General features: G+C 35.0%; 7 protein-coding genes across 16 annotated transcripts; 5 read left to right on the forward strand and 2 right to left on the reverse strand.

Annotated features, from left to right (window-relative positions):
• Positions 1-328: 328 nt before the first annotated feature.
• LOC101901501 (bifunctional 3'-phosphoadenosine 5'-phosphosulfate synthase) lies at positions 329-32,758 on the forward strand. 3 transcript variants are annotated; one of them, XM_059119378.1, is made up of 5 exons: positions 329-562; positions 26,189-27,244; positions 27,305-27,460; positions 31,448-31,870; positions 31,933-32,758. In XM_059119378.1, the coding sequence occupies exons 1-5, from the start codon at positions 521-523 to the stop codon at positions 32,137-32,139; spliced, it is 1,884 nt and encodes a 627-aa protein (XP_058975361.1). In that variant the 5' UTR covers positions 329-520; the 3' UTR covers positions 32,140-32,758. The 3 variants fall into 3 exon arrangements, with proteins under 3 accessions (XP_058975361.1, XP_058975359.1, XP_058975360.1); XM_059119376.1 differs by lacking the exon at positions 329-562 and adding an exon at positions 9,862-10,496; XM_059119377.1 differs by lacking the exon at positions 329-562 and adding an exon at positions 15,668-15,890.
• A 2,043-nt stretch (positions 32,759-34,801) lies between these two features.
• On the reverse strand, positions 34,802-61,955 carry LOC101887792 (ras-related protein Rab-8A). Of its 2 annotated transcripts, XM_059119380.1 has the most exons (6): positions 61,475-61,955; positions 43,392-43,452; positions 43,113-43,317; positions 38,005-38,145; positions 37,833-37,929; positions 34,802-34,908 (listed from the first exon to the last, which is right to left on the reverse strand). In XM_059119380.1, exons 1-5 carry the CDS (start codon positions 61,596-61,598, stop codon positions 37,837-37,839), a joined length of 624 nt encoding a protein of 207 aa, XP_058975363.1. In that variant the 5' UTR covers positions 61,599-61,955; the 3' UTR covers positions 34,802-34,908; positions 37,833-37,836. The 2 variants fall into 2 exon arrangements, with proteins under 2 accessions (XP_058975363.1, XP_058975362.1); XM_059119379.1 differs by lacking the exon at positions 34,802-34,908 and having other exon boundaries at positions 35,506-37,929.
• A 1,985-nt stretch (positions 61,956-63,940) lies between these two features.
• Positions 63,941-94,913, forward strand: LOC101887959 (ubiquitin carboxyl-terminal hydrolase 32). 4 transcript variants are annotated; one of them, XM_059119381.1, is made up of 17 exons: positions 63,941-64,635; positions 69,781-70,015; positions 70,077-70,353; positions 72,136-72,364; positions 72,426-72,637; positions 72,703-72,874; positions 72,946-73,230; positions 73,290-73,658; positions 73,727-74,716; positions 74,807-75,112; positions 75,168-75,616; positions 84,663-85,336; positions 88,962-89,128; positions 89,198-89,418; positions 89,492-89,677; positions 91,030-91,860; positions 93,868-94,913. In XM_059119381.1, exons 1-17 carry the CDS (start codon positions 64,578-64,580, stop codon positions 94,144-94,146), a joined length of 5,940 nt encoding a protein of 1,979 aa, XP_058975364.1. In that variant the 5' UTR covers positions 63,941-64,577; the 3' UTR covers positions 94,147-94,913. The 4 variants fall into 4 exon arrangements, with proteins under 4 accessions (XP_058975364.1, XP_058975367.1, XP_058975365.1 ...); XM_059119384.1 differs by having other exon boundaries at positions 75,168-75,559; XM_059119382.1 differs by having other exon boundaries at positions 75,171-75,616.
• Positions 94,914-96,763: 1,850 nt separating this feature from the next.
• Positions 96,764-97,799, forward strand: LOC101899410 (protein MIX23). Its single transcript, XM_005182400.4, has 3 exons — positions 96,764-96,917; positions 96,990-97,262; positions 97,334-97,799. The coding sequence occupies exons 1-3, from the start codon at positions 96,876-96,878 to the stop codon at positions 97,445-97,447; spliced, it is 429 nt and encodes a 142-aa protein (XP_005182457.1). The 5' UTR covers positions 96,764-96,875; the 3' UTR covers positions 97,448-97,799.
• A 2,525-nt stretch (positions 97,800-100,324) lies between these two features.
• On the forward strand, positions 100,325-107,371 carry LOC101899686 (importin subunit alpha-6). 4 transcript variants are annotated; one of them, XM_005182402.4, is made up of 8 exons: positions 100,325-100,481; positions 101,169-101,359; positions 101,421-101,828; positions 103,413-103,633; positions 103,729-103,992; positions 104,054-104,396; positions 105,751-105,910; positions 105,970-107,371. In XM_005182402.4, exons 2-8 carry the CDS (start codon positions 101,174-101,176, stop codon positions 106,152-106,154), a joined length of 1,767 nt encoding a protein of 588 aa, XP_005182459.2. In that variant the 5' UTR covers positions 100,325-100,481; positions 101,169-101,173; the 3' UTR covers positions 106,155-107,371. The 4 variants fall into 4 exon arrangements, with proteins under 4 accessions (XP_005182459.2, XP_005182460.2, XP_019891951.2 ...); XM_005182403.4 differs by lacking the exon at positions 100,325-100,481 and adding an exon at positions 100,655-100,758; XM_020036392.2 differs by lacking the exon at positions 100,325-100,481 and adding an exon at positions 100,873-101,030.
• On the reverse strand, positions 107,134-110,879 carry LOC131801180 (rRNA methyltransferase 3, mitochondrial-like). Its single transcript, XM_059119386.1, has 2 exons — positions 109,566-110,879; positions 107,134-107,563 (listed from the first exon to the last, which is right to left on the reverse strand). Exons 1-2 carry the CDS (start codon positions 110,672-110,674, stop codon positions 107,395-107,397), a joined length of 1,278 nt encoding a protein of 425 aa, XP_058975369.1. The 5' UTR covers positions 110,675-110,879; the 3' UTR covers positions 107,134-107,394.
• A 383-nt stretch (positions 110,880-111,262) lies between these two features.
• On the forward strand, positions 111,263-115,285 carry LOC131801173 (UPF0389 protein CG9231-like). The gene is made up of 3 exons (XM_059119363.1): positions 111,263-111,411; positions 111,481-111,653; positions 114,942-115,285. Exons 2-3 carry the CDS (start codon positions 111,481-111,483, stop codon positions 115,141-115,143), a joined length of 375 nt encoding a protein of 124 aa, XP_058975346.1. The 5' UTR covers positions 111,263-111,411; the 3' UTR covers positions 115,144-115,285.
• Positions 115,286-144,179: the final 28,894 nt, after the last annotated feature.

Raw genomic sequence — 144,179 nt, forward strand, 5'->3', positions numbered from 1 at the left:
GAGAGAGAGCATTTTCATAAAACACAACATTATCAATGAAAAATGCAAAATAATAAATGTAAAACGAATAAATATATCCAAAATTGTTTAAATTAACATCACAGAAATTAAGCGCCACCATTATTTATTTGGAATAGTGTAACGCAACAAAGCATATGTTGCATCTCCTATGTATGGGTGTTTTTTCTTATTCTACTTGCGCCACCCCAGTATCTGTGTGTAGTGTAATTTTGTTGTTGTGTGGTGCCTAGAAATTCCAAAAAAAATAAGTTCATAAAGCAAATAATAAAGAGAAAAAAGTCCGCACTTATAGTTGGAGATAAACAATTGACTTGACGGGTAGTTGGTTGCAGCGTATGGTATTTTTTTACGTTCGATAAACTAAGACTTATCTCCTCGTTACCGCTTTTTATTGTCTACTGCCAACGGAATTTCGTGTTCTGTGTAAATTTTTTTTCTTTAATACAAATACCCCAACAATAACAAATTTAAACAACAAGACCAACCATTGATTGTCATTATGAGTGAAACACCAGAGACTAGCAAGAAACGACAAAAAACGGTAAGTTCTATATGTTTGGGATATGACGATTAAAAAATTCTAATTAGGTTATTTGGGTTATCAAATAAGTATGTATGTATTTACATATTTGAAACAGCTGTTGACCTACATACATATATAAACGTGTTCCAGAGATGTTGTGAAGTATGTAAGCCAAACAGGAAATGAGTTATTGACATGTGTCAAATGTTTATTATTGCTACATTCTTATTGGTGCGGTGCAATGTTGACATTGTCCTAATGTGACGTGTATCAAAGAATTGGCTTCGAATGACTTCTTAACATATGTAGAGCAAATGAATTGTTCGAAGATGGTAAAACCCCATCAGGAAATGTAAAAAATTAGCGACTAAACATCGGCTAAAAGTCGTCGGGTTTATAGAAAGTATACTTCAAATAGATAATGATACTCTTTAGTCGGCTTTATAGAAAGTATACTTCAAATAGGTAATGATACTCTTTAGAACATTACTCTACATATGTGTGAGACTTCTTTGGTACCGAACTCGTCACAAAACCACAAAAATTCACAGTTTCTTGAAAATTTGTTTAGACCTAGTTATTTTTGTATTGCATTCTTTGGAACCAAATTCTCGTTTCTACCACTGAACCATGTGGAAATATGCGTGAGGTAACAGACATTGCGGGCCGGAGTATTCCATTTTCATGCTTTATCTAATACAGATAAAAATATTGGCATGTGCAAAATTTGAAGAAAATCGAACATTTATATCCAATTTTATGCGAAATCATAAATTTCGATAAATAACGTATTCATATCAGATTTCTGGTCAAGAGAAATGTTTGGACACAGTAAGTTGTAAAGAATTCCCAACTTGTTTCGCCAAAAAAAAAAAGTGTTGAAAATGGTGACTCTTTGTGGGTGAGGTACCAAAAGGGGTTCACAGAAATACATCATCTTTACAACAGATCCTGCGTTAGTAAAAATATTTGTATGTGTGAAATTTGAAGAGAGTCGGATGCTTATATCGTTTTCTTTGAGCGTTTTGTTTTTTAAATCGTGATTCCGATATGGGGGAGGTACCAGAAGAAACGGTCCGATCTCTACCATCTTTATAACAGATCTTGTTTTGATGGAAATATTGAGATTTGCCAAGTCTGAATGGAATCGGATGTTAATTTCGCGTTTTATGAGCTTAATGGACATTCAAAATTTAGACACTTTATGGGGGAGGTGCCAGAAGGAGTTGACCGAATTATCCCATTTTCACACCAGACCGATTTGTATATGCACAAATCAGAAATCTCAGTCCGTTTTCAATGTAGTTAATTTTGATACTCAAAAAAGACAGAGTTGGTCATTATTTTTCCAAAGAGGTTGCCGATCCTGGCTCCCTGAATCATGAAGCTATCTCTTGATCTGATGCGGCCCGACATTATTCACCGGAAATGCTTCAAATTTGGTATTTGAAGTTCGCAATGTATACTACAGCCTATGACTGAAAATTGTCTGTGCAGGTCCACGTCTTCGTATAGCCGCCATATAACGTAACCTGCCGATATTCGGTATTTTGATGACTTTAGCGAAATTATTCACCAGAATTGTTTCAATTTTAGTATTTGAAGTTCTCGATGGATACTACGCCCTGTGACAAAAAATTGTCTGTGCAGGTCAACGTTTTGGTATAGCCCCCATATAATGGTACCTCCCAATATTCGGTATTTTGATGATTTTAGCGATATTATTCACCGGAATTGTTTCAAATTTGGTATTTGAAGTTCGCAATAGATTCTACAGCCTGTGATAAAAAATTGTCTGTGCAGGTCCACATTTTGGTATAGCCCCTTTATAACGGTACCGATTTTTTTCCCGTTTCGCATTTGAATATTGCAATGGCTTATGACAAAGGTTGCCTATGCAGGTACACGTCGTCGTTTAGACCCTAATATAACGGCTACATTTGGTATTTTTAAGATTTTAACAGAATTTTTAACGGATTTTTTTTTTGAAAATTGCCAAATTTGTTCCAAATGGTGGTGGGTATTCATAATTCGGCCAGGCTGAACTTAGAACGTTTTTACTTCTCTTTCCTTTACATTATCACTTACATATCTTATCACAAACTTCTATTAACCTGACAATTTCTTCAATGTCAAGATGTTTAACCTTTACGTTGAACGAAAACAAGCAATAAAGATTAGATCGATTTTGCATGATTTTGTGGAAAGTTCAAGACCCACATGAGCATTGGTTGTTTTGCGTTTTGTCCTTAACCGAATTAAGAGGATAGTGTCTCAGTACGACAGAAATAACAATAGTGCGCCCAGGTCTGAGAAATATCAACAATTGGTAACCCATCATTTCTTTAGGATAAGACCATTTCTCCATTATTGTCCATACCAGCTTATCGAGCACAGAACCAGTTTGTGTTTTTAGTTTATATCATAATTTTTGAATACATTAAAAATTTCAATATTCAAAATTGCAGGGAGACACAGAAAGAGTTGAATGACCAAATAATTATGCGATTTTTATGTTTTTGTTATTTTATTTTTGCCACAAATTCGTCATAGTTGATTTTCCGCTTTTTCTTTGCCGGTAAATACCTTATCGCAAGAGGAGGTGTTACTGCAGAGATTTTTAAAAGAGAAAAAAAAATACCTCAAACACAAAACTGACCAACATCCACACATCCACACTACTGGACTACTTCAACCAAGTATGAAATGTCCGTCGTCGTTTGTTGTGGCTATGTGTTGATGTGTGCGTTCATGTATCGGTATTGTTCAAGATTTGCATACGTACATTTTCTGTGAGAGATCTCCGATCTCTGTGACTTTGAAATTCTTGACCTAAATTTGAGTGTGAAGAGTAGTTTTTTTCTTTGCTTTTTGGAGAAAATTATAAACACCAAATTATTTTAAGAAATGCTAAAGAAAATCTTAAAATCCAGGTCTTTTATGCATTAAAATTTCGATAGAAGGCCAGTAGACCCCTTGTACAGCCTCCACCATAGTATGGTATATTATATTAAGTTTGTCATTCCGTTTGTAACACCTCGAAATAAACATTTTAGATTCCACAAATTCTATGTTGATTTAGCGATGTCCGTCCGTCTATCCGTCTGTTCGTCTGTGGTGGAAATCACTCTAGCTTCCGAACGAAATGAAGTAGATTGATGAAATTTTACTCAAATGTATACTATGTCTGCAGGACTTTTGGTATTGAAAATGGGCCATATAGGTACACGTTTTGCTATAGCCCCCATATAACAGTACCTCCCGATATTCGGTATGTCGACGATTTTAGCGACATTATTCACCGGAATTGTTTCAAATTTGGTATTTGAAGTTCGCAATGAATACTACAGCCTAAGACAAAAAATTGTCTATGCAGGTCCACGTCTTCGTATAGCCCCCCATATAAAGGTACCTCCCGATATTCGGTATTTTAATGATTTAAGCGACATTATTCACCGAAATTGTTTCAAATTTGGTATTTGAAGTTCGTAATGGATACTGCAGCTTAAGACAGAAAATTGTCTGTGCAGGTCCACGTCTTCGTATAGCCTCCATACAGCAATACCTCCAGATATTAGTAATTTTGATAATTTTAGCGACATTATTCAACGGAATTGTTTCAAAATTGGTATTTGAAGTTCATAATGAATACTACAGCCTGAGACAGAAAATTGCCTATGCAGGTCCACGTCTTCATATAGCCGCCATATAACGGCAACTCCCGATATTCGGTATTTTGATGATTTTAGCGACATTATTCATCGGAATTGTTTCAAATTTGGTATTTGAAGTTCGTAATGAATACTACAGCCTAAGGCAGAAAATTATCTGTGCAAGTCCACATTTTAGTATAGACCCCCATATAATAGTACCTCCCTATATGGATGATTTTAGCTACATTATTCACCGGATTTTTTCAAGTTTCGCATTTGAATATTGTAATGGCTTATAACAAAAGTTGCCTATGCAGGTCCACGTCGTAGTTTAGGCCTACGGCTACTTTCGGTATTAAGATTTTAACAGAATTTCTAACGGATTTTATTTATTTTTTTTTTTTTTTTGAAAATTGCCAAATTCCTTTCAAATGGTGGAGGGTATTCAAAGTTCGGCCGAACTTACAGGTTTTTTACTTGTTCTCGTTTCCTTATCTCTTACTTGAATCTACTTGGCCACACCTCCCCAACAATCATCAACCCAACAGCATTAATCTTTTTCCCCCTAATTTTAATCAAGTCCAATTTTCAGAATTCGAAATATTTGCATTTGAATGATAAAGATTTGCAAACATGAAACACTTTGGGAATATTGTTTATTTCAATTTTTTGCCTTGTCATTGTTGACAGATATTCCAGTGTATTATTTTCGTTTTATTTTATTGGCATATCATGCTCTTAAAACTAGAAATGTTTCCAGGGGCAATTTTTTTCCAAAGGGGTAAAGTTGTTGGTGATAGGAGAAATGTAGGGTTAAAAGAGCAGGGTGGTCTACTTGGCCAGGGAATGTTTTTGGGCAAACTTGCACAGGGTGAGACAAAAAAAACAAACGCCATAATTTTTACATTTTTTTAATTTTTTTTTTTTGGATAAAATCCAAAATGCTGAGTCCTGTTGGAATGTCCAAGGTCTGCGGCCAAAATGTCTGCGTGCCCAAGGCTTTAATACACCCTTCAGAATATTTTCGCTATATTATTCGGCATTTATTCTGATGCCTCGGTCGATTAAAAGGAGCGGAGAGCGACCATCGGCTGTTATGGCGGCCCACACCATCATCATGGCCGCAAGTTTCCAAGTTTCTGGTGGCCAACCGAAGGTGCACATTTTCAGCTGACCTCTTTGGCAAGTAAACACGAATGTTTTCTCAACGGAGAAAACCAAATTCGGCAGTTCACCACTTTCGGCCAAGCCAAGCAACTATTTAGCTCGTTGAGTCTATTTTATTTCTGTTGCGGTGTCAGTTCTTGCACTTTTTCAATGGCTTTACCACGAGCTAATTTTTCAATATTTGCCGAATGGAATATTGCGATATGTTTAGTTCACGAGCCATTTTTCGGCCACTGCGACGCGGGTTTCGATCAAGTCGCTTCTTTACTTTTCGAACCATTTCTGCTGATGTTGGTGTTTTCTTCCGTGCACTTTCTTGACGTCGGGCTACGCTACCAGTGTCACGGTAACCAGCGCTGGTACGAGACACAAAAGATTTATTCACATTTAAACGTTGGAGTGCTCTAACGATAACCACTTGTGGTTTTCCAGCCAAATATAATCACGCTTGAATTCAATCACGAATTACTTTTTTTCTCTGAAAATTCTCACCAAAATGTTTTGTACGCTTATAAACAATATAATGAGCTGTCACTGGAATAATTTTAAAAGCTGTCGGATGAGTGGCTAAGAAATGACAGCAGTCTGAAGTTGGTTGCAGTTTTTTCACCACACCCTGTAAAGTATAGAGTGTAGTCGATATAGTCCAAATATCAGTCTTAGGTCAGATACGAATCGGTCCCCCATAAAAGGTCAACAGTTTGAATAAACATAACTCAAGGCAAAGGGTATATATATGTCGGCGAAACCGACTGATATTAGGTGTGTCTGGTTACCCTAAAATTTGTAACAATTGTTACAAATTGTTACTGGAAGTCGTCTGTTAACCCAAAAGTTCTGCAAAAGAGAGCGGTTGGAGAGAGAAATTTTGACAGTTCTTTCAGTGAGAGTTTGCAAATTCTTGCAGGAAAAATTTCTTCTTGCAATCACTTGCAACTCTTCTTCTTCTCATTTATCGACATTCAATCAGATGTTTTCTATTGTTTGTTTATTTATTTTTGTGCTTTCAATTTGAAAAATTTTTTTTGGAATTAGCAAGACTAATAGTTTTTGGAGAACAACTTCACAAAATGTGAAAAGCGTAAATATTAATATGTAATAAGAAAATAAAAGACTATTTCCAACATTTTTATTTAAAAAACTTGTAAAATTAGTATTGCTTCCTTTGTTTTAATTCTCCTTATGGGGGACAAATTGGTTTGTTTTGAGTTGATCAGCTGATTAGTTGCAAGCTTCTGCAGGAATACCGTATGTTTACTTTTCGCATTTTCCTTGCAAAAGAGAATAAAACTACCTTACTCTCTCAGAAAGAAGTTACTGGACAATTCCTGCAGGAAAAGTAACCAGACACACCTATTATTTCACTTGTTTTCTTTTTTTTGTCAAATATTCATCAATTTGGCTTATAAAGAGAATTTAAAAAGAAACATTAACGTGTATTTTTTTTTTTTCAAGAAGCCATCACCGGACATTTTTTAAAGAAACGTTTTTCAAAAAGCCATAACCTGCTATTTTTTTTAAATAATATTTTTCTAAGAAGCCATCATCTAGGTCTATCCATCAAGCAGTCATCTTGAGCCCTTTTGTACTTTATCCTTTATTCCAATTAATTGATAGTTCTCTTATCTTCACACGCTTTCGTTAGCTTTCCTATGGTTTAAAGCAATACTTTTTGAAACGTGTGGAAAATCACGCGTTCCAGTTTTGTTGTCCTATCTCTATTTTTTACAAGTATCCGTCAAAAAATCTAATAAACAATAACATTAATCTCATTTTGGCCTCGTTTTGTTGTTAATAAAAAAAATAGAAATGATGATTATTTTTCCATGAGACAAAAAAATATCAGCGATGATAAGCACGTGAATTATGAAAATGCTTACCTCACGTTTAATAAAAAATAAATGGTGTTTTCCATTTTGTTTTTTTTGTGCCTAGTCATTCGTTTGAAGATATTCCATGGTTATTTTCCCTACTTTTGGCACGTTTTGTAGAGCATAAAATCTTGAAATTATTAAAGTTGTTTTGATGAGAACATTGTTTATAGCAAATAAATTTTGTGATAAGGTCTTTAATTATAGATTTACTTGAAATATTTTTTTAACAATCATTAGAGGTATATTTGCGGGTTTTTTAAGGACAACTTAATGATTCCTAGAATAGCTCTCCCACAAACCGACAAAAATTTCGCAGAAATCGAAAGAAGTATCCGATTTGATAGACACTTCGTTTATTGTAATATTTGTGTCTGATTTAGGTCTGGTGCGAAAACTGACCACATCTTGCCAATGATTTGTGGATAACATTTTGGAAGACCTCAAAAGGGATTATAGCTGGCCGAAATGTTTGGCCATGAATCTAGGATCTTTTAAAAAATACTTGTCAACGGCTACCGACAAGAAGAGGGGGTTTTAAAATATATATATATGTTTTGGCAAACGCTCGAGGGCCTTTCTTTAATACTTGTAAAGGAAGCTAAAATCTTGAATTTTTTCGATGACTTCCATGCCAAAAAGATTAAGATTGAGATTTCTTGAAGTGAAATCGTGAATATTTCGAAGACTTTCTGTAAAAAAATAATGGTTTTAGTTTTTTTTTCAAGGTATTAATGATAACTTTCCGAGTTTCTTTTTAACATTTTTCAAGGACTTCCTCTTGATTTTGATTTGATAAGAAATTATTTGTTGTTGTAGCAGATTCAGCGCATTGTGATATCGCAAATGGGCAGACGTTATGCATCATCCTGGGGTGGGACTTCGAGAATGGATTTCGTACTCTAATCTATAACTACATGCTATGAATGCTAAGATCAGTCTGCTAGCTTTCCTTATCTAAAGGATCTCTGTTATATCGTTGGACTTTAGGTTAATGTTAAAGAACGCTCGGTTGCCGTTTGGTAACCGCTCCGCTTGGAGACCTGTGGAAGAAGAAAAAATGGTGGAAAAAAGTGAAGATATTACTGGAAGAAGATATAGTTATAAGGGTGATCCACGGCTAGAAATTTTGCCGTGTCGAAGAATTACTGTAGGGTCAGTCTTATAGAACGATGACAAATCATGTGACACTTGCTCCCCCATCAAGCTGTGTCTCATGTTAATGAGTGCTGGACAGTAACAGAGAATCGTCTTGACAGATTCTACAGCAATCAATATCATCGCTGTTCCATTTCTAGGTCATTGCCCTCACCTTGCAGTGACCTGTGAAGATACCCAACACAAGTTTTAAATCAGGTTTCGACAAGGACGGTAGCGACTTTGTTCTCTTCTCCGAAGTATGCGCCAGATTCTTTTGGAGATGCTGCATCCCCTTTCGTCCAGCCATTTTTATTGAATTCTCTCAGAGTAGTGGTTATGAATTATCTGTAAGAAGTGGCACAGGGGTGGTTTGACCGCTGCTGATTCGAATCCTAGCCTAGCCCATTCGTCTGCTGTCTCGTTGCCTGGAATATTGTAATGACCAGGAGCCCAACAGAGCTTGATGGACATCCTAGTGTTTTCCAAGGATCTCCTGCAGTCCAAAACAACGCTAGACTTAATGGTAGAGAAGTTTAAGGTTTTCAGTGACGCTTGGCTATCGACGTATATTGTTACCGGACTGCTAACCTCGTTGTTCCTAGTGACCAATACGCTTCAGTCGTTTATAAGCTTGTAGACACACAGAAGACAATAGCTCCCGTTCGTTGGACCTTTCTCTCTACATAGTTTAGTTTCTTCTTGAAACGATTGGGTGTTGATTCATCTTGCTTGAGTTTGGGTGGGGTCCTCTGTATAGTGTTTACAATGAATTGCGGTTAAAATAAGCGTCCTATAAACATATTCCTAGGTACACATTTATTTTTTTTAACTTTTCCCCATTTTACTTTAATCTATCCTTTCTTTTTTCCCTTTGCATGTACAGCGTTATGTTTCTAGAAATAAGAAAATTTGAAACAGTCTTCCTAAAAACATAGTTACATACATATGTTATTCCCTTTTCACCATTTCTTCTTATTCCTCAATTTCTTTCCGTTTTTCATTCCCACAAAGAAATGTAAAACCTAAGCACTGCCTATGACCTTGTCCAAAAGGCCTTGACATTATTCCATTGCAGCCATAAGCCTTGCAGTTTTCCCCTTCCAACAGGCTGATTACAGCATTCGACATGTGCACAGGCAATTATTTGCCTTTTTTAATAAATAAAATAACTTAAACTTAGTTAATAATTTAATTTATATAGTTTTTATAACAACTGTTCAATTAAAATGCAAACAAAACGCCGTTTGCAGTTTTCTTTTGTGCCAACTCACAGTCAGTCAGCCAAATCAATTGTTTTGTTTTGTACGGAGCCTTCTCTCTTTGGAGGAGAGGCAATAAAGTTGACACTTGACACAACTTAAGTTGTCCGTCGTCATCTATATTTTATTTCCAGAAAGGCACTCTTTCTCTTGTGATCTTATCAGATCCATAGTGGGGTTTGTTGCACATTCGCTCTCTCTCTATCTCGCTCAGAGACACTCTCCCTTTCACGTCACCGCTGTTTTGATAAAAAGTAATTTCTTTGATTCACAATTTTTTCCAATTTAAGTTGCAGTCCGGCAATCTGTTTCCACATTTCTTCGGTGTAGCGACAAATGCGGTAATTGTTGGCTCGGCAATCCAAACTAGACGGAAGTGAGAAATAAAATCTGAAACTAAACAAAAAAATAAAAAATAACAACTTCCCCCCTAAAAACACAACAACGTTGGTCAGGCTGGCTGCTGCTGCTGAACAACTCTAACTGCCATCCATTTCTTTTGACAAGTTGCTGTTGCTTGTAAACACTTGTTGTGAAAGTTTTTCTTCGTTTACTGGACCTGTTAAGCGTGTGTGTCGCGTAGTGTGTGTGTTTTATTTTATTTTGAACTGCTTCTAGTTTATTTTTGTGGCTGGAAGACGTCCATGTTTGCTTTTTAAACAAACAACAAGAAGAAATTTTGTTGCTAAATAAAGTGTTAACAATTTTACTTTTGCAAATTAAATCAAATAATACCAACTACTCTGACAAAATGTTTGCAAAGCGTTCACATTTGTTAAATAATGTTAATTTACATAACAACAACAACAATAATAATGGAAATGCAAAATGTCATCATGATCATGGAAAATGTACAGATTCGGTGAGTTTTGAAATGCGTTTTTTTGTGAATGACAATTAATGAGAATAAAATACATTTGTTCGGTGAAGTTAACATGGAGGGAAATATATATCCGGATTTGTAAATCGGACGATTATAGTTTTGAAATTCAAGAAAATTTTTTAAAATACATTTTTTGTGAGGTTGCTTTGAAAATAGGTACATTGGACTTTTTTTAATTATAAATCCACAGCCAGGTATAATCAAGATTTTTATACCCTCAGCCAATGGTTAGACAGGGTATATGTCATTTGATAGGTCAAAACGTGCCTCAACGAAATAACGATTTTAGACCCTGGGTCTCTTTGGTCCAATTACGTTTCAAGACATTTGGATTCGATTTAGCGATGCCCGTCCGTCGGTCTCTCTGACTGGCTGGTGCGCCCAATAACTCTCGAATGGAGTATCCCATTTGGACCAAACATGGTACATCATAAAGCTGTTGTCAAACTTAGATCGAGTTCGAATATGGGCAAAATCGGTCCACTCCTTCCGGCACCTCCCCCACAAAATGTCAAAAATTTTCAAAGAAAACAATTTACTGCACGGACAGGGAAAGGATAATACGATTTTGCTCCGACTTTGCAAATCCTAATGTTTGCATCAGTGCTAGGTCCGGTGCGAAAATGGACAATATCGGTCCGCTCCATCAAGTACCTCCCCCACATAGGGTCAAATTGTGAATAATTATAACTCTTATAAAATGTGATGTACGAGTCCGATTGTCCCCAAATTACACATATCCCAATATTTTTATTAACATAAGGTCTGGTGTGAAGATGATATAATACGGTCCACTCCTTCTGGTACCTCCCCCACAAAGGGTCAAAGTTTTGAATAATCAAAATGATTATAAAATCCGAAATAAGCCCCTGGTTCTCTTCATATTTCACACATTCCATTATTTCTACTAACACAAGATACGGTGAAGAGATGGAGTATATCGGTCCACTCTATCTGGTACCTCCCCCACGAAGGGTAAACATTTTAAATACCCATGAAGCTCATAGAACACGAAATTAACATCCGATTCCATTCAGACCTGGTACATCTTAACATTTGTATCAATACAAGATCTGTTATAAAGATTGTAGAGATAGGACCATTCCTTCTGGTACCTAACCACAACGATTATAAAATCCGAAATAAACAAAGAAAGAATGTTATATTTGCACTCAATAGTAATAGCATGTAATAATGTGTATATGTAATTACAAAGTTGAACCGAACTTCACGTTTCAAAGTCTCTACAAACTGACCAACCAACTACACGATAACCAACATTTAACGTTTGGTTTCTCTTGCCAATTGCAAACATTGCTTAGTGGTGTTGAAGGGGTCTGCATTCATTACATATTTTCAATATCATAAATATTTATTTATAATAAATCTAGTTTATTTAACCGTTACGTCGGTATTTTCTAATTTGGCTTTGACTTTCAAAGTAAATCTTAACTATAATTTACATAAATTTATATTCAGTTAAACAAAAAAACTAAAAATTATAATTTTTTACCCAACATTGTAAGCGAGCGAATGCTATGTGTTTCTATAGAACAAAAAACAGAGACGAGATTTTTGCTAAATCATTAGATTCTTGGTTGTAATATTTTCATCAAACTTGACCCTTCGATTGGCCCAGAAATCGTTAGTAGCGTATGTATGTGTGTCTGATGACATGAGTTCTTGGCCACACACACAACTTAAATGGGTGTTTGAATTATCAGACAAATATATGAGGTAAAATATAGCAGGTTCGAGAAAATACGTTTTTAAATAGAAATCATTGGAAAAAATATTTTTTTTTTAAATTCTTGATTATAGCAAGAAAATACTTTTTAAAAATTCTAATTTTTTCAAATTTTTAAAATTGTTTCAAAGAAAGATCTCTGTAGAAATTATAGATATTTGGAGATATAAGATGTTATTATAAACCCCTATTGTGTGAGAATGGAATGAAGGGGAAACCCTGGGCTATGTTTCTCCCAAAGACACCACTCCCCACACTCAGCTCCTTTTTGACTAAAATCCAATTGTAAAAAACGGTTTCAAGAGAGACACTTTTAAAGATTTTGCAATTTTTCTGTTTCTATAGCACTTACCAAGCTTAAAGGCCTATTTCAGACATTTTCATTGGCAGAATGAAATGTGGAGGATATTCCAGCAGATATTTTTGCCTTTAATTCGAATCTGTTTGGGAAAATGAAAGACGAAGATTATTTAAAAAATGTAGAGTTTATCTAATTGCATTGCACTTTGGGGGCTTAAAGCTTTTTTGTTGAGAAATCGTAGAGTTTCTCTAATTGCAATGCACTTTGGAAGGTTAAAGCTTTATTGTAGACATTTTTTCTGTGAGAGTGAAATATAGAAGACCTCCCAACATTTTTTCTCTAATGGAAATCTGCTACCTCACCCCCTTGTTCAAGGAAGTCGTAAAAAACCCTAAAAATATAGATTTTGTCAATTTAATTTGCGTTTTGAATCCTTAAAGCTATTTTTGAGAAACATTCGTTATGAAAAAGGAATGAGGAGGAGGTCCCCCAAATGTGATTTTTTCCTTGATGTTAATCTGCTTGGTCGGCAAAATTGTAAACATTTTTCCTGTGAAAGTGAAATGTAGAGGATGTCCCAAGTGACATTTTTTCCTTTAATGGAAATTTGCTACCTCCCCCCTTGTTCGCTTAAAATTTAGAGTTTGTCTATTTTAATTGCGTTTTGGACGTTTAAATCTTTTTTTAAGAAATTTTCGTTTTAAGAGGGAAGTGCGGAGGGCTTCCCAACATACAATTTTTTCCTTTGTTGGAAATCTCCTGGCTCATGTCCATGCTCGGGAAAATCGTTAATAAAAAATATTCGAAATATATTATTATTATACAACGGAAGGCTGTTCTAAAAAAATTGGAGTTTGTCTAACCGCATGCAACTTTCGATGGTTAAATCTTTATTGTATACATTTTTGCTGTGAGAGTGAAATGTAGAGAACATTCCAACAGACATTTTATCCTTTATTGAAAATCTGCTACCTCAAATCCTTTTTCAAGAAAGTCCACCTTGCCAAAAAAAAAAAACGGATAACCGCTAAAAATGTAGGGTTAGTCTATTTTAATTGCTTTTTTCATTTTATTTTTAATTAGCTATTTTTCAGAAACTTTTGTGCTGAATAAGAAATGTGGAGGTCCTCCCAACAGACATTTTTTCTTTTGATGGAAATCTGCCACCTCACTCCCTTGTTCGAGAAAATGAACGACGAAAATTCACATTCCAAAAAATGGATAATCGCTAAAAATATAGAGTTTATACATTTGCGCTTTGGACCCTAAAAGCTTTTTTGAAGACACTTTCGTTGTGAAAAAGAAATGAAGAAGACTTCCCAACAGACATTTTTTCCTTTGATGGAAATCTGCTAGCTCATATCCATGCTCGGGAAAATCGTTGATAAAAAATAGCTAATTGCATTGAACTTTCGATGGTTAAAGTTTTATAGGGGACATTTTTGTTGTGAGAGTGAAATGTAGAGTACCTCCCAACTGACATTTTTTTCTCTCATGGAAATCTGCTACCTCAAATCCTTGTTCAAGAAAATAATCGACGAAGGTCCACCTTGCAAAAAATGGGTAAACGCTAAAAATGTAGAATTGCGTTTTGGAGGCGTAAAGCTTTTCTTGAGACACTATCGTTGTGAGAGGGAAATGTGGAGAACTTCCTAACAGACATTTTTTCCTTTGATGGAAATTTCCTACCTCCTGTCCATGTTCGGGAATATCGTTGACTACAAATATACGATACAACGGAAGGCCGTTGTAAAAAAATTTTGGAGTTTGTCTAACTGCATTGATCTTTCAAAGCTTAAATATTTATTTGAAGACATTTTCGCTGTAAAAAAGAAATGTGTACGATATCCCAGCAAATATTTTCCCCTTTAATGGAATTATGTTACCATAATTCCTTGTTTGGAAAAATTAGCTTACAAGTGTTTGATCATTCTAGAATGCTATTGTTAATAGTGCCTTTGAAACACATTTTTCAGATAAAAGGAATTGTGTTATGGCTTTCCCTTGTATGGAAGAAATGTACAACATCCTGCAACAAATATATCTTTCAAAGAAAGCTAGTTCCCTTCTCAACCCTTTCGCCATGGAAAGTTTCCCTCAAAATCATATTTTTAAAAATTTTCATTCCTGACCCCAGAAAATCCTACATGTTGTTGATGATATATTTATATTGAGACCCGTTATGTAGGTGTGGGGACCTTGCAGGCTAATAAAGTTATCTAGTTCCCAATTTTTAGAAGCAATGATTGTACATATCTCCCTCAAATATTTAATATCATAAAACTTATCACATTCACCTCGAACACGCACATTCGGATCACAATAGAAAAACAAAACAACAACAACAACAATAGCTCATTTTCCAGACTTAACACTTGTGTTTGCGATAATATCATCATCATCATCATCGTCAACCATAATGTCTTTCCACCCATTCAACTGATGGATGATATTGATGGTTGTTCTTTGGCTGCTGCTGTTGTGGACTACCCACTCATCTCTTTTCGAATCAATAGATAGACCTCTGTATGTGCTCAAAATGTTGTTTACATACATATGTTACTCGAAGTAGGATGTATGCCAAACTTTATTTACCTTTGGCCGACCGAACGACCAATCGACAGCTCGACACCTATCCAAATTTTATGTTAATTCATCAGAGCTCATCATCTCTAATTTCTTCTTTTCAGCAGCAGCAGCACCTCCAAAACATCTAAGCTAACTGAATAATGTTTAATCAACTTTATCAACATTTCATGTTGTCATTGTAGTTGTTGTTGTTGCTATTATTCTTTTTGTGCGTTCTTCTATTATTTATTTTGTCTTCGTCTATTGGAAATAATTTCTTTTTTTTCTGCTTCTGCTGGCCCGTGTTGTTTTTGTCTTCTTCTTCTTTTCCTATTGGTTTTTGTAAATAATTTTGTTGATTGTTGTTGTAATCTAGTGTTTTTCTTTTTTTGGTATTTCAAAGTTTTAAGTTCTGCAAATGTTTCGGAGAGACCTCAGTTCAGTCGTGATCGTTGGTTGGTTCAAACATCAACATATTTCTCAGTTGCTGGGTGTCGAAACGTATTTTTCTTATCAACAATTGTAAAGAAAAAAAATTAAATAAAAAAATAGTATTTAATAGTGAAAATTGGTGATTAACAGCAAAAAAAATATTAAACAAATCCAGTACAAGGTTTTTGTATAAAAAAAAAAATATAAATACATTTTGAAAGTGAAATAAACACGATAAAAATCCAAAAAAAAAAAAAAAAAAAAAACATCCAAATTCAACATGCCAAACCCTCCAATTGGTTTCTATCCTTATGTTAAGAGGAGGGTAAGTTCTTGACCTTTTTATGCAATTAAAAAATAATTAAATGCTTTAAAAAAGAAATTCTTAGACCTATTGTTGTAATTAACAATACAGGCCATCATGGGAACAATATCAGATGTTTAGACAAAAAACGTTTTTTTCGCAATTTAAAGCCATTAAACATGATTTGTGTTGAAGCATTTTAACAAATGATTTTCCCGAAGATCAAAATTTTCCAATTCGATCTCCCTGTGCGGAAAACAAGTCTCCAAATTATATGGAGATATTTTTAAAAAATGACGAAATATGGAAATTTTATATTAAAACGCATTTTGCAATTTCAAGCCATTAAACATGATTTAACATGGTTTATGTCAAAGGATAAAATGTAAAGGACATCTTAAAAAGTACTTTTCCCGAAGATCAAAAATTTCCAATTTCCCTCCTTGTTTGGAAAAAATTGCCCCAAACGGATATGCAGTCATTTTTAAAAATCTACAAAATATGCAAAGTTTTTCTCATTTTTATACCCTTTACCATGGTATGGAGGGCATATTAAGTTTGTCATTCGGTTTGTAACACCTCGAAATATACATTTTAGATCCCACAAAGTATATATAATCAGCATAAAATTCAGATTTAGCGATGTCCGTCCGTCTGTGGAAACCCGAACGAAAAAAATTAAGTTAATAAAATTTTACTCAAATGTATATTATGTCCGCAGGTCTTTTGGTATTGAAAACGGGACATGTAGGTCCTCGCCTTCGTACAGCCCCCATATAACGGTACTTCCCTATATTCGGTATTTTGATGATTTTAGCGACATTATTCACCGGAAATGTTACAAATTTGGTATTTAAAGTTCGTAATGAACACTACAGCCTATGATAGAAAATTGTGCGTGAAGGCCCTCGCCTTCGTATAGCCCCCATATAACGGCTCCTCCCGATATTCGGTATTTTTATGATTTTAGCGACATTATTCACCGGAAATGTTACAAATTTGGTATTTAAAGTTCGTAATGAAGACTACAGCCTATGATAGAAAATTGTCCGTGCAGGTCCTCGCCTTCGCATAGCCCCCATATAACGGTACCTCCCTATTTTCGGTATTTTGATCATTTTAGCGACATTATTCACCGGAAATGTTTCAAATTTGGTATTTGAAGTTCGTAATGGACACTACAGCCTATGATAGAACATTGTCCAACTCGCTGCTTTGTTGGGTAAACTGGCCCTGGAAGTATATGGAGGCATTTTTAACAATTGAATAATAGTATGTTGTGGCACAAGACTGGACTCGCCATTTTTTTCTTTTTGAGAGAGAGAGTTTTGTGCAAAACCTCTCAGACTATGTTTTCTCTCAAGATAGATAACTAACTACTTAAATGCTTAAAAATTAAAATGCATTAAAAAAAAAACTTTGAAAAATTCATAGGTTATTTCATTGCAAGACACTTTGGAACAAGCGTCAGTAAACACTTTTCCTTTGTACCAAAGAAAAAAATGGAAAAGAATTAGAAGCCATTCAAAAGTATAATTACAAAAAATTGAGCCTCTGGAGCACATTTTGAAAATCTAAGCATCTATGGGAGAGTATCGACTTGAGAGAATAAAATGTAGAGAATAAATTTTTAAAACATTTCTTAAAAACCATAGGTTATTTCATTGCAACACTCTTTGGAACAAAAGTCAGTAAGCACTTTTTTCCTTTGTTCCAAAGCCTCCTCCTCAACTGCTCAATAGGAAAACTTGACAGCAAAAAATGGGAAAGAATTAGAAGCCATTCAAAATTATGATTAATTTTTAAATAAAATCAATTTTTATAGAAATTCGTAAACATAAGTCTGACTTTGGAATAGACTTTTGGGGTAAACTAGATTTTCGCAATTTCAACCCATTAAGCATGATCGAATATGTTTTTTGTTAAAGGAGGAAATGTAAAGGACCTATCAGCAAATAATTTTGCCACAGAAGAAAATAATCTAAAACATCTCCTTGTTTAGGAAAATGATCTCCAAAGGATATGGAAGTATTTTTTATACCCTTAGTCATATGGCCACAGAGGGTATATATCATTTGTTACGGTCAAAACGTGCCTCATTGAAATAACGGTATCAGGCCCTAGGTCTCTTTGGACCAAACCCGTTTCAGAATATTTGAAGTCGATCTAGCGATGTCCGTCCGTCCATCTGTCTGGCTGGTGCGCACGATAGCTCTCGAAGGGAGTATCCGATTTGATTCAAGCTTTGTAAATCGTAATATTATTGTCAAACTTTGATCAAGTTCGGACATGGGCAGTATAGGTCCACTCCTTCTGGTACTTCTTCCACAAAATATCAACCTTTTCAAAGAAAATAATTTACTGCACAGAAGAAGAAATGATAATCCGATTTTGCTTTAACTTTGCAAATCCTAATATTTTTGTCATTTCTAAGTCAGGTGCGAAAATTTACATTATTGGTCCACTCCATCCGGTACTCCCCCCACAAAGGGAACAATTTGAACAATTACAACTCTTAAAAAATGTGATGTAAGTGTCCGATTGTCTTCAAATTACACACATCACAATATTTTTATTAACCCAAGGTCTGGTGTGAAGATAGGAAATATCGGTCCAATCCTTCTGGTGCCTCCCGCACAATGGGTCAACATTTTGAGTACCCATGAAGCTCATAAAATGCGAAAATAACATCCGCTTCCATTGAGACTTGGTAAATCTCAATATTTCCATCAACACAAGATCTGTTATAAAGATGGTAGAGATCGGACCATTTGTTCTGATACCTTCCACACAAAGGGTCAAAGTTTTAAATAATCAAGACGATCATAAAATCCGGAATAAGCATCCGGATATGTCAACCCAAGGTCTGGTGTGGAGATGGGAAATATCGGTCCACTCCTTCTGGTATCTCCCCCAGAAGGGTCAAAATTTTGAGTAACCATGAAGTTCAAAAAACGCAAAATTAGTATCCGATTCCATTCAGACTTGGCACATCTCAATATTTCCATCAACACAAGATCTGTTATAAAAATGGTAGAGATCGGACCATTTCTTCTGGTACCTCCCCAACAAAGGGTCAACATTTTGAACAAGCAAAACTATCATAAAATCCAAAATAACCATTCTGTTCTCTTCAAATTACACACAACACAATATTGTTATTGACCCTAGATCTGGTGTGAAGATAGAATACATCGGTCCACTCCTTCTGGTACCTCCACCACAAGGAGTTAAAATTTTGAATATCAATGAAGCTCATAAAACGGGAAAATAGCATCCGATTCCATCCAGACTTGGTACGTCTCAATATTTCCACTAACACAAGATCTGTTACAAAGATGGTAGAAATCGAACCATTTCTTCTGGTACCTCCCCTACAAAGGTTCAAAAATGTGAATAATCCAAACGATCATAAAATCCGAAATAAGCTACTGGGTCTCTTCAAATTACCCACAACACAATATTTTTGTACAAAACATAGAAAAAAACATTCGAAAGACCTTTCATTGAACATTTTTTTCATTGGTCGAAAACTTCCACTTCATCTCCTTGTCCATGAAAATTACCTAAAGAAAACATTTTATTCCATTAATGGGCACTTTTATGGTATACGTATTTATGGAGCACGTTTGCTTTGGGAGAGTGAAATATAAAGGACGCCCTGAACTCCATTTTTTATAAGACATTTTGCTTCCTGATTAAGACAATCACCCTGCAAAATTGTAATTCAAAAATAAATAAAGCGAAAGAATAGAGCAAAATCCCATGTCTTTGCTCTCAGTTTGGAGACATAAGCCTTGATATACATCATTTGTTTAAGAGAATAATATCTTCACTAACCTCTTCTCTTTAATCTTTAACTAAAACACCCCAAGGAGAGAGAGAGTATTATAGGTTTATTTTAAGAGATCTCCCAAGGCGAGAATCTTTTATCTATTGTTATAACTGTTATACTATGATATCACAGCAATTATGTAGACGTTTTACGGGCAGCAAAATTATCTGCATGTTTACAAAAATAATTAAAAATCCAAACATTTTATCACTATCTCAATTGACATTCTCCTTCTTCATTATCTGTCACACATTTGTCAATTGTTTGCTTGCAAAAAAAAAGATAAAACAACTTTTAACATGATTTGCAATTTAGTCTCAGTTAGATCATAAAGTCAACAATTGTCGTATTTTCCCGGTTCCCATTTTTAAATAGAGTTAAAGTATTTCGATTCTAAGCAATTCCAATGAACTGAATCTAATCAGAAGTTTGATGATAACACCCAAGCAAAGAGAATGTATTTTTTAGTTAAGATTAAAAACAATTTAATCTTTGAAAAAGTGAATGCAAAAATATAATGTTACTTGCAAAATTTCATATGGATGGAAATGATGATTGCTATCGACAATATTTTCCATTGAATTTATTGATAGCGACAATATTTTCTATAGAAGTTTTTGTTATCGATATGATTTTAATAAAAAATATTGATATCGACAATATTTTCTATATAAATTATTGTTATCGACAATATTTTCTATATAAATTATTGTTATCGACAATATTTTCTATAGAATTTCTTGTTACCGACAATATTTTCTATAGAAACTATTGTTATCGACAAGAATTTCTATAGAAACTATTGTTATCGACAAGAATTTCTATAGAAACTATTGTTATCGACAAGAATTTCTATAGAAATTATTGTTATCGACAAGAATTTCTATAGAAATTATTGTTATCGACAAGAATTTCTATAGAAATTATTGTTATCGACAAGAATTTCTATAGAAATTATTGTTATCGACAAGAATTTCTATAGAAATTATTGTTATCGACAAGAATTTCTATAGAAATTATTGTTATCGACAAGAATTTCTATAGAAATTATTGTTATCGACAATATTTTCTATGGAAATTATTGTTCTCTATAATATTTTCTATAGAAATTATTGTTATCGACAATATTTTCCATAGAAATTATTGTTATCGATAATATTTTCCATAGAAATTATTGTTATCGACAATATTTTCCATAGAAATTATTGTTATCGACAATATTTTCCATGGAAATTATTATTATCGACAATATTTTCTATAAAAATGATTGTTATCGACAATATTTTCTATAGAAATTATTGTTATCGACAATATTTTCTATAGAAATTATTGTTATCGACAATATTTTCTATAGAAATTATTGTTATCGACAATATTTTCTATAGAAATTATTGTTATCGACAATATTTTCTATAAAAATTATTGTTATCGACAATATTTTCTATAGAAATTATTGTTATCGACAATATTTTCTATAGAAATTATTGTTATCGACAATATTTTCTATAGAAATTATTGTTATCGACAATATTTTCTATAGAAATTGTTGTTATCGACAATATTTTCTATAGAAATTATTGTTATCGACAATATTTTCTATAGAAATTATTGTTATCGACAATATTTTCTATAGAAATTATTGTTATCGACAATATTTTCTGTAGAAATTATTGTTATCGACAATATTTTCTATAGAAATTATTGTTATCGACAATATTTTCTATAGAAATTATTGTTATCGACAATATTTTCTATAGAAATTATAATAACAATAATTTCTATAGAAAATATTGTCGATAACAATCATTTTTATAGAAATAATTGCCGATAACAATAATTTCTATAAAAAATACTATCGATAACAAATATTTCTATAGATAATACTGTCGATAACAATAATTTTTGGAGAAAATATTGTCGATAACAATAATTTCTGTAGAAAATTGTCGATAACAATAATTTCTGTAGAAAATTGTCGATAACAATAATTTCTATAGAAAATATTGTTGATAACAATAATTTCTATAGAAAATATTGTCGATAACAATAATTTCTATAAAAAATATTGTCGATGACAATAATTTCTATAGAAAATATTGTCGATAACAATAATTTCTATAGAAAATATTGTCGATAACAATAATTTCTATAGAAAATATTGTCGATAACAATAATTTCTATAGAAAATATTGTCGATAACAATAATTTCTATAGAAAATATTGTCGATAAAAAAGTCTCTTTAGAAAATATTGTCGATAACAAAATTCTATAGAAAACATTGTCGATAAAAAAATTTATAAAGAAAATACTGTCGATAACAATAATTTCAATGAAAATATTGTCGATAACAATAATTTCAATGAAAATATTGTCGATAACAATAATTTCTATAAAAATATTGTCCATTTTTTTTTATTAAAATCATGTCGATAACAATAATTTCTATGGAAAATATTGTCGATAGCAATCATCATTTCCATCCATAAGGAATTTGTCAGTAACAACCTTTTATTTTTGCATTCACTTTTTCAAAGATTAAATTGTTTTTAATCTTAACTAAAAAATACATTCTCTTTGCTTGGGTGTTATCATCAAACTTCTGATTAGATTCAGTTCATTGGAATTGCTTAGAATCGAAATACTTTAACTCTTTTTAAAAAATGGGAACCGGGAAAATACGACAATTGTTGACTTTATGATCTAACTGAGACTAAATTGCAAATCATGTTAAAAGTTGTTTTATCTTTTTTTTAGCAAGCAAACAATTGACAAATGTGTGACAGATAATGAAGAAGGAGAATGTCAATCGAGATTGTAAACATACAGATAATTTTGCTGCTCGTAAAACGTCTACACAATTGCTGTGATATCATAGTATAACAGTTATAACAATATAGTAGCACACATGGATAAATGCTTCTTGTCTTGGGAGATGTCTTAAAATTAACCCATAAAACTCTCTCTCTCTCTCTCTCTCTCTCTCTCCTTGGTGTGTTTTAGTTAAAGATTAAAGAGAAAAGTGTGTTGTAAAGGTTAGTGAAGATATTATTCCCTTAAACAAATGATGTATATCAAGGCTTATGTATCCAAACTGAGAGCAAAGACATGGGATTTTGCTCTATACTTTTTGGGGGAGGTACCAGAAGGAATGGTCCAATCTCTACCATCTTTACAACGGAACTTGTGTTGATGGAAATATTGAGATGTGTCAAGTCTGAATGGAATCGGATGCTAATTTTCGCATTTTATGAGCTTCATGGGTACTCAAAATATTGACCCATTGTGCGGGAGGTACCAGAAGGATTGGACCGATATTTCCAATCTTCACACCAGACCTTGGGTTGACAAAAATATTGTGATGTATGTAATTCGAAGAGAAACGGATGCTTATTTTGGATTTTATGATCGTCTTGGTTATTCAAAACTTTGACCCTTTGTGGGGTGGGTACCAGAAGAAATGACCGATCTCTACCGTCTTTATAACAGATCTTGTGTTGATGGAAATATTGAGATTTACCAAGTCTCAATGGAAGCGAATGTTATTTTCGCATTTTATGAGCTTTTTTTTCAATGTTGACCCATTGTGCGAGAGGTACCAGAAGGAGTGGACCGATATTTCCCATCTTCACACCAGACCTTGAGTAAATAAAAGTATTGAGATATGTCTAATTTGAGTTATAATTATTAAAATTTTTGACCCTTTGTGGTCGAAGTACTGGATGGAGTGGACCGATACTGTCCATTTTCGCATCTGACCTAGCGCTGACAAAAATATAAGGATTTGTAAAGTTGAAGCAAAATCGAATTATTATTTCTCCTTCTGTGCAGTAAATTATTTTCTTTGAAAAGGTTGATATTTTGTGGGAGAGGTACCAGAAGGAGTGGACCGATACTGCCCATCTCCGAACTCGATTTATGTTTGACAATAATATTACGATTTACCAAGCTTGGATCAAATCGGATACTCCCTTCGAGAGCTATCGTGCGCACCAGCCAGCCAGCCAGACAGATGGACGGACGGACGGACATCGCTAGATCGACTTCAAATATTCTGAAACGGATTTGGTCCAAAGAGACTTAGGGTTTGATACCGTTATTTCAATGAGGCACGTTTTGACCGTATCAAATCATATATACCCTCTGTGGCCATACGACTAAGGGTATAAAAAATGCTTCCATATCCTTTGGAGATCATTTTCCTAAACAAGGAGATGTGTTAGATTATTTTCTTCTGTGGCAAAATTATTTGCTGATAGGTCCTTTACATTTCCTCCTTTAACAAAAAACATGTTCCATCATGCTTAATGGGTTGAAATTGCGAAAATCTAGTTTACCCCAAAAGTCTATTCCAAAGTCAGACTTATGTTTACGAATTTCTTTAAAAATGATTTTATTTGAGTGAGAGTTGTGGTGGAGGTTGGGAGCCTTTTGAGCAAAATGTAGCTAAGGAAATTCTCTACATTTTATTCTTGTTATCGACAATATTTTCTATAGAAATTATTGTTATCGACAATATTTTCTATAGAAATTATTGTTATCGACAATATTTTCTATAAAAATTATTGTTATCGACAATGTTTTCTATAGAAAATATTATTATCGACAATGTTTTCTATAGAAACTATTGTTATCGACAATGTTTTCTATAGAAACTATTGTTGTCGACAATGTTTCCTATAGAAATTATTGTTATCGATAATATTTCTATAGATATTATTGTTATCGACAATATTTTATGTAGAAATTGTTGTTATCGACTATGTTTATTATAGGAAATCTCTTTATCAATAGCATTTCCTTCTGAATATGTTGTTATCTTTCAGGTTAAGCAATTTCAGAAACTTTCCTCTATCTGTATTCAGAGACCTAATTATGAACTCTTGTAACAAATATATTACTTTGGATTAATTTATGTTGTCTTAACAGAATATGCACGTGTTAAACCTTTTAATTTTCTCTCCGTTCTTGTTGCCACGAAATAATGTATTCATATTTTATGTTAATCGGCAGCAAATAGTTGGAAAGAGCTTTCGTTGACCTCTACCTAGACGAGTTGATCATCTCTTTCTACCAACAATGTTCATAACAAAGTTCATCTGATAATCATTAATAACTGTACCACCATCACTACTACCACTACCATCATAAAATAGACAGACCATTGAATACTTGGAATGCTTACTAAGCTAAATTCGATTAACGATTGCCTTTTGGAGACAGACAACAGCTCAGCTCTAGGCTATTTTTATGGAAGGGTTTGTTGACCTTAATGGACAAACATACGTATCTACATATAATTTGCCTCATGGAATTTTATTTTTACAAAACCAAACAAAAAAAAAAAAAAAAAAGAAATGGTCAGAAGTGGTCTTTTTTGGGACAGTTAATTGCCAGTGGGAAATGATTTGCGGATTTTGTTTCAAATGGATTTGAAAACAACTGTTTTTTTTTTGACACCATGGAAAACAAATAAATTTAAAGGCTTGTTATCGAAAATAATTTCTATAGAAAATATTGTTATCGCTAGAAGTTTATGTAAAAAGTATTTTATCGGCAATGTTAGATATTAAAAAATCTTGCTATTGGTCTATAGAAAATCTAGTTATCACTATATAAAATCCTTTTTATCGGTAATATATTGTATTTTCGAGAGAAAAAATTGTCGATAACAATGATTTCTGTAGAAAAAATTGCCAATGACAATTATTTCTATAGAAAATGCAAAGCAAATTTTATAGAAAATCTTCCTATCGACAATATTTTCCATAGAATGTATTGTCATCGACAATATTTTTTTTACAGAAAAATCTGGTTATCGATAATATTTTCTATAGAAAATATTGTTATCGACATTATTTTCTATAGAATGTATTGTTATCGACAATATTTTCTATAAAATGTATTGTTATCGACAATATTTTCTACAGAAAATCCTGTTATCGACGATATTTTCTATGGGAAATCTTGTTATCGACAATATTTTTTATAGAAAATCTTGTTATCGAATATATTTTTTATAGAAAATCTTGTTATCGACGATATTTTTTATAGAAAATCTTGTAATCGGCAAAATTTTCTATAGAAAATCTTGTTATCGACAAAATTTTCTATAGATAATCTTGTTATCGGCAATATTTTCTATAGATAATCATGTTATCGAAAACTTTTATATAGAAAATCTTGTTATCAACGATATTTTCTATAGAAAATATTTTTATCGACAATATTTTCTACAGAGATATCTTCTTTCTACAGAAAATTTTTTTATCGACAATATTTTCTACAGAAAATCTTGTTATCGACAATATTTTCTATAAAAAATCTTGCTATGGATAGCATTTCTTCTTATCGGCAAGATTTTTATGAAAAATTTATTTTCTGTTGCCTTTTTTTTTGCAGAATATCTTGTTATCGCTAATACCTTCTATCGAAAAATCCTTTTATCTGTAATATCATTTATTAATTTGTTGTTCTTTTTTGCAGTGCCTTCAAGTTGCCACAAATGTCACCGAACAAAAACATCATGTCACCCGTGAGATTCGTGGCAAAAATCTTGGCTTATGCCGAGGTTTCCGTGGTTGCACAGTTTGGTTGACTGGTCTGAGTGGGGCTGGTAAGACATCCATAGCCTTTGAATTGGAAGCCTATTTGGTGTCGAGAGGCATCCCAGCCTATGGTCTTGATGGTGACAACATTCGTACTGGCCTTAATAAAAATTTGGGATTCACGCCAGCTGATCGTGAAGAGAATATTCGCCGTGTTGGTGAAGTTGCCAAGTTGTTTGCCGACAGTGGAGTGGTGGCCATCTGTAGTTTTGTCTCACCCTTTGCCGATGATCGTGAAATGGCTCGTAAAATCCATAAGGATGCCGATTTGAAATTTTATGAAATTTTCGTCGACACTCCCTTGAATGTGTGTGAGTCACGCGATGTCAAGGGTCTCTACAAGAAGGCCAGAGAGGGTGTTATCAAAGGTTTCACCGGCATTACCCAGGAATACGAAAAACCCGAGAAACCAGAACTGATTGTCAACACTGATGGCTTCACCATCAAGGAATCGACACAAAAAGTCATTGCTCTGCTGGAGGAGGAAGGCATTATTCCCAAGACCCTCAGAGATGTGGAAAAACTGCCCGAACTTTATGTTCAAGATTCGGTCAAAGAGGCTATCATCAATGAGGCCAAATCATTGCCCTCAGTCCCCATTACTCAGGTTGAATTGCAGTGGTTGCAAGTATTGGCCGAAGGTTGGGCATACCCCTTGAAGGGTTTCATGCGCGAAGATGAATATCTGCAAACGTTGCATTTCAATTCCATTCTGACGGAAGAAGGTGCCTTCAGGGAAAATCAATCGGTGCCAATTGTTTTGTCGGTCAGCACTGAAAACAAGGAAAAATTGGATGGTGTTTCAGCCATTACACTAAACTATGAGGGCAAGCCCGTGGCAATTTTGAGAAAACCCGAATTTTTCTATCACCGCAAGGAGGAACGTTTGTCACGTCAATTCGGCACAAGTCATCCCAATCAGCCATACATTAAGGTGGGTATCCTTTAATCTGAGAGAAATTTAATTTCTTCTAATCGGTTATCTTTTTTTTAGATGGTCATGGAATCGGGTGATTGGTTAGTTGGTGGCGACTTGGATGTTATCGAACGCATTCGATGGAACGATGGTCTGGACCAGTATCGTTTAACACCAAATGAGTTGAGAGAGAAATTCACTGAAATGAAAGCTGATGCTGTTTTTGCATTCCAAGTAAGTTTTTCCATTCAAGTTTGTTATTATCGACTAAATTTTCTATAGAAATTGTTGTTATCGACAACATTTTCCATAGAAATTATTGTTATCAACAATATTTTCTATAGAAATTATTGTTATCGACAACATTTTCTATGGAAATTGTTGTCATCGAAAACATCTTCTATAGAAATTATTGTTATCGACAATAATTTCTATAAAATTGTTGTTATCGACAATAATTTCTCTAGAAATTGATGTTATCGACAATATTTTCTATAGAAATTATTGTTATCGAAAACATTTTCCATAGAAATTATTGTTATCGACAATATGTTCTATAGAAATTATTGTTATCGACAATATTTTCTATAGAAATTATTGTTATCGACAATATTTTCTATAGAAATTATTGTTATCGACAATATTTTCTATAGAAATTATTGTTATCGACAATATTTCTTCTAGAAATTATTGTTATCGACAATATTTTCTATAGAAATTATTGTTATCGACAATATTTTCTATAGAAATTATTGTTATCGACAATATTTTCTATAGAAATTATTGTTATCGACAATATTTTCTATAGAAATTATTGTTATCGACAATATTTTCTATAGAAATTATTGTTATCGACTAAATTTTCTATAGAAATTGTTGTTATCGACAACATTTTCCATAGAAATTATTGTTATCGACAATATGTTCTATAGAAATTATTGTTATCGACAATATTTTCTATAGAAATTATTGTTATCGACAATATTTTCTATAGAAATTATTGTTATCGACAATATTTTCTATAGAAATTATTGTTATCGACAATATTTTCTATAGAAATTATTGTTATCGACAATATTTTCTATAGAAATTATTGTTATCGACAATATTTCTTCTAGAAATTATTGTTATCGACAATATTTTCTATAGAAATTATTGTTATCGACAATATTTTCTATAGAAATTATTGTTATCGACAATATTTTCTATAGAAATTATTGTTATCGACAATATTTTCTATAGAAATTATTGTTATCGACAATATTTTCTATAGAAATGATTGTTATCGACAATATTTTCTATAGAAATTATTGTTATCGACAATATTTTCTATAGAAATTATTGTTATCGACAATATTTTCTGTAGAAATTATTATTATCGACAATATTTTCTATAGAAATTATTGTTATCGACAATATTTTTTATAGAAATTGTGGTTATCGACAATATTTTCTATAAAAATTATTGTTATCGACAATATTTTCTATAGAAATTATTGTTATCGACAATAGTTTCTATAGAAATTATTGTTATCGACAATATTTTCTATAGAAATTATTGTTATCGACAACATTTTCCATAGAAATTATTGTTATCAACAATATTTTCTATAGAAATTATTGTTATCGACAACATTTTCTATGGAAATTGTTGTCATCGAAAACATCTTCTATAGAAATTATTGTTATCGACAATAATTTCTATAAAATTGTTGTTATCGACAATAATTTCTCTAGAAATTGATGTTATCGACAATATTTTCTATAGAAATTATTGTTATCGAAAACATTTTCCATAGAAATTATTGTTATCGACAATATGTTCTATAGAAATTATTGTTATCGACAATATTTTCTATAGAAATTATTGTTATCGACAATATTTTATATAGAAATTATTGTTATCGACAATATTTTCTATAGAAATTATTGTTATCGACAATATTTTCTATAGAAATTATTGTTATCGACAATATTTTCTATAGATATTATTGTTATCGACAATATTTTTTATAGAAATTATTGTTATCGACAATATTTTCTATAGAAATTATTGTTATCGACAATATTTTCTATAGAAATTATTGTTATCGACAATATGTTCTATAGAAATTATTGTTATCGACAATATTTTATATAGAAATTATTGTTATCGACAATATTTTCTATAGAAATTATTGTTATCGACAATATTTTCTATAGAAATTATTGTTATCGACAATATTTTCTATAGATATTATTGTTATCGACAATATTTTTTATAGAAATTATTGTTATCGACAATATTTTCTATAGAAATTATTGTTATCGACAATATTTTCTATAGAAATTATTGTTATCGACAATATGTTCTATAGAAATTATTGTTATCGACAATATTTTCTATAGAAATTATTGTTATCGACAATATTTTATATAGAAATTATTGTTATCGACAATATTTTCTATAGAAATTATTGTTATCGACAATATTTTCTATAGAAATTATTGTTATCGACAATATTTTCTATAGATATTATTGTTATCGACAATATTTTTTATAGAAATTATTGTTATCGACAATATTTTCTATAGAAATTATTGTTATCGAAAATATTTTCTATAGAAAATATTGTTATCGACAATAGTTTCTATAGATATTGTTATTATTATATTTTCTAAAGAAAATTATTGTTATCGACCATATTATCTACGGAAATTATTGTTATCGATAATTATTTCTGTGGAAAATATTGTTATTGAAAATATTTTCTATAGAAATGATTGTTATCGGCAATTATTTCTATAGAAATCATAGTTATCGACAATTATTTCTATAGAAGTTATTGTTACCGACGATATATTCCATAGAACTTGTTAGAACTTGTGTTATCGACAATATTTTCTATAGAAATTATTGTTATCGACAATATTTTCTATAGAAATTATTGTTATCGACAATATTTTCTATAGAAATTATTGTTATCGACAATATTTTCTGTAGAAATTATTGTTATCGGCAATATTTTCTGTAGAAATTATTGTTATCGACAATATTTTTTATAGAAATTGTGGTTATCGACAATATTTTCTATAGAAATTATTGTTATCGACAATATTTTCTATAGAAATTATTGTTATCGACAATATTTTCTATAGAAATTATTGTTATCGACAATATTTTCTATAGAAATTATTGTTATCGACAATATTTTCTATAGAAATTATTGTTATCGACAATATTTTCTATAGAAGTTATTGTTATCGACAATATTTTCTATAGAAATTATTGTTATCGACAATATTTTCTATAGAAATTATTGTTATCGACAAAATTTTCTATAGAAAATATTGTTATCGACAATAGTTTCTATAGATATTGTTATTATTATATTTTCTAAAGAAAATTATTGTTATCGACCGTATTATCTACGGAAATTATTGTTATCGATAATTATTTCTGTGGAAAATATTGTTATTGAAAATATTTTCTATAGAAATGATTGTTATCGACAATTATTTCTATAGAAATCATAGTTATCGACAATTATTTCTATAGAAGTTATTGTTACCGACGATATATTCCATAGAACTTGTTAGAACTTGTGTTATCGACAATATTTTCTATAGAAATTATTGTTATCGACAATATTTTCTATAGAAATTATTTTTATCGACAATATTTTCTGTAGAAATTATTGTTATCGACAATGTTTTTTATAGAAATTGTGGTTATCGACAATATTTTCTATAGAAATTATTGTTATCGACAATATTTTCTATAGAAATTATTGTTATCGACAATATTTTCTATAGAAATTATAGTTATAGACAATAGTTTCTATAGAAATTATAGTTATAGACAATAGTTTCTATAGATATTGTTATTATTATATTTTCTAAAGAAAATTATTGTTATCGACCATATAATCCATGGAAATTATTGTTATCGATAATTATTTCTGTGGAAAATATTGTTATCGAAAATATTTTCTATAGAAATGATTGTTATCGACAATTATTTCTATAGAAATCATAGTTATCGACAATTATTTTTATAGAAATTATTGTTATCGACAATATTTTCTATAGAAATTATTGTTATCGACGATATATTCCATAAAAATTGTTAATATCGACACAAGATATACCAAATTTTTGTTATCGTCTAAATTTTCTATTGAATTTTTTTTATCGACATCATTATTATCGATATTTTACGATTGTTTCATATTTTTCTAGCTCCGCAACCCAATCCACAATGGCCACGCTTTGCTAATGCAAGATACCAAACGTCAGCTGTTGGAACGCGGTTTCAAAAAACCAGTTCTACTTCTTCACCCTCTGGGCGGTTGGACCAAGGATGATGATGTACCATTGCCCGTCCGAATGGCCCAACACCAAGCCGTTCTCGATTCGGGCGTACTGAGTCGTGATGATACCGTCTTGGCTATTTTCCCATCACCCATGATGTATGCCGGCCCCACTGAGGTGCAATGGCATGCCAAGGCACGCATGAATGCTGGTGCCAATTTCTATATTGTTGGACGGGATCCAGCTGGTATGCCACATCCCGACAAAGAAATGTATCCCGATGGCAATTTGTATGATGCCACACATGGTGCTCGGGTACTGAAAATGGCTCAAGGTTTAGATAGTATGGAGGTAAGGGGCTACCATGGGTATGACTTCTTTGTCCATTTTCACTAATTCTTCCAATTTTACAGATTTTGCCCTTCCGTGTGGCTGCCTATGACAAGAGTGTCTCACGCATGGCCTTCTTTGAACCCAAACGTAAAGAGGAATTTGAATTTATCTCAGGTACAAAAATGCGCACACTAGCCAAGACTGGTGCCAATCCTCCCGATGGCTTTATGGAACCCAAAGCCTGGAAAATTCTAGCTGAATACTATCAGTCGTTAAGCAAACAATAGTAACAGTAATTCTAGTTGTACGATTTTCAGCAACATTTCTATTTTCTAAAACAAAAGTATCATTTTAAGTGCAATTCTTTTACAAAAGAAACTAACAACTACTATCAGTAACTTCTTTACACACACACAAAAAAAATATTGACTATTTTATATTTATGTATATATGAGTGAAGATATATACTTCCTATTTTTAAACATTACCATTAGTTTTAAGAGCCAGCAAACGTATTTTGTGTTCTATTAGTAGTTTATAGTTTGTAATGTGAGCAAAATTTGTGAATTTGAAAATGCTATCGAAATCCGACAACAAGGCTATATACTTACCTAATATCCATTGTCAGCCAGTCTATGCATGTCTTTTTGTCTACAAACAAACAGCATTTTCCAAATGTGTGCTTTTTGTCATATGTTTAAACGTAGGATTCTAATAGTTTATTCGATATTTGTACAGCCAGACCTAGTACAAAACAAAAATGTGAAAAGGCCAAACTCAACATCGATGTCAAATGAACGAAAGAGCTGTACAAACAAAACAAATTTCTTGTACATATTTTATATAGAAAATATCTGTTATAAACGTTTTTTTTTTAAACAATAAAGTTTTATTATTTAATGAAAAGATGTTCATTTTGTTTTGATTTAGGAAAAGAATTATCCGGGGATTTAACCAAAAAAAAACTAAGGTATCCTTCTATTGATTACAATTGCCATTAGGACAATTTTTTATGGATGTTGTTGTTATCGACAACATTTTCTATAGAAATTATTGTTATCGACAATATTTTCTAAAGAAATTATTGTTATCGACAATATTTTCTATAGAAATTATTGTTATCGACAATATTTTCTATAGAAATTATTGTTATCGACAATATTTTCTATAGAAATTATTGTTATCGACAATATTTTCTATAGAAATTATTGTTATCGACAATATTTTCTATGGAAATTGTTGTTATCGACAATATTTTCTATAGAAGTTATTGTTATCGACAACATTTTTTATGGAAATTGTTGTTATCGACAACATTTTCTTATTCTTATCGACAATATTTTCTACAGAAATTATTGTTATCGACAATATTTTCTACAGAAATTATTGTTATCGACAATATTTTCTACAGAAATTATTGTTATCGACAATATTTTCTACAGAAATTATTGTTATCGACAATATTTTCTACAGAAATTATTGTTATCGACAATATTTTCTATAGAAATTATTGTTATCGACCATATTTTCCATAGAAATTATTGTTATCGACAATATTTTCTATGGAAATTATTGTTATCGACAATATTTTCTATGGAAATTATTGTTATCGACAATAATCGACAATATTTTCTACAGAAATTATTGTTATCGACAATATTTTCTACAGAAATTATTGTTATCGACAATATTTTCTATAGAAATTATTGTTATCGACAATATTTTCTATAGAAATTATTGTTATCGACAATATTTTCTATAGAAATTATTGTTTTCGACAATATTTTCTATAGAAATTATTGTTTTCGACAATATTTTCTATAGAAATTATTGTTATCGACAATATTTTCTATAGAAATTATTGTTATCGACAATATTTTCTATAGAAATTATTGTTATCGACAATATTTTCTATAGAAATTATTGTTATCGTCAATATTTTCTATAGAAATTATTGTTATCGACCATATTTTCTATAGAAATTATTGTTATCGACAATATTTTCTATGGAAATTATTGTTATCGACAATATTTTCTATGGAAATTATTGTTATCGACAATAATTTCTATAGAAATTTCTATAGAAATTATTGTTATCGATAATATTTTCTATAGAAATTATTGTTATCGACAATATTTTCTATAGAAATTGTTGTTATCGACAATATTTTTTATAGAAATTGTTGTTATCGACAACATTTTCTATAAAAATTGTTGTAATTGACAACATTTTCTATAGAAATTATTGTTACCGACAATATTTTCTATGGAAATTATTGTTATCGACAATATTTTCTAAGGAAATTATTGCTATCGACAATATTTTCTATGGAAATTATTGTTATTATTAGATTTATTTTTTTTAGAAATTGTTGTTATCGACAACTTTTTCTATAGAAATTGTTGTTATCGAAAAAGAAAGCGTAGTTATCTTCTATAGAAATTGTTGATATCGACAAAAATTGTTGTTACCGACAACTTTTTCCATGGAAATTGTTGTTACAACATTTTTTATAGAAATTGTTGTTATCGATAACATTTTTTTTAGAAACCATTGTTATCGACAATAATTTCTCTAGAAATTATTGTTATCGACAATCGAAATTGTTGTTATCGACAATAATGTCTATAGAAATTGTGGTTATCGACAATATTTTCTATAGACATTGTTATCGAATGTGTGTATGCTTTCCCTCCACCACTCTTCTATGTTTTCCCAATCCATTAAGAAATAAAACAAATTCTCTGTGTGTGTTTTTTAATATTTTTATAAAATTGTATAAGTATAATTATTACAATTATAAATACTAAATAATATCAAATTGTAGATGTTTATTTTTGTATTTTTTTTTGTCATCAGTTTATATTACTATATTTTTTCACAAAAGCGATTGTGATGATGATGATGGTTTTCATTATTATTATTTTTTATTAAATGTTTATGAGATATTGTTCTTTTTATGATTTTTTTTTATTTTATTTTTAAGAAGAAAAAGAGAGATAGACACAACTAAAAACAATATAAAAGGAAACAATACAGCGATTGTAAAAAGCACCTTTAAAAAAAAGAAAAAATGGAAAGAAGACGTCGGTTACAAAATAAAAATTCAAAAAAAAATAGAAAATAAAAATATATTATATATATTATACAAAATGTGATATTTATCTACACAACCCCGATTAGAATGTGATTTACAAAAAGGATGGAACACAAAAACATGGAAAGGCAAACAAAAAAAAAAACGTAAAAGGAAATGCTTAATCTCAGCACAATACATGGTGTGAAAAAAATGGTAAGCTTCTTTTAAGTGGGCCATATGTCCAACTTAGAAACCAAAACAAAATTCAATTAATCGGTATGCAAAATGATTTTTTTCTTTGTGCGTAATTTTTAAAAATTTTTTGCTTAAACAAGTGTAACTTTTTGTTTTTGTTTTAAATGTTTAGTTTTTCAAGAATTAAAGATGGCATGTTTGGATTTCTTGTTTAAGAAATGTTTTAAAACTTAAAATAGGGAAATAAAAAATAATTGCAAAGGTTCATTTTTCTTATTTATTTTTTTACAAAAAATATTTTTATTATTTAAAAAAAAAAACAGAATAATTATTAAAACCTGTATCTAGGAATTCAAAGTAAAAGCTATTCATATTCGATTATTTATTTATTTTTTTTTTTTGTTGTTGCACATTTCAAACATCGTAAGTGGGGAGGATGGTCAGAGGAGGGACTTTATTTATTAGAAAAAATCTATTTATTTAAATGAAAACAAACTAACAAGTAAACTATAAACACATTTCTATGCGGTTAAAAGGTAACAAAACAAACAAGACAAGCTTTTATTCCTTTCGAAATTTTAGAATTTTAAAAAGGATTTTCATTGTTATTGTAAAATTGGAATCTGATAGGCAATCACAGAATATTCTTTTGAAGCAATTTTGTTCAATGAAACTATTCTATAGAAAATGTGGTTATCGACAACACTTTCTTTGGAAATTGTTGTTATCGACGATATTTTCTATAGAATTTATTGTTATCGACAACATTTTCTTTGGAAATTATTGTTATCGACATCATTTTCTATGAAAATTTTCGTTATCGACAACATTTTCTATGGAAATTATTGTTATCGACAACATTTTCTATAGAAATTATTGTTATCGACAAAATTTCCTATTGAAATTATTGCTATCGACAACATTTTCTATAGAAATTATTGTTATCGACAACATTTTCTATAGAATTGGTTGTTATCAACAAAAATTTCTATATAAATTATTGTTATCGACGACACTTTCTATAGAAGTGATTGTTACCGAGAACATTTTTTATAAAAATTATTGTTATCGACAAAATTTTCTATAGAAATTATTGTTATCGACAACATTTTCTATAGAAATTGTTGTTATCGACAACATTTTCTATAGAAATTGTTGTTATCGACAACATTTTCTATAGAAATTGTTGTTATCGACAACATTTTCTATAGAAATTGTTGTTATCGACAACATTTTCTATAGAAATTGTTGTTATCGACAACATTTTCTATAGAAATTGTTGTTATCGACAACATTTTCTATAGAAATTGTTGTTATCGACATCATTTTCTATGAAAATTTTTGTTATCGACAACATTTTCTATAGAAATTGTTGTTATCGACAACATTTTCTATAGAAATTGTTGTTATCGACAACATTTTCTATAGAAATTGTTGTTATCGACAACATTTTCTATAGAAATTATTGTTATCGACAACATTATCTATAGAAATTGTTGTTATCGACAACATTATCTATAGAAATTGTTGTTATCGACAACATTTTCTATAGAAATTGTTGTTATCGACAACATTTTCTATAGAAATTGTTGTTATCGACAACATTTTCTATAGAAATTGTTGTTATCGACAACATTTTCTATAGAAATTGTTGTTATCGACAACATTTTCTATAGAAATTGTTGTTATCGACAACATTTTCTATAGAAATTGTTGTTATCGACAACATTTTCTATAGAAATTGTTGTTATCGACAACATTTTCTATAGAAATTGTTGTTATCGACAACATTTTCTATAGAAATTGTTGTTATCGACAACATTTTCTATAGAAATTGTTGTTATCGACAACATTTTCTATAGAAATTGTTGTTATCGACAACATTTTCTATAGAAATTATTGTTTATTCTCCAAAAAAACTCGAGAAAACATTTTACAATTTTTATTTCAAAAATCCCTTTTCATTGAGTCCAAATTTTATGTGGAATCGATTTTCCGTTAAATTTGAAAAAAAAATCGCTTTTCACTGTTCCTTTGAGGCAAAATCTCATCTTGTTTGTTTTTGTTGTCGGCGTTGTTAATATTATTATTTTATATTTCTTCTAAATATTTATAAATTGCAATGTTTTGTTCGGTTTGTTTTGTTTTTGTTACTAAATAATGGATTAAATTTTCTGTTTTGTTTTGTTCTTGTGTGTATATAAATAAATATATAAATTTATTTATAAAAGTCATGCATTGTTTTGTTTGTTTTAATTTTTTAACCCAATCATTGTTCGCTTTGTTTGTGTAATTTGTTGACCACAATTGTTGCTGTTTTTCTATGTTTTGTTTTAGTATGAATTGATTTAATTTGAATTGAATTGTTTTGCTCTGCTGTCTTACGTTTTTCGTGCTTCTTTTTTTTGTTTTTGTCCATGGTAAAATTGCAATAATTGTTTTCATTTATTTTTTAAACATCTATAATTAAATATGATTATTTTTCTTCGCTTTTTTGTTTTTCTTTGCGTTATTAATTTATATATTTTATATCATTTCGTTTCTTTTCTTTTTTTTTTGTTTTTTCATTATTATTAGTTTTATTTTTATTATTTTGTTTTTAATTTTATTATTATTGTTATATTTATTATTATTACATAAAAAAAGTTTAAGTTCTTGTTAAGCCTAACAAGAGGATAGAAAACTACATTCGTCGTTGTATTTACCTCGTCAAAGCAGACTGCACCTTGACAACCAACTCTCTGCTTTTCTATGATCATTCTGTTTCAGTTGATGACCGCCTTTGGGGGGATTGTTCGCCTCCTAAAAGAAGAAAGTTTACGGATAATTAATTCATCAATTTTTAATGGGATTTGTAATTGTGATTTTGCTAATTACCATTCGTTTTTCCATTTTTGCTTTAATATCACTAGCTAATGTTAAGAAAGCCTCTTCCACGTTGATGCTTGCCTTCGCTGAGGTTTCCATGAATTTGATGCCATATTCAACAGCCAGTTGTTCACCACGTTCACGTGAGACCTGCAAGATAAAAACATAAAAAAGAAATAAATATACGATTCCGGGTGAATAATGTCACTTAATTAATCAAAATACCGAATATTGGGAGGTACCGTTATATGAGAGCTATACGAAGACGTGGACCTGCACAGACAATTTTCTGTCATAGGCTGAAGTATCCAATACGAACTTCAAATACCAAATTTGAAACATTTCCGAAGAATAATGTCGCTTAAATCACCAAAATTCCGAAAAAAGAGAGGTACCATTGTATGGGGGCTATACGAAAACGTGGACCTGCACGGACAATTTTCTGTCATAGGCTGTGGTATCCATTACGGACTTCAAATACCAAATTTGGAACATTTCTGCTGAATAATGTTGCTTAAATCTTCATAATACTGAATATCGGGAGTTACCATTATATGGGGGCTATACGAAGTGGACCTGCATAGACAATTTTCTGTCGTAGACTGTATTATCCATTACGAACTTCAAATACCAAATTTAAAACATTTCCGATGAATAATGTCGCTTAAATCACCAACATTCCGAAAAAAGAGGTACCATTGTATGGGGGCTATACGAAAACGTGGACCTACACAGACAATTTTCTGTCATAGGCTGTAGTATCCTTTACGAACTTCAAATATCAAATTTGAAACATTTCTGCTGAATAATGTCGGTCAAATCATCAAAATACCGAATATTGGGAGGTACCGTTATATGGGTGCTATATGAAGACGTGGACCTGCACAGACAATTTTCTGTCATAGGCTGTAGTATCCATTACGAACTTCAAATACCAAATTTAAAACAATTCCGGTGAATAATGTCGCTGAAATCGCCAAAATCCCGAAAAAATGGATGTGGCTATATATGGGGGCTATACGAAGGCGTGGACCTGCACAAATAATTTTCTATCATAGGCTGTGGAATCCATTACGAACTTCAAATACTAAATTTGAAAAATTTCCGATGAATAATGTCGCTTAAATTACCAAAATTCCGAAAAAGAGAGGTACCATTGTTTGGGGGCTATACGAAAACGTGGACCTGCACAGACAATTTTCTGTCGTAGGCTGTGGTATCCATTGCGAACTTCAAATACCAAATTTGAAACATTTCCGATGAATAATGTCGCTTAAATCACCAACATTCCGAAAAAAGAAGTACCATTGTATGGGGGCTATACGAAAACGTGGACCTGCACGGACAATTTTCTGTCATAGGCTGTGGTATCCATTACGGACTTCAAATACCAAATTTGGAACATTTCTGCTGAATAATGTTGCTTAAATCTTCATAATACTGAATATCGGGAGTTACCATTATATGGGGGCTATACGAAGTGGACCTGCACAGACAATTTTCTGTCGTAGACTGTATTATCCATTACGAACTTCAAATACCAAATTTAAAACATTTCCGATGAATAATGTCGCTTAAATCACCAACATTCCGAAAAAAGAGGTACCATTGTATGGGGGCTATACGAAAACGTGGACCTGCACAGACAATTTTCTGTCATAGGCTGTAGTATCCTTTACGAACTTCAAATATCAAATTTGAAACATTTCTGCTGAATAATGTCGGTCAAATCATCAAAATACCGAATATTGGGAGGTACCGTTATATGGGTGCTATATGAAGACGTGGACCTGCACAGACAATTTTCTGTCATAGGCTGTAGTATCCATTACGAACTTCAAATACCAAATTTAAAACAATTCCGGTGAATAATGTCGCTGAAATCGCCAAAATCCCGAAAAAATGGATGTGGCTATATATGGGGGCTATACGAAGGCGTGGACCTGCACAAATAATTTTCTATCATAGGCTGTGGAATCCATTACGAACTTCAAATACTAAATTTGAAAAATTTCCGATGAATAATGTCGCTTAAATTACCAAAATTCCGAAAAAGAGAGGTACCATTGTTTGGGGGCTATACGAAAACGTGGACCTGCACAGACAATTTTCTGTCGTAGGCTGTGGTATCCATTACGAACTTCAAATACCAAATTTGAAACATTTCCGATGAATAATGTCGCTTAAATCACCAACATTCCGAAAAAAGAAGTACCATTGTATGGGGGCTATACGAAAACGTGGACCTGCACAGACAATTTTCTGTCGTAGGCTGTGGTATCCATTACGAACTTCAAATACCAAATTTGAAACATTTCCGGTAAATAATGTTGATTAAATCACCTAAATTCCGAAAAAAGGGAGGTACCATTGTATGGGGGCTATAGGAAAACGTGGACCTACACGGACAATTTTCTGTCATTGGCTGTGAAATCCATTACGAACTTCAAATACCAAATTTAAAACATTTCCGATGAATAATGTCGCTTAAATCACCAACATTCCGAAAAAAGAGGTACCATTGTATAGGGGCTATACGAAAACGTGGACCTGCACAGACAATTTTCTGTCATAGGCTGTAGTATCCATTACGAACTTCAAATGCCAAATGTTAAAAATTTCCAATGAATAATGTCGCTTAAATCACCAAAATTTCGAAAAAAGAGAGGTACCTTTATATGGGGACTATACGAAAACGTGGACCTGTACGGACAATTTTCTGTCATAGGCTGTGATATCCATTACGAACTTCAAATACCAAATTTAAAACATTTCCGAAGAATAATGTCGCTTAAATCACCAACATTCCGAAAAAAGAGAGGTACCATTGTATGGGGGCGAAAACGTGGACCTGCACAGACAATTTTCTGTCATAGGCTGAAGTATCCATTACGAACTTCAAATATCAAATTTGAAACATTTCTGCTGAATAATGTCGCTTAAATCACCAACATTCCGAAAAAAGAGGTACCATTGTATGGGGCTATACGAAGACGTGAACCTGCACAGACAATTTTCTGTCATAGGCTGTAATACCCATTACGAACTTCAAATACCAAATTTAAAACAATTCCGGTAAATAATGTCGCTGAAATCACCAAAATCCCGAAAAAATGGATGTGGCTATATATGGGGGCTATACGAAGGCGTGGACCTGCACAAACAATTTTTTGTCTTAGGCTGAAGTATCCACTTCAAACACCAAATTTGAAACAATTCCTGTGAATAATGTCGCTAAAATCATCCAAATACCGAATTTTGGGAGGTGCCGTTATATGGGGGCTATACTGACCACAGACCGAGCTATCGCGTTATAAGAGTTCAACAAGGTTTCCTTGAGGTTATTGTTGTTGTTATTGCTTATCTGGTTCTAAATCCAAGTGCACTCAGACCTGCCTTGTAGCCTTCTTGGTCTAGAGGCTCTCTCTTATAGCGTTGAACCAGACTCTCTCTAGAACGAGTAAGTCCTCCCTGACACCCCTGGAGAGTTTTATCGTTTTACCTTGACCGATTTAAGGAGCTTTTTCCTAATTATACCTACTGAGTGGCTATATATCGTTTGATTGATTTGATACGGGCAAAACGTGTCTCATCGAAATAGGGGGTTTAGAACCCTGGTCTCTTTGGACCAAATCCGTTTCAAGACATTTGGAGTTGATCTAGCGATGTCCGTCCGTCTGTCTGGCTGTTGCGCACGATAACTCTTGAAAAGATTTTATCCAAACTTTGTACATCGTAATATTATTGTCAAACTTAGATCGAGTTCGGAGATTGGCAGGCAATATCGGACCACTGCTTTTGGTACATCCCAAATAAAATGTCAACATTTTCAAAGAAAAATAAATTACTGCACAGAAAGAGAAAAGATAATCCGATTTTGCTCCAACTTGCGCAAATCCCAATATTTGCATCAGTGCTAGGTCAAGTGCGAAAATGGATAATATCGGCACACTCCTTGTGGTACATCCCCCACAAAGGGTCAAAATTTTGAGTACCCATGAAGTTCATGAAACACGAAATCAACATGCGATTCCATTCAAATTTGATTCGTATCTATATTTCCATAAAACCCAAAATCTGCTATGTTAAATGGTAGAGATCTGATCATTCCTTCTGCCACCTTACCCACAAAAGTTCGAAATTTTGCATAACCAAAGCGATTATAAAATTCGAAATAAATATCCGGTTCCCTTTAAATTACACACATCTAAAAATTTTTTACTAGCCCAAGTTCTGGTGTGAAGATGGAATATATCGGCCCACTCCTTCTGGTACCTACCCCACAAAGAGTCAAAATTTTGAATTTTCATGAAGCTCATAAAACACGAAATTAATATCCGAATCCCTTCAGCCTTGGTTCATCTCAATATTTCCATCAACACAAGATCTGTTATAGAGATCGTGGAGATCGGCCTATTCCCTCTGGTACCTCCCCCACAAAGGGTTAAAATTTCGAATAACCAAAAGTATCTTAAATTCGAAATAAATATTCGGTTCTCTTCAAATTACACAAATCACAACATTTTTATTAGCCCAAAATCTGGTGTGAAGATCGGATATATCAGTCCTGGATATAAATCGGCTGTGGGTATCCATCTGTCGACAAAACTGAGTGATACTATTTTACTTGTTTTCAATTTAAGGCAGATAGTCGTGGCTTGTGCGGACGACATAAACAGCGTTCACGAATAAAATGGCCTATTGGTCACTCATCCTTAAACCAAACCGAACGGCAATGTAGGTCATGGTCATGTCAACTATGTAAATAATCATTTCCCGAACTCATAATTATTATAATGATAATTTGTTCTAATGGAATTATTGGGCATGTAAGGTGGCCAAGGCACCATTCTACAACCCATCGATTAAGAAACATTGTATTTCTATGGAGGGCAAACTAGAACACACCTTTTAACGCTAATTAGTGGCCAACGACAAAATATTCCACAAAAAAGGCTATAAAACAATAATCAAATGGCGATTACATCACCTACTAAAATAAGGATTTCCCATCAACACTGGCCAGCACAAAAAGAACCAAAAGAATAGGCTTGTCAAATACGCGCGCACACACACACAAGTTTATGATTTTTTTTTTTAAGTTTCCCAACATTTACCTGTCTTTTTTCATTTAATTCACATTTGTTGCCCAACAACATTTTCTCAACATCCGCCGATGCATTCTCCTCAATGTTACGTATCCAGTTTTTAATATTCTCAAAGGATTTCTCTTGGGTAATATCGTAAACTAACATTATGCCCATGGCGCCTCTGTAGTATGCGGTGGTAATTGTTCTGAAACGCTCCTGGCCAGCAGTGTCCCTGAAAATTTAACAAAAAAAAAAAAAATGATGTGAGTAAAAAGTTTTTGAGTTCATTTTGAGGGGGCCACATACCATATTTGTAATTTAATTTTCTTGCCATCTAATTCAATTGTTCTAATTTTAAAGTCTATGCCTGGAAGAAAGTGAAAAAAAGAAGAAATGTGAAAAAAAAAATTAATAAATGTATAAACGTGTGTTAAAAACAAGTTAAAAAGTATCAGTCGGTATTGCCGACAGATATATACCCTCAGCCTACGTTAGATTATTTAAATATATTTTGGCTAGTATTACGATTATTCAAACGTTTGACCCTCTAGGCAGCAGGTTCCGAAGAAATGGGTCAATATTGTCCATTTCGTATTTTATGACAAATCATAAAAACAGATAAAATTATTGAAAATTGTGACACTATGTGGGTGAGGTGCGAGAAGGGCTTCGAAGATATATACAAATCTTGTGTTAGCAAAAATTTTGTATGTTTGAAATTTGCAGAGATGCTTATTTCGCTTTATTTGAGCGTTTTTTTCAAAGTCTTGAACCCTATGTATGGGGGAGGTACCAGAAGAAATGGTTCGATCTATACCATCTTTATAACAGATCTTGTGTTGATAGAAATATTCAGATGTGCCAAGTCTAAATGGAATCGGATGTTAATTTGGCGTTTTAAGAGCCCCATGGGTACTCAATATGTCAAAATGTCGACACTTTGTGGGGAGGTACCAGAAGGAGTGGACCGATATATTCCATGTTAACACCAGATCTTAGGTTTATAGAAATATTAGGGTGTGTGAAATTTTAAGACGTTTGATTCCTTACATCATATTTTATATGAGTTATAATTATTCAAAATTTTGACTCTTTGTGGTGGAGGTACTTGATGGAGTGGACCGATATAGTCCATTTTCGCACCTGACCTATCACTTACGCAAATATTAGGATTCGCAAAGTTCGAGCAAAATCGGATCATCCTTTCTCTTTCTGTGCAGAAAATAAATTTTTGCAAATTTCGGCCTTTTGTGGGGAGGTACTTGATGGAGTGATCCGATATTGTCCATTTTTGCACCAGACCTTGCGCTGTTACAAATATTAGGATCTGCAAAGATGGGGCAAAATCGGATCATCCTTTCTCTTTCTGTGCTGAAAAAAAATTTTTTTTTTGAAAATTTCGACCTTTTGTGGGGGAGGTACCAGAAGGAGTGGACCGATGTATTCCATCTTCACACCAGATATTACGCTAATAAAATTATTGGGATGTGTGAAATTTGAAGACAATCGGACCCTTACTTCACATTTTATAAGAGTTGTTATTATTCAAAATTTTGACCCTTTGTGGGGGAGGTACTTGATAGAGTGGACCAATATTGTCCATTTTCGCACTTGACCTAGCACTGACAAAAATAATAGGATTTGCAAAGTTGAAGCAAACTCGGATCATCATTTCTCTTTCTGTGCAGAAAATATATTTTTTGAAAATTTCGACCTTTTGTGGGGGAGGCACCAGAAGGAGTGGACCGATATTGCCCATCTCCGAACTCGATCTAAGATTGACAAAAATATTACGATGTACAAAGTTTGGACCAAATCGGGTACTCCCTTCGAGAGTTATCGTGCGCACCAGCCAGACAGACAGACAGACAGACGGACGGACGGATGGACGGACATCGCTAGATCGACTCCAAATGTCCTGAAACGGATTTGGTCCAAAGAGACCTAGGGTCTAAAACCCTTATTTCGACTAGGCACGTTTTGACCGTATCAAGTGATATATACCCTCTGTAGCCATATGGCTGAGGGTATAATTAAATACGGATTATAGAAATTTGCGTAATTGAATAGAAACAAATGTGATATCAGCTTGAAAACACATTGCATCGTAAGTTGGGATTGTTTGGGTTTGAAATATATCTCTGTACTTAGATGAGCATGATATTTACTTTATTCTGTTGCAGTTTATTTTGAGATGTGTTTGTTTCTATTGGCTTTGATCATCATTGACCTTTACAAGTTATTACAGTTTAATTACAAGTTCTCCATATCATTTTTCAAAAAAAAAGCCAGATCGCTGTCATTGTTTCAATGAAATCTTCTCTTTTTATGATTAAAGCCGTAAAGCAATTAGAAATTGCATGGAATATTGATTTCGATGACATTTCATATAGAAGCACGCCTCAATCTGCCTTGGAGACCCTACTCAGCTTGAAACCCCCAAGTCTATTTGTAGAGAAACAAGCAGCGAGATGTGGGACGCAAGGAACTTAGTCATTCAACATTCGGCCTCTATAATGTATATGGAGAATATAGGGGGTCGGGTTTTGACCAGTGACTATATATCACCTAGGTTAGACTTCGAAATACTGGACATCCACATACCTAGCAGAGACACTTGGACCCGGAACACTCCATCTTTCAGCGGTGTAGATATCTATACCGATGGCTCTAAGATAGAAAGCAGAACGGGTGTAGGTGTTTTCTACGAAAGCCTAAACATTCGGAACTCATTTCAACTCAATAAACACTGTAGCGTATTCCAGGCAGAAATCTTTTCTGTCAGGAAAGCCGTAGAATTGCTGAAAAATCGAACAGTTGAACTGAACGGAACGGTCAAGCGGCCCTAAAAGCGCTAAATTCATTTACCATGAAATCTATGGCAGTCCAGTGAAGTGAAGTCCTTAATTACGCTTTGCAGGTGAATTGGGAAGAAGTGGCTCCGAGTCAACTCATCTAGAGATTGAGAGCTCGGTGAAGCCATGCATAATGCATAAACATTATTGTGGAAAATTTCAGCATAACTGGCAAAATGCAGGAGGCTGTATTGCTTCCAAGAAAATTTGTCCGGTGATCTCACAAAGGAGATCTCTATCACTCATTTCTATGGCGAAATCTGACCTAAAACTTGTAGTAGGCTTAATCACAGGTCACTGTATTATTAGGGCCATGACTTCTAAGTGGAGGGGGGTGGGGTGGATGAGACGATACTGTCTACTGCAGGCTTTGTCAAGACGAGGAAGAGATAGAGACTGTGAGAAACTTACTATGTCACTGTACAACTCTTTTTAGAGCCAGACAGAGGCTCACGGGTAAGCAAACTCTGCATGATCTGCCTTCACTCTCCAATACTGAGCCATCAACGATTCTTCACCTAGCCAGAAAACTAAAATGGCTAAAGACAACACGATAAAATTTTCGTGGATACTTCTTTTCTAACATAATCTTTATCTCCGAGTGGAGCGGTCATAAACGAATTTACATATCATTTAAGTGATGTCAATCTGTCTGTGCATTAAAATCTACACAAAGTTCAGATTATTTTATGTTGAGCTTGGAAATACCAGTTTGGGTTATTTGTTGGGCATTGAAAAGAGATATACCAAGCAAATATGATTGTTATAATTCGGGTTATCATCCCATATTTTAACAAAAGCCTATCACACTAGAAGTACAAAAGTTTCAGCCGAGAGTATACCTCAGCCAATGTTCGATTATTTATTTTTATTTTTGTTTTGATCATTCAAACTGTTGACCCTTCATATAGTAGGTTCCGAAGTAGTGGAGCAAAATGCTGTCCAACACACTTCACCTATTAAATATTGGTATCCCATCTTCATCTGTGAAATCTGAAGAGAACCGGATGCTTATTTTGGATTTTATTATCGTTTTGGCTATTCAAAACTTTGACTCCTTGTGGGGAGGTACCAATGGTCCGAACTCTACCATCTTTATAACAGATCTTGTGTTGATAGAAATTTTGAGATTTGCCAAGTGTTCACGGATGAGTGAACAGATTTCATAAAATTATTTTAGTTGAATAGAGGAGATAAGTTGTGGAAAGGAAATCTATTGTTAACAAATGTACAGTCCACAAATAAATACAAACACCAAAGGGGCAAGCATGTGGGGGTCTTTAAATAAGATAAGAAACTGTAGTGAGCAGACCTTCGATTTAGAAATAAATAATACAGAATTTTCAATTGCTGCATGTGTTATGGTGGAGTTAGATTATGGGATGTAATCTTTACTCAGGCTGATAAGCAAGTGCAGCATGTTTGCTTGCCACATGTAAGATAGCTATGTGTGTGTTTGACCTCCTCCTATGGTTTATGGTGGCATGGTGCATATGCATGTGTACAGTTAGAATCTATCTCTCTCTCATTTACACTTAATGATAATTTAGGTTAAGTCATATTATCATAACTAGTTCTTAAGAAATATTTTTAATAAATAAATTCAGTGTAGTAAAAATATTCCAACGGTGCGTACGTTTCTTCCGCGAACAGTTTGGTCCTTCGAAACCTTAATTTAAAAAAAAAGAACCAGTGAAAATTAATAATTAAAAAAATAAAATAAAATGAAGAAATTTACACAATTATGCGATGCCCAAAAAGATATCCACCACGTTCTGTCAGATCTGAAGAGCCAGTTGGAGGAACCAACACGTCCTAATAGATTGGCAGTCATGGAAAGGACGCTCGAGGAAAAATATGGAAACTTCCGTAAAAATCACGAAGTTATAATAACTCAGTTTGGCACATTCGGTGACTACCAGAACAGCGAAGTAGTCTCATCAATGCCGCAATTGGTGATGGACATCCGCAAATTAATTGAAAAGATGAAAAAGAAAAATGCTGAAACTGAAGGTATGCAGTCTGAAGATGAAAGCTGTTTCAAAGACGAAACGGAAAATAGACTAGTGGTGGCAGATAACAGTAACAATCTTGAAATTGAGACAACAAAGCGTATCCACGACAATGAAGAAAGGGATGCAATGAATGAATTGCTAATCTCTCCAAAGCCGAGTCAGAAGGAGGCTGCGGCAAGGAAAATGGTAGTGACGGCGAGTACAAAAGACGAGGGGACTTCAAATCTCAGTAAAAAGGCTGGGGAAAGAAGGGATGCGGCTATAGAGCCATATTCCCAAGAAGACGAATCGATCGAAGGCTCGGCACTGACCAAGTACGAGGTGGAGACAAGAGGTCTGCTACAACATATGGAACAGACCATGGATATGATGGATTGCCTTCAAACAGAAGATGAGCTGAATAATGCGTATAAATTCACCGAAGGTCTTATAAATGCCGCTGAAAAGGAGGTCAGATTCGACTCGGATATTGCGGCTCAATGGAGACAGTTATTAATGAAGAAATCAATTAGAGCAGCAGAAATCAGACAGACTCAAACGAAAAAAGGAGAAAAGGTCGATAGGCCTTATACAATAATAAATAAAAAAGAAATTGAAGTTCCTACATTCATGGGAAATATAAGTGAATGGGAATCATTTCATGACTTATTTAAAAGCCTAGTGCACGACGCACCATACTACACCAACGTGGAAAAAATGCATAGGCTGAAAGCGGCTGTAAAAGGAGAAGCGAGCCGCATAATTCAACATCTTCGAACCCAAGATAGCGATTATGAAGAGGCGCTGGAATTATTGAAGGAGAGGTACGAAAATCGAAGAGTACTTTTCAACAAATTGGTTGACGCAATTTTGGATCAACCATCAATGGACACCGAGTCAACAAACAGCGTGAAGCAGATGCTAGATACTACCAAAAACAGTATTCAAGGGCTTAAGTCAATGAAGATACCTTTGGAAAATACAGCTACATTCTTCGCCAGAGTCATCCTGAGGAAATTTGACAAAAATGGTTTGCGATTATACGAACAACAGATAAAGAAGCCAAGAGAAATCCAGAAACTCGAAGATGTGATCCAGTTTTTGGAGCAACAATTTTTAGCGTTAGAAGCAGCAGGGGACTCGTTGGTGGCAAAGAAAGAATTTAAATTCGAAAAAAGAGTCAATCAAATGCAGGAGTCTTGTCATGTCTGCAATGGAGTGGGACACAAAATGTTTGACTGCAGAAAGTATTTAGCAATGACACCAATCGAAAGAAAAAACAAAGCTAAAGAGATTCAAATGTGCTACTTCTGTCTGAATCACAAAACTGATAAAAAGTGTCTCAGCTACAGGCGGTGTGAAACGTGTAATGGACGACATCATACACTACTACACGTGAACGAACAAAAAGGCATAAAAAAGGCAGAGACGAAAAAAGATTCCAGCGGTTCAAAAGCAACGATGGTGACACAGGAGAATCATTCAACTGTATTGCTAGCAACAGCACAAGTGAAAGTGCGGGCAATAAGCGGAGAATATGTGATAATGAGAGCTATTATCGACCAAGGATCTCAAGTGACGTCGGTGTCAGAGGAAGCCGCTCAAATTTTGGGACTCCCGAGGATCAGAAATAACACCGTGATTCATGGCCTTGGCAGTACACCCGTTGGGGTCTCAAAATACAAAGTTAAGTTGGATATGAAACCTCGATTTCTGAGTAATGATGTCTTCAGCACAGAAGCGTTAGTTCTGCCAACAGTGATGAGTGCACAGCCAGAAGAATCATTCGAAACCAGTATGGAAGAATGGAACAACTATACGCTAGCAGATCCTTTATTTAATAAATGCGACAGAGTGGATTTGATCATTGGCGGCGACCTTTATTCTGAAATAATGGAAGAAGGCCAAGTGAAAAATAAAGGACCTTTTGCGCAAAAAACAAAACTGGGATGGATCTTGTCTGGTAAAGTTCAGCTTAAAGATAAATCCAGAAGATTTTATTCGGCAGTGACAAACTTGGAAAGGTTCTGGGAGTTGGAGGCGGAGGACACGCCATCAAGTATGACGATCGGAGATGACTGGTGCATGCAAAGGTACAATGAAACGACGGTGGTGGAAGATGAAGGAAGAATAGTGGTGTCATTACCACTGAAAGATGATAAATCCCTTGGTGATTCGAAAGATGAAAGCTACAAAAAATTGATGAAGGAGTTCGAACAGCTGGGCCATATGGAAAAGGTGTCAGCAGCAGTTGAAGGGAAGTACTACTTACCGCATCATTCAGTCGTAAGAGAAGGAAGTATAACTACGAAAGTACGAGTAGTCTTCGATGCATCGACAAAATCAACAAATGGCAAGAGCTTGAATGACATTATGTACACGGGACCTAAGCTGCAAAGGGACATATTTGACATCATGCTACAATGGCGTATGTGGCGTTACGAGATAACAGCGGACGTAGAGAACATGTACCGTCAAATAAAAGTGCATCCAGCTGATCAGGAATACCAGTATATATTGTGGAGAGAGGATGAAAAGCAGCCGATTCAGCAATATAAATTGACAACAGTCACTTATGGAACAACAGCAGCGCCATTCTTAGCAGTGAGGAGTCTGTTTAGAATAGGAGACGATCCAGAAGTTGACACACATATAAAAAAGATTATACGAGAAGATTTTTATATGGACGATTTGATGATGGGTGCGGATTCAATTGACGAATGCAGGAGGATTGTAACCAAGGTATCCAAGCAACTGAAGAAACATAAATTCAACATCAAAAAATGGCTCTCAAATAACGAGGAAATCCTGGAATCAGTAACAGACAGAGGATACAATGATAAATATTTGACCACATTGCAACACAGAAGAAAGTGGTCCCAGCCAAAGGATAATGTGCAGAAAGGAGATGTGGTGATTGTCAAAGAGGAAACATCGCCTCCAGCAAAATGGCCTCTTGGACGAGTCGACGAGACATTTGCGGGCAAAGATGGCAAGGTACGGGTAGTATCAGTAAAGTTGCAAAACGGATGTTTAAAACGGCCTGTTCAAAAGATTTGTCCATTGGTGAAGGCAGAAGAAGAAGTTGATGTCCAGAAGAATACTAAGAAGGACAACAAAGTTTCAGCAGTTGGAGTGTTCCTGTCGGTGTTGTTGATGGCGTCGGTGAATTCAAGTAGAGCGGCGCAAATTGGCGGTACAATAACCCCACTGAATAATTCAGCAGCATTATACCTGGACTACAGTGGCTCCGTGGATGTAGTAGCGTCAACATGGAATGTAATAGTACATTTCAATATGCAGCCGTATTTTGAGTTAATACAACGAGCACAGTTACTTTTAAAAGATATGAGAACATCATGTCCAAAGCTAATGGACTTTGAGAGCCAGTGCGATCACGTGCTAGACGCGATAGGAAGACAGGTGGGAAATATGGAAAAAACAAATCAATATTTGTTCCCCGGGGAAGTTCAGCGAGTGAAGAGAGCTCCCCTGGAGTTCATAGGATCGCTGCAGAACGTGTTGTTTGGGACAATGGATGCGGATGATCGAAGACATATGGAGGAAAATATGAAGAACCTATTAAACAACCAGCATGATTTGAAATTCCTGATCCAAAAACAGACATCAGTGGTCGAATCTACTACAAATGTGTTGAGAAGAACCACGGAAGAGGTGAATGTTAATTTCAAGAGGTTGGCTGAGAGAATCAACAACATCACGGAAGCCGTAAAAGAGAATTATTTCGTGTATAAAGAGTCCATAAAATTCTTCATGGTGACAAAAGACCTTCAGCTAATGGTGGAAGAGAATGAAAAGGTTCAGGCGCAAATAATTGAGTTGCTGATTGATATAAACCACGGGAAATTGAATACAGCGCTCCTCACTCCAGCACAATTGCAAGACGCAGTAAACCACATCAGACAGCATATACCAGACCACTTGAAGCTGCCAGGGAAGAAGGATGATCAGTTGCGGACAATTTATAAACTGTTGACTGCCAGAGCTACTACGTTGAAAAATGACTTGGTGATTGCTGTATCTATTCCTCTCTTCAATGACCAAGTGTCTCAGCTGTACAAAGTTATTCCGATTCCGTTTATGTTTGAAGGAACGAAGATGATAGCCACATCGAGGAACCAGTTTCTTATATACAATTACAATGCGGATGCTTACCACTTGATGTCACAAGCGGAGCTAAACGGATGTCAGCGATTAGCAGAAAATAAATATGTATGTCAAGGAGGATGGCCGTGGATAGACGCAAATGACAACTCATGTGAAGTGTCGTCGATAAAGCCTCTCAATAGCCACAGATGTCAATTTACAACAACACAGCTTGAACATCTATGGACAAAGTTACATGCATCGAACAGTTGGCTAGTTAGTTCTTTCAACATTACGTCGGCACATCTGCAATGTAATCCAGGAGGTCAAATGATAATGAAATTGCCGCTTCAAGGGATAGTGGAATTGCAACCTGGATGTACTCTGCGTATCAAAGGTGTTTTAATTTCTGCACCGGTACAATTGAAGTCGGAGCGAATTGTGGATAACAAGATGATGTTGGTCACCAATGTTACAGAGATAACTGCATTTAATATGGGTCCACTGAATGATATGAGGATTAACCATACGGAGACCATGCAAGGACTGCTTAAAGAAATCGCTGAGTTGAAGAAGACGAAGCTGAACCTTAGAGGACTGGATTTTCATCATCATAGCGGCATGGCGTCATTAATTATAGTACTTACATTCGTTTTAATAGCAGTAGTATTAAACATTAGAAATAGGTATAAAATGAAAAGGGCATTAGTTAGGATAAATTTAGATGTACCAAAACCACGTGAAGAAACAGAAAGTAGATTATAAAGATGATGGAAATTATGGGGGTAAATAAGCCCCGGGGAAGATGTTCACGGATGAGTGAACAGATTTCATAAAATTATTTTAGTTGAATAGAGGAGATAAGTTGTGGAAAGGAAATCTATTGTTAACAAATGTACAGTCCACAAATAAATACAAACACCAAAGGGGCAAGCATGTGGGGGTCTTTAAATAAGATAAGAAACTGTAGTGAGCAGACCTTCGATTTAGAAATAAATAATACAGAATTTTCAATTGCTGCATGTGTTATGGTGGAGTTAGATTATGGGATGTAATCTTTACTCAGGCTGATAAGCAAGTGCAGCATGTTTGCTTGCCACATGTAAGATAGCTATGTGTGTGTTTGACCTCCTCCTATGGTTTATGGTGGCATGGTGCATATGCATGTGTACAGTTAGAATCTATCTCTCTCTCATTTACACTTAATGATAATTTAGGTTAAGTCATATTATCATAACTAGTTCTTAAGAAATATTTTTAATAAATAAATTCAGTGTAGTAAAAATATTCCAACGGTGCGTACGTTTCTTCCGCGAACACCAAGTCTAAATGGAATCGTATTTTAATTTCGAGTTTTATGAACTTCATTTTATTATTCAAAATTTTGAACCTTTGTGGGGGAGGTACCAGAAGGAGTGAGCCAATATATTTCATCTTAACACCAGATCTTGTGTTATAGAAAACGTTGAGTTGTGTGAAATCTGAAGAGAATCGGATGCTTAGTTCGGATCATTTTAATTATTCAAAATCTCGACCCTTTGTGTGGGAGGTACCAGAAGGATTGGTCGGATAACTACCCTCTTTATAACAGATCTTTTGTTGATAGAAATATTCAGATTTGCCAAGTCGACAAGGAATCGGATGTTAATTTCGAGCTTCTGGGATATTAAAAATGTTGACCCTTTTGTTGAGAGGCACCAGAAGGAGTAGACCGATATATTCCATGTTCACACCAGACCATTTTCTTTGAACATTTCGACAATTTGCGGGGGAGGTACCAGAGTGGGAGTGGACCGAACCATCCCCTAACTCGATCTAAGTTTGACAATAATATTAAGATATACCAAGTTTGGACCAAAGCGGAAGCTCCCTTCGAGAGTTATCGTTCGCACCAGACAGACCGACGCACATCGCTAGATCGACTCCAAATGCCCTGAAACGGATTTGGTCCAAAGAGACCTAGGGTCTAAAACCGTTATTTCAATGAGACATTTTTTGGCCGTATCAAATACCCTCTCTATATACCCTCTCGAGGGTATAAAAACAGAAAAAAAATATTTGGTAGGCAATAACCTCCTGATACTAGGATATCTTATTGCCCGCTGCCGAATCAAGGTAAGTATGCCACCAGCAAAGGCAGAAAAATACAAAACCCTGAAAAAAGGATGATAGGTCATCAGTCACTTTTAACGACTGATCCAAAAAGGTGCGCCGAGTATTTTAACTGACAATTACGTATTAGATCTCTTCCCGCCGAAGAGAAACCACCACAGTTTACGATGGGTGATGTTGCAAGTGTCATCCGAAACGCTATTTCATCCAAAACCAGACGGAATCTCAATGGTAATGTTAAAATAAAAAGTTGGAAACTTTTAATAATCAACTCTATGTGAGGACGCCAGTCATACATGAAATTCCGAAGCAAAAAATCCAAACCCTGTAGAGTGAAACATGGTGATCACCCAGGTGGAGTGATATCATTGAGTCGGGACCCAGCGTTGATGTCACCTATCTCGTGAAGCTCGCCGCCTACTCCCACGCGAGGGATTTGAAAATATCCGCCACTTAATCAAATGCCACACATAGTCTGCGGAGATGAGAACAGAGAATGTGCAGGTAGAGGAAAATATAATATATAATAAATAAAAGACCCACATAATCTAGAGAGTAAGGTCCACCTCTATGAAAAAGAGCCTCTAGATCAAGAAACCTGTCCGGCAGGTCTGAGTGGCATTCAAACTGATGCAGTCACAAATGCCATCAAAAATGACAGTATAAATACCGTCCCCCAACCATACATTGCAGCTAAAGAAAGTCGGCCGCCTAGACAATCAAGGGTAGTTTAAGCGCAATTACGCTCAGGATGGTGCAGTTATCTCAATTCGTTTTGGGCACGATGTGATGAAGATGTGCGTAACGTCTGCCCGTCGTGTGATCATTATTTGCCCTGCCAGACCTATCCCACTCAGCCAGAAATTTTTTGACTTCAGCCCACGAAAGTAGAGGAATTTTTGAATCTGGGGCTAGGACCGGATTTGCAGAAATTAACAAACCATGTGAAGCTGTTACAACCTCAAGCTACTAATTGGGGTCCACTTTTCAGTATTTAAACGCCTTTTTCGGCCTTTTTGGACTTTTTAAGGCTTTATACATTTTGCGATGTCCGTCCGTCTGTGGCAATCAATCTAGATTCCGAACGAAATGAATTAGGTTGATAAAATTTTACTCAAATATATTATATGTCTGCAGGACTTTTTGTATTGAAAATGGGTCATGTAGGCCCACGTTTTGGTATAGCCCCCACATAATGGTACCTCAAGACATTGGGTATTTTGATGATTTTAGTGACATTATTCATCGGAATTGTTTCAAATTTGTTATTTAAAGTTCGTAATGGATACTACAGCCTGAGACAGAAATTTTTCTGTGCAGATCCACGTTCTGGTATAGCCCCCATATAATGGTATTTTGATGATTTTAGCGACATTATGCAACGGCATAGTTTCAAACTTGGTATTTGAAGTTTGTAATGGGAAATACAGCCTATGCAAAAAAAAATTCGTATGCATGTCCACGTCGTCGAATAGGTTCCATATAACGGCACCTCCCGATATTCGGTATTTTGATGATTTAAGTGACAATTTTCACCGGAATTGTTTCAAATATGGTATTTGAAGTTCGTAATGGATACTACAGCCTAAGACAGAAAATTGTCTGTGCAGGTCCACTTCATCGCAAAGCCCCCACATAATGGGGGGGACATTATTCACCGGAATCGTTTCAAAATTTGGTTTTTGAAGTTCGTAATAGATTCTTCACCCTATGACAGAAAATTGTCTGTGCAGGTTCTCTTCTTCGCAAAGCACCCACATAACGAAACCTCCCGATACTCAGTATTTTGACGATTTAAGCGACATTATTCACCGGTCCACGTTGTCGTATTTAGGTCCACGTTGTCGTGTAGACCCTAATATAACGGCAACATTCGATATTTTTACAGATTTTTAAAAGATTTGATTTGTTTTGAAAATTGCCAAATTTGTTCCAAATAATAAAGGGTATTCAAAGTTCGGCCCGGCCGAACTTACAGCTTTGTTGTGTGTCATCAAATAAATGTTATTGCTAAACACAAAATTAAACAATAATAAAATAGAGATTGGTATCAAATGTCCACTAACCCCCAAAATTGTTTAGTAAGGCAAATAGTTATTCCGGAGCTAAGCTAGCCCGTATGAATTTCTTTCTTCTTCTCTTTATTAACATCAAACAAATTTTCCACAAATTTCAATAGCAAACAAATTAGAAATTTGTGATACATTTTACACAATTTCACCTCTTTCTAGGAATGAAGAGCAAGCGATCAAGTAGCCCATAGATTAATTTCTTTAAACCCTCGGATGACTCACTCACGACCAGCAACATTACTTGATTATAAATACAATGTATAGTGATTTATGTGGCAATGTGTGTGGGGGGGAGAGGAGAGAGGCTGGGTGGGGGTGCTGGTTTGAATGTCTTTCTATGTGTAAGTATCAACTAATATAAAATGTTTGTCCATCATGTCTTTAATTTGCCATAATTAAAGAAACTAAAACAAATTCCTTTATTCTACTTCTCCTTCTCAAAGAAGAAATAAAAAAATTCCAAAGAAAACAAAAAAATTCTATAGAAAATTGAGGGAAAAAACTGCGCGCTTTTTTTTGCTTTTTCTCAATGCAATAACAACAAAGGGAATAGTCCGAGCCAGCCAGCCAGCCAGTAGTGCACACAGTTCATAGTCAGCAGATCAGAAAATTTAAATAGTTTCGAGTGTGCATTTTCTTTATTTGAATGCAATCATCATCGGGGGGGACAGGAACCTAGAGACGGACGAACCCTTCATAGAAGCATGTGATTGTTGTAGTATTGCTAAGAATTTCTGAATTCTCTGGCATAGTACCCATACAGAGTACGGATAGTAGGGTGTCACTGCGTCAGCGGCGACCAGCATTCTTCTTCCTCAGTTTTTATTGATATTTGCAATGTGAAGAATCTGCAGGCATTAGTTTGTCTATTCTCAATGCATTTGCATTGTTGTTGCCATTATTGTTTTTATTTGGTCTCGTGCTGTGCTGCCGCCGTCCATCCACATTTGTTGGCATCGATTCCTCCTCTCTTTCCCCGGCATGGTAATTCCCTTTGCCCAGAAGCGGGTTCAAGTAGTTTACATTGACGTTTTATTTATTGTTTACAATTTTATTTTTGTTTTCGGCCATTGGCTGGTTGGGGATAACAATAGCAACAAAATAAAAATTGATAAACCTTTTTATCTTTGTTGCTTTTTGGGAGGACAACAAAAGCAAGGAACAATTTCAAAAAAAAAAACCCTTAAAAATTTCCCTTTTAAATGATTTAAATACCGAATATCGCGAGGCACAATTATATGGGGATACACGAAATCGTTGGCCCCTATAGCCAAATATCTGACAGACAAAGCAGCAGATTTTCAATTTTGATACAATTTCGTTGAAAAATATGACTAAAATTTTCAAAATGTCGAATATCAGGAGGTACCACTATATGGGGACTAGGCTACAACTTGGGCCTATGTGGACTGTTCTTTGCAAGAATGCTCCAGTCAATTTACAAAACTATGACTTAAAACACCAGAAAAAAACATAAAACTGGTGGTGCTGTGATACCGGGTCTATAACAAAATGTGGATCTGGCCTAGGTGGACGTTTTAAATTCCGAGTAACATTTTATCGACATACAACATTTCATTCGGAAGCTAGAGTGATTTCAACAGATGGATGGGTTCTGAAATTTTTATTTCGAGGAGCTACAAACGAAATGATAAACTTAATATACCCTCCAAAACCTATGGCGTGGATATAAGCCAAAACTCAATGCAAATCAAGTCGGACCTCCTTCCTCCACAACATAATAATGTCATGGATAACAAGTGAAAAAGCTGTAAGTTCGGCCGAGCCGAACTTTGAATACCCTTCACCATTTGGAACGAATTTGGAAATTTTCAAAAAAAAAAAATCCGATAAAATTTCTGTTAAAATCTTAAATATTCAGAATGTAGCCGTTATATTAGGGTCTATACGACGACGTGGGCCTGCATAGGCAACTTTTGTCATAAGCCATTACAATATTCAAATGCGAAACTGTCGAATGACGAATGTCGCTAAAATCATCAAAATACCATTTTATGGGGGCTACACGAAGACGTGGACCTGCACAGACAATTTACTGTCATAGGCTGTAGTATCCAATACGAACTTCAAATACCAAATTTCAAACAATTCCGGTGAATAATGTCGCTAAAATCATTAAAATACCGAATATCGGGAGGTGCCGTTATATGGGGGCTATACGAAGACGTGGACCTGCACAGATAATTTTCTGTCATAGGCTATTGTATCCATTACGAACTTCAAATACCAAATTTAAAACAATTCCAATGAATAATGTCGCTAAAATCATTAACATACTGAATATCTGGAGGTACCGTTATAAGGGGCTATATGAAGATGTGGACCTGTGCCGACAATTTTCTGCCATAGGCTGTAGTATACATTACGAACTTCAAATACCAAATTTCAAACAATTCCGGTGAATAATGTCGCTAAAATCATTAAAATACCGAATATCGGGAGGTACCGTTATAAGGGGCTATAGGAAGATGTGAACCTGCACGGACAATCTTCTATCTTAGGCTGTAGTTTCCATTACGAACTTCAAATCGAAAATTTGAAACAATTCCGTTGAACAATTTCGCTAAAATCATCAAAATACCGAATATCGGGGGGTGCCGTTATATGGAGGCTATACGAAGGCTGTAGCCAGAGATCTTCTGGAGTGAGTTGGGTAGGTTTGGCTGTGCAATTAAAAAGGTGCAGCGTATTGTGCGCGCCTGTATCACACGCCGGGCAGGCGTCACGCAGATCTTCGCCAATTCGTGCCCAATACGAATTGAGTCGACTACACCATCCTGAACGTTTTTGTGCCAAAACTTCCCTGGTTTGTCTAGGCAGCTGGGGTCTTCAGCTGCAATGGATGGCGGGGGTGGAGTCCGAGGACGACATTTATCCTGTAATTGCTGATAGCATCTGCGACTGCATCGGTATGAATGCCACTCAAACCTGTCTGATTGGCTTCTTGTCTAGCGGTTCTCTCTTATAGCATTGGACCTACCTCTCTAGATCGTGTATGTCCTTTCTGACACGCCATATCATGGTTATGATGACTCTCACGGTAGCACCCAAGCAGGTACTGCAACGAAAGCATATGATTATGCTGACATAAGGGGAGGACTTTTGCCTCCTCATGTAGATGGTCCATTGGTGTCATGAGGAGGCACCCTGTCGCAGGTCTGGATGTACTTCCACTGCGTAGCACTAGTATTCGCAGACCACACTGGAGCCGCATAGCTGACCACAGGTCAACATGGTTTCCTTGCCCGCACCTCAGATGCTGCCGGCTAGCGCCTTAAGGACCTTGTTCCTACTTTTCATTTTGTCCCAGATAGCAATGGCTTGCGCGGACGACTTGAGCAATGCTGTCGACCCCTAGAATTTTGGTGTAGTTCGTGTTCGGTATTAAATTCCCCTCGATTTTCACATTCAGCTGTGTTCTCATCTCCGCAGACCATATGGTAAAGAGTGTGGTCGTTGATTTCGTGGCTGATATTTTTCCTCGCGTGGAAGTATAGGCATAGGATTAGGATTTTAGTGTAGTTCACGATGGAAATTAATTATCTCTAGGCCTGTACATTCGGTTGTGTTCTCATTTCCACGGATCTTTAGGGAAACTAATGTGGCGTTTGGGGCCTTCGTGGCAAATTCCTCGCTTGGAACAAGGCAGCAAGCTGCACGAGATAAAAGTTCAGCCATACACACATGTTAACAACCAAAATACCCGATATCCGATAGTGCAGTAAACCGCATATATAAAGATCTCAATGTCGTTTGGGTGGGGGAGGAATTCCGGCAAAGTAGAGGTTTAACAGTTTCGGAGATATGTATCAGCATACCTTGGGAAGCAACACCCACATTGGTCGATTACGCCCCAATGTCGCTTAGCTTATAAAAGACTGGTCATCAAACTGGGACCCGGGACTCTATAGATTGATTCTTCAACTAATACCCATACTAAATTCCCTTCGCAGTAAAATGTCTCATGAGAGCAGCTTTAAACAAACTTTTAGGCCTATAACTATGAGATGTAAAGACTTTTCCATAATTGAATGTATAAGGGCAACCTGTGGTAAATACATGCATTTGAGGCGTCCATGGTAAGCCAATCTATGGACTTAAGCTGGTTTAAAATAAATCTCTGACCATCAGTTTGTATTCGAATATTATCTGGGCTCTATTCAGAAGGTATGTCCAATTGTCAAGACTTTTTTTCCGCCAATTCCTTTTCAAATCCAAAAAAAGAAATCAAATAAAATTCCTACGAGACATTACGCCATATCCCAATGTATACAAATAATCACTCGCCAATATAGGACAAATCCCTGAAAACTATTTGGGAAGATGTTTAATTGTTTATCTTGTTTACTTGTTCTATATATTTTTTGCAAGGTGGCTCTTGTCTTTCTACACATTTAGAATCTAGAAAAGAAAAAGAAATTATAAATACATTTGGCTTTTTGAATAACAAGGGGGGAGGGGAGGAGGCTTAGGGCATACCACCACATTTGTTTGGGAATGGCCAAGACAGGCCGCCGCAATTGCTCCCTATTTTTCCACTATGGTTATGGTTTAGGACAAAGATAATATTCATTGTTTCATTGAGAATTTGTGTTTTCTTATATCAATGAGGGGGGATCTTGTTGCGGAAGTTTATCTTTTGTATATATCGTACTTTGACTTTGGAGCTGGCACAACAGCAACAACAATACAGTAGCCAACAACAATCCCTAACATATATAGCAGCACTGTGACGACGACGACGACGAAGCAACGTCGCAGACCCCTCCTTTCTTCGACCAACTTTTTCTCAATAAATAAATGTACATGGTAGCCAGAGTATGTAATGGGTGACGACAATGTTGTTGGTGTTGTTTTTTTGTTTCTGCACTATCACCACTTACAGGGGAACTTACAATAATTTTTGTTTTTTTGGATAAATTTAATATTTTTCTGTTCATTCATTGTTACTCATACTCTCCAGCCAAGACGACGGGGCATATTATTTTTCTTTTTTCTGCTACACACACACACACACACGAACACTTGTACAATCATACACAATATACTTATATGTTCCCCGTCCGTCGTCCGTCCGTGTCACCCATCTTCAACAACAACGACGGACGGCGGCTACGTCAACGTCGTCGTAGTCGTCATCCATCATTTCATTTGATATCATCTCCAAAACCACCAACCAACCAAACAGCCAACCAAACAATTTGGCAAGATACACCATAATAACTCACCTATTGTCGATATAAATGTTGTATTGAAGGCATCTTCAGAGAATCGGAATAATATGCACGTTTTTCCAACACCAGAATCACCAATTAACAACAATTTGAACAGATAGTCGTATGTCTTAGCCATTATTCTCTGATAAAATAAAAAAACACTTTCTGCGCGAATGCGTGTTACTTCTTCTCGAGCAACGAACAACGAAAAAATACAACACAAAACCAACAACCAAGCAATTTGACGACGACGTAGACGATGTTGTGATGATGATGAGGATGGTTGCTGTTGCTATTTTTCCACGATCGTTTCTATTTAATACATAAATCGAATACCACCGACGTTCTTCAATTATTGTATATTCTCAAACTTTGAAATCCTTTTCTTGTTACTTTACACTTCTCTGATGACAAAATCAAAATCTAGTCTTTCCACACAATCAGTCTACAAAAATTTTTCGTCGACGACTTTATGGTGGTTGATAAGTGTTGCCAGAAGGTTGGTTATCATGTAAGCACTGAGAGGTTCACATGAAAAAGATGAAGCACTGTCATCAATTCCCTTTGCATGAATCGAGGGTGCATAGCAATTTTACTTTATCTTGACCGTCGTCTCCTTGTTTTTCTCTCCTCATTCGTAACTCCATTTCTTTTTAATTCTGTATTTTTCTGTTCGTTATTCATCATCTACTTTGTTGTTAGATGACCTGTTACAATATAGGTGGCATGTCCACTAGTCAAGTTGTTTTATTATTGGTCCAAACATGGTACAATGCATGGTACAATGAATTCAAGGTAGGGCAGAACTACCATATGATTTAAATTTTTTTTATTTTTCTGGCTTAATATGTCAACTTCATTTGCTTATGTGTGTGTCTTCTTATTAATAATAAAAAAATTGTTCAGAAAATATTAAAATTCGGGTGTTTTCAAAATGCTTATTGCAACGAATGCATCGACAAAATCTACAGTTTTTGTCGCGAAATAAACCATAAGAGATATAGAACATGATATTGAAAAGAAATTTTGACCATTCATTCAGTTTTCGCGGTTTTAAATTATTTATTCAAAATCAATGCAACAAGTTTGCTTTTTTTATTGTTTTGATAGTAATTCTGACATTACAAGCCAAACAGGTAGATCTCTATACTTGCAATTTTTTCAAAGTTGACCTACCTTCTCTTCATTGTACCATGGCTGGAAAACCAAAGCGTAGTCCGACGTCAAGAAAGTGGGCGGAAGAAAACAGTAAAACAGTAACATCAGCAGAAATGTTTCGAAAAGTAAAGAAGCGGCCGAAAAATGGCTCGTGAGCTGAACATATCGCAATACTCCATTCAGAAAATATTGAAAAATGAGCTCGAGGTAAAGCCATTGAAATTCCAAAAAGTGCAAGAACTTACACCGCAACAGAAATAAAATAGACTCAAAAGAGCTAAATAGTTGTTTGGCTTGGCCGAAAGTGATGAACTGCCGAATTTGGATTTCTCCGATAAGAAAACATTCGTTGTCCAGCAGTAGGTTGTATTGTTTAACTTCTAATTGATCCCATGGTACAATAATAAGGAAAGGTAGAGCTAGCAGCTGATTACAATTTTTTTTAAGTGTGCCCGACTTCTGTCAATTTTGTGTATGTATTTATTGTTTTGAAAAATAAAAACAAAATATTAAATAGCGGGACGCACATTAATGATATTAACCAAATTTGCCACGGATTTAAAAGATTGAAAATTTAGGATCATATTTTTAAGAGAACGTCCAGGCATTTCATTCACCTTTCGCTCTATTTGATGCATTTGAAAAATTACCAAAAAATATAATAAATGAAAACTTGTTGGATATAATTTTGAATAATTCTGACAGGAAGCGGGCATAGCCTCAGGGCTGTATTTCTGTAGTTTTACGAAGCTGTTCTACCTCTTTATTGTACCATGATTGATCCTATGTTTCCTTCATGCACGAAAATCTTATTTTCAGTTATTCTTTAAATGAGACATTTAAGTTGGATTGAATTTTACAGCTTTCTCCCTGGTTCTTGTGTCATATGGTTCATAATTTTGAGTTATGCGTAATTGATATGACAATTTTAATCGAAAACTATTGGGATAACCCATTTATATGTAAACGTACTGTAACATGTTTAAAACTACGCACAATTTATGAAAAAAACTCGAAAATGACAGATGACTTGTCGATGTAAACGTGACATAAAGTTTTGGGTTTCTGTAGATATATATTTTATTATTATAATTTAGCTATTTTGCATTATATTCAATAGGTACTTTACAAATCATTATATAGAAACCACAAATTGGTGTTAAGAGTGTATTGCTTTCATGGCATGATTGCGTTGTTAAATTAAAAACAAACAACTTCCATTTATATATTCAATATTGCGCATAAATTAACAACGAACGCCTTTCATTTCGTTTTCACCGACCCTTTGTTTTTTGTGTTATCAATGCACTGTGAACGCTCCACCAGCCCCAACAGTCGAGAAGAAGAGCTAGTATTGTTAACTTACAATGAAATTTCTTTTTGGTCATAAGATGATAATTTTCCAAAATAATATGGTGAAAATGTCGCATTGCAAACATTGATAGTTGGCCAAGACGGTGTACTAATGAATTCCTGTGCAAAATGGATATGAAATTGGAACGCAAGTTATGAAAAACAAAATAAATAAAAAAAATAAAGTGTTAATAAGACGAAAAAAAAAAATCGTGTAATTGGCCTGAGAAAGAAGTGAAGAAAGAAAAAGAGAAATAAAAACAGACGTAGTTTTTTTTTCGTATTGTAACTGCCTCTGCTTCAAAGGCAGCAGTTTGGAGTATACGTGAGTGTGTGCGTGCGGGTTCTATGAGTTTTTGTTATTGTTATTTCGTTTGTCTTCTTTTATGAACGACAAAAACAACGACGAAGAACGCAGAGAATATAGCGAGCGAAGCCAGCGTTTTTTGTAAGGTGTCGTCTCTCCGGAATTTGAATTCCACTGAAGTTTGTTTTTTCTTTCTTTGGTTTGGCTAGCCAACCAACCAGCCAGGTGCAGTTAGCCATCCGCACTTCCATTTACAGATATTAACCACCACCCCACCCATTTTGCAAAGACAGCAAAATGGGTGCAAAGGAATCAAAACAGACTTGCATTAGTTATGAGGATGCAGTCAAAAGAGGTAAGCAAAGAAAAAAACTTGGCTAATTATTTTCTTTTTGTATGGGGTTCATCTATTTGTGATTTATAGTCATCTTATTATTTGTGGTGGAGGCCATGAAGATAGCTGGTGTGGTGGGGGTGTTTTTGCTTTCTTTTGCAATGTCCACTACATGTGTGTGTGTGTGTGTGTGTGTGTGTGTATAGGAGAGCGCGGGGCCAACACCGAAAGGGGGTCAATGAAATGGGTTATTTTGCCTTATGGGGAAGAGGGCAAACAAGAGTGTAGAGTTCTTTATTTTTTTTATCATTAACTTTGTTGTTGTTTTCAAGTTTTTCTTTTATTTCTAATTTTTATTATTGTTTTCGTAATCTTTTTCAACGTCTCTTTAATTTTTGATTCTTAGATTACTATGATAGATTTTAGTTAATTTGTTTCTGTTGTTGTTTTTAATAATTTATACGCGAAGAAGAAAACCCAACTGAAGGTGTGTGAGTGAGTGTGCGTGTGGACTTATTGTTTTGCCTGTAAGTCGGATGAAGTTTATGACATGAGGGGGATTTTTTTCTCTTGTTGCGGGATGCAAAAATGTTTGGCAATCTGGAATTGCGATTGAAACTAATGACTTAGATACCTACCTACAATTAATAAATATATTTAATTGATATCCTTATGATTGAACGCAAAATTCAGTACATTATATACTAGTAACCCAATTTACTAAATTTAATCAGTTAAGAACTTAAAATACAAGGTGAGATAAAAAAATGCAACAAAGTCAAACGCCATAATTTTTTTCCTTTTTTTTAATTTTTTTTTGAATGAAAGCAAAAAATGTCGGAAATAGCATCAAATTTTAGAATAAGTTTTGATTTGGTCGAATTGGTCACCTTTGGCCTGAATTATGGCCAATGAAACCGTCACACGTTGCCCGAATGTTGCTCTGCGGTGTTTTGGCCCATTCCCGGCGAAGCGCTTGCTTGAGGTGCTCGACACTTTGGTATTTTTTAGTGGCAACTTTGCTTTCCAAAATACTCCAGACACTATAGTCCAACGGATTGGTATCCGGAGATTTTGGTGGCCACTGTGGGCTGAAAATTAAACAAGGAACCTCATTTTGTAACCATTCTTAGTAATATTCTGAATATCTTCAAATTACACACATCACTATACTTTTATTACCCCAATGCCTGGTGTGAAGATGGAATATATCGGACCATTCTTTCTGGTACCTCCCCCACAAAGGGTCAATATTTTGAGTATCCATGGAGCTCATAAAACACGAAATTGACATCCGATTCCATTCAGACTTGGCTCATCTCAATATTTCCATAAGCACAAGATCTGTTATGAAGATCGGACCATTCCTTCTGGTACCTTCCCCACAAAGGGTCAAAGTTTTGAATAACCAAAACGATCATGAAATCCGATATAAGCATTCAGTTCTCCTTAAATTATACACAACACAATATTTTTATTAACCCAAGGTCTGGTGTGAAAATGGAATATATCATCCACTCCTTCTGATCCACTCCTTCTGGCACCTTTCCCACAAAGGGTCAATATTTTGAGTATCCATGTAGCTCATAAAACACGAAATTAACATCTGATTCAATTCAGACTTGGCACATCTCAATATTTCCATCAACACAAGAACTGTTATAAAGATGGTACAGATCAAACCATTTCCTTTGGTAACTCCCCCACAAAGGACTCAAGATTTTTGAAAAATAAAACCCTCAAAGAAAGCAAAATAAGAATCTACCTCTCCTCACATCCAAATATTTTTGCTAACGCAAGATCTGTTGTGATATATTTGCCAACACCAAAAAGGGTCACAATTGACAATACTTAGCTACAAATTCTCCACAAAAATATATTTTTCTCCAAAAAAAATTTTATCCGCAGTCTTTTCTCTACAAAAATATTTTATCCGCAATGTTTTCTCCGCGACAATGTTTTGTCCGCAAACAATTTTTCTATAAAAATATTTTATTCGCAACATTTTCTCTACAAAAATTTCTCCACTAAATTCTATCCACAATTTTTTCTCCACGAAAATATTCTATCCACAACTTTTCTCCGCGATAATGTTGTATCCGCAACATTTTCTAAGCGAAAATATTCTATCTGCAATATTTTTTCCACGAAAATGTTGTATCCCTAATATATTCTCCACATAAATATTTTATCCGCATCATTTACTCCACAAAAATATGTTAACCGCAACATTTTCTCTACGTAAATATTTTGTCCGCAACACTTTCTCCACGAAAATGTTGTATCCGCAACATTTTCCACAAATTTTCTCCACAAAAATATTTTATCCGCAATCAATATTTTATCTGCAACATTTACACTACAAAAATATGTTATCCGTAATATTTTCTTCACAAAATGTTGTTATCCGCAACATTTTCTCTACGTAATTATTTTATCCGCTACCTTTTCAACACGAATATGCTTAATTCGCAACTTTTTCCCAACGAAAAGGGTTTATCCGCAACATTTTCTCCACGAAAATATAATTTCTGCTATATTTTCTCCACGAATATGTTTTATCCGCATTCTCCCCGAGAATATTTTAACTTTTTCTCCACGAAAATATCCTATCCGCAGCATTTTCTCCACGAAAATGTTTTATCCGCATCATTTCTCTAAGAAGAACGTTTTGGACGAAACTTTTCTTCTATAAAAATGTTTCATCCGCAACCTTTTCTCTACAAAAATATTTTATCCGCAACATTTTCTCCACAAAAATATGTTATCCGCAACATTTTATTCACGAAAATCTTTTATCCGCAATATTTTATTCACAAAAATGCTTATCCGCTACAAATTCTCCACAAAAATATATTTGTCTCCAAAAATATTTTATTTGCAGTCTTTTCTCTACAAAAATATTTTATCCGCAACAATTTCTCCGCGAATATGTTTTATCCGCAACATTTTCTTTGCGAACATTTATTATCCACAAACAATTTTTCTATAAAAATATTTTATTCGCAACATATTCTCTACAAAAATATTTTATCCGCAAACAATTTCTCCACGAAAATATTCTATCCACAACCTTTTCTCCACAACTTTTTTCCGCGAAAATGTTGTATCCGCAACATTTTCTTTACAAAATGTTTTATCCGCAACAAATTCTACGCGAATATTTTCTATCCGCAATATTTTTTCCACGAAAATGTATCCCCAACATATTTTCTCCACATAAATATTTTATCCGCATCATTTTCTCTACAAAAATATGCTTTCCATAACATTTTCTCCACAAAAATATTTTAACCGCAACATTTTCTCTACGTAAATATTTTATCCGCATCACTTTCTCCACGAAAATGTTGTATCCGCAACATTTTCCACAAAAATATTTTATCCGCAACAATTTCTCTACAAAAATGTGTTATCCGTAATCTTTTCTCCACAAAATGATGTTATCCGCAACATTTTCTCAACGTAATTGTTTTATCCGCTACCTTTTCTCCACGAATATGTTTTATTCGCAACTTTTTCCCAACGAAAAGATCTATCCGCAACATTTTCTCCAGGAAAATATAATATCTCCTATAAAAATATTTTATCCGCTACGTTTTCTCTACAAAAATATTTTATCCGCAACATTTTCTCTACGTAAGTATTTTATCTGCAACATTTTCTCCACGAAAATCTTTTATCCGCAACATTATATTAACGAATATGCTTTATCCGCTACAAATTCTCCACGAAAATATATTTTTCTCCAAAAATATTTTATCCGCAGTCTTTTCTCTACAAAAATATTTTATCCGAAACGTTTTCTCTACGTAAATATTTTATGCCCAACTTTTTTCTGCGAAAATGCTTTATCCGCAACATTTTCTTTAAGATTTTTTTATCCACAAACAATTTCTCTATAAAAATTTTTTATCCGCAACAAATTTTCTCCACGAAAATGTTGTATCCCCAATATTTTATCCGCAACATTTTCTCCACAAAAATATGTTAACCGCAACATTTTCTCTACGTAAATATTTTATCCGCAACATTTTCTCCACGAAAACATTTTATCCTCAATTTCCTCGCCACGAATGTTTATCCGCAACATTTTCTCACGAAAATGTTTCATCCGCAACGTTTTCTCTACAAAAATCCTTATCCGCAACAATTTCTCCACGGCAATATTTTATTCGCAACATTTTCTTAAAAAAAACATTTTATCCGCAATACTTTCTCCACATAAATATTTTATCCGCAACTTTTTCTCCACAAAAATATTTTATCCGAAATATTTTCTCTACGTAATTATTTTATCCGCAACTTTTTCTCCGCGAAGAAGATATTTGACCTCAAATGTTTCTCATCGAAAATATATATTATCCGCTATATATTCTCCCCAAAATATTTCAACATTTCTCCACGAAAATAATTTATCAGCAACATTTTCTCTACATACGGGTTTATCCACAAATCTTTCCCAATTAAACTGTCTTATCCGTAACAATCTCGGGTTGATTTTTTTTCTCTGGTACATTTTTATCCTCCGCCTTTGCCATGGAAAAATCCTGCATGAGATATTTTGTAAAGGTATTTCCCTTTCCTAACCTAAAAAATTCGCCCAGGGAACCCCAAATTAAGTCTGATAATGAGTCATTTCTTATTTTTTTCACGGCAAAGCCCATTAGGCTCATTCCAACCCACTCCCCCTTATGATATCCATACACTTTCACTATCAATTGTTAAACAGAAATAAAATTAATTAGGCAATATTTGTTTTATACGCAAAAACGTGGCGAAAAACAAATCCTTTTTAATAATAACAAAAATAAATATCGATCAGAACAGATTTAGAAGTGGCACAGGGGCCCCTCGACAATAAATGTATAAAATTAATAATACATGCTGCTTATGTCAATATTCTACATAAGGTTCTTTGGCAAATATAAGATAAGATTTCGAAACAGTGATTCATTATTTAAAAAAGCTATAGTAGAGTATGGGAGAGGTGGGGTGGGGGTTGAGCAAGCAATAACTTTAAATACGATTTCCAATAATTTGTACAAGACATTATTTGGTTAATACATTTAACTATTGTGATTTTTATCATTTATTGTATTGCTGACTTTTTAACATAGTAATTGATTAATTATTTGTTGTTCTATTTTGTTTTATTTTTTCTAGTCTCTGAATCGGAGTTAAGGCGCCTGAAAGAAGCCTTCAAGAAATCAGCTGGAGTTGGACGTTTTTATCTTAGCCGCAATGCCTTCCAACAGGATGTCTTGTTCGAGGGTGTTCCGGCCAATGTCACAGATCTTTTGTACACAGCCTGTGGCGGTACGAATAAGGGCATATCTTTCAAAGATTTGTTATGTGGTTTGGTTCTAATAACAAAAGGTACCGAAGATGAGAAAATAAGGTAGTTATGATTTGAATTTTTGCCAATATTGCAGTGCTAATATTTGCTCCTTATTTTCCAGATTTCTGTGGAATCTCTATTGCAACGATAGCGGTACCTATATCCTGAAATCGGATTTTACAAAAGCCCTCAACTTATTGCCCTACGAGAATGCATCCTTGTTTGCCCAAACAGATCGCATTAATTTTGAACAGTTTCAAGCGTGGTTACTGAAAAATCGCACCTCAACGGTCCTATCCAAATGGCTGTTATCCGATAATTGTATTTCCCTAACATCGGAACTGGAAACACCAACATTCTATCAAAGTTTAGCGGGTGTAACACATTTGGAGGAGAAGGTAAACAATCCCCAACCCTCAAAGAAAAATATGCTTTGTTATTTACTTTTTTTTATAATGCGCATGACATTCCTAGAATCTAAAATTGCTTTCGTTTGTTTTGTAAATGCAATAACATCTATTTCATCCATCCTCTTTCATGTGCATAGCATTTGCATCTGCACAAAGGATCAAAACAAAGAACTCCATTTGCTTTGTTTTTCAATGAAAACTATGAATTGGTCAGCTTTTAAAGAAGGTTAATGGTCCTTTGACACATAAATCTGGGAACTAAATTTGGAATAGAACATTGGCTAAGATAAGGAGAGCGTCATGGCTCAACAAATCATTTGATACGGTCAAAACTTACCTCATCTTTGAACCAAATCCGTTTCAGGACATTTGTAGTCTATCTAGCGATGTCCGTTTGTCTGTCTGGCTGGCTGGTGTGCACGATAACTCTCGAAGGGAGTATTCCAATTTGATCCAAACTTGGGACATCGTTATATTATTGTCAAACTAAGATCGAGTTCGGATATGGGCAATATCGGTCCACTTCTTCAGGGTACCTCCCCCCACAAAATTTCAAAATTTTCAAAGAAAATAATTTACTGCACAAAAACAGAAAGGATAGTCCGATTTTGCTCCAACTTTGAAAATCCTAATATTTGCATCAGTGCTAGGTCAGGTACGAAAATGGAAAATATCTTTTAACTCCATCAAGTACCTCCCTCACAAAGGGTCAAAATTTTGAATAATTATAACTCCTCCAAAATCGAAAGTAAGTCTCCGCTTGCCTTCAAATTACATACATCACAATATTTTTATTAACCCAAGGCCTGGTGTAATAATGGGATATATTGGTCCACTCCTTCTGATACCTCCCCCACAAAAGGGTTAAAATTTTGAATAACCAAAATGATTATAAAATTCGAAATAAGCTTCCGGTTTTCTACAAATTACACGCATCACAATATATTCATTAAGCCAAGGTCTGGTGTGAAAATGGGATATATCGGTTCACTCCTACTGGTACCTCTCCCACAAGGGGTCAAAATTGTGAATAACCATGAAGCTCTTAAAACACGAAATTAATATCCGATTCTATTCAGACTTGGTACATCTCAATATTTCCATAAACACAAGATCTGTTATAAAGATTGTTGAGATCGGACTAGTCCATCTGGTACCTCCCCCACAAAGGTTTAAAATTTTGAATAACCAAAACGATTATAAAATTCGAAATAAGCTTCCGGTTCTCTTCAAATTACACGCATCACAATATATTAATTAAGCCAAGGTCTGGTGTGAAGATGAAATATATCGGTCCACTCCTTCTGGTACCTCCCCAACAAAGGGTCAAAATTTTTGAATACCCGTGAAACACGAAAATTAACATCCGATTCCATTCAGACTTAGAATGTCTCAATATTTTCATCTGCACAATATATGTTATAAAGATAGTAGAGATCGGACCATTCCTTTCAGTACCTCCCACATATAGGGTTCAAGCTTTTGAAAAACCAAACGCTTAAAGAAAGCGAAATAAGCATCCAACTCTCTTCAAATTTCACACATCCAAATATTTTTGCTAACGCAAGATCTGTTGTGAAAATGATATATAACTGCCAACCCCTTCTGGTACCTTCGTCATTTGGCCTACTGCTTTGGAACCTTCCCCATAAAGAGTCAACAGTTTGAATAATCATAACTCAAGGTTGGGGGTATACATCTGTCGGCAAAATCGACTGACTAGTTCTTCCAAAATTTACAATTTTTGTTCCCTTACCCTCTTTTTTCCAGGACATTGTCGACTTGGAAAAGGAGTTTTGGCGTTTAAAAAACTCCTCACCAAATGGTCAATTAGATCGGTTATTTTTGGCACCCTTACTTAGTCCGCCAATACCAAAACATGCGCTACAAGGTCTCTTCAATGCCTTCGATGAGAATCGTGACGGTCACATTGATTTCAAGGAATTATGCTGTGGTGTCAGTGCAGCTTGTCGTGGACCCGGGGTGGAGAGAACTCGATGTAAGTAGAGAATGCATTTTTGATTTGAATTTTTTTAATTTCCTAATATCTTTGTTTGCAGTTTGTTTCAAAATATTCGATGTTGATAGCGATGGTGTGCTCAGTCATTCTGAAACGCTGCAAATGATAAATGTTCTGCTGTATGTGGCCAAAGAGAATCGTAATGTTGATATGTACAAAGATATAACCAAACAAGAAGCTTTACGGGACATTGTCAATTTCACCAATCAAAAGGGTGGTGGAACAGCTGGAGTCAATGACAATAAAATGATGGTGAGGAAAATGAAAAAGTTAGATTATCTCAGATATATTTAGAATTTATTTTATCTTCTATAAAGGATTCCAAACAGTTGGCCGATATGACCATAACCCTTACCGCTGAGGACTTTATGATGTGGAATGTGGAAAGCAGTTTGAAATTGTTACAACCCTTTTTGGACTTAATATTTGAGGTGTGTCACATTGTGTTTGGCCTGTGGCCCCAATGTCGCCATATGGAACATGATATTGGTAGGATCCATTATTGCCTTTTTTTGAATTCTAAAAAATTATTATATTTCCAAAAAATTGTCTTTTTTCAGTTCGAGGTTGGCTGGATCGTGAGGAGAAACGTAAATACACAGTTGGACAATTTTGGTATTTAATATCGCGGGACTGGTGGATCCAATGGCTGCATTATGTCAACAATACCACCGTTTCTTGTGAATATTGTAAAAACACCACGAACGGCACATATCAGAGGACATCATTTTCCGGCATCGATGAGGCGGTGGTCTGTGATGAGACGTTCAATACAAATTCCCTGGATTCGGTGGCAGTGTGCGGTGACTTGGGCGGCGCCGTTTCGGCAGATAATTGTAGTTTAGGTAAGTAATTCTACCTAGAATTTGAAAATATTTTGAAATTTTCACTTTTTCCCCTTCAGGCTCTTCCAGCAGTGGCATCTCATCATGTCGTCAGATGGGTGCCCGCCCCGGCCCCATAGATAATACCAATCTTGTTACCCCCAATCCCTACAAGAATGTTCGCACCCTTACCGGAGAGGGTGGCCATTTGAAACGAGACACCCCCTTGGTACAAAATCATAATTTCGAACTGGTTCCCAAATCATTGTGGAAGGCTTTGAATCGATGGTATGGTGATAATTTACCACTGCCACGGCAGGTCATACAGCCACCAAATACGAATCAGGTTGAGTTGGAGTTATATCCTTTAAATTTGAGGATATTGTTACATCAGATTGTGCCACAACAACAGCAACAACAAATGGCCAATAATTGGGGAGCCATGACAAGTAAGTTTTTGAAATTCTCCATAGTTTGGAATTGTTTTTTTTTTTTAACTCCCCCAATTTAATTGTAGGTAGTTATGGTGTCATTGCTTCCGGTGGAGGATTTGCGGCCATTTCATCGCCCAATGTCCTGCAACAGCCTAAACGTTATTTGGCCTATACAGCAGCTTTTAGTCGATTGGCCACGGTACAAAAAGTGGCGGCCTTCCTCTGTGAACAGTTGCGTTTGCGTTCCGATGATATACGCTTGTGGCACATTCCCTCGGGTAATGTGGACAACAGTGCCATTTTATTGGAAGAGGATAGTATGACGCTAAAAGAGCTAATGATAAAGGACAACGATCAAATTCTCTTGGAGATACGCAACAAAGATCAAACATGGCCCGAGGAATTGGGTTCGCTGTGTCAGACACAATCTGGAGGATCTTCCATAAATGATCGTCGTTTAACACGCACCTCCATAATGTCGCTGCAATCACCCGGTGCCACAGGTCTACACAATTTGGGCAATACCTGTTTTATGAATGCCTCACTACAGGTACTCTTCAATACTCAACCTTTGGCTCAATATTTTCGTCAAAATATGCATTTATTCGAATTGAATACCACCAATAAATTGGGAACACGTGGAAATTTGGCCACACGTTATGGTGAATTGTTAAAGGAGGTTTGGAGTGCAACAGCACGTTCGGTGGCACCTCTTAAACTTAGATTTGTTGTCACCAAGTATGCCCCTCGTTTTGCGGGTGGTGGTCAACATGATTCCCAAGAATTGCTGGAATGGCTGTTGGATGCTTTGCATGAAGATTTAAATCGGGTTATGGAGAAACCATACAGCGAGCTGAAAGATTCCAATGGCAGACCGGACAAAATTGTTGCCGCCGAGGCATGGTCTCAACATCATGCCCGCAATCAATCGATAATTATTGATCTATTCTATGGTCAGCTAAAATCGAAAGTTAGCTGCATGTGCTGTGGCCGGGAATCGGTGCGTTTTGATCCCTTCAGTTTGCTTAGTTTGCCGCTACCGGTGGAGAACTATATTTACTTTGAGGTTTTGGGTAAGTTGTCACTAGACAGATGTCTAAGGGATTTTGGAGGTCTTTTTCTTGTGCTTTTTGAAAATATTGTTTTTTCTCTTCCCTCCCCAGTTATACTCCTTGATGGGTCCGTGCCCGTAAAATACGGCCTGCGTCTCAACTCCGAATGTAAATATTTCGATTTGAAACGCAAACTGGCTTGTGTGTCATATTTAAATCCCAATTTCATGTTAATCTGTGAAATATGGAATTCCCAAATACGGCACATTTTTCCCGACGAGGAGAAAATCAAACCGACGGCAGCCAAGGAGTTGTATTGCTATCAATTGCCCGAAGAGTGTCAAGATCGTTCCAGATCCAGTTCAACTATGGGTGTAAATATTGAAAAGGGCCTAAAGGATATACAAAGGAGTTCGGGTAAGTTACAAAGCTTTTAAAATTAAAAACAAAATAACGATTTCCCTTTTTATAGCAGCCATGTTGACGGCATATGATTCCTTTTCCTCACTAAATGCAATAAATAATTCCACCGGTAATGGCGCGACCACCACCGCCACAAACACAATTTCCAATAACTCCAATTTAAATGGTGGTGATAGAATCCTATATGCCGAAACATCATTTGAGGAAATGGTTGCTCCTCCTCAATTGCCAACATCACCACCACCAGCACCAACGGCCCAACCACAACCTAGTCAGTCGGCAGCAATAAATGTTAAGCCCACATCAAAATCCTCGGCACTGCAACAACGCTATCAGAACAATAGTTTCGATAATGTTCCCATGACCGTTATCGGTGGCGGCAGTTGTGGCCACGATGACGGTGATGAAACCGAAGACGATGACATTCATGTATCAACGAAGGTAAGGCGGTGCTTTGGAAACAATATGTGCATGCCCCAGACTTTATTATGCTTCAAGGTATGGCTATAGTTTTTAAAATTGCAAACATTTATTGTATTTAATAACGTATATACATTATATCTCTTTTTTTTCGATAAAATATCCAAAGCACCAGGGGATGCAATGCTGAAGATGAGTAGTTAAATTTCAAAATTATGTCTGGCTAAAACATGTTGTTTCTCCAGCTTAACATGATTTCGCATTTGGTAACAATTATTTCCCTGAGAAGTTGTGAATATTTTCAGAGAGTTTGGGAGAGGTTTCAATGTTCGTTTTTTGAAGGACTAGCTTGGCTTTAAAATGTCCAATTTTAAAACGATTAAAATGGACATAATTATTAAAGAACTATCCTAAATATAGATGTAAAATTGAATATATATTTTGAATAATTATTCCAGAGAGAAAATACGAAGGCCTCCTATTTTTATACCCTGCCATATTTCTGGAGAGGGTATATATGTATCATTTGATACGGCCAAAAAGTGCCTCATCGTAATAACGGTCTTAGACCCTAGGTCTCATTGAACCAAATCCGTTTCAGGACGTTTGGAGTCGATCTGGCGATGCCCGTCCGTCTGTCTGTCTGTCTCTTGGTACATCGTCATATTATTATCAAACTTAGATCTAGTTCGGAGAGGGGCAACATCGATCCACTGTTTCTGGTACCTCCCACATGAAATGTCAACATTTTCAAAGAAAATAATTTACTGCACAAAAAGAGGAAGGATAATTATACCCTCAGCCATATGGCTAGAGAGGGTATATATCACTTGATACGGCCAAAACGTACCACTTCGAAATAACGATTTTAGACCATAGGTCATCGTATAGGCATTCGGTATTTTAAAGATTTTAACAGAATTTTGAACGGACTTTTTTATTTATTTATTTTTTTTTTTTTTTGGAAATTGCCAAATTTGTACCAAATGGTGGAGGGTATTAAAAGTTCGGCCCGGCCGAACTTACAGCTTTTTTACTTGTTTTTATATAAAAATGCTTGGGTCCCTGAGGTCCATGAAAAATGTTTTCTTTGGACCAAATCCGTTTCAGGACATTTCCAGTCGATCTAGCGATGTCCGTCCGTCCGATTGTCTGGCTGGTGCGCATGATACCTCTCGAAGGGAGTATCCGATTTGATCCAAACTTGGTACATCTTAACATTATTGTCAAACTTAGATCGGGTTTGAAGATGGGCAACATCGGTCCACTGCTTCCGGTACCTCCCCCACAAAATGTCAAAATTTTCAAATAAAATAATTTACTGCACAGAACAAGAAAGGATAATCCGATTTTGCTCCAACTTTGCAAATCCTAATATTTGCATCAGTGCTACAGTAAGTGCGAAAATGGGCAATGTCGCTCCAATCCATCAAGTACCTCCCCCACAAAGTGTCAAAATTTTGAATATTTATAAGTCTTATAAAATGTGATGTAAGAGTCCGATTGTCTTCAAATTTCACACATCCCTATATTTTTATCAACCCAAGGTCTGATGTTAAGACGGACAATATCGGTCCACTCCTTCTGGTACCTCCCCCATAAAGGGTAAACATTTTGAATAATCATGAAGCTCATAAAACGCGAAATTAACATCAGATTCCATTCAGACTTGGCACATCTCGATATTTCCATCTACACAAGAGCTGCTATAAAGATGGTAGAGATCGGACCATTTCTTCTGGTACCTCCCTCACAAAGGGTTAAGATTTTGAATAACAAAAACGATCATAAAATCCGAAATTAGCATCCGGTTGTCTTCAAATTACACACATGGCAATATTTTTATTAATCCAAGATCTGCTGTGAATATGGTACAGATCGGTTCATTCCTTCTGGTACCTCCAACACAAAGTGTCAAAATTGTGAGTATCCTTGGAGCTCATAAAACGCGAAATTAACATCGGATTCCATTCAGACTTGGCACATCTCGATATTTCCATCTACACAAGAGCTGTTTTAAAGATGGTAGAGATCGGACCATTTCTTCTGGTACCTCCCTCACAAATGGTTAAGATTTTGATCGTCCGGTTCTCTTCAAATTACACACATCACAATATTTTTATTAACCCAAGGTCTGGTGTGAAAATGGAATATTTCGGTCCGCTCCTTCTGGTATCTCCCCCACAAAGGGTCAAAATTTTGAATATTCATGATGCTCATAAAACACGAAATTAATACACGATTCCATTCGGACCTGGCACATCTCATTATTTCTTTCAACACAAGATATGTATAAAAGATGGTAGAGATCGGACCATTCCTTTTGGTACCTCCTCCACATAGGGTTCCAGATTTTGAATAACAAACCGCTCATAGAAATCGAGATAAACATCCAACTCTCTTCATTTTTCACAAATCCAAAAGTTTTTGTTAACCTGTTGTGAAGATGATATGTATCACAAATGAATTGAAGTAAATAAAAATCTGTGAACCCCTTCTGGTACCTCAACCACAAAGGGTCACAATTTCCAATACTTATAACTGTCATGACTTGCGAAACAAATCGCCGATTCTTTACAATTTGCTTATCTAAATATTTCTCTCAACCAGAAACCTGAGATAAATATGGAATTTATGATTTCGCATAAAATTGGATATAAATGTTCGATTTCCTTCATACCATTATTTGTATCTGTATTAGATGAAGTATGAAAATGGAATACTTCGGTCCGCGCAAATTTCCACATTTTCCAAAAATTTGCACATATCTCATATAAAGTATGGGAAATAGTCGATATAGTCCAAATCTGACACATTGTAATATTTTTTTATCAATCTTAGGTCAGCCACGAATTGATCAATATTGTCCAGTTGCTACGGAACTTTCCCCATAAAGTTTCAATAGTTTGAATAATCATAACTCAAGCCTGGGCGTATAAATCTGTTGGCCTCTGATACTATTTTACTTGTTCTAGAAGAGTATTGCTACATGGACTATTTCAGTTTTTAAAGGACATTTTTTACCTTTGAAGGTATTAGAGACTTAAATGTCAAGGCTGGGGGTAAAAATCTTTCAGCAAAACCGACTGCTACTATTTTGCTTGTTCTAAAGAGTATTGCTACAAGGACTATCGCAGTTTTTAAAGGACATTTTTTACCTTTGAAGGTATTAGAGACTAAAGTGTCAATATTTTCAGAAAATTTTTCCAAAGTCATACAAACTATTTTCCAAGGACTCTTACCAGCAATAACAACAAACCCCAGCTATCCTATCGATTTTAAAATATATCGCTCTGTAAAAAATCCCCAAATATATTTGAACTGCCATTTTCAATTTTTCCCCCAAATTCACATTGCATCCCCACCAGTTAGCAAAAAATCTTTCAATACATATTCTTATTGTTAAGAATAAATACGCGCATTACATAGGCTTTGCTGCTGCCGTCGTTGTGTTGTCGTGTCGTAACAAATATATATATTTTTTTACAATTCTCAAACAATATTTGTTCAAGAAAAATAGAGCAAATTTGCCGTTAAATGTTAGAGCATCAGTGCATCATATTATTATCCCATAGGAATAAGGGTTTCAATGCAGCCATTAACTCTTTCATTTTCGTTTCATTGGAATTCACTTAGAAATGGTGAAAAACAAAAACAAAAAGAAAAAAAAAAGAAAAATGGACAAAACAAAAAGTGATACGTATTAAATACAAATGTTTACACTAGTAGCGAACCGTTCCTTTTTTTACTATTTAGTTATATGGTTTTGGATGTAAATATTTTTGGTTTTTTATTTAGTTAATTTTTTTTATAATGCAAACAATGGCGCAATGATGTACAATTTAAATTAATACATACAAATTATATCCTCAGCCATATGGATACAAAGGATATATATATTATTTATTCTGCTTTCGGTATTTTAAAAAGGTTTTTCGTTAAGGTCTTTCTAGGCTATAATCGTGAACTTTCTAACGAATTTATTTAAGGACTTTTCGATCTGTAAACGTGAACTTTCAAAAAAAATGCATTATTTGAGTTACAAAACGTGGACTATGAGAGCTGCATATGGTGATTTTTTTGTGAAATTTTTCTAAGACCATAAGAGGTACAAAACGTGAAAATTTTTTTACCCTCCACCATAGTACGGAGGGTATATTAAGTTTGTCATTCCGTTTGTAACATCTCGAAACAAACATTTTAGACCCCACAAAGTATAAGCATAAAATGTCGATTTGGGATGTTCGTCCGTCTGTGGAAATCACTCTAGCTTCCGAACGAAATGAACTAGGTTGATACAATTTTACTCAAATGTATATTATGTCTGCAGGACTTTTGGTATTGAAAATGGACCATGTAGGTCCACGCCTTCGTATAGTCCCCATGATTTTAGCGACATTATTCACCGGAAATGTTTCAAATTTGGTATTTGAAGTTCGTAATGGATACTACAGCCTATGACAGAAAATTGTCTGTGCAGGTCCACGCCTTTCTGTAGCTCCCATACAATGGTACCTCCCTATATTCGGTATTTTCATGATTTTAGCGACATTATTCACCGGAATTGTTTCAAATTTCGTATTTGAAGTTCGCAATGGAGACTACAGCCTAAGACAGAAAATTGTCTGTTCAGTTTCACGTCTTTCTATAGGCACCATACAACGGCACCTCCCGATATTTCATATTTTGATGATTTTAGCGACATTATTCACCGGAATTGTTTCAAAATTGATATTTGAAGTTCGTAATGGATATTGCAGCCTATGACAGATAATTTCGTGAGCAGGTCCGTTTAAGTGATAATGCCCCGTTCCAAATGGCAGGGGGTATTAAAAGGACATTGTTTTTTTCTTTTTTTTTTGTCGAAGTTGATATTTTAACCATTTTGTGTTTGATATTTGACCACGAAAATAACAACAGCAAAACAATTTGGAAATATTGAAGTCATTTCCGACACTGGTCTAATAAGACGCTAGCGCTAAAAACCTCAATGCTGTGGCCAATTGGAACAACTCTAGTTTAGTAAAAACTTTTCGATTTTTTTCGACATTTTTCAGAGGTAGGTATTTTTACCCTGTCTCAGAAAATCTATTTTTTCTTGGGGGACGGGACCCCGAAAATCCGGGTTCAGAACCCAGATCCACTTACCCGATATATACAATATAAGTATCATTTGAAAGCTTATGAAAATACCGGAAGGCTGGCAACTTACAACAACTGTTAAATTTGGAAACCTTTAGTTCGCGTTGCCGATTGAACATACCCAGAAAAGACTATCTCTGGACCCAGAAAAGTTACTAGCGCCTTGCATTTTGGGCGTCGTCCGATTTGCCTTTTACTGTGCAGCAAACGTGTAATATCAGTCCATATAGTATGGCATTTGACATATAAGACCAAATTAGGCCTGAAATTAAGTATGCCAAATTGTATCGAAATCGGTTCAGATATACCTATAGCTCCCATATATATTGTTCATCCGATTTGTTGTTTTTGTCCTGCACAGACATAATATACACTCGGTAGTAACGATATTCGGGGAAATATATCAAATACAGCTCAGAAATATCTTCGCTAAATTTCATCGAGATCGGTTCAGATTTGGATATAGATCCCATATATATCTTCGTCCGAATTCCCTATTATTGTGCACCAAACGTGTATTATTAGCCCAAATGGGATGGAATTTAGAACTTACCATCAAATTGGGCCTAGAAACAAGTATGCCAAATTTGGTGAAGATCGGTTCAGATATAGCTATAGCTCCCAAATATATTGTTCATCCGATTTGTTATTTTTGTCCTCCGCAGTCGTAATATGCACTCTGTAACAACGATATTTGGGGAAATATATGAAATACAGCTTAGAAATTCCCTTCCCAAATTTTATCGAGATTGGTTCAGATTTGGATATAGCTCCCATATATATCTTCGTCCGAATTTCCTATTATTGTGCACCAAACGTGTAATATTAGCCCAAATGGGATGGAATTTGGCACTTACGACGAAATTGGGTCTAGAAACAAGTATGTTAAATTTGGTGCAAATCGGTCCATATATAGCTATAGCTCCCATATATATTATTCATCCGATTTGTTGAATTTGTCCTGCACAGACGTAATATGCACTCGGTAGCAACAATAATCGGGGAAATATATCAAATACAGCTCAGAAATATCTTCGCTAAATTTCATCGAGGTCGGTTCAGATTTGGATGTAGCTCTCACATATATCTTCGTCCGATTTGCCTTTTAATGTGCACCAAACGTGTATTATTAGCCCAAATGGGATAGAATTTGGCACTTACGACAAAATTGGTAAATACAGCTTAGAAATTCCCTTCCCAAATTTTATCGAGATTGGTTCAGATTTGGATATAGCTCCCATATATATCTTCGTCCGAATTTCCTATTATTGTGCACCAAACGTGTAATATTAGCCCAAATGGGATGGAATTTGGCACTTACGACGAAATTGGGTCTAGAAACAAGTATGTCAAATTTGGTGCAAATCGGTCCATATATAGCTATAGCTCCCATATATATTATTCATCCGATTTGTTGAATTTGTCCTGCACAGACGTAATATGCACTCGGTAGCAACAATAATCGGGGAAATATATCAAATACAGCTCAGAAATATCTTCGCTAAATTTCATCGAGGTCGGTTCAGATTTGGATGTAGCTCTCACATATATCTTTGTCCGATTTGCCTTTTAATGTGCACCAAACGTGTATTATTAGCCCAAATGGGATAGAATTTGGCACTTACGACAAAATTGGGTCTAGAAACATGTGTGTCGAATTTGGTGAAAATCGGTTCATATATAGCTATAGCTCCCATATATATTATTCATCCGATTTGTTGAATTTGTCCTGCACAGACGTAATATGCACTCTCGGTAGTAACGATATTCGGGGAAATATATAAAATACAGCTGAGAAATAACCTTTCCAAATTTTATTGAGATCGGTTCAGATTTGGATATAGCTCCCATACATGTATCTTCGTCCGATTTGCCTCTTATTGAGCACCAAACGTGTATTATTAGCCCAAATGGGATAGAATTTAGCACTTACGACAAAATTGGGTCTAGAGACAAGTATGTCGAATTTGGTGAAAATCGGTTCAGATATAGCTATAGATCCCATATATATTGTTCATCAGATTTTTTTTATATGAAGCTTTACTAAATATGCAAATTTGATGCAAAGGGGTGTAGGGTATCATAAAGTCGGTCCCGCCCGACATTAGACTTTGTTTACTGGTTTTAAACTGTCGATGTCGCTTCTGTGCTTTACCATACTTACTTAATACCATTTTTGAATCGAAGCGATGGCGACTTGCACATAACGTCGACGACGACTATAGAAATGACATCCGTAATTGGGCCGATTATGACCTTTGGTATTTGTGTCCTTGTTGTCCCATTGAAAAGGCTGAGCATTGGCATTACATCCAACTACGAGATGGCCTTTGCTTCCCAGCTCCACCTGCCGGGTCGGGTTGCTCATACGGCACGTAGAGGATATTGAAGATCAATACTCTGCCAGAGTGTGTCTGCTGCGTTCTCAATGCCGTAATATCTCCCTTTGAAAAGGCTGAGCATTGGCATAACATCGAACTACGCTTTCCAGCTCCACCTGGCGGGTCGGGTTGCTTATACGGCACGTAGAGGGCATTGAAGATCAATACTCTGCCAGAGTGTGTCTGCTTTCTAAACGCCGAAATATCTCCTCCCCTCAAATTACTTAGAAAGATTACGTTTATCTTTTTCTTTGCAACAATAAATGTCCTTACCTTGTCTCCGTTAGAGGTGGCGTTTGTGATATAGCAATACAATGTCAGTTATATTCCTTATCCTTGTGAAGAGTATGTGGTTTTTGATGAATGTTTTCTACAGCGATCTGGAAAATTATCTTCCAGTGATCGAAGAAGGAACACCTAAAGTAGACCTTCCAGTCCGGTATAAGCGAATCATTCTCGTTAGCAAGGGTGAGATCAATGACTTCCTCCCTGTAATTATTTTGAAACGTCGTATTTTGAAAGAGATTCGGCCCTATTACCGTTGTCGTCGTCGACGTCGCAAAATGAAGTTGAGGCGATAAAAACGGTATTAGGGCTGTCGTTTTAAGAGAATATCTGTGACGACATTGTATTTTTAACCGACGTTGATAATAACGATTATTGGTTTTTTGGTTAGATTCCAACATTTCTTAGGGAAGTGGATTTGGTTTGTCCTCTTTCCAGAAAATTGTACATCTTTGTGTATAAATTATTATCATTTTTCAAATTAATTCTCCAAAACTATAAATGTGTAGTTCCGTTGAGTGTGCTGTAAATTAGCTGGAACCGTATAATCACTGTAGAGCACTTTCGGTTTTTAAATTTTGAAATAATTTGGTTTTTTTAGTTCCTTAATTTGTGGTGTAGCAATAGTAGCAGATTAATTTGTTTTCTTTTTTTTTAATTTTTATAAAATGTAGATCATTAATTTAGTAAAATTTGATTTGATTTTCGGGGCCTATGCCACCACAACATCCAATGCGAGGTAGCCATTACCACTCATTTGATGATGTGATTATAGGCCTGTACTTAGATTTTGGGGTCAGTGCTCTGTAATGGCGATATGAAGGTGAATGCGGAAAGAAAATTGCCATTCCAAATGAGTATTTTCCAAAAAACAACCTTTGGAATGTTGTTTTTCTTTTCCCCCAACATTCGTAGCGTCATGCAGAAACAGGCTCCTCTTCCTTTTTTAATTATGGTGTGGAGCAAACGTGCTTTGTAAATATTCAAATAAAGGCTTTTTCTTTTGAGCGTTTATCCCAACTAATTATTATTTAATTTTTTTTAATATCACCAATTTTAAACGCTTTTGTTATTGCACTTGGCTTAATAGGTGAAGAGTTGTTGTTATTTTATTTTCTTCATTGCCATAAACATTTTAACAATTTATTGAGCTTCTTTTATTCTATTATTCTATTCCCTATCCTAAACCCAAAGCACAATTGCTTTTCATACTCTTTTCTAATTTTAGTCCTGTGCAAACAAATGCTAATTTTTAAAAATAAAATATCTCTTTTTTTTTTCAAATTTTCTAATAATATTATCTCTCTGTGCTACAGCACACCTCCAATGTAAGTCGTAGCCCCGAGAACACTTTCGTCAATGGAGGCAGTTTGCAAAAAAATATTTCCACCTCCAAGCTGTTGCATGGCACAACCACAGAACCAAACACTTGTTCCTCATCCTCCATTGCGACGGCTACACATTCCGGTGAAAATTCCATGGAAAGTTCTACCTGTGATCCGGCTGTTATAAATAATTCCAATAATTCCGAAACACCCAGTTCGGCAGCGCCGGTGATGTGCGAGGGTGGTTTGCGCCGTTTAAGTGAGTGTCCATGCCGTTTGAATAATACCGCCGACGAGGCAAATGCCCAACGTTTAATGGAGTCGGAAATAAATCGACAAAATTTCCTGAAACAGGAATTGAATGATTCCTTTGGTGGTGGTATGCCATTGAATGGCATGGATGGTGGTTTGTTTTCCCGCATGCCATCGCAGCATTATAAAGTCGGAAAATATCTAATGGCCTTGCATCGTAAAATCACACGACAGGATAGCTATTTTTTGTCACATCATAAAACGCGACCCAGTATCTTTGGAGTGCCTTTGCTGATACCCAATCTGGAGGGTGGTACAAACAAGGATTTGTACTGTGCCGTGTGGCTACAGGTTAGTCGACTGCTGACACCACTGCCCGCCTCGACGGATCAAGCGAATCATGCAGCTGATTGGTGAGTGTGATGATGGGGAGAGACATCCCCTTTTTGGGTTGTTATTCGTCGTCGAAACATTTTATTTGGAATTCGTGGACTCTGTTTGTAATTTGTGATATTTCAATGCTAATTTGAAAAATTCATGTGAAATTCGTTTCATTCCATTTAAAGTTGGAGATATTTCGTTTGTCAATCGAATATTTTCATTTGAAATTCGAATTTTCCCATTTGAAATTCGGATTAAAAAAAAAAAAAGAAAATCCATGTTCAGTTCCAATTTTTCCATTTGTAATTCGAATTTGTTCATTTGTAATAGACATTTTTTCATATGTAATTCAAAACAGCAAATACAAATCATTGGTAATTCGAGAATTCTGTTTATAATTCGTAACATTTCAATGGTAATTCGAGAAATTCATTTTCATTTAATTTTTAAATCGTATCATTTACAATTTTGATTTAAATTATTTAATTTAAAATTCGAATTATCCAATTTCCAAAAATTTTTAAAGAACATTTTGAATATGTAATTCGGAAAAACCTCGATTTTTTTCATTTTTAATTCGAATTTTTGTTCTTCGTAATTGAACATATTTTGTAATTGAAATTTTTTCATTTGTAATTCGAATAATTTCATTCATAATTGATTTTTTTTTCATTTGTAATCAGAATACTTTTATTTATAACTGAAAAATTTTCATTTGTAATTCGAATAATTTCATTTGTAATTGAGTTTTTCATTTATAATTCGTATAATTTCATTTGTTATTCGAATAATTTCATTTGTAATCGGAATTGATTTACTTCTCATTCGCATAATTTAATTTGTAATTCGAACTCTTTATTTTGTAATTCAAATAATCTCATTTGTAATTGGAATTTTTTCATTTGTAATTCGAATAATTTCATTTGCAATTCGAATTTTTATAACCTCAGTCATATGGCTAGAGAGGTTATATATCATTTGACACGGCCAAAGCGTGTCTCATCGAAATGGTTTTAGACCCTAGGTCTCTTTGGACTAAATCCGTTTCAGGACATTTGGAGTCGATCTAGCGATGTCCGTTCGTTCGTCTGTCTACCTGTCTGGCTGGTCCGCACAATAACTCTCAGGGGGAGTATCCGATTTGATTCACACTTGGTACATCGTAATATTATTGTCAAACTTAGATCGAGTTCGGAGATGGGCAATATCAGTGCACTCCTTCTGGTACCTCCCACACAAAATGTCAACATTTTTAAAGAAAATATTTTAAGGCACAGAAAGAGAAAGGATAATCCGATTTTGCTCCAACTTTGCAAATCCAAATATTTTCATCAGTGCTAGGTCAGGTGCGAAAATGGACAATATCGGTCCACTCCATCCAGAACCTCCCCCACAAAGGGTCAAAATTCTGAATAATAAGAACTGTTATAAAATGTGAGGTATGAGTCCGATTGTCTTCAAATTACACACATCACAATATTTTTACTAACCCAAGGTCTATTGTGAAGATGGGATACATCGGTCCACCCCTTCTGGTACCACCCACACAAAATGTCAACATTTTCAAAGAAAATAAATTACTGCACAGAAGGAGAAAAGAAAATCCGATTTTGCTCCAAGTTTGCAAATCTGAATATTTGCGTCAGTGCTAGGTCAGGTGCGAAAATGGACAATATCGGTCCACTCCATCCAGTACCTCCCCCACAAAGGGTCAAAATTTTGAATAATTACAACTCTAATAAAATGTTAGGTACGAGTCCGATTGCCTTCAAATTACACACATCACAATATTTATATTAACCTAAGGTCTGGTGTGAAGATGGGCAATATCGGTCCACTCCTTCTAGTACCTCCCACACAAAATGTCAACATTTTCAAAGAAAATAAATTACTGCACAGAAGGAGAAAGGAATATCCGATTTTGCTCAAACTTTGCAAATCCAAATATTTTCATCAGTGCTAGGTCAGGTGCGAAAATGGACAATATCGGTCCACTCCATCCAGTACCTCCCCCACAAAGGGTCAACATTTTGAATAATAAGAACTGTTATAAAATGTGATGTAAGTGTCCGATTTCCTTTAAATTACACACATCACAATATATTTATCAACCCAAGGTCTGGTGTGAAGATTAGATATATCGGTCCACTGCTTCTGGCACCTCCCCCACAAAATTTCATCATTTTCAAAGAAAGTAAATTACTGCACAGAAGGAGAAAGGAATATCCGATTTTGCTCAAACTTTGCAAATACAAATATTTTCATCAGTGCTAGGTCAGGTGCGAAAATGGACAATATCGGTCCACTCTATCCAGAACCTCTCCCACAAATGGTCAAAATTTTGAATAATTATAGCTCTAATAAAATTTTATGTAAGTGTCCGATTGTCTTCAAATTACACACATCACAATATTTTTACTAACCCAAGGTCTGGTGTGAAGATGAGCAATATCGGTCCACTGCTTCTGGTACCTCCCCCACAAAGGTTCAAAATTTTGAGTATCTCTGCAGCTCATAAAACACGAAATTAACATGCGATTCCATTCAGACTTGGCACCTCTCAATATTTCTATCAACACAAGATCTGCTTTGAAGATGGTAGAGATCGGACCATTCCTTGTGGTACCTCCCCCACGAAGGGTCAAAGTTTTGAATAACCAAAACGAACATAAAATCCGAAATAAGCATCCAGTTCTGTTCATCTTTCACACATCCTATTATTTTTAGTAACACAAGATCTGCTGTGAAGATGGGATATATCGGTCCACTCCTTCGGGTACCTCCCCCACAGAGGTTCAAATTTTTGAGTATCCATGTAGCTCATAAAACACGAAATTACCATCCGATTCCATTCAGACTTGGCACCTCTCAATATTTTTATCAGCACATGATCTGCTATGAAGATGGTAGAGATTGGACCATTCCTTGTGGTACCTCCCCCACGAAGGGTCAAAGTTTTGAATAACAAAAACGCTAATAAAATCCGAAATAAGCATCCAGTTCTCTTCTTATTCCACACAAAATAATATTTTTATTAAGCCAAGGTCTATTGTGAAGATGGGATACATCGGTCTACTCCTTCTGATACCTCCCCCACAAAGGTTCACAATTTTGAGTATCCATGAAGCTCATTAAAGGCGAAATGAACATCCGATTATATTCAGACTTGGTACATCTCAATATTTCCATCAACACAAGATCTGCTATGAAGATGGTAGAGATTGGACCATTCCTTGTGGTACCTCCCCCACGAAGGGTCAAAGTTTTGAATAACCAAAACGAACATAAAATCCGAAATAAGCATCCGGTTTTTTTATATTCCACACAAAACAATATTTTTATTAACCCAAGGTCTGATGTGAAGATGGAATATATTGGCCCACTCCTTCCGGCACCTCCTCTACAAAGGGTCAAAATTTTGAATATTCAGGAAGTTCATAAAACACGAAATTACAAAGCGTTTTCGACTTATAAATGGAAAATTGTTTGAATTGCAAATAAATAATTCGAGTTTCGTGTGGATTTTACGGTTGCAACCTTTCTCGAATTATGAATTAAATGTTTTGAATTACTAATAGAATTTTTGAATTACAATTTTAAATGTTTCGATTTTAAAAAAGAAAAGCAAGAAATAAAACCTCCCTTCTTTCCCCTCAGTGATGACAGCTTGGGTTATGATTTCCCCTTTTCGCTGCGTGCCGTAAAAAGCGATGGTCTAACATGCGCCTTATGTCCCTGGTCAAATTTTTGCCGTGGCTGTGAAATACCCTGCAACAATGAATATGTATTCCAAAGTTCATTATTTAATAATAGTTTTGATACAAGTAAGTCATTCGAAATTCCCTTTTCTGGTTTCCACCATTCACCTTTGTTTTTTTATTTTTTTTTTTCAGGTAACACTTCAACTCCAAAAATGATGCCAAAATCTGCAAATAATTCCATGGTCGGTACTTTGGATAATCGCAAACCCTTAAATTCCACATCATCAGATCGTGACTCATTGCAATCGCAGCAATCGATGATTTTGAGTCGAAACTATGATAATAAATACATAATTGCCATCGATTGGGATCCAACGGCCCTGCATTTACGTTATCAATGTACATTGGAGAGGGTAAGTTGTTCAGATTTCCTTAATTCGCAATTGATCTGAAATGTTTGTTTCTTTTTTATATATGTCCTCCCAGCTTTGGGTAGACCACGAATCTGTAGAGATATGTCGCAAAGAACAAATCGAACCGGTCGATCTGAATCATTGCCTGCGGGCCTTTACCTCGGAAGAAAAGCTCGAGGAATGGTATCACTGTAGCCATTGCAAAGGCAAAAAACCAGCCACCAAAAAGTTACAAATCTGGAAATTGCCACCGATTTTGGTAAGTAAGAGTGTTGGGGTCTATATTAAAATGATAATTCCGCAAACTGACACCATGGGTCTTAAAGGTTTAATATCTTCAAATCATAAGTCATAGTTTCATAACTTACAAGAAAGAAAGAAATGTGTGTTTAGTGTGAAATAAGTGGGAGTTGAATGAGAAAAATAACCCTATGTGGGGGCTATGATCGTTTCGGTTATTCAAAACCTTGAACCTTTGTGAGGGAGGTACCGCAAGGAATGCTCCGATGTCTACCATTTTTATAACATATCTTGTGTTGATAGAAATATTGAGATGTGCCAAGTCTGAATGGAATCGAATGTTAATTTCGCGTTTTATGAAGTACTCAAAATGTTGACCCTGTGTGGAGGAGATACCAGAAGGAGTGGACCGATATTGTTCATCTTCACACCAGACCTTGGGTTGATACAAATATTGTGACGTGTGTAATTTGAAGAGAACCGGATTTTTATTTTGGATTTTATGATCGTTTCGGCTATTTAAAACTTTGACCCTTTGTGGAGGAGGTACCAGAAGGAATCGTCCGATCTCTACCATCTTCATAAAAGATCATGTGTTTATGGAAGAATTGAGATGTACCAAGTCTGAATGGAATCGGATGTTAATTTCGCGTTTTATGAGCTTCATGGATATTTACAATGTTGACACTTTGTGGGGGAGGTACCAGAAGGAGTGGACCGATATATTTCATCTTCACACCTGACCTTGTGTTAATAAAAATATTGAGATGTGTGTTATTTAAAGACAATCGGGAGACCTACATCACATTTTAAAAGAGTTATAATTATTCCAAATTCTGACCCTTTGTGGGGGAGGTAGTGGATGGAGTAGAACCAATATTGTCCATTTTCGCACTTGACCTATCACTGATCCAAATATTAGGATTTGCAAAGTTTGAGCAAAATCGGATTTTCCTTTCTTCTTCTGTGCAGTAATTTATTTTCTTTGAAAATGATGAAATTTTGTGGGGGAGGTACCAGAAGGAGTGGACCTTCGACCGAACAAGTTCGGATCAAATCGTATACTCCCTACGAGAGTAATCTGCGCACCAGTCAGCCAGAGACACAGACAGACGGACGGACGGACATCGCTAGATCGACTCCAAATGTCCTGAAACGGATTTGGTCCAAAGAGACCTAGGGTCTAAAACCGTAATTTCGATGAGGTACGTTTTGGCCGTATCAAATGATATATACCCTCTCTAGCCAAAAGCGCTCCAACAGCCATATTGTTTTTTTTTTTTTTTTTTTTTTGAAAAGTTCGGCTTGGTCGAACTTACAGCTATTTCACTTGATTCTCCTTTATCCTTTCTTTTTTTTCTTTCCTTTCAGATCATCCACTTGAAGCGTTTCAACTGTGTCAACAACAAATGGGTGAAATCACAAAAGGTGGTACATTTCCCCTTGGATGATTTCGATCCGACACCCTATCTGGCGGCGGTGCCACAGGAGACAATTCTAAGGCACAAGGAACTACTCGAAATGAATGAAATTTCCAAAACCCTAAATGGTATTAATGAAAACAATGAAGCAATAACAACAAGTGATATTACAAAACTACAACAACAACAGCAACAAAAGGAAGTGAATGAGGAGAAGGACGAAAATAATTTAAGTAAAGCAAAAAGCCAAAATGAGACCACCAACAAGATCACTCCCACAGCAAACATTGCCGCGCTAAATAATGGCAACAATGCTCCTGCTGCTGCAGCTGACACCAATAACAAACCCCTTAATGGTCTTACAAGAGAGGCTCAACTAGCGCTTAACGAAAAAGTTAATAATATATTAAATCTACAACAACAGCAGCCAGCAGCTGTAGCTGCGACCACAAATAAAGAACAAATTCTCGATGCCTGTTGTAATATTATCGATAGCAAATGTTGCCAGGTTAATGGTGTGGCTGGTGCAACTAATGCAACGACGACTCTGGCCGATGACTATGACGAAGAGGAGGAGGAATCTTCGGATAAAATGCTAGACAATGCTGCCATATTGCGTAAGGCCGGCGATGATCGTACAATGACGCGACGAAAACGTCTAATTTCGACCAGCCTCACCAAAACGCCCATTGTTGATGGGGCCTTTGAAGATTTCCACCAGCATAAATTGAAAAAAGGCGACGATCCATTCGATCCGAAATATAAGCTGTATGCCGTTGTGGTAAGTTTTTTTGGTGAGAAACAAAAAGTTTGGAATTTCCTTTGTCGGCTAGGCTAAAGAATAATTTTAAGGACTTCTAGGGATCTAGAAGTACGAAGAGTTTTTGGGAAGAGTTTTTGAGGAACTTAAAGTCGAATTTTTTAGATTATTTTTGATGAACTAAACGGGGTTCCCGTGAGAGAAAAATTCTTAGGGGAACAAGCGTGGATTTTTAAGAATACTTAAATACTTTCTTGGACTTTAATCAGAATTTTTAAAGACCATACGTGAATTTTTTAATATAATTTTGAGGTACTTCAAGTGGAGATCTTTAGGATATTTTGGGACGCTAAAGGTGGAGTTTTTAAGAATACTTTTGAAGGAATGAACGGGGCTTTTTTGAGAATATCTGTTTGGAAGTGGACTTTGATTTTAATAATATTTTTGAGGCATTAAACATGAAGGGACAATGAATTTTTATACCCTCAGCCATATGTCTAGAGACGGTATACAGGGTGAGATGAAAAAAACTACAACAAAGTCAAAAGCCATAATTTTTACATTTTTTTCATAAATTTATTGAATGAAAGCAAAAAATGTCGGAAATAGCATAAAATTTTAGAACAAGTTTAGATTTGTTCGAATCGGTCACCTTTGATACGAATTATGGCCTTCAAACGGCCAATGAAACCGTCACATTCTGCCCGAATGTAGCTCTGCGGTATTTTGGCCCATTCCCGGCTAAGCGCTTGCTTAAGGTGATCGACACTTTGGTATTTTTAGTGCCAACCTTGCTTTCCAAAATACTCCAGACACAATAGTCCTACGGATTGGTATTCGGAGATTTCGTTGGCCATTGTACACTGGAAATGAAGCGAAGAACCTCATTTTGTAACCATTTTTGGATGGCGCGTGCTGAGTCATGTTGTAATGTCCAAAGTCTGGTGCCAAAATGTTTGCGTGCCCAAGGCTTTAATACACCCTCCAGAATATTTTCGCGATCATATTTGGCATTTATTCTGATGCCACGGTCGATTAATACCAGCGGAGAGCGTCCATCGGCTGTTATGGCATCCCACATCATCACCATGGCCGACGCTTGAGTTCTCGTGGCCAACCGAAGGTGCACATTTTCAGCTGACCTCTTTGGCAAGTAAACACGATCATTTTGTTTTTTTACAAACTGCTGGACAACAAATGTTTTCTCTTCGGAGAAAACCAAACTCGGCAGTCCACCACTTTCGGCCAAGCGAAGCAATTCTTTAGCTCTTTTGAGTCTATTTTCTTTCTTTGGCGGTGTAAGGTCTTGCATTTTTTGGAATTTCAATGGCTTCAGTCCGAGCTCATTTTTCAATATTTGCCGAATGAAATATTGCGATATGTTCAGCTCACGAGCCATTTTTCGGCCACTACGACGCGGATTTCGATCAAGTCGCTTTTTTACTTTTACTAATGATGCTGTTTTCTTCTTCGGTCCACTTCCTTGACGTCGAGCTACGCTACGAGTATCACGGTAACGAGCGATGGTACGAGACACAAAAGATTTATTCACATTTGAATGCTGGAGTGCTCTAACGATAGCCACTTGTGGTTTTCCAGCCAAATATAAAGATATCACACTATCAAGCTTGAATTCCATCACGAATAGATTTTTTTTTTTCTGGAAAATTCTAACCAAAATGCTTTTCTTTCCGGTACCTCCCTCACAAAGGGTCAAAGTTTTGAATAAAATAAAATAAGAATCCGTTTTTTGAGAGACCTGTCTATCGCTTATAGTTTTAAAAATAATTCCTTTAGACAACAAATAATGAGAATAATTTTTAAATACTATGTGTAGAACCCGAAGACCTCTATGTGGTTTTTAATGGATGCTAAGTTTGCTAGACGTGAAGTTTCTAGGAATGTTTTTCGGAGAAATATTAGAGCGATAAACTTTAAAATTTTAAGAATATTTCTTTGAATACCTTTTAGACCATAGACATGAAGTTATTTACTAAATTGTATGTGTTTTTTTTTTCTTTTTCCTAGTCGCATTCCGGCATGCTGAACGGTGGCCATTATGTCTCCTATGCCGCCAATCCAAATGGCTCCTGGTACTGCTACAATGACAGTTCGTGCCGTGAAATATCCAATCCACCCAATATTGATCCTAGTTCAGCCTATTTACTTTTCTACGAACGCAAAGGCCTAGACTATGAACCGTATTTGCCAAATATTGAGGGCAAGACACTGCCAAGTGGTGTCTTGGGCAACGAAGACAATGACGAAACGGAAAATGATCTGAAGAAAATGTGTACAATATCCTAAAGAAAACAACAAAGAAAGAATGAGAAAACAAAGAGAATGAGAAATAATATTGGGAACCACTATACACACGCCGAGCGTTAAACAATTATTGTGATTATTATATAATTTCTAGCTATATGTACTTTTATTATAATTATTATTATTATTATTTTTTGTTTTCTAAATATATATGTGTATATTCTTATATTTCGTGAATGATGAAATTGGAAAGGAAACAAGAAAAGGCGTCTGTTTGCTGCTGTTTATACGTGCGTGTCTGCGTAGTGCGCGTGATATTTTTTTTTAAATAATAATTTAGACACAATAAAATTCATACATAATTTATGTCTTAAATTTATATTTTAAACTAATGTTATAAAATAAATTATAATAGTCGAATTTTAGGTTCTTTATTTTTTGTTTGTTTTCCCAAACACTCCCTCTTCCTCCTCCTTCCCCCATTAAGCTTCTGTTCATGTATATGTATGTTTCCTTTTAATAATTTTCCACGTGTGTTTTGATGATTAGGTGTTATATTTTTGTTTTTCTTTATGTTAAAAAAATTGTTTTTTTATATATATATATATTCAATAGTGCTACTGCAATATTAAAAAAAATATTATTGTTTTGTTATTTTTCCCCCCATTTTGTTGTAAATATTTGTTTTAAGTCAAGTTCTGATGATAAGGAAGACGAAGAATTGCAATGCCTGAGAGAGAAAATAAGAAAGAGAGAAAAAAATAAGAAAAAGCTTTGAAAATTTATTTTGCAATATAAAATTATACTAATATATTAAACAAAATTATTGATATTTATTTGCATAAATGTTTCGTAAAACGGAAAACAATTCAACACCATTTTTTTTGAATAGTAATTATATAAAATATTAAATATAAAACATAATGCTTTAATATTAAATAAAAAACAAATGTCAAGCTTATTTTGAAAAAAAGAAATATATAACCTGCATTTTTAATCGAAGATCTTAACCGATTTTCACCAAATTTCACATTTGGGAAAGGTATTTCTGGGCTGTGTTTGATATGTTTCCACAAATATCGCTATTAAAGAGTGCATATTACGGCTGCCGAGGACAAAAATATCAAATCGGATGAACAATATACATGCGAGCTATAGCTATATCTGAACCGATTTTCACTAAATTTGACATACTTGTTTCTATGCTCAAGTCGGTGTTAAGTGCCAAATTGCACCCCATTTGGGCTAATATTACACGTTTGGTGCACAATACAGTGTGAAATGGAAAAACTGCAACCAACTTCAGACAGCTGTCATTTCTAAGCCACACGTCCGACAGCTGGTAAAATTATTCCAGTGACGGCTCATTATATTGTTTACAAAAGTATAAAAGCATTTTGGTGAGAATTTTCCAAAAAAAAAGTTATTCGTGATGGAATTCAAGCGTGATAGTGTGATTTCTTTATATTTGGCTGGAAAACCACAAGTGGCTATCGTTAGAACACTCCAGCATTTAAATGTAAATAAATATTTTGTGTCTCAACAACAACAGAAATGGTTCGAAAAGTAAGGAAGCGACTTGATCGAAACCCGCAGTGGCCGAAAAATGGTTCGTGGGCTGAACATATCGCAATATTCCATTCGGCAAATATTGAAAAATAAGCTCGCGGGAAAAGCCATTGAAATTCCTAAAAGTGCAAGAACTTACACCGCAACCGAAAGCAAATAGACTCAAAAGAGCTGAAGAGTTGCTTCGCTTGGGCAAAAGTGGTGAACTGCCGAATTTGCCAAAGAGGTCAGTTGAAAATGTGCACCTTCGGCGATTGGCCGGGATTGGGCCAAAATACCGCAGAGCAACATTCGGGCAGTTTGAAGGCCATAATTCGTGCTAAAGGTGACCAATTCGAACAAATCTAAACTTATTTTAAAATTTGATGCTATTTCCCAATTTTTTTTGCTTTCATTCCATTGCCCCAACCAAATTGTCAAACAAATGACTTGTACAAATTTTCGTCGGAATCGGGCAATAAATGCGACCAGTAATTTATTTACAAAAATATCTGGACATACATGCATAAATCAACTCAAAATGTGATTTTATGAAGATCATCAAAAGAAACTATGGGTCTATCTCGTTTCCTTTTGCCTGTTACAAACAAATAATAATAATGCTCTGACCACCTTGTGGTGTAGGATATTTAAAATACTTGTTGAACGGCCTTAAAAGCGTGGGCATCATTTTTAAAGAATCGCCAAAACGAAGATTTTTTAGAAATTGTGTTTCATGAAAAATAATATATATTTCCTTTAGCAGGTCCAACACATCTTTGTATTGTAGGTCCAGGCCTTCGTAGGGCAGGTAGATTGAGGATATCAGTAGTGGTGTACCACTACTACTACTTCCATCCATGGTACCATGCTTCCATCCAGCTTTAAGGCATTCCGGCATTCCCCCGGTTTCTAAGTAAGGCCAGGTTTTTTTTCTTGACAAATCAAAAAATTTTTGTTTTATTTTTAGTTATGTTTTTAATTGTATAAAAAGTATTTTAGTATTAAAAATATTATTCTGTTTTTCTTCTGAACATTTATTTTCTCTGAGTGTACGAAAAACACACGGTAAGAAAATACAACCCTGCCACAAATTAGGTTATGTTATTCCAATTTGACATTTCAGTCGGTGTTTTTCGCCTTCTGTCACTTGCATTGCATTGGCATTTTGTAACACTTTTTTTTATTAAAAAATAAATAAATTAGATTTTTCACCGCGAAATATGGCTATTTCATATTCCTGTCAAGATTTTCTCGGCTTCCAAGTATGTGCTGAAGATTTCCTCATAATCGCATGTGTGTGTTCAATTTAATGGCCACAAATTTTACACTTTCAGGAAGCTCTAAAGAAAATGCGAGATATTGACGATAAGATCATCTATACATTGAACACTTCCCTGCCGACTGAATCTTTCAAGGGTCAAGTAAATAGTGAACAAACCTGCAGGGATTTATATGACAAACTGAAGGTGGGTCACAAACAACGTGAAGAGGCCATACGTGGTTGCATTATGGTCTCGGCTGATACATTGAAAACATTGCGGGAACAGCGTGAAGCTAACCCGGATGATGTTGATGTCAATAAGAAATTCAAATCGGAACAAAGAAAGGTGGGTTTTCCAAGATTCAACACAAGGAGATGGACTATCCATTAATGTATTGCTTTCATTTTCCCGTATAGTTGCGCGTTTTACAATCGGAATTGAATGTGGAGGACATTGTAAAAGATCGTTCATACAAGGCATTCAATGAACGTTGCCGGGTATTCTTCAGAGCCGGAGATGCCGCCTTATGATTATAATACATTACTCGGTATGTGGAAATTAGCCCCTAGGAAGTCCTCAAATTGAGGAACAAAAAATGTAAACAACAATTTTTTCGCTATTGAAATGTTTCAGCAGTTGCCGGCGGCGGCCCCAAAAGTACAATGTTGGCATTTTTGATTATCTTATGTAACTAAAGAATAACAAAAAAAAACTTCTAGAAATATAGGTCAAACATATGTTATTGTTATTTTTTTTTTAAACAACTTTGCTCAGTGCTATATATTCAAGATTAAATGAAGGGATATTGTCATTTATAGATTTTAAAGAAATTACGATATACACTAAATAAAATGTATATTCTGAAATTATAACTATCTACAAGGAATGAATATTTTCTGGAATCTGTGGAATGCAAACAAAGGGAATACTTACAAAGATATTTTAATTCTTTTATTTACCTATTCATTCAGTGGTAAGTTATATATTAAATGCATTTCCTTAATGGTCTTACACTCCAAATTGGCCAAAGCTCCCAAAACTATTTGTGCTGCATCTTTGACGTCGTTGAAATCATGCAATAGTTGCATTATTTGCAATTTTCGGTCTTGCTCCATGGCTGGCACTTTGTTGTGTTGTTGCATTTTCTGTTGCAAAGCATTATACAAGATTTTTAACTGATCGATATTGCTTTTGTCCATGTTATCGGTCTGCAAAGGAAGACAAGCAACAGCATACAAAGAAATATGTTTTAGATTGATCCATGAAGAATGTTTGGCTTAACTTCAGTATCTGTGGCGACTATTTGATCGGATAACTCGGCGAAAAAACCCGAATTAGCCCCGAATCCACTAAATCAATACAGATTATTGAAGTTATAGTTATTTTATGTAAAACTCCCAAATTAAGTCGAAAATTATACATTGTGGATTACATGTATGCCAAAGTGGACCTGACACTCTACCCTTTCAAATTGGAGTTAAATGTATCTATATCTTTCCGGAATCCAGTGAAGTGAATGTAGCATTAGAATATGTGCAATCCGATTCTGTTTAGTCTGCTTTAAAATCCAAAAAAAAAAAACTTAAAAATTAAACCAAAAAACAAGGCCGCGAAAATTATTTGGAAATAAGAAGAAGACTTGCATTGATAACACACAATAACTGAATAGACAGTTATTAATGACGTACGTACGCAAGGTTCACACTAGACGTACTCATGGAAAAAGTGCTCATTAGAATCCACATATGGACAGATTTCAATCCTTTTGCGCCGCAATAGATTTTAAGGATATATAGAACTTAATTTTAAAAAGCTATATTAGGGTTAGACCCAACAAAGTATATATATTCTTGATCAGCTTTGGAGATAGAAGCATGGTAGAAGAACACGGGCATACGCATTATCGCTTGGGAACATTGATGTGTCAAAAATTTTTAAATGCTTTTTTCAAATATAAGTAGATTTTTATGCGTTTTTTACAATGTTTACAAACTTACATAATTTTACATTCAACATTTTTAATTCAAAATTAGTTTGGCAGTTCATTGTCCCAGCAACTGTGTCGATGCGTCTATCTTTATTCTTCTACCATGGATAGAAACCTAAAATGTAGCACATTAAAGGCATGTTTATATTAGAGCTTTTTCTGGGTTAACCTTTATTTATTTGAAATATATATAATGGAATGGACAGTTTGAATTGGCTGGATTTTCTAAATCCTTATAGCCCGTATAGTTCCCATATAAGGGTACCTTCCAAAATTTGGTATTTTGATGATTTTAGCTCCACTATATTTACCGGAATTGTTTTAAATTTCGTACTTGAAGTTCGTAATGGGTACTACAATGGTAGAATTAAGAAGGTAAAGTAATATAATCATATTGTTTACAATTTTTTTCAAAATTACCATTTGACAACATCTCATTGTCAAAATTATTTTTGCGAACATAAATTCAATTTCAAAAAAAAAAAACCTTAATTTTTAATTTGAAAATATGAAAAAAGGTTTCTTTGTAAAAAAATGATATTGACCGAAATGAATATACATTTTTGTATTGTTCTCAAAACCCAAGCAAATGGCTCCGATAAAAGGAGCTGCATCCCATCTTTATAACAGATTTTGAGCATTCAGACGTACAGGGGTGTGCAAAGTTTGAAAAGAAAAGGATGATTATTTTGCATTTTGTGAGGTTCATGAGTATACAACCCGTTGTAGTGGATGTACTGGAAGGAGTGATCCATTTTTCATACCAGATCTTGTATTGGTAGAAATTTTGCAGGTATAAATATTGTAATCTACGAAATTTGAAGACAAATGAGCTTTCTTTTATATTTGGGTCTTTTTCCGCCGTGGTATGTCCAATACATGTCACTCGAATCAAAGTTTGGAAATAACGAAGAAAAAAGGGCAATTTGGGAATCTTCTATGTTACAGGAAGCACGGGGTTCCCCCTGAAAAAATGTATGTTGTTTTAGTCAGGATAAAAAGGCCGACCTTCGGTAAATATTCTTAATTTAAAAACACAATTCAATTCCTCCAGATTAGAAAGTCGGCTATTATTAGATCGGCGAAAATGAACAAGCTATTATATCTATGGGAAACATATTGATCGAATCATAGATTGAGCCAACTACGTAATACCTTTAACCATTCTCAACATTTGACACAAACATTTCATTTCACAAAATTGGTTGAATATTTGAATGATTTATAAATGTAAATAAACAAGTATGTCAATGGGAATTTTTATTTGAAAATACTTTACCTTCTTAATTCTACCATGGTACGTATGTAAACATACATTTTACAGGGGTTGGATTCTTGTCCAGCCCCAGGTCAACTTTTATTATGCCTGAAGTAAATGTTGTTATACGTTTTACTTCTTTTTTCTCTCACCTTCTCGGTGAATGGTAACAGATGTCAAATGCCATGCAAATCGAAATGATTACACAGAAATTAATACGAAGGAAGAAGAAGATTTATAGTACACGGAAACTACCAGTTTAACAAAAAAAAAAAAGAATTATTAACAAATTTCAGCACAAAATCTCCGTAACATATAGGTAAATCTAATGTTATTGAATACAATACAAACATTGCTCAATTGCCAATCAAGGAAATTATAATGAATTAACACTGAATGGTGGTAAATCATGACGGATTTGTCGAAAGAAAAACGTGTGTTTTATAAGTAAAAAGCGATACTTTTTCTTCGTCTCTCTCTGCCCATATGCATGCATGAGTGTGTGTGTGTGCAAGTGTAGTGGTTGGTTGGTTGCACGTAAAAGTTTTTTTCTTGCGTTCGTTCGGTCGATTTGTTGGTGGTGCTGTAAGGAATAAGTAGGCAGAGATAGAATATGTACTTTTTTCATCATATTTCATGTGTTCATCGGTGATGCTTAATGAAGTGATGGTGATGATGATGATGTAGTGTGGATGTGATAAATAACATAACAGAGTGTGTAGTGTGTGCCGTCTGTCAATTAGAAGGGAAATGAAGACACCTCACCTTTACTTTGTGATTGCTTAATGAAAAGTAAAAGTTACTTCTGCAAGCAATTGTTTATACAACAACATAAGACTGTATGCAAATTAGAAAGGTTGAAATAAAAGTAATATCCGCAATATACGAAGAGCAAACCTATTTGCCAAGAAAGGGGGAAAACATGAAATATGATAAAACCACACCCCTGACTTTGGAGGAATTTTTGTTTGAAAATCTCTATTGATTGGTGTTTTTTATGTTTCAGACAATATGTCAGCCACCAGTCACAGGCATCGTTACAAAAATGCTGGCATGGATTCCTCCGAAATGCGTAGACGACGCGAGGAAGAGGGCATACAGCTGCGTAAACAAAAACGTGAACAACAGCTTACCAAACGACGTAATGTGGTCTTGGAAAATCCTTCCGATGTTGGTATGGATAATGATTTCATGCAGGTATGTTTTTTCACATTTTTTTTTTCCAAAAATTTACCTAATTTGTATTTGGTTATGACAGGAATCTGAAATGCATCAACTTCCAAATGATATGCAAACAATTGAAGCCGGTTTAGATTTAACAACCACACATCATAATGATCAACAACTAATACCTCAGACGGTGCTCAATCACCAACAACAACAAGATCAACAGCAGACAACACAGCAACAGCAGCAAAACTATGCCACACCAATGTCCCAGCAGCAGCAGCAACAACAACAGCATCCAACGGGGACAACAATTATCAAGAAAGAAATGATCGATGCTTTGTATAGTGATAGCGAAAGTGTTCAATTGGAAGCAACACAAAAGTTCCGTAAACTTTTATCACGAGATCCAAATCCACCTATTGAAGAAGTTATACAAAGGGGTATTGTACCAAGATTTGTACAATTTCTAAAGAACAATAACAATGCTTCACTGCAGGTGAGATTGATGAATAATACGTTGATAATGTCATTTCTATTTCTAATTCAGCAGTCAAACAAGAAATGGGGGTTCCCCAGGGGAAAAAATATTTATGTAAATTAGCAAAAAATTTATTGGGCTTTGTTGTACCGATGTTTGGTCAAGATCAGTCTTAGACTTCAATAACATTTTACTATGGAAAGAATTTGCCCTCAGTCAATGAAGAAAATTCTTTTAAGGAAAACATTTCCTTCAATCAAATTTGTAAAACTGAAAATAATCTCTAATAGCTATTATGCCCTACACCACATAGTGGTAAGGGTATTATATCTTTCTGCATTTGTTTGTAACATTGAGAAGAAAGCGAGATAGACCCATAGTTCCTTTTGATGATCTGCAAAGAATCACATTCTGAGTCGATTTATGCATGTTCGTCCGTCCGCCTCTGTCCATGTATTCTTGTATACAAAGTAAATAATCCGTATTTATTGCGTGATCCAGACGAAAATTAGCACAAGTCATTTGTTTGGCTCAAGGACGGACCCTATTGAAATTTGAGAAAATCGGTTAAAATTTAGATGTAGCTCCCATATATATCTTCGTCCGATATGGCTTTCATTGTGCACCAAACGTATAATATTAACCCAAATGGGATAAAATTCGGCACTTACGACCAAATTGAACCTAGAAACAATTGTGTCAAATTTGGTAAAGATCTGTTCAGATATAGCTATAGCTCCCATATATATTGCTTATCCGTTTTGATATTTTTGTCCTCCACAGCCATAATATGCTCTCCATAAATACGATATTCGGGGAAATATATCAAATACAGCTCAGAAATACCTTTGCCAAGTTTTATCGATATCGCTTCACATTTGGATATAGCTCCCATACATATATCTTCGTCCGATTTGCCTTTTACTGTGCACCAAACGTGTAGTATTAGCTCAAATGGGATGGAATTTGGCATTTACCACCAGATTGAGCGTAGAAACAAGTATGTCAAATTTGGTGAAGATCGGTTCAGACATAGCTATGGTTCCCATATATATTGTTCATCCGATTTGTCATTTTTGTTTTCCACAGCCATAATATGCACTCCATAACTACGATATTCGAGGAAATATATCAAATACAGCTCAGAAATACCTTTGCCTAATTTTATCAAGATCGGTTCAGATTTGGATATAGCTCCCATATATATCTTTATCTGACATTAAATTAATTGCGTACCAAATGGCTAATATAAGACCGAATTGAAAAGGCACAAATGCCTCGGCAAATTTAGAAGAAATCGATTCGGAGGTGGATATTCCTCTCATATATTAGTTCTTTCGGACTTTAAATTATAACTATATAATCTTTGTATGTTTTGATTCTCAAAAATTCCCCATAGAAACTTTTATTTGTTATTTGAAGCTCTACTAAATATGCAAAGGGGTGTGGGGTATCATAAAGTCGCCCCACCCACTTTAGGACTATCTTTACCGATTTCTTTTTTGTAAAAAAATACATAAAGTGATTCTCATCTTTAAAATCAAGTGTCTCTTCATATTTGTAAATAATTTCTAATTCCATAATTTTTTGTTTTGTTTTTAGTTTGAAGCAGCTTGGACATTAACTAACATTGCTTCCGGCACCTCACAACAAACCAAAATTGTCATAGAGGCAGGTGGTGTACCAATATTCATAGAATTGCTCTCCAGTCCCCATGATGATGTCCAAGAACAGGCCGTATGGGCTTTGGGTAATATTGCGGGTGATTCTCCGGCATGTCGAGATCATTTATTGAATTCTGGTATTATGCAGCCATTGTTGCAGTAAGTTTCACCTCCAGCTCCCCTCGGAAACAATAAATTGGCAAACCTATAAACCCCTGTCTCTCTCTCTGTATTTTCTCACTTTCTCACAACAGCGTTTTAAGCACCACCGAACGTTTAACCATGATACGTAACGCGGTATGGACTCTATCGAACTTGTGTCGCGGCAAAAATCCTCCAGCTGACTTTTCCAAAGTTGTCCACGGCCTACCCATATTGGCTAGATTGCTCAATCACACCGATACAGATGTTTTAAGTGATACTTGCTGGGCCATTAGCTATTTGTCCGATGGTCCAAATGATAAGATACAAGCTGTCATCGATGCTGGTGTTTGTCGGCGTTTGGTGGAGCTATTAATGTAAGTTGAAAATTATATTTGATTTGCAAAGATTTATTCATTGCTCTTGTTTTCCATTTAGGCATCCCCAAAATAATGTTGTCACCGCCGCCCTTAGGGCTGTGGGCAATATTGTGACCGGCGACGATGTTCAAACTCAAGTCATTTTAAATTGCAATGCATTGCCCTGTATTAGTCATTTATTGAACTCACCCCTGGATACGATTAAAAAAGAAGCTTGCTGGACGATCTCAAATATTGCCGCCGGCAATCGCCAACAGATCCAGGCATTAATTGATGCAAATATTTTCCCAATGTTGGTGGATGTTATGATAAAACCGCACGACTATAAGACACGAAAAGAGGCAGCATGGGCTTTGACAAATGCCACCAGCAGTGGTACGGCAGAACAAATAAGATATTTGGTGAGTTTTCTTTTGCACTTACAATATTCAAATGCGAAACTTGAAAAACAAAAAATCGGTGAATAATGTAGCTAAAATCATTAAAATACCGAATATAGGGAGGTATCGTTATATGGGGGCTTTACGAAGACGTGGACCTGCACAGACAATTTTCTAAAGTATCCCTTACGAACTTCAAATACTAACTTTGAAACAATTCCGGTGACTAATGTTGTTGTAATCACCAAAATACCGAAAATAGGGAGGTGCCAATATATGGAGGCTATGCGAAGACATGGATCTTCTTGAACAATTTTCTGTCTTACGTTGTAGGCCTCCATTGCGAACTTCAAATACTAAATTTGAAAAACTTCCGGTGAATAATGTCGCTAAAAACTTCAAAATATCGAATATTGGGAGGTACCGTTGTATGGGGGCTATACGAAGACGTGGACAAGCACAGACAATTTTCTATCATAGGCTGTAGTATCCATTACAAACTTCAAATAGCAAATTTGAAACAATTTCGGTAATTAATGTCGCCAAAATCATTAAAATACCGAATATAGTAAGGTATCGTTATATGGGGGCTATACGAAGACGTGGACCTGCAAAGACAATTTTCTGTCTTATTATTTAGTATCCATTGCGAACTTCAAATGCCAAATTTGAAACAGTTCCGGTGAATAATATCAGTAAAATCATGAAAATACCGAATATCGGGAGGTACCGTTATATGGGGGCTATACGAAGGCGAGGACCTGCACAGACAATTTTTTGTCTTAGGCTGTAGTATTCATTACGAACTTCAAATACCAAATTTGAAACAATTCCGGTGAATAATGTCGCTAAAATCATCGAAATACCGAATATCGGGAGGTATCGTTATATGTTGGCTCTACGAAGACGTGGACCTGCACATAGGCTGTAGTATCCATTGGCTGTAGTATCCATTGCGAACTTCAAATGGAAAATTTGAAACATTTCTAGTGAATAAAGTCGCTAAAATCATTAAAATACCGAAAATAGGGAGGTACAATTATATGAGGGCTATACCAAAACGTGGGCCTACATGGCCCATTTTCAATACCAAAAGTCCTGCAGACACAATATACAGTTGAGTAAAATTTTATCAACCTACTTCATTTCGTTCGGAAGCTAGAGTGATTTCCACAGACGACCGGACATCGCTAAATCGACATATAATTTTATGCAGATCAAGAATATATATATATACTTTGTGGGGTCTAAATGAGGTGTTACAAACGGAATGACAAGCTTAATATAACCTCCATGGTGGAGGGTACAAATAAAAATTCTCCTTTAGAAAAAATTTAATCTTTCTTCTTCTTCATCTTCGTATTTTTTTTTTCAGGTCCACATTGGCTGTCTTGAACCCATGGTCTCTTGTCTGACTTTGCTCGATTCGGACATGGTGCAAGTAGCTTTAAATGCCCTGGAAAATATACTTAAAGCTGGTGAGAAATTCCCTGAAAGACCAAATCCCTATGCCATGATCATTGAGGAATATGGAGGTAAATTTGTCTCATTTTTTTTGTAATCGCAAAATTAAAATTGTTGCTTTCAATTCTAGGTTTGGACAGAATAGAATATTTGCAGTCGCACGAAAATCGCGATATCTATCACAAATGTTTCAATATCATTGAACAATATTTCTCCAATGACGAAGAGGTGGAACGAGTGGCGCCATCCGCCGATGGCAATCAGTATGCGTTTAATACGGATCTGGGTGCACCACAGGGAGGTTTCAATTTTTAGCCTTGTTTAGAGACACGAGAACAACAGCAACAACCTCATAAACTCAAACTGGATACTATGGTGATGACAATGTTAATGATCGTAATGATGAAAACGATGATGATGATGAAGATGGTGATGATGAAAACGAAAAGCATAACAGCAACAACAACAAAAGCCCTAATTTAAGTTTAGTTAGAGTGTAGCTTACTAATAAGGGATACAAAACAAAGATGATGATGATGATAAAGAAATAGCATCCTGACACTTTCAAATATTGCATGAAGAAGACCCATTTAAAATGAGGCGGCAATATTTATTTTCCTATTCCATTTAACAAACAAATTTATTTAACTAATTTCTCAATTAAATAGAAGGGACAGGCATGGAAAAGGATTGGATGGGCCATCAAGGGTCCCCATAAAATCAATTATTGAAATCCTTGCTCCATGGTTTTGTATTTATGTGAACGTTATACAAAATAGCTCCAAGTGTCGTTCGTAATGACTTCTTGATTTGTCTTGCATGTGGAACATCGGTATGAGGTAGTATAAAATTATCTTTCTGATCAGACCCCGCCCCGCCCCCACGAAGCAAAACGTACATTAGAGGCAAACATAGAGGAATAAAAAAACAACTTCCTAACAACCTAAAATTAGAAAAACATTCTGAAAGTTACTACTATTTGCATGTCTAATATCCTCCCCCAAACTTGGGTTTTTTTACTTTAAAAGTACTTCTTTCTTGCTTTTGTTATACTTTTGCTACCAACACAACACTATACTGCAGATTTTTATCTTATTACATTTATTCATTTATTTTTCATTATCATTTTTCTTTCCTTCCCTCTATCCCTCGAGTAATAAGAGATTTGTTTTCATTTTGAATATCCAAAAAAAGCATCTCTCCTATGTAATATGTACATATATATTTTTATTATTATAATAATGATATTATTTAACACAAAACAAATGTTTAACAAAAGAAAAACAAAAACATGTTTATAATAATTTTTAGTTTACATTGAAAAAAAAAGAAAGAAAAAACTGTGTTATTTTTTAATTTTTTGTTTAATCTTATTTCTTTATTTTCTTCCTTTTGTTTTCTTTGCTTTGATTTATTTGCCTTGCCTTTCAATTTTTTTTGCTTTTTTTTTCATTTTTAAAGCATTTCGAAAAATCGAAACTCATTAACAACAAATTCATAATAAAGAATTACAAGTCTCAAAAAATCCAAAATGGAGTGTTGATACATTAAAACATTAAGCCTGTGCTGACGTAGAAGAGGAGATAGGTTGATCTTGTTGAAGAATGTTTTTACGTAACTCATATAAAATTAGAGTAAGAGCCGAGGCAACATTCAGACTATCAAAACCCTCGGCCAAGGGTATGTTAAGGCATTTTCCTCGATCACCAACCGTGGACATAAATCTGAAAGAGAAAGAAGAGAAAAAATCCAGGGGTTATTCCTTATGTAGACCCAACTATATAAGGGTGTCTATGACTTCTCAACTCTATCAGTGTTGATAGAAAACCTCACAGGGGTAGTATCTATTTGTGAAAAACGTCTTAACATCCTGAGATGAAAAAAATCAGAATTCCATTTTCCAAAATGAGAAGGCAATTTTGTGGACTACTGCACACAATATGAGAAGACTATGTAAAACCTAAAGTCATATTAAACCAACAATGAGTACAGACTGTGGATTTTAAGCGGCAGGATAGCAGATGAGATGCTGAAGAAGCTTAGAAATAGGATCAAGGGGGCCCCTTGTGATATCCGTGACAGGCACTCTTACATCGAGAACCTACATTTGCCACAGAATACTTGAATCCATAGTACATCAAAGAGGTAAAGTAGAGCTACCAGGTGATAATTTGTTTCTAAACAAAATATTTTCAAAATCAATGACTGGAAGACACACACATTGCGGGTAGGGCATTAAGGCTATTAAACAGTTTAGCCATGAAATTGAAATAATGGACAGTTTGGATTATATTTTTGAGAGAAAATCCAGGCATTTCATTCATTTTTCGCGTTTTTTAATTCATTTTAAAAATGATTAAAAATATAAAAAAATTGGAACAATTTGTTGTATATAATTTTGAATGAATCTGACAGGAAGCGGGCATAGCCTCCGGGCTGTATTTCTGTAGTTTTACGAAGCTGTTCTACCTCCTTATTGTATCTATTTGTGAAAAACGCCTTGACATAGTACAGAGTTAGATGAAAAACTGCAACCAATTTCAGATTGCTGTCATTTCTAAGCCAATCGTTTGACAGCTGCTAAAATTATTCCAGTGACAGCTTATTATATTGTTTGGTAAGAATTTTCCAGAAAAAAAGTTATTCGTGATGGAATTTTTTTTATATTTGGCTGGAAAACCACACGTGGCTATCCGTTAGAGCACTCCAGCATTAAAATGTGAATAAATCTTTTGTGTCTCGTACCATCGCTCGTTACCGTGTGAAACTGGTAGCATAGCCCGACAGCAAGGAAGTGGACCGAAGAAGAAAACAACAACATCAGCAGAAATGGTTAGAAAAGTAAAGAAGCGACTTGATCGAAACATGCGTCGTATTGGCCGAAAAATGACTCGTGAGCTGAACATATCGCAATATTCCATTTGGCAAATATTGAAAAATGAGCTCGGGGTAAAGCCATTGCAATTCAAAAAAGTGCAGAACTTACACCGCAACTGATAGAAAATAGACTCAAAAGAGCTAAAGAGTTGGTATGTTTGGCCGAAAGTGGTGAACTGCCGAATTTGGTTTTCTCCGATGAGAAAACATTCGTTATCCAGCAGTTTGTAAACAAACAAAATGATCGTGTTTACTTGCCAAAGAGGTCAGCTGAAAATGTGCGCCTTCGGTTGGCCACCTGAACATTCCAACAGGACTCAGCAATAATGGTTACGAAATGGGGTTTCTGCTTCATTTCCAGCTCACAATGGCCACCAAAATATACTCCGGATACCAATCCGTTGGACTATTGTGTCTGGAGTATTTTGGAAGGCAAAAAATACCAAAGTGTCGATCACCTCAAGCAAGCGCTTCGCCGGAAATAGGCCAAAATACCGCAGAGCAACATTCGGGCAGCGTGTGACGGTTTCATTGGCCGTTTGAAGGCCATAATTCGTGGCAAAGATGACGAATTCCAACAAATCTAAACTTATTCTAAAATTTGATACCATTTCCTCCGACATTTTTTGCTTTCATTCAATAAAACTTAACAAAAAAAATTAAAAATTATGGCATTTGACTTTGTTACAGTTTTTTTTTATCTCATCCTGTACTTCCCTGGGAGTCTTCTTTGTACAGAATACTTCGCAATGCATAGAATACACATCAGGGAGTACTTGATCAAAGAAAATCTCTTACACTATCCACAAAAATCTATAAATCTTGGTACAAAAATATTATCCAAAATACCTGTATGCTTCACTGCTCACACCATGACTTTCACCGCCAATTACCACAACATTATGTGCTCCGGTTTTCTCAACCTGTGAATAGTCAATAGCATCCACATTGTTATCCCTTAACTTGGCTTTATTGTTTTCGGCTATAAATACACAGGAGTTTTCCGCCATTTCGGGCGGTATCATTAGCGGTACATTTTCCCAGCTAACATCATCACGTATGGGTACACGAAAATGGCCACCACAACCACCGCGTAAAGCTTTCGATTCCCATGGATCACAACAGCCCTTTGTCACGACAATCTGAAAGCATGGCAACGCGGCACAGGTACGAATAATGCTGCCCAAGTTATTTGGTTCACGAATATTATCACAAACCACCGTCAAGGGCAGGGGATCCGAATTATCCGAAGATTTCCTTACGATATACTCCAGTGAAGGTCTTTGGAATAGGGTCATAACTCCAGGTGGGGTCGTTAAAGTGGACCATGTTTTTAAATCATGATGTGGTACTTTGTAGATTTTACACTGGGGATTTCGCTGCAAGGCTTTTTGCAGTGGCTCCTTTATGTCGACCAATTCTTCTTTTTGACTGAAAATAATTGCATTCAACTTTAATCCGCATTCCAATGCTTCCAAGATCAAACGTCTGCCTTCTATGACAATTTGCCCATCCTTGTCACGGCGTTTCTTCGATCGCGCCGATATCATCAATGTGCCCAGCCTTGGATCATTGAGATCTAATTTTAAATACTCCAAACCCAATTCTTTGTCATCTATTAATCGGGATTTCGATTCACGTTCCTGTCGTGATTTTTTCACAAACTGCTTATGGGCTTTCTGTACAAATTTAGGACTTGGATGTTGCTCCTGGTGGGTTTTCAGTAATTTTTGTTTTACGTTTTTACGTAAAACTTCTTCCGCCGTTACCGGTTCATATCGGATGGAAGCCTGTTCAAATAGATTGGCTTCAATCTTTAAGGCATCATCCTCTTCCCGTTTACTTTTATCGGCATACTGCTGCTCTTTATTGCTCGGGGAGCATAATTGTCTGCAAAGTTCGTAAGTATAACGGGCTTGTGGTTTACTTGTCAAAGATTTTAAAAGATTTGCTAACATTTTAATTGATAACACTTTAAATGAAAAATAAACAATAGATTGCAACAATCCTAACCTAACCTAGAAATGAGTTATGTGACAATTGACAGGGCGATATTAGTTGAGATTCAATGAAAGCGCAAAGCGTGTAACGAGGGCTATTCTTTTTAATAGCATTTTTTGATTTAAGGGTTTTATATAAATAAATTAATATGTATTTAATTTGTTTTAGTCCCTCTTTTTTCTGATTCTATTAACGGTATTTGTTTTTACCGCGCAACATAAATCCTATCCGTCGCTTATGTTGACATCAAACGCCGGCGCTTTTCATTGTGTGGTATTATATATTACCGTCATAATCACCTGTTTTTACTTTTGTCATATGCCAAAGAGGGTAGATGTCAACAAGGATTTGAATGAAAGCGCAAAGCGTATAACTTAAGTTGTTTTCCTTATTCTCTCATAAATTAAAGTGTTTTATATAATATTGTTATTATTTAATGTAGTAATTGTTTTTTATATATTTTTTATTTCAACAAATGTTTTATTGAAGCCCTTATACCTTATTCTAAATTGAATTTCAACACCTAACGCCAACGTCTGGCGTATTGTGTGCCATTACCAGTAGCCGCGCCATAATCAACTGTTTTTTGTTTTGACAGCCAAGATGTGGGGAGAGAGTTAGCGAAACTTTGTTGTTATTTGTTGTATAATTTCACAGTAGTCAGTGGCACAGGAGGAGTAAAGAATTTCCAAAAGTATATCTATATATAAAGTAGTCTTTTCTTATTTCATCATATAATGATGTTTTTTGTTGTTTTCCCTAGATGTTGCGTCAAGCCTTGAATGTATCCCGCACCTTGGTACGCGGCCGTGGTTTCAACACATCGCCACAACTTAAGCAGGGTATCAATAACCACGAACCCAATGGTCTGGAAAAACGTTTCTTGGTATGGACCGGCAAATTCAAGAGTGTCGATGAGGTTCCCAATTTCGTAAGGTAGGTTTTACATTTGCAAGAAAAGCTAAAAAAATGGCAGTTATTCGGTAATAGCTATTATTTAAACAGGTTCCATTTTGCTTTGAGAATTTCATGATACAGGTGCAAATTACATGCATACATATGTACATGTTGCATATTGTATATAAACATAGTTGTTATGTATATATATATGTATGCTGTTTCAATGGAATATTCCATTTCATTTTGGTTGGCTTATATTTTGATTAATATGTGCTTGCGTGCGTTGGGAAAGATAGATCCATGAATCACGTCGACGCGTGTATCAATTAAGGCAACATACTTGTTTTATTTTGGCAATGTGTATTAGATCATTTAATCATTGCCAGCCAATGGAGCTTTATAGAATAATTGCTTTGAATATCCTAGGTCACAATGAAGCTGCAATCTAATTCACAAAGTGAGACAAAAATTAAAATCGACAAAAAAATAAAAAAGTGTAGCCAAAACTTGTTGTTCCACATTCACGAGGATGGTTTGATAGCGTTCGGCTTACAGTGTTACTATAAAATTGCGCCCACAGAATTCAACACAGTTTTTTTTTCAATATAGATATGAACTAATACATCTTGATATTATTTACTTTTTTTGGAAGAGCCCCAAAAATGCATAAAAATCGCCTGTTATTTAAGCATCACGGTCGACTCCCTAAGCATATCTGTTTGATATGCTCTATGGCTTTTCGTTATGAAGTTGTTTTTCTCAAGCCTAAAACTATGCTACAAAAACGACACATTTGATACTCTTTACAAGTTATTACATTACAATAGCTCTGTTCCGAAACGTGCAAGCATATGATTCATTTTGCAACTCTTGACTGGAGAATCGGCTATGGAAAAAAGGAAACGAATATCAAGATCATTCATTTGAATAGAAAAGATTTCAGAAAAGAGTCCAGCCTACTCGCTGCCATTTCTTGCTCAAACTCGATATAATCAGAGTTCCAGGGCAAGGTCGTTGGTAAGCCTATTCAATATATTTTCAATTCCATGGAATGCAAAAATCATAAGTTTCTATAACAGCCTTTCGGTCGGGAAACCGTATCGATCACAAAGAGGTAAAACGACTATCTTCCTCAGGTGAACTTTATGGAGTTTTTTCATTTCATATTTTCGTAGAACAGGAATCTAGCCTCGTCGTTGCTATTCCTTACTCAAACTCGATATAATCAGACTTCCAGAGAAATATCATTTCAAATCTTGTGTCGGACACCATTTCTAGCACAAAAAAGTCGCTTCAATACCAGGGTAGTCTAATCATAAGTTTCTAAAAGAGTCTTAGCGGTCGGGAAACCGTATCGATCACAAGAACAGACAAAGAATATCATCCTAAGATGAACTTTGAAAAGATTTATGGAGTATTTTCATTTCATATTTTCGTAGAACAAGAATCCAGCCTCCTCGATGCTGTTCCTTGCTCAAATTCGATATTTTCAGACTTCCAGAGAAATGTCATTGCAAATCTTTTGTCGCACACCATTTCTAGCACGAAAAGTCGTTTCAATACCAGGATAGTCCAATCATAAGTTTCCATAAGAGCCTTAGCGGTCGGGAAGCGGTATCGATCACAAGGAGATACAAAGAATATCTTCATAAGGTGAACCTTCAGATAGAGTACCTATTCGTATAGACCAATCCAGTCATCCCAGCGAAGACCTTGATATTAATGAGTCTTATTTTTCCACACAGGAAGTCAAGAGAAGTCTGAAACATAATCACACAAAGTTGGCATGTACCCACAATTCTCTTGTTGGGGTTTCCAGCTAAGCCCACTTTAAAGAAAGTCCGATGGAAGAGGTCATACGGAAATTAGATACATTTTCAGGGTGAGATAAAAAAAACTGCAACAAAGTCAAATGCCATAATTTTTACATTTTTTTTTTAAATTTCATTGAATGATAGCCAAAATTTTCAGAAATAGCATCAAATTTTAGAATAAGTTTAGATTTGGTGACCTTGGGCACGAATTGTGGCCTTCAAACGGTCAATGACACCGTCACCCGAATGTTGCTCTGCGGCATTTTGACTCATTCCCGGCGAAGCGCTTGCTTGAGGTGATCGACACTTTGGTATTTTTTAGTGTCAACCTTGCCTTCCAAAAATACTCCAGACACAATAGTTCGACGGATTGGTATCCGAAGATTTTGGTGGCCATTGTGCGTTGGAAATGAAGTGAGGAACCCCTTTCTTGGGTGGCGCGTGCTGAGTGCGATGGTGCTGATTCCAGTTGGAATGTCCAAGGTCTGCAGCCAAAATGTTTGCGTGCCCAAGGCTTTAATACACCCTCCAGAATATTTTCGCGTTAATATTAGGCATTTATTCTTATGTCACGGTCGATTAATACGAGCGGAAAGCGACCATCGGTTGTTATGGCGGCCCACACCATCACCATAGCCAGAACTCAAGCGCCTGGTGGCCTCTTTAGATCTTTTGACTTTATTTTCTTTCTGTTGCGGTGGAAGTTCTTGCACTTTTTGGAATTTCAATGGCTTTAGCCCGAGCTCATTTTTCAATAGTTGCCAAATGGAATATTGCGATGTGTTCAGCTCACGAGCCATTTTTCGGCCACTGCGATGCGGGTTTCGATCAAGTCGCTTCTTTAATTTTCTAACCATTTCTGCTGATGTTGCTGTTTTCTTCTTCGGTCCACTTCCTTGACGTCGGGCTACGCTACCAGTATCACGGTAACGAGCGATGGTACGAGACACAAAAGATTTATTGACATTTAAATGCTGGAGTGCTCTAACGATAGCCACTTGTGGTTTTCCAGCCAAATATAAAGAAATCACACTATTACGCTTGATTTTCATCACGAATAACTTTTTTCCGGGAAAATTCTCACGCAAATGCTTTTGTACGATTGTAAACAATAAAATGAGCTGTCACTGGAATAATTTTAACAGCTGTCGGACGAGTGGCTTAGAAATGACAGCAGTCTGTAGTTGGTTGCAGTTTTTTTTATCTCACCCTGTATTTATAGGCCAGGCACAGTAACAAATCTCGAAAGAGAAAAATAACTATTGATCATATAGATTATATCGTGGCTAGGAAGTTGAAAAAAGATTCATTGCAACCTACCTAGAGAGAGCTCCTGATCATGACAAGTCTATGGGAAGAATACTTCTTTAATTTTCTCCTTCATTTCCGAAAATTTGGTATTAGCTCCATGGGCATGGTTTGCGGTTTTCCATTTCTCAAACTTCAATAGTCTCTGCTTCTCGAAAAATAACCTCAGATTTTAATTTTTCCATTTTCTTACCTCTTCCAGTCGCGATGTCATGGAACGTTGCCGCAACACAATTCGTATTCGTTTGGCCAACATTATGATGGCCCTGACCGTTATCGGCTGCGGCATTATGGTTTACAGTGGCAAGGAGGCCGCCAAGCGTGGTGAATCGGTTACCAAACAAAATCTCGACTGGCACAAGCAGTATAATGAGAAGTATGCTGGCAAAGAAGCAAAGGAATAAAGGAGGTGCCTACCAGAACTAGAAGTTGAAAGTATATATTTTTTTATATTTAGATACTCACTCTCATTGTATATAATACAAATGCGCTGTTATCTTTGTTTCTAAAAAAAGTTATACAAATAAATGTCGAAAACGTGTGCTTTGAATGAGAACGAAAGTCAGATCGCAAAAGCGACCACCAATTTCGGATAGTGGAGAGCGCAAAATACATATTAGGTAGCTGTGAATTAAATAAAACGCCTTGGACAGATTAGTGGATCCAACAGGAGGCTTTCAATCATACGGCGGTAAGTTCTACGATGCCGGATTGATCTGCAACAACAGCGGATGCCACCTCAGTGAATGTCTGTATGTGTTTATTTTTTTTTTTTGCTTTGGGAGCAGCATATCCTGGTGTGTATATTTTGGGGATCCAAAAGGAGGGTTTTCACGATACCAGATTGATTCGCAACAACAGCGGCTGCCACCCCAGCGAATTTATGTTCGTGTTATTTTTTTTGTTTTAGCTTTGGAAGCAGCATATCCTGGTGCGTCTATTTTTGATTCTTTTCGTATCGGGAAGAAAACCCCGGTTCGTCAAAACATCATCCACCACAAAATACCTGTCTCAGTGCGATGGATGCAAAGGATGGGTGCATTTTAACAATTGTTCTGAACAAACCTGGTTGCGAGACTACAGCGAACGTTTTATCGCAACAATGTAGTACCCAGAGAGCTCGCGTCTTGGTCATCAACCTCCGAGTCGTCTTCGGAACATAGAATCCTACCACAGTATCTTGAATAGCAACTTCTACGCGTAGCATCACTTGTTGTTATTCCAACTCCGGATGGTATATCGTTTTGGCAATTCACTTGCCACATACTCCGAGGTATGATTGATGAGATAGTGGAATTTATGATCATCAACGTCCGGGTCGTCTTCGGAGTATAGTCTCTTGAACAGCAACCTCTACGGCAGCATCGTACGCCACATGTTGCTGTTTCATATCCGAATCGTGCAATGTTTTTTAGCAATCCAATTGCCACATACTCCGAGGTATGATTGGTGAAATAGTGGAATTTATGAATCGGAGAAATATTTTGATCGCATTGCTGCAAAAACCCTAGCTCAATAAAAATTGCAGCCTACAAAGTTGTTATGGTTACAACGTACTGCCAAAAAGGATCACACCAGAAGTGGAGGTGCGGAATTAACGTTTCTGTTACACCATTTTGTTCAATACAACCTTTCTTGCTACTCCCTAGTGACACGTACATGGAATTTAAGGAGGTTGTAGTCAAGTATGGCACTACCGGGGTAGAGATGCTTAATGTGAGAATCCAATGCTTTTAAATTCTCTAATAACCGCCTTGTACTAGAGGATTTTACTGTCTACTATGTGTTGTGTCATTCTGTCCTAGGTAATGACCAGAGAGTAGGCAGAGCAGATTGACTGCTCCCCAGCATGCATGGTAAACGAGGATGACCCCCCACCCTCCCCTCGAATAAGAGGAGATTATAATAGAGTCACCAGGTCTGATAAATGATGTGACTTCGCAACCCGTCATTTCGTTTGAATCAGATCACCTTCTTATAGTCGTCTTCACAGAAGGCCCGATTTCACCACCTCTGAACGACGCACTTCCCTTAACCATGAGAAAGCTCACTGGCCAGAATTCAGAAAGTCCATCAATCTTTGCTTCAGAGAACAGCCCAATCCTTCTGATGTTCGTGTAGCAAAAAAGCTAAAGCCGTTGGCTATATACTGGCTGGTCGAATACCTAAAATAGGACCAAAATTCCCAGCGGAGGTGGCGGGACCAGCGAATGACCTTCGTTGCTCCAAACCTACTGATTCCAGAGTCAGCGAACTGATCGTGAATGCCAACAAATCTCCATCTAGACCATCTGAAGGGCTATAACATTCGAACCGATATGGGTAAACTGTGGGTAACGATTAAGTCCATTTCGAAACCTGGGTAAAAGAATGATGGGGCCACAATTACTTGTCGAGGCAATTAGTCGAGCACGCCGAGAGTGATAGGAAGAAGCGAATACGTCGCATAAGATCTGTTCCCTCCACACAGTTTACGATGGGTTTTATTGCGATGTCATCCGAAACGCTGAGTCATCGAAAGCATAGGGCCTGTACGGAATATCAACGACAACGTTGAAATAACTAATTACCCCGAGAGGCGAATATATCCATATCGTTCTCGAAAACTGGATAATGGACCGATTGATGCAGCTTGTCCGGCAATGATGCCAGCAAAGGCGAGTCATATAGGCCAACTTCGTCTTTGTCGCGACTAGCAAAGATCCTTAACTCCTCCCCAGCAGATCAGAGGAAGTTGCCACCTATCAATACGGTTTCGTCCACAACATAGCAACAACATATATTAGTCGAGGACCCAACCAGAACAGGCCGTGCCATAGAACAGTGATAATGGCTCTTGACTTATCAAAGGCCTTTGACACTTTCAATCGCACCACGCACTATGATGACATTCAGAATATTATTCTCCGGTATGGGATAGTAAATTATATGTGCGAACACTAGTCGTACGTAGAATTCCGGAACAAGAAGTCCAAACACTGTAGAATCAAACATGGTGGTCACCAAGTTGGGGTGATATCTCTGGAACTTACTAACATTTAGTTTGCACTGAGATCGTAACCTATGCGGCTGACTATGATTATGGCATGGGTTCCTGTATCCAGCTGAACACCGAGGAATTTGAAAAAAAAAATATATGAGTCACACACCGTATACCGGTCGAAAAACACATAATTCCAATCGATCTAGAGGTTACATTAGACGGCATGTTCAAGTGGTCCGCGCAAGCCAAAGCTATTTGCCATAAATTACAACTGGGAACAAGGTACTTAAGGTGCTGGCTCTTCAGGCACTGATAAGGAGGTCTTTTTGGATTTTCATAAAGTGATAGGTCCGTCTGTGGTTAGTTATGCAGACTCAGTTGTGTCTTTGAACATCAGTGAAACGCAGTGGAGAAGTATTCAGACCGGAGGCCAATAAACCACACCAGTATCTGCTCGGGGGCCAAAACATTTTATTGTGGATTGAATCCCCTCTTCCTTCTGTTATTTCCTGTAGCCGATCTTCTGCTATTCTCTGTAGCAGACCGTTCTGCTATTCTCTGTAGCAGACCGTTCTGCTATTCTCTGTAGCAGACCGATCTGCTATTCTCTGTAGTAGACCGTTCTGCTTTTTTCTATAGCAGACCAGCTGACCCGTCTGCTATTCTATAGCCGACCCGTCTGTTATTCTATAGCTGACCCGTCTGCTATTCTATAGCAGACCGTTCTGCTATTTTCTATAGCATACCGTTCTGCTATTTTCTATAGCAGATCGTTCTGCTATTTTCTATAGCAGACCGTTCTGCTATTTTCTATAGCAGACCGTTCTGCTAATTTCTATAGCAGACCATTCTGCTATTTTCTATAGCGGACCGTTCTGCTATTTTCTATAGCAGACCGTTCTGCTATTTTCTATAGCAGACCGTTCTGCTATTTTCTATAGCAGGCCGTTCTGCTATTTTCTATAGCAGACCGTTCTGCTATTTTCTATAGCAGCCCCGTCTGCTATTCTCTGTAGCAGACCCGTCTGTTATTCTCTGTAGCAGACCAGCAGACCGTACCGCTACTTTCTATAGCAGACCGTTCTGCTATTTTCTATAGTAGACCGTTCTGCTATTTTCTATAGCAGACCGTTCTGCTATTTCCTATAGCAGACTGTTTTGCTATTTTCTATAGCAGACCGTTCCGCTATTTCCTATAGCAGAATGTTCTGCTATTTTCTATAGCAGACCTCTCTGCTATTCTATAGCAGACCGTTCTGCCATTCTATAGCAGACCGTTCTGCTATTCTATTGCAGACTATTTTCTATAGCTATTTTCTATAGCAGACCGTTCTGCTATTTTCTATAGCAGACCGTTCTGCTATTTTCTATAGCAGACCGTTCTGCTATTTTCTATAGCATACCGTTCTGCTATTTTCTATAGCAGATCGTTCTGCTATTCTATAGCAGACCCGTCTGCTATTTTCTATAGCAGACCGTTCTGTTATTCTCTGTAGTAGACCGTTTTGCTATTCTCTGTAGCAGACCGTTCTGCTATTCCATAGCAGACCGTTCTACTATTTTCTATGACAGACCGTTCTGCTATTTTCTATAGCAGACCGTTCTGCTATTTTCTATAGCAGACCGTTCTGCTATTCTATAGCAGACCGTTCTGCTATTCTATAGCAGACCGTTCTGCTATTCTATAGCAGACCGTTCTGCTATTCTCTATAGCAGACCGTTCTGCTATTTTCTATAGCAGACCGTTCTGCTATTTTCGATAGCAGGCCGTTCTGCTATTTTCTATTGCTGACCGTTCTGCTGCTATTCTATAGCAGACCGTTCTGCTGCTATTCTATAGCAGACCGTTCTGCTGCTATTCTATAGCAGACCGTTCTGCTGCTATTCTATAGCAGACCGTTCTGCTGATATTCTATAGCAGACCGTTCTGCTGATATTCTATAGCAGACCGTTCTATAGCAGACCGTTCTATAGCAGACCGTTCGGTTACTCTATAGCAGACCGTTCTGCTATTCTATGGCAGATCTTCTACTATTCTATGGAAGACCTTCTATAGCTGATCATGCTGAGCCAAAAAATTCATTCTACTAGCGTTCTCCTGCTTAAGTTCTGCTATGTAGAAGAAGATCTCATGGTGAAGTTTTCCTGTATAGATGCTGAAGTTCTTATATATGGCAGAAGACCCTGGAAGACTCCATGCTTAAGCCCTTTTATTAGAGACCTCATTCTGAAGAAATTTTCTGGAGCACATTCTAATACTCTTCTGTGAAAGAATCCCGAACCCGCCTCTGCACACTTCACACACAAATAAAACTGTCTCACCAAACTCCTAATGAATATTAATTATCACTTTTTTTCAAATTCTGCACTTTAATTTGCACTACTTTCACAAATCGGCACAGACACACACAAGCGGACACTTTATTAGTTGATCGAGTGTTAGCATTAACTTCGGTAAGCTAGCTTTATGACGTCATATAGAACTCATACAGCTAGATAACCAAAGAGAACATAACACCTCGTTGGTTTTTTTGCGAGGTTTCGAAGCGAATCACATAAATGGCGATAATAGTTTTGGTTTCTCGTTTTTTTTTTTGTTTGGTACAGTTTTGGCAATAACACTTTAAATTTTTGTAATTGGATTAACACTTGATGGCCACTTAAAAATCACAAGGCACGTTCGCGCAAAAGAAGGCTATAAATTTAAACATTTTTTTCTCCGTTTTTATGAAAGAAACGGTGTTAATTGTTTGTAATTAATATTTGAGCAGCGTAATATCATTGACCAAAATTCATTTGCTGTCATCTTGGGGGGGGGGGGGGGTTGTGGAGACTTACGCATAATGTTGTTTAATCAGGTATTCACATAGCGTTTTGTCGATGACCACCTAAAAACTGGGGTGGGGGAAAACTAAATCAAAATTTCAGGCAATAAAAATACTTACCGTAACAAATCATGGCACGCAAGCAAGAAAGAAAAAAAACTAAATTAATAGCAACCTATAAACGTGTAATGAATGACCAAAAATATTTAATGCGGCAGCGGCGGCCCGCTCTTAAACGATTTTTTCTCGTTTTCCCAGCAAATTAATTGACAACGCCAACGCATCATGAATTATGGCACTCTGAGTGGTTGGCGAACCGGCTTAAAGCTCATTGGATGATGGCAATGATGATAATGATGACGACGACGACGACGAGTTTCAGCCGCATGTGTTGTGCCAACAATTATTACATTTGCACGATTTGAAAGTCGCTGAAAATTTAAAAAAAGTTAATGTTTGTTAATAAATTATTTTATTTGGCATTTTATGTTTTGCAAAAAGAGAAAAGGTTAAATGCTTTGTAATATTTTATTTTTCATTTAATTTTTTTCGTGTGTTTAATTGGTTAGTAAAACGGCAAGGAAATTAATTTACTTTAAATGGCCACAAGGTTTGTGTCTTAAGTCTTTCGTTTTGAGAGGCATTTTTTGGGTGTGAGAGATATGAAAAAAAGGAAAATATTTTCCCTTAAATATCTATATTTATTTCAAATCCCTAGTGTTCGTGTCTTAAGTCTTTTGTTTTTTTTCTACGAATTTATTGGGTGAGAGCTATAAGAATAATAAATATTTTTTTAATATTTATTTTTTTACTTTATTGATTTTTTTGATTTTATTTCCCCAAAATGTTTGTGTCTTAAGTCTTTCGATTTGAGGCCATTTCTGAGGTTTGTTTTTATTTCTCTAAGGGTTTGTGTCTTAAGTCTTTCATTCTGGAGTAATCATGTGAAAATATTTTTAAGTGAGTAAAACAGAGAGAGAGAGAGTTTTCTTTGAATATCCACCAGGTTTGCGTCTTAATACTTTCGATTTGGGAGGCATATTTTAGGTGAGAGAAATTTGAGACAAAAAATGTTTCTTCTTTGAAATATTTAATTTTTTTTAATTCCCTGGTGTTTGTGTCTTAAGTCTTTTGTTTTTCTTTTTTCTATGAATTTATTGGGTGGGGGATATAAGAATAATAAATATTTTTTTTTAATATTTTTATTGATTTTATTTCTTTAAAGGTTTGTGTCTTAAGTCTTTCATTTTGAGGTTATTTCATGTGAAAATATTTTTAAATGAGTAAAACAGAGAGAGAGAGAGTTTTCTTTAAATATCCACCAGGTTTGTGTCTTAAGTCTTTTGTTTTGAGAGGCATTTTTTTGGGTGAAAGAAATTTGAGGAAAAAATGTTTCTCCATTGAAATATTTACATTAATTTTAATTCCCTGGTGTTTGTGTCTTAAATCTTATGTTTTTTTCTAGGAATTTATTGGGTGAGAGATATAAGAATAATATATATATTTTTTTTAATATTTATATTGATTTTATTTCCCCAAAAGGTTTGTGTCTTAAGTCTTTCGATTTGAGGCTATTTCTGAGGTTTGTTTTTATTTCTCTAAGGGTTTGTGTCTTAAGTCTTTCATTCTGAAATAATCATGTAAAAATATTTTTAAGTGAGTAAAACAGAGAGAGAGAGAGAGAGAGTTTTCTTTGAATATTCACCAGGTTTGCGTCTTAAGTCTTTCGTTTTTAAAGGGATTTTTTTGGTGAGAAAAAATGGAAAATATTTTCCTTAAAATATTTACATTTAATTCCCTGGTGTTTGTGTCTTAAGTCTTTTGTTTTTTTTTTTAGGAATTTATTGGGTGAGAGATATAAGAATAATAAATATTTTTAATATTTATATGATTTTATTTCCCCAAAAGGTTTGTGTCTTAAGTCTTTCGATTTGAGGCCATTTCTGAGATTTGTTTTTATTTCTCTGAGGTTTGTGTCTTAAGTCTTTCCTTTTGAGGTTATTTCATGTGAAAATATTTTTAAGTGAGTAAAACAGAGAGAGTCTAAGTCTTTTGTTTTGATGTTATTTCTTGGGTGTGGGAGAGTTGTGAGAATACATTTCTCTATTTCTCTTCGTTTTTTTCCTTTGTTATAATTGTATTTCTTGTGTGTGTGGGAGAGAGAGAGATATATCCACATTTAAAAAAGGTGTGAAATAACTGACTGCCTGAGAATCAGTGCCCAGACGAAACGGTTGAAGCTAGAATCTTGAAATTTTTCACAGGGGTTAGTCTTGGTACGTAGGCTTGTGATATGGCTGGGTTTTTGGAATTTCGTACTAAAAGGGTATGAAAAGTATTGAAATTTACTAAAAATAAAAAATAGTAATGAAATTTGGAATGAGTGTCACTAATGGAGCATAGGATAGCTAGGGGTAAAGGCATTGAAATTCCAACATGTGCAAGAACTTACACCGCAACGGAAGGAAAGAAAATAGATTCAAAAGAGGTAAAGAGTTGCTTCGCTTGGCCGAAAGTGGTGAACTGCCGAATTTGGTTTGATGTTCTCCGATGAGAAAACATTTGTTGTCCAGCAGTTTGTAAAGAAACAAATTGATCGTCTTACCTGCCAAAGAGGTTAGCTGAAAATGTACACCTTCGATTGGGCACCAGAACTCAATCACCGGCCATGGTAATGGTTGTGGGCCGCCATAACAGCCGATGGTCGGTCTCAGCTCGTATTAATCGACCGTATCATCAGAATAAATGCCGAATTTTGTCGCGAAAATATTCTGGAGGGTGTATTAAAGCCTTGGGCACGCAAACATTTTGGCCGCAGACTTTGACAATTCCAACAGGACTCAGCACGCGTCACCCAAGAATGGCTACAAAATGAGGTTCCTCGCTTCATTTCCGGCGCACATTGGCCACCAAAATCTCTTTTATTATGTGTTTACTGTTTTCATAAGCAATTGATTCTCTGAGATGAACTCGAATGAGTTGCTCTCTGAGAAAATGCCTTTGATATGGTGAGTTAGTGAAGTTTGTGTCTTAAGTCTTTTATCCTTTGCTTAATGTTTTCATTAGCAATTAACTCTCTGAGATGAACTCAAATGCATTGCTCTCTGTGAAAATGCCTTTCATATGTTGAGTTAGTGAAGTTTGTATCTTAAGTCTATTGCCACCTTTTTGTTGGTATTTCCATGAAATTTCACTCTCTGAGATAATCTCTTGAATATATTGCATGAAGAAATGCCATATTGAAGAGTATTAAAGTTTGTTGCTTAAGTCTTTCGTTTCAAAGTGAATAGGTTTTTACAAAATATGACAATTTTTTTTATTTATTTATTATTTTATTATTTTTTTATTTATTTTTATTTATTTATTAAATTACATGTTTATATACTTCTTTATTTTTTTTATTTTTTTTCTCTTCAAAAAAAAAAAACAATTTATTTTTTATTTTTTTTCTCTTCAAAAAAAAAAACAATTTTTTTTATTATTTTTTTCTGTTCAAAAAAAATCTTTTTTTTTCAAATTAAAAAAAATACAAAATGCTCCGGCAAGTTTAATTGGAACATTTAAGGGTGCGGTTGCTTTTGTCCAACCAAAAAAAGAAAAAAGAAATCAAATCAGAATCTCATCAGTTTCCCAGTAAACGACCGGTCGGCCGGGCAGGCATTTAGCCAATTTCTGGCTGGGATTAGATATGCATATTATAATATCCCCTCCCTCTCCCTGTCTTAGCTTTTCATTATCATAATACATTTAAATTAGTGGTGAATGGTGCTGGTCACCGGCACACATTGGTACAACACACTAATAACAATGAAAAAATCATAATGAAAAACCCGTTCCCATTCCAGTTTCTAACCCAACCCAATATGAATTTTTTATGGCAAGTATTTGAAAGACTTTTGAAATCAAAAAAAACCTGGTGGCGTTTCCCTCAACACAATTTAAATGAAAAAAAAAAAAAATCATAGAGCATGGCAGACTTTTTTGAAAGAAAAATAAAATAAAAGAAAACCAAAAAAGAGAAGGAAAAACAAAGCAAAAAAATTCAATATGGAAAATTTCCCACAATTACGTGAACCACATACCAAAGAAGCAGATCGTCATTCACATTGGCAACGTCATCATTATGTTATGGCCATGCATTGCTTCACTTACTTTCAATTGGTCTACACTTCATGCACACGTACACACACACACACTGACTGGCACACTCAAGGCGTAGAGCCCAGCTTATGCTCTATTAAAGAAACCACGACCAAGTTGCCGTCATCATCACTAAGAGGAAATATTTCAACATTTTTTTTTTGACTTCTGCTTCTTTTTTTTAATGGAGGTCATCAAAATTATACACTTGTTAAGTTGTAGCCACGGTTATGGGTAAATGGATTTTTCGTATTTTTTCGCCTTCTTGGGGGTTTTTCAGAATTTGTTTTTTTTTCACAAAATATTTTGTGGCATTATTTAATTAGGCGTAATGTTGTGATTTCATCAAAAAACAAAAAGGTTTATGACTTGTGGTTGTGAAAAGAAAAAAAAAAATAGAAACTAAAAGCAGCAAAGATAGATACGATAGAGTCTTCAAGTTCTTGGGAACTTTTAATTTCATTATGATTCTGGTTTTTTTTGCTATCAAGGTTTGGTAATTCATTAAAAATATTTTAAGTCGGGTATTGTTAAAAAAAAAAATACCAAGAGGAAGTTATGAGATACAGCCGAGAATAGATTATAATTAAAATTTAGGAAAAATCTTAAGTCTCTTGCTAATTTTTTATTTTTATTAAAATGAGGAAATAATTTCAAATCATACCTTTTTTGTAGCATAAAATAATTTTTTTGAGCTAATTTTGATTATATTTTTGTGTAAAAATTATTAAATAACGGAAAATTCAACACAGAAAAGCTATTTTAAAATTCTCTTAAGCATTTCTCTTTCAGTATTTTGCCCATCTAAGCTCTGAAGTAGCGGTGCTCAAGAAAAAATATCTCTTTACAGTCAAATTTCTCTTTGCTTTTTTAAATCAAGTACAAAACAGTGGTAAGGAATTAGTAAAGTGTCTCTCTTTACTGAGTTTGTGCCTTAAGTCTTTTTGTTTTTATTCATTACCTTGTGATGGTGAGATGATGTGTTTTAACTGTTACAGAGAGAGAAAGAGAGAGAGAGAGTTGAAAGACCAATGTAATCATGATTTTGCTCTCATAATTTCCTTTAAATTATTTGGGTTTGTGTCTTAAGTCTTTCATTTTACTGAAATAAAATTTAAAATCAGAGAAAAAAATTACAAAAAAAAAAATACAAAAAATAAGAAAAGGCTTGAAAAGTTACAGGTTTTTCAAAAATTGAAAAAATAAAAAAAAAATTTTTTTTAAGACTGTGAAGCTTTGCAAAAGAAACCAATAAGGAAAGGTCAAAAGTCGGGCGGTCCCGCTATATGATACCCTACACCACTATATGATACCTTTCACCTTTAATTAAAAGGTAAAGTTTCCCTCTTTACTGAGTTTGTGCCTTAAGTCTTTTGTATTTATTCATTACCTTGTAATGGTGAGGGGATTTGTTTTAACTGTTACAGAGAGAGAGAGTGAGAGATATAATTTCCTTTAAATTATTTGGGTTTGTGTCTTAAGCCTTTCATTTTATAGAAATAAATTTTAAAATCAGAGAAAAAAATTTAAAAAAAATTATAAAAAATGCATAAAAATCTGCAAATTTAAAAAAATTAAAAAATAAAAAATAATTTTTAAAAAAGATACTTTTTTAAGGCTGTGAAACTCAGTAAAAGAAATCAGTAAGGAAAGGTCAAAAGTTGGGCGGGGCTGGCTATATGAGACCTTACACCACTATGCGGATTTAGTAGAGCTCCCGTAACAAAAAAGTTTATGTTGGGAATTTATGTGAATTCGATCATACCAACTATGAACCTTAGTTGAATGCGTATCATGGCATGAGTAGTCTCAATTTGAGAACTATATCCAACTCTGAATCGATTTTCAACAAATTTGACGGACAGACGGTGCATGATATGACTTCGATGAGAATTATATTTAAAAAAATATTTATTGAAGCAATAGATACACCGGACCGAGTTTCACCAAATGAAAAAATTCGGTTGAAAATGAAAAAAATCCATTAAATTTGGGCTGACATTGCAGATATGGTGGACAATAACCGTAAAATCGTATCGAAGGTATGTACAAATCTGAACCAATCTCGATAAAATTTGGCAGGGTTATTTTCGAACTGTACCTGATGGCCGGTATCAAATATCCTTGTTGTGGAGTGCATATTACGCCTGTGAGGGACTTAAACCCCCCAAATCGGATGAAACATATATATGGGAGCTATAGCTATATCTGAACCGATTTTCACCAAATTTGATGTATTTGCTTCTAGACCGAATTCCGTTGGAAATGTTAAAATTCAGGTTATTTGAACTGATATTGGACATTTGGTGCACAATAAACTAAAAATCGGATAAAGATATTTATAGGAGCTCTAACAAATCTGATCCGATTTCGATAAAATTTAACAGAGGTAATTTTGAGCTTCATAATTTATGCGGTACCAAATAACATTGTTGTGGAGCGCATATTACGCATGTGAGGGTCTTAAAACCCCAAATCGGATAAAACGTATATGTGGGAGCTATAGCTATATCTGAACCGATTTTCACCAAATTTGATGTACTTGCTTCTAGACTGAATTCCGCCGGAAGTGCTAAAATTCAGGTCATTTGGACTGATATTAGCCATTTGGTGCACAATAAACCTGAAATCGGATAAAGATATTTATAGGAGCTCTAACAAATCTGATCCGATCTCGATAAAATTTTAGACACTTATTTCTGAGCTGTATTTGATATTTGGTACCAAAGATCATTGTTGTGAAGTGCATATTACGCATGCGAGGGACTTAAAACCCCAAATCGGATGATACATATATATGGAAGCTATAGCTATATCTGAACCGATTTTCACTAAATTTGAACTACTTGCTTCTAGACTGAATTTGGTCTGATGTACCAAAATTCATGCCATTTGGACTGATATTACCCATTTGGTGCACAATACATCCGGAATCGGTTGAAGATATATATGGCAGCTATATTTAAATTTAAACCGATTCTCACCAATTTCCATAGAGTTTGTCCTTGGACCAAACAAATATTGTTTGGAAAATTTCATCTCAATCGGATAATAAATTCGACCTGCATTTTGTTCAAAAAATTACTTGGACAGACGGACCGACAGGCATAAATCAACTCAGAAAGTGGTTCTATGAAGATCCTCAAAAGTGACTATGAGACTATCTCGCTTCCTCCTCTATGTTTCAAACAAATGCACAAAGGCATAATACCCTTACCACTATGTGGTGTAGGATATAAAAATGGGAGATTTCGAAAAAAACCTTAAAAATTAAAACAAAAAATTGAGAAGATTTTTTAAAAGACGCTTTGAAATTGATTTTAATTTTAAAACATTTGAAATGATTTAAAGAAGACATGTTCGGAACGCATGATTCAAAAAATTCATCTGAATTTGAGAAATCTTTTTTTTTACATATTTTTTATTTTATTTTGTTTGTTTTTTTTTGTAACAAATTTAAATCTCTGACTCATCTCGACAATGCGCGTATAATAAAAATTAATTACATTTTGCTTTTGGTTTCTTTTTTGTTCGCCGTTTTGTATTGTGAAACCTGAACATTTTCCACAGACACTGAAAACCGATTTGACCATAAATGGCAGCATAAATGTAAAACAACACAACAAATAAATTATCTATAAATAAAATGGAATGACATGCTTTGTTATGAATAATATCTAAATTCTAAGAAAACAAAAAAATATTGTGAGACATTTGAAAGCCCAACAAACAAACAAAAGTAAATGTGTGACTTGAGACATGTTAATAAACCGGTATTAATTAATAAATTACAATATAACATACACACATATGCCATTTAAACGACCGTTAATTTTAAAAATACACATTAAGTCATGAAGATACATACGTACACATTTACAAGGGTATAAATTACAGGAGAAAATAATGCCGCATCGGCCTACGCTTAAACTGCAAATGCCTTTTTACAGTTCGTACAGTTCTCTCTTTGATGGTATTGCTGTTTTGCTGATATGAAGCTTATTTTATGGTTTGCTCTTCAGATATTTTTAATGAAAATTCAATTTTTTTTTGCAAAAGATTTTGAAATTTTGAGTGTCTTTTGGGCATTGTTTTTTTTTCAATAGTTGTCTTTGTGAAAAATTTTCCTTAGGCTTTTTTAATAATAAAAGCATTTTTGGGGCTCAGTGAAGTTTGTTTCTTAAGTCTTTTATCACGAGCGTAATGTTTTTATGAGCAATTAACTCTCTGAGTTGTTCTCTGAGAAAATGTCTTTGATATAGGAAGTTCGTGTCTTAAGTCTTTTGTTACAATGTATTTCATTTTGGGAACTCTGAGATGAGCTCTGTAATGTTTTGATCTGACAACATTACCTTTTCTCACTTGATTGTAATGTTTGTGTCTTAAGTCTTTTATGCCGAGCATAATGTTTTTATGAGCAATTAACTCTCTGAGATGAACTCTAACGGGTTGCTCTCTGAGAAAATGTCTTTTGATATGGATAGTTAGTGAAATTTGTGTCTTAAGTCTTTTGTCCTTTTTGTTTCTATTTCTAAGAGACTTAATTCTCTGAGATATTCTCTTAAGTAGATTGCATGGAGAAATCCATTGTGAGGCGCATTAAAGTTTGTTCCTCAAGTCTTTCGTTTCAAAGTGATTAATTTCAAACAAAACATAGGCGACCGAAGAAATCCATTTTCATCTCAGATTTCCACTTGAGAGATATGTAAATAAAGCAATTTGTAAAAAATCGGCGACTTGTTTCACAATTTATGACAGATAAAAGCATTGAAAATTGTGACCCTTTGTGGGTGGGATATCAGAAGCGATTCGCAGATATATGTATCATCTTCATAAGAGATCTTGTGTTGGCAAAAAGGTTTGTATGTGGGAAATTTGAAGAGAGTTGGATGCTTATTTCGATTTCTTTGAACGTTGTGTTTGCCAAAATCTTGAACCCTATGTGGGGGAGGTACCAGAAGAAATGGTTCGATCTCTACTATCTTTATAAGAGATCTTGTGTTTATGGAAATATTGAGATGTGTCAAGTCTGAATGGAAACGGATTTCAATATCGCGTTTTATAAGCTTCACGGATATTTAAAAATTTTCACCCTTTGTGGGGAAGGTACCAGAAGGAATGGACCTATATATTCCGTCTTCACACCAGATCTTGTGTTGATAGAAATGTTGAGATGTGTGCAATTTGGAAAGAACTGAATGCTTATTTCGGATTTTATGATCGTTTTGGTTATTCAAAACTTTCATCCTTTTGTGGGGGAGGTACTGGCAGGAATAGCCCGATCTCTACCATATTTATAACATATCTTATTTTGATAGAAATATTGAGTTGTGCCAGGTTTGAATGGAATTGGATATTAATTTCGTGTTTTATGAGCTTCATGGATATTCAGAATTTTGACCCTTTGTGGGGGAGGTACTAGAAAGAGTGAACCGATATATCCTATCTTCACAACAGATCTTGTGTTGATGGAAATATTGAGATGTGCTAAATTTGAATGGAATCGGATGTTAATTTCGTGTTTTATGAGCTTCATGAATATTTACAATTTTAAGCCTTTGTGGGGGAGGTACCCTAAGGAATGGTCGGACCTCTGCCATTTTTATAAGAGATCTTGTGTTTATGGAAATATTGAGATGTGCCAAGTCTGAATGGAAACGGATGTCAATTTCGCGTTTTATAAGCTTCATGGATATTCAAAATTTTTGACCCTTTGTGGGTGAGGTACCAGAAGGAGTGGGCCGATATATCCTATCTTCACAGCAGATCTTGTGTTGATGGAAATATTGAGATGTGCTAAATTTGAGTGGAATCGGATTTTAATTTCGTGTTTTATGAGCTTCATAAATATTTACAATTTTAAGCCTTTGTGGGGGAGGTACTAGCAGGAATGGTCCGATCTCTACCATCTTTATAAGAGATCTTGTGTTGATGGAAATGTTGAGATGTGCCAAGTCTGAATGGAATTGGATTTTAATTTCACGTTTTATGAGCTTTATGGATATTCAGAATTTTGACCCTTTGTTGGGGAGGTACCAGAAGGAGTGCACCAATATTTCCCATCTTCACACCAGACCTTGGGTTAATAAAAAATTTGTAAAGTGTGTAATTTGAAGACAATTAGGCTCTTACATCACATTTTAAAAGACTTATAATTATTCAAAATTTTAACCCTTTGTGTGGGAGGTACGTGATGGTGTGGAGCGATATTGTTCATTTTCTCACCTGATCTAGCACTGATGCAAATATTAGGATTTGCAAAGTTGGAGTAAAATTGGTTAATCCTTTCTCTCTTTGTGCAGTAATTTTTTTTCTTTGAAAAAATGCACCTTTTGTGGGGGCGGTACCAAAAAGAGTGGTCCGATATTGCCCAACTCCTAACACGATCTAAGTTTGATGATAATATTACGATGTGCCAAGTTTGGATAAAATCGTATACTCCCTTCGAGAGTTGTCGTATGCACAAGCCGGCCAAACAGACGGATGAACGGATATCCCTAAATCGACTGCAAATGTCCTGAAACGGATTTGGGCCAAAGAGACCCAGGGTCTAAAACTGTTATTTCTATGAGGCACTTGTTGGCTGTATTAAATGATATATACCCTCTCTAGCCATATGGCTGAGGGTATAAAAATTAAAATTTTTATATATAAAAAAAATAAAAATTATTAAAAAAATAATAAAAAAAAGATTTCCAAAGTCATTCAAAATTATTGTCTTTTTTAAAATAAAAGCAAAACTAATTTCTGCTAAAAATTGGTCAATGCTTAAACAATACCCTTTTACAAAAGAAATAGAGAAAGAGAGCGAGAGAGCGAGAAGCCAAACAATTATTCCCATTATCTCATATCTAAACAGCAAAAATTCTTAGATAGACCTCGGCAAGATAAACGGCTTAGATGTGTCCATTATTTGCTTTGAGTTTTTTTTTTATTTATTGAATACACCAATACATTGAACAATTGATTTTAGCAACTTTCAATTTAACACACACTCGCACACACACACACACACGAGAGAATGTCTCTTGAATAACAACGGAAAATACGCCGACTGACAACGACTCTGATAAATGTTTTATAAAAGCGAATAAAAAATCAAAAAAAAAAAAAAAAAATATTGAAAATAAATAAAATAAAAAAACGCGCGTACGCAAATCTCGTCTTGCCATCGCCATTGCTGTCAATGCCGTCGTCGCACAGTAACTCAAAATCGCCTATGTTTCTGGCCAAATGTCTGTAACTTTAAGACGAATGGAGATATATTTTCATGATTCTAAAACACTGTGCCTTGCTTGTCAGCGTCGTCGCTGTCACACTCGCCGGTGTCATTTGCTATCATTGATCATCGTTGCTATTTATTCCCACAGCCGGATGTAGACAGACAAAAAATCCCAATCAATGATGATGTTAAATCAATATTGAGTTAACAGCGAAGAAACGAAAAAAAAAAACGATTTTCTTGGCATTTGACACATGAAGTGATTGAAGAGATTTGTATTTTTTTTTGGTTTTTCATAAAAAACATGTGTTTTAAATTATGAAATTTGTATGCCGGCCTCTTCAGTTGTGTAATAACTTATAGCGCATTGGTTGTGGAATTTCAAATAATTAAAATTTATTTTGAAATTTCACAAAAGTCCGTGAAATATATCCGACATTGACGAAATTATTTACAAAAAATGTGTGTCAAATTGAAAAGATCGATTTTGTAAAAAATCGGAGATTGGAAGGAATGACACAAATTTTCCTAAAATTAAAGAAAGGTGTTTTTTATGCCGTTCTCCTCAGATGAAATTTTTATGCCGTTCTCCTCAGTTGTGTAAAAATTTATAACGCAGTAGATGTGGAATCAATGAATGTAATTTATTTCAAAAGGACAAGGAAGGAAATTTCCTTTACATATTCTTCTTTTTGAGTTTCTTCATGATTTTTGAAATCACGATACAGCCCACATTATTAGACAAACATTTGGCACAACAATTGGTATTGTGCCTAGGATGGTTGGTATTGAAAATGAGATATATCGGTCCACGTTTTGGTATAGCACCCATATAACGTTACCTCTCAATATACGGTATTGTGATGATTTCCGCTACATTTTTTCACGGATTTGTCTAAAAATTGGTATTTTTCATGGTCATAATCGTTCTAGCATCGGTGGCGGAACATTGTATGTATAGGTCCACGTTTTCGTATAGCCCCCATATAACGGTAGATCCCGTCATAATGGGTTCTAGCATCGGTGGCGCAGCATTATGTGTATAGATCCACATTTTCCTATAGCCCCCATATAACGTTACATCCCGATATTCGATATTTTGCGGATTTTTTGCCACATTTTTGGCATTTAAGACCCGCAATAGATAAAAATCGTTGTAATATAAATCGTTGTCTATATAGGCACCCGTTTTGGTACGGCCACCAAATAACGGCCTCAAAAATTGATGCACCTTAAAACATAAGTTCGACTAAAATTAAAAAAAAGGATTTGATACTTTAACAAGACATAGCGGTCTTTAATAAACATTTATGAATAAAATAAATTATGTTAAAAAAATATTTTTAATTAATTTTTAAGATTTTAATTTTAATCCTTTGTTTGTTTTATTTTTATTTTATTAAAAAAAATCAAATAAAATTATCAATAACTGCAGGTCATGGTTTTTAGGCTTATAACCTAACTCTGTGATTTCCATGAAATGAACACTTACTGCTTGTCTCGAAAATAGTTTGAAGACCTGAAGTTTATTTCATTGTTTTCTCTATACTTAAGAAAAAAATTCCTTGTTCTGAACCTTAAGAACTTTCTCTCATAGGCCGTTCTTGCATAGAGATTAAGCTTTTTATTTGGCCCGCTCTTTGCCACATAGTAGTCCTTTTGAACATTTTTCTCAATGATTTATTTACTGCCGAAAATCACTTTTTTAAGAAAGTGCAGTTTGTGTCTTAAGTCTTTTGTTTCAATGCGCCTTATAATGGGAACTCTGAGATGAGCTCTCTAATGTGTTGATCTCACTTGATTGTAAAGTTTGTTTCTTAAGTCTTTTATCCTTCGCTACACGTTTACATGAGGAATTAGCTCTCTGAGATGAGTCCTCTCTGTAAAAATGCCTTTCAAAGGAGTTTTAATGATGTTCGTGTCTTAAGTCTTTTAATATCTTTGCTAAATGTTTTCATTAGCAATTAACTCTCTGAGATAATCTCTAATGGGTTGCTCTCTGAGAAAATGTCTTTGATATGGGGAGTTAGTGAAGTTTGTGTCTTAAGTCTTTTCATCTTTTTGTTACTATTTTCTTGAGATTTAATTCTCTAAACTAATATCTTCAATAGATTGCATGAAGAAAATCCATTTTTGAGGCAAATTAAAGATTGTGGCTTGAGTCTTTCGCTCGAAAGAGATTGGTTTCGTACAATATATGTCGATTTGATGACATTTGCCGGTATTTAAGTACTAATAAATAGTGTAATAATTTATTTAATGTCTCTCTGCAAAGGATGTTCAGTAATTTTTATCAAAATTGGTCAAGCATAATTATTTTATTTCAAAGACAATTTCTTAAAGGGGGTTTGACTTTCTTTGAATTTTTTAAATATATATGCTATATTTTATTTAATAAATATTCATCTTTTTTGTAATTTTTATATTTTTATGTGTTTTTTTTATTTTTTTAATGTTTTGAACATTGATTATTTTTTTAATTTAATAATGTGACAACCTGTTTTAAAAAGTTGTTAGTTTTTCACATCTTGTAATTTAAATTCTAAAAGAAACAAGTTTTAAAGTATTTTATATTTGAAACTTAGATTTTTTAATTTTTTTTTGCAAAAAAAAAAAATAAATAAATAAATAAATAAATAAATAAAAACTTCTGCAATATTTTCATATATTTGAGTATTTTTTTAAAATATTTTCTCTATTTTTAAATGCAAAAAAATGTTTTTTTTAGTTTTTTGATTAATATTTCAAAATTAAGTAATTTTAATTATTCAATTTTTAAAAAATTCAAAATTGTTGAAAAATTAAAAAAAATATTTGAATTTATATTTAAAAATTACATAAAATATTTTAAAGAATACCCAAATATATAAGATATTTTCTGTATTTTTAAATTCAAAAAAAATGTTGTTAATTTGTTTTTAATTTTTCAAAAAGTTTAATTTTCCAAAAATTTTAAATTTTAAAACCTATATTTTTTTTTAATATTTTTTCTTATTTTGTTGTTGCAAAATGGTCAGGCTTTATCCCTTTATTGTTGTTTTTATAAAAACAAAGTTTGTTTATAGTGGAGAACGATGGTAATGTTCTTATGAATTTATATTTAAAAAATACAGAATTTATTTTAAAGAAAAAAAACAACAAATAATAATATTTGAAATTTTTGTAAAACTTTGGTAATGAGTTATAAAGTTGATGATTTGTGGCAAAAATTTCGTAAAAATCAATTTTTAAAAATAAAAAAATATGAAAATTAAGAATATAAAGGGTTTAATTTATATAAGTTTTTGGATTTAAAGTTATTTTTGTTCAAATTTTTGATAATTTAAAGTTTTGGTTGGAGTTTTAGAAATTTTATTAAAAACAAAGTTATTTTTAATTTTTTATAATTTTTTTGGTTACTTATTTGCAAGAAGTGATTAAAATATAAAAACAAATATTTTATTTTTGAAATTTTTATTAATTTTTTTTTTTTGAAATTTACTTGAATCTTTTGAAATCCAATTTTCAAAAATAAAGCAAAAAATATAAACGTGTGTAATTTGTATAAGTTTTTGGATTTAAAGTTCTTTTAGTTCAAATTTTTGACAATTTAAACTCGATTTTGAAAAAAAAAATTAATAAAAACCAAAGTTATTTTAAATTTTTTTTATAAATTTTATAGGTTACTCATTTGCAAGTAGTGAATAAAATTTCAAAAAAAAAATTCTAATATTTTTATTTAAACATTTTTTTTTTTTTGATATTGAAATTCTTGTTTAAAAACATTTTTTTTTTAATTTGGGTATAATTCTTGTGAATTATGTCTGCTTATATGAAAAAAGAACTATAAAATATTGTCTCTAATTTTAGAAAATTCTGTACGTTTTTTTTTTTTGATTTTTTTCTTATTTTCTTGGAAATTTTGTATTCAAAAACAAGGCTATTTTCAATTTCATCTACTTTTTTCAATTTTTCGAAATATTTTTTACTAATTTAAACTTAAAAAAATTTATAAGAAATCCAAAAAAATTGAAAATTTTGTAAATTTCTTTCAAATTATATTCAATTTTAATTTTTGTATTTTTTTTTTTAATTTGTAATTTTTTTATACTCACCTTGTTTCGGATTTTCGTGCCGTTCACATAATATTTAAATTGAAATTTTTCATTTTTAATTTTACTTTTCATATCCCAAAACTGAAGCAACACTTTTCAAAAAATTTCACCACAAATGATTTTGAAATCGGTTTTTTGTTACACACTGTACCTTTGGTGAGAGGGCAACATTTAACTTTTTTAGTTTTTTAGGTGGGAAAAAGAAAACGCGAAAAAATGCGAAGCAGGGTCCTCGTTCTAGAACTATTGCTTCCCACTCATTTCAGAAAAGCACATTTTTTTTTCTTTTTTCGAAAAGTAGTCTTGAAAAGTAGAAACTTTGCTGATGCCTTGGTTTGATGACGACAACCTTCTTTTTTGTCGCTGCTGTTCTTTTTTCCATATTTTTTTTTTTTAATTTCAAAAAAAATCGTTTATTGCCTTTTTCTGCGGCTGCTAGAGAATAGCAGCATATGTCGGTTTGTGTGAGTGAGTTTTTTTAAATTTATTTGTATTAATTTTTTTTTTGTTGGTTAATGGAAAATATTTGCCGGTGCCAAAGACCGTGAGCTGTGTTCACTGTAATGTCCGTTTCCAAACTGATCTGATGTCGAAAACGTGTTGACTTAGCTGACGTTGTGGCTTATACTGGTACTGTTGAAATTTGGCCCATACCATAAGCCGCAAAAGTTGAGAAGTCTTGAAGTTTTACCTGATTTTCGGGTTTTTTCTTCTTCTGCTGCTGCTGTTGCTGCTTGTGATCGTTGTTGTTGTTGTTGCTGCTGCTATTACTGGGCTCTTGTGTGTGAGCGCGCGCCTTATACCACCAACGTTAATGGTATGGGTTATATTACGTTGTTGTTGTTATTGCTGCTGTTACTTTCTTAACACAACCCTCAATCTTAAAACCTGTCATCGTTGTTGTTGTTGCTGCTGCATTCTCATTCTCCATTCTCTTTTCAGTTAATGGGGTTTATATACACGTGTATGTGTGTGTGTGTGCGTGTGTTTTTGGCTTAAAACCGGTGACGCTCTAGCACTTAGTTCAGTGACTTGTAATACAGTCAAAGCAACAAGTACCCACACACACATACATAGAGAGACAAATACACACAGATTCAAGATGTGTTCAAAACAAGGCACGGAGACGGAAATCAATTCATTTTAAGTCTCGTTTCTTTTTGTCTTTTAATTTATTTTAGTTTCTTTATACATACCACCTATTCGCTCTTTCTCTCACTCTCGTGTTCGTACATTGCCACATATATACATAAGGGGTATGTGGGTTTGTATATACAGATATTGTGCAAGCGACAGAGATTTGAACTCACCCTCTCATTTGCACGCTCTTCCCTAGTAAACACACACGCACACACATGAGGGGGGAATCTTTCGCTCTCTCTCTCACCTGTAAACAGTAATTTAATTACGCCTTAGAGAAGAGTTCAATTCTAGAAATTCTTTCTCAGGCTTGCAACAGATTCATTGCTTTCAAATGAAATTTTATTTCAAGAGCCGGCTTGAAAGACGTTTTTGAGGAGAGTTCTTTATTTCACAATAAATGTTTGAAAAAAACTCATATTTTTTTAAAGAAAAATATTAATTTATGGAATTGAAAAGAATATATATTTTACTCCACATCAAGATGTTGAATAAGAAATACTCCAAAAAATCTGAAGCAAATAAAAGTAGCTCTCACATAAAAATTCGACTCAGAATTTGAATTTTTATTGGGATTAAAAAAAAGGAGAAAACTGAAGGTCTTAGGTCCTTTTTCGATTTGGCAATGGACTTTAAAATATATATTTTTAAACGTTTTTTTTACATTTCGTATAGAAAATTAAATTTTTCCAGTAACCACACTTCTTGAAATTTTCGGTTTGAGATTGCTTGGAATCCGCTGCTTTTGGATATATAGTGTCTCCGACAATATTTCAGATAAAAGCACAAGGATTATTTTGGTCCTTTTTTAATATATGGTTTAAAACTCCATCGGAACGGGGTCGAAGCAAGTAAAAATATAAATATATATGTATAAAAAAAATAGAACAGTGTGTGAACAGGCATTTTTGTTGGGGAAACCGTAGTATTTTGTTGTTGCAAAATAGTCAGGTTTAATCCCATTATTGATGTTTTTATAAAAACAGCGTTTGATTATTATTTTAAAATAACTCGTGGGGAGAATATCCCAGACAATTGGTGGCTCTTTCCGAAACCTAGGTATTCCCTACCCTTACCCCTGGTAATCATTACCATCTTTCTCCACTAAGAAGCAAACGTTGTTATAAGCAAACGAAAATATTTCCAAATTTTTTTGATGAATTTTTATTTGCTTTCTTAAAATGAATTTAGATTTTTTAATATTTTGAAATGTTTTCAAAAAATTTATGCAACTTTTATTAATTTATTTTTGAATTTTTTTTTTTAAATTTTATTTTATATACCCTACAACGCTATATGTTGGGGGTATTTAAGACAAATGTCCCTGGTCAAAATGCTAGTGGTAATATCTGGGCAGTGCTCCGTAACAAAATTTCAAAAGCGAAATTTTCCAAAATGGATTTGGACATATGGGGGCTTCTAACATATTGTAGTGTTGTAGGGTATCACATGGTCGGCCCCGCACGACTATAGCTTTTGCTTACTTGTTTTTTTATGTTCTTAATATGGGATACTCATTTCAACTTTAATTTTTTTTTTCTCAAAATTTAACCAAATAGGATTTTACTTGTTTTTTATACCCTCAGTCATATGGTTATAGATGGTTTATATCATTTGATGCGGCCAACACATGCCTCAACGAAATAAAGGCCTGGGTGTCTTTGGACCAAACCCGTTTCAGGACATTTGGAGTATATCTAGCGATGATGGAATACATCGATCCACTCCTTCTGGTACCTCCCCCACACAAAAGTTCGAAATTTTCAAAAAGAAAATATTTTTTTCTTCACAGAAAGAGAAGCAGTAATCCGATTTTGCTCCAACTTTGCAAATCCTAATATTGGCGTCAGTTCTAGGTCAGGTGCGAAAAGGGACAATATCGGTCCAATCAATCAAGTACCTCCCGCACAAAGGGTCAAAATTTTGAATAATTATAACTCTTATAAAATGTGATGTAAGAGCCCGATTGTCTACAACTCACACATATCATATTTTAATTAACCAAAGGTCTGTTGGGAAGATGGAATTTATCGGTCCACTTCTCCTGGTACCTGCCCCACAAAGGGTCAAAGTTTTGAACTACAAAAATGATTATTAAATCCGAAATAAGCATCCGGTTTTCTTCAAATTACACATCGCACAATATTTTTATTAACCCAAGGTCTGGTGTGAAGATGGAATACATCGGTCTACTCCTTCTGGTACCTCCCCCACAAAGGCTCAAAATTTTGAATATCCATGAGGCTCATAAAACGCTAAATTAATATCCGATTCCATTTAGACTTGGCACATCTGAATACTTCCATCAACATAAGACCTGTTGTAAAGACGGTAGAGATCGGACCATTCTTACTGGTACCTCCTCCACAAAGGGTCAACGTTTTGAAAAACAAAACGCTCGAAGAAACCGAAATAAGCATCCAACTCTCTTCAAATTTCACACATACTAACATTTTTGTTAACACAAGATCTGTTGTGAAGATGGCATATATCTCCGAACCCCTTCTGGTACCCCACCCACGAATTTCTTGTCATTTTGCCCATACGAATAATTTTATCAGTAAAGAATGAAGTATGAAAACTGAAAGCTTCGGTCGACTACATCTGGCACCTCACGCACATTTTAATATTTTTTTAAAAAATTATCCGATATCTCATATAAAATGAAGGAATTAGTCAATATGGTCCGAAACTGGCACTTCGCCATATTTATAACATATTTATTTAGGTCCTATACGAAATTGACAATATTGTTCCATCCCTTCGGAACCTACTCCATAGAGGGCCAACAATTCAAATAATCATAACAGAAGTCAAAGAAATATTTAAATAATCGAACATTGATTGAGGGTATACATCTGTCGACTGATACTTTTTAATTTGTTTTTTTTTTTTTTAATTGCATGCACGATTGGCGCCCAATACGTGGAGCTGACAATGCAAAGTAATTCAAGTAATTTATGATCCTGTATTTCGTCTCTACTCAAAACTATTGTTCAAGGTGCAGCGAAATTAAAGGGACACCTCCCTTTTAAACTCTATTCGTATTTCTGAATTCACGGCCCTCAAAAAATTTCCAAAAAATAACAAGTAAAAAAGCTGTAAGTTCGTCCGGGCCGAACGTTGAATACCCTCCACCATATGGTACAAATTTAACAATTTTCAAAAAAAAAAATAAATAAATAAAATCCGTTAAAAATTCTGTTAAAATCTTGAAAATACTAATGTAGCCGTATATTAGAGTCTATACGATGACGTGGACCTCCATAGGCAACTTTTGTCACAAGCTATAACAATATACAAATGGGAAACTTGAAAAAAGCAAATCTGTTTATAATGTAGTTAAAATCATGAAAATACCGAATATAGGGAGATACCATGGTTGTTATAAAACGTGGATCTGCACAGACAATTTTCTGTCATAGGCTGTAGCATCCATTACGAACTTCAAATGCGAAATTTAAAACAATTCCGCTAAAAATGTCGCTAGAATCATCAAAATACCGCATATCGGGAGGTACCGTTATATGGGGGCTATACGAAGAGGTGGACCTACATAACTCATTTTCTGTCTTACGAACTTCAAATACAAAATTTGAAACAATTCCGGTAAATAATGTCGCAAAAATCATGAAAATACCGAATATCGGGGCGTACCGTTATATGGGGGCTATACGAAAACGTGGACCTACATAACTCATTATCTGTCTTAGGATGTAGTATCCATTACGAACTTTAAATACCAAAATTGAAACAATTCTGGTAAATAATTTCGCTAAAATCATCAAAACACCGAATAGTGGGAGGTACCATGGTGATTGTAAAACGTGGATCTGCACAGACAATTTTCTGCCATAGGCTGTAGCATCCATTACGAACTTCAAATACAAAATTTGAAACAATTCCGCTAAATAATGTCGCTAGAATCATCAAAATACCGAATATCGGGGTGTACCGTTATATGGGGGCTATACGAAGACGTGGACCTACTTGGCCCATTTTCTGTCTTAAGCCGTAGCATCTATTACGAACTTTAAATATTAATTTTGAAACAATTCCGCTAAAAAATGTCACTAGAATCATCAAAATACCGCATATCGGGAGGTACCGTTTTATGGGGGCTATACGAAGACGTGGACCTACATGGCCCATTTTCAATACCAAAAGTCCTGCAGGCATAGTACACATTTGAGTAAAATTTTATCAACCTACTTCATTTCGTTCGGAAGCTAGAGTGATTTCCACTTTGTGGGGTCTAAAATGTATATTTCGAGGTGTTACAAACGGAATGACAAACTTAATATACCCTCCATACTATGGTGGAGGATATGAAAATACATATTTCTTGTTTGGATTGTCCGTTCGAAAAAAATATTTTTCTAAACACAAAATGTGAGGATCCCCTAACCTTTTAATCTCCTCCCTAAATAAATCGATCTGATCTCTATTTTCCACAACACTGTGCAGCATCAGCATCACTGCGGGTTTCATGTTGTTGCTTTTGTTGTTGTTCCTTTTTACCTTTAACTCGATCAATCAATTCTTAATGTTTATTTAACTTTATTGTTTCTGTTGTTGTTGGCCTTTTCTGACTTGCCTATTTGCCTTGCCATGCCTTACCCCGACCTGACTTAGGCCGATTTTATTTAATTGCACGAATTCAAAGTCAGGTAGTTTCTGTCGATCGGTAGGTCGGTCGGTCGGCCGTTTTGTCGGTGTACATATTTAATGATCAATACATGTTCACACGTACAAGCTGTACGCTCGTACGGACTCAAACACACAGACACACGCCCGCCTGCCCCAAGCGGTTGCTGCTGCTAGGAACAGCAGCAAACATAACCAGAACAAAAAAAGGTTTAAAACCAGAAACAATGCGGCTTTATGTGCGACAGACAATCAGTTAGGCCGTTGGAGGATAGGAGGTTCTCTCTGTGTGTGTTTGTGTGTACCTTTCTTAACTTATTTTTCTTCTGGTTTTCCTTTGAACAAAACTCCGTCTGTGATTAGTTTTGCTCGCATTGTTTTATGATCTGTATTCTTTATTGCTTTTGCTTGTTCTCAGCTATTTGAGAAGGGTAAGGGAGGGGGGAGGCGAGGATAAATTTAAATCATTGTTGGAAATTCATTGTTTCTTATTGATTTTCTCCCCCTCTCCTCATGCTTACCTACCACCATTTATAAACCTTAACCTTTCTTTGACTCTTTGTTACCAACCTCCTTCCACCGCCAACATCACCATCCGAAATCATTAAAAATGCCAGGCAACAATTCTTGGCCAGTTTTTTTTCAAACCAAAAGATCACAATGGGGGAGTTTGAATGCTGCTACATATTCTGACTAATGTTGTTGTTGTTGCTTCGGATTCTTGGCAGTAATGTCAAAATGTTAAGAAACCAGAATACCAACCAAAAACTGGTGTTGCTTGATTTCTCTGCCTTCCATGCCGACTGAACAGCCATGCCTGGCCGAATTGCTTAACCATGAATTTTGATATTTGCCGGTTGACTAGATCGATTGATTATGTAGCCTCGCTCACAATTGGACAGGGTGGCTACCTAGCTATGTACACCCATACATACATACATACACAAATATGTATGGGTGTGTGTGTGTATTTAGACCCTTTTTCTAAATATTTTTCTTAGCACCTGCAGAGCTAAGTTAAGATTAAGGACTGCATTTTGTCATTCCTTGGTAGGGTGAAATTTTTACAGGAAATCTCTTTACCTTAATGAGCTGCTAGATGTTTGGCCAAGTTACCTGGCCATGAATGTTTCTAAGAATTATCACCAGTTGCCAACTGTTGCTGTTTGTTTTGCCGACTAAAATTCCCACAGTCTGTGCCGAGCCAGAGACACTTGTGAAATTCGTCATCGTTTTGAGATCTGCGTCATTTGGGTTTTTTTCTTTCGATTTCTTTTTTGGTTTCATTTCTTGGAGAAAGAATTGGGATTTTTCTCAAATCAATGAATTCTGGGATTATGACTCGTTACCAGAAAGCAAGGCCGTGAGCGGATTTTATAGCAGAAAATTTTATTTAATTCTTGTGATTACTCTTTGGGCTCTTACAAATTGGAAAAAGCGGACTACTCCTTTGAGTATCTCTCTGTCGACACATGTTGGGCGCCACTCGTTTTTTTAAACTTCGCCATAGTGTCGCAACTTAGTTCCAGTGTAAATTTTGAACAATGCCGGAACTATGACATGATGAGTAGGGCAAGCACAAGCAATACCAGGATACAAAATGGATGCCAGCCTCAAAGATCGCCCTTCTCCCAACGAAGCACAAAAAACGAAAGATGTCTCGACAAACCTGTGTAGTTTTGTCACAATTGAGATTGGGATAGTCAAGTATCCTTAATGCGATTCGGATGGAATTTATAGCTCGGCGAAGAGCTCCTAGCAATGTCATGACCTATATGACGTGTTGCATCTATCAAAATCTACTCAGCTAAATACCAAAACCTCTAAATGCCCTCAAACTATACAGCTCACCTTCTTTTTATAGTCAATTATCCTTAATGCGATTCGGATGGAATTTATAACCCAGCGAAGAGCCCTTAGTACTGTCATGACCTATATGACGTATTGCATCTATCAAAATGTAATTACATAAAAAACAAAACCTCTAAATACCCTCAAACTCTACGGCTCGCCTTCTTTGTATATCCTCAACCATATGGTTAGAGAGGGTATATATCATTTGATACGGCCAAATCGTGCCTCATCGCAATAACGGTTGTAGACACTCTTTGGACCAAATCCATTTCAGGACATTTGGGGTCGATCTAGCGATGTCCGTCCGCACGTCTGTCTGCTGGCTGGTGTACACGATAACCCTGTAAGGGAGTATCCGATTTGGTCCAAACTTGGTACATCCTAACATTAATCGAACTTAGATCGAGTTCGGAGATGGGCAATATCGGTCCACTCCTTCTGGTACCTCTACCACAAAAGGTCGAAATTTTCAAAAAAAAAAAAAACAGAAAGAGAAAGGATACTCCAAATTCGCTAAAACTTTGCAAATCCTAAT

The sequence above is a fragment of the Musca domestica genome, unplaced genomic scaffold (assembly GCF_030504385.1).
Source record: "Musca domestica strain aabys unplaced genomic scaffold, Musca_domestica.polishedcontigs.V.1.1 144, whole genome shotgun sequence".
NCBI classification, from domain to species: domain Eukaryota; kingdom Metazoa; phylum Arthropoda; class Insecta; order Diptera; family Muscidae; genus Musca; species Musca domestica.

Coding starts and splice junctions, on each gene's coding strand:
- LOC101901501 (XM_059119376.1), top strand. CDS start 10,386: ATGTTTGCAAAGCGTTCACATTTGTTAAATAATGTTAATTTACATAAC. Junction 27,245..27,304: donor CCAATCAGCCATACATTAAG/GTGGGTATCCTT, acceptor TCTTTTTTTTAG/ATGGTCATGGAATCGGGTGA. Junction 31,871..31,932: donor AAGGTTTAGATAGTATGGAG/GTAAGGGGCTAC, acceptor CCAATTTTACAG/ATTTTGCCCTTCCGTGTGGC.
- LOC101887792 (XM_059119380.1), bottom strand. CDS start 61,598: ATGGCTAAGACATACGACTATCTGTTCAAATTGTTGTTAATTGGTGAT. Junction 43,453..61,474: donor AACATTTATATCGACAATAG/GTGAGTTATTAT, acceptor ACTTTCTTCCAG/GCATAGACTTTAAAATTAGA. Junction 43,318..43,391: donor AAAATTAAATTACAAATATG/GTATGTGGCCCC, acceptor TTAAATTTTCAG/GGACACTGCTGGCCAGGAGC.
- LOC101887959 (XM_059119381.1), top strand. CDS start 64,578: ATGGGTGCAAAGGAATCAAAACAGACTTGCATTAGTTATGAGGATGCA. Junction 72,875..72,945: donor CCATATGGAACATGATATTG/GTAGGATCCATT, acceptor GTCTTTTTTCAG/TTCGAGGTTGGCTGGATCGT. Junction 89,129..89,197: donor TAATAATAGTTTTGATACAA/GTAAGTCATTCG, acceptor TTTTTTTTTCAG/GTAACACTTCAACTCCAAAA.
- LOC101899410 (XM_005182400.4), top strand. CDS start 96,876: ATGGCTATTTCATATTCCTGTCAAGATTTTCTCGGCTTCCAA. Junction 96,918..96,989: donor AAGATTTTCTCGGCTTCCAA/GTATGTGCTGAA, acceptor TTACACTTTCAG/GAAGCTCTAAAGAAAATGCG. Junction 97,263..97,333: donor TCAAATCGGAACAAAGAAAG/GTGGGTTTTCCA, acceptor TTTCCCGTATAG/TTGCGCGTTTTACAATCGGA.
- LOC101899686 (XM_005182402.4), top strand. CDS start 101,174: ATGTCAGCCACCAGTCACAGGCATCGTTACAAAAATGCTGGCATGGAT. Junction 101,360..101,420: donor TGGATAATGATTTCATGCAG/GTATGTTTTTTC, acceptor TGGTTATGACAG/GAATCTGAAATGCATCAACT. Junction 103,634..103,728: donor ATTATGCAGCCATTGTTGCA/GTAAGTTTCACC, acceptor TTCTCACAACAG/CGTTTTAAGCACCACCGAAC.
- LOC131801180 (XM_059119386.1), bottom strand. CDS start 110,674: ATGTTAGCAAATCTTTTAAAATCTTTGACAAGTAAACCACAAGCCCGT. Junction 107,564..109,565: donor GTGAGCAGTGAAGCATACAG/GTATTTTGGATA, acceptor TTTCTCTTTCAG/ATTTATGTCCACGGTTGGTG.
- LOC131801173 (XM_059119363.1), top strand. CDS start 111,481: ATGTTGCGTCAAGCCTTGAATGTATCCCGCACCTTGGTACGCGGCCGT. Junction 111,654..114,941: donor GAGGTTCCCAATTTCGTAAG/GTAGGTTTTACA, acceptor TACCTCTTCCAG/TCGCGATGTCATGGAACGTT.